At 44.4% G+C, this 110,570-nt stretch overlaps 1 pseudogene; it reads left to right on the top strand.

Moving 5' to 3' along the window:
- Positions 1 to 2,994: 2,994 nt before the first annotated feature.
- Positions 2,995 to 89,384, top strand: LOC134934187 (vomeronasal type-2 receptor 1-like; annotated as a pseudogene).
- Positions 89,385 to 110,570: the final 21,186 nt, after the last annotated feature.

The raw sequence follows: 110,570 nt of genomic DNA, 5'->3' as shown, positions 1-110,570 counted from the left end.
CGGGTAGGTGGTATACAATTATGGATGGACGAGCGACTGCCGACACAGAGGTAGCTACAGCCGTGGACTACCGTACTGTGTCTGCTGCTAATATAGACTGGATGATAAGGAGATGAAATTAATATATATATATATATAATATCACTAGTACTGCAGCCGGACAGGTATATATATTTATTATGTAATGACTGATGACGGACCTGCTGGACACTGTCAGCTCAGCAGCACCGCAGACTGCTACAGTAAGCTACTATAGTAGTATGTATAAAGAAGAAAGAAAAAAAAAACCACGGGTAGGTGGTATACAATTATGGATGGACGAGCGACTGCCCGACACAGAGGTAGCTACAGCCGTGGACTACCGTACTGTGTCTGCTGCTAATATAGACTGGATGAGAATGAGATGAAATCAATATATATATATATATATATATAATATCACTAGTACTGCAGCCGGACAGGTATATATATTTATTATGTAATGACTGATGACGGACCTGCTGGACACTGTCAGCTCAGCAGCACCGCAGACTGCTACAGTAAGCTACTATAGTAGTATGTATAAAGAAGAAAGAAAAAGAAAAAAACCACGGGTAGGTGGTATACAATTATGGATGGACGAGCGACTGCCGACACAGAGGTAGCTACAGCCGTGGACTACCGTACTGTGTCTGCTGCTAATATAGACTGGATGATAATGAGATGAAATCAATATATATATATATAATATCACTAGTACTGCAGCCGGACAGGTATATATATTTATTATGTAATGACTGATGACAGACCTGCTGGACACAGTCAGCTCAGCAGCACCGCAGACTGCTACAGTAAGCTACTATAGTAGTATGTATAAAGAAGAAAAAAAAAAAAAACACGGGTAGGTGGTATACAATATTATATATATATATATTATATACAATTATATATATATATATATATATTTATATATATATATATATTAAACTGGTGGTGACTGGTGGTCAGGTCACTGGTCACACTATCAGCAACTTGCAAGTAGTACTCCTAAGCAGACAATCACAATATATATTATACTGGTGGTCAGTGTGGTCACAATGGCAGTGTGGCACTCTGGCAGCAAAAGTGTGCACTGTACGTTATATGTACTCCTGAGTCCTGCTCTCAGACTCTAACTGCTCCCCACTGTCAGTGTCTCCCCCACAAGTCAGATAATATACAGTCACACTATCTATCACTTCAGCAAGTAACTAGTACTCCTCCTAATGCTCCCCAAAATTACTACTGTGTCTCTCTCTACTGTCTCACTCTCTTCTCTATAAACGGAGAGGACGCCAGCCACGTCCTCTCCCTATGAATCTCAATGCACGTGTGAAAATGGCGGCGACGCGCGGCTCCTTATATAGAATCCGAGTCTCGCGATAGAATCCGAGCCTCGCGAGAATCCGACAGCGGGATGATGACGTTCGGGCGCGCTCGGGTTAACCGAGCAAGGCGGGAAGATCCGAGTCGCTCGGCCCCGTGTAAAAAAACATGAAGTTCGGGCGGGTTCGGATTCCGAGGAACCGAACCCGCTCATCCCTACATTGCATATCTCACTATCGGTACAGTTCCTTTTAATACGAATGTATTGACCGAAAGGAATGGATTCTAACCAGTTTAAATGATGTTGACTCGTGATGTCAATAAAGCTGTTTGAATCAGTGGTTTTACGGAAAGTTTTTGTCTTTAATTGTCCCATATCTACATAAATATTCAGATCTAAAAATGAAATTTCTACAGTACTAATATTAAAAGTCAGTCTGATAGACATGACATTAGAATTTAATAAAGTGCAAAAGTTTTCCAATCCACATTGATCGCCTCTCCATATAAAGAGTACGTCATCTATAAAGCGCTGCCAGAGCACCAGCTAATAAAATAACCAAAAATACAAAGGAACTAAGAGAAAAGAAAAACAAAAAGTATTTAAGAGATATTTTATCTATAAAGGAAACAGAAACTACGAATAGTGAAGCTATTAATACTAACATCTCAATTAACACCACTCTAAAAAGGAAAGTTCCAATTTGGAGGAATAAGAATAGAAAAGATAGGAATGCCCCTCCTTATCGTGATTCTTTTGATAATCATGTAAGACCCTATCAGAATGGTAGGGCTAAAAATGTTGCTCCTAGGGATTTTGTATATCCATATAGGAAACAACAAGGAAAATATCCCTATAATTCGGATAGGGGAAGAAATAGAAGTCCAGGTTTTAATCATGACATGAGAGTGTCTAATAGATATGACGCCTTGGAGTTTGATGACCCTGGATCAGCGGGTGATCTGAACCAATCTTTTTTAGACTGGGAACACGTAACCCAGAAGAGAAGGAGAAGGGTGTAATTAGAAAGTCAAAACATGTTAGAGGTAAAAGAGCAGGGAAAAAGTAAAAAAGAAAGAAAAAAGTTAAGAAAATAGGGATAGCAGAGGCAATTGTAACTGACAAATCCTTATTATAAACAAAAGTGTTCAATTTAACTAAAAAAGAATTGACCACCCATGAAATGCAAAAGTTTGCACCCACCTGTCAGCCCAAATCATTTGACTTGTTTCTTGATGTGCAGAAATTTACACGGAAATTGACAGTCAAACGCTTCTTTCTTAATAAAGAAAAAGAAGAAACCCTGACTCAACCAGAAGTGGAACAGTCTAACACAGGTTTCAGAGCTCCTTCAACGTTCTACCCTACTCATTGCAAGGGTAGTTGCGTTGATGCATTTAATAAAGTTGTTTCAAAAGAAATTGAGGAAACAATTAAAATTAAGAAGAGAACCAAATTGAATTTAAGTAAAACGGAATTTGCTGCTCTGAAATCCTTGAAGGAGGACAAGTCATTAATTATTAAACCGGCTGATAAGGGTGGGGGGGGTGGTCCTTATGGACAAGGAAGTATATATGGCAGAAATCACCAAACAGCTAGGTGATACTAAGACATATAAAAAATTAAAGGTTGACCCTACATTGAGGATTATGAAGGAACTTAAGGAACTAACCACAAAGGCACTCAAACAGAAGGTTATAACACAGGCTGAGTTTGACTTCCTTAATATAAAAGATCCTTCTGTACCCTCAATGTATGTCCTTCCAAAAGTCCATAAGGACCCCCTCCACCCCCCGGGACGTCCAATTGTTTCAGGATGTAACAGTGTCACAAGCAATTTATCTGCTCTAGTTGACCATTATCTCCAACCTTTAGTGCAGAATACGAAGGCCTATTTAAAGGACACTGGTGATGTGATACGCAAACTCTCTGATTATGATTGGTGTGAAGGTGATCATTTATGTAGTGCGGACGTAAGCACACTTTATACAATCATTGAGAAAGAAAAGGGTCTAGCAGCAGTGTCATACTTTTTAAATTTAAGCACTTTAGAGGAAGATGTAAAAAACTTTATCTTGGAAAGTATCTCATTGATTTTAGTCAATAATTATTTCATATTTGACGGGACGTTTTATATGCAATTGACTGGCACTGCCATGGGCACCAGGTTCGCCCCCAGTTACGCAAATTTATTTATGGCCCATTGGGAAGAACTAACGGTATTCGATGGTGCCAACTTGGGGGCGAGCCTGGTGCTCTGGTAGCGCTTTATAGATGACGTACTCTTTATATGGAGAGGCGATCAATGTGGATTGGAAAACTTTTGCACTTTATTTCTCTAACGTCCTAGTGGATGCTGGGGACTCCGAAAGGACCATGGGGAATAGCGGCTCCGCAGGAGACTGGGCACAAAAGTAAAAAGCTTTAGGACTACCTGGTGTGCACTGGCTCCTCCCCCTATGACCCTCCTCCAAGCCTCAGTTAGATTTTTGTGCCCGAACGAGAAGGGTGCAATCTAGGTGGCTCTCCTGAGCTGCTTAGAGTAAAAGTTTAAAGTAGGTTTTTTATTTTCAGTGAGACCTGCTGGCAACAGGCTCACTGCACCGAGGGACTAAGGGGAGAAGAAGCGAACTCACCTGCGTGCAGAGTGGATTGGGCTTCTTAGGCTACTGGACATTAGCTCCAGAGGGACGATCACAGGCCTAGCCATGGATGGGTCCCAGAGCCGCGCCGCCGGCCCCCTTACAGAGCCAGAAGACTGAAGAGGTCCGGAAAATCGGCGGCAGAAGACGTCCTGTCTTCAATAAGGTAGCGCACAGCACCGCAGCTGTGCGCCATTGCTCTCAGCACACTTCACACTCCGGTCACTGAGGGTGCAGGGCGCTGGGGGGGGGGGGGCCCTGAGATGCAATAAAAACACCTTTTTTGGCAAAAAAATACATCACATATAGCTCCTGGGCTATATGGATGCATTTAACCCCTGCCAATTTTTCCATAAAAAAGCGGGAGAAAGGCCGCCGAGAAGGGGGCGGAGCCTATCTCCTCAGCACACTGGCGCCATTTTTTCCTCACAGCTCCATTGGAGGAAGGCTCCCTGACTCTCCCCTGCAGTCCTGAACTACAGAAACAGGGTAAAACAAGAGAGGGGGGGCACTAATTTGGCAGATAAATATATACAGCAGCTATATCAGGGAAAAACACTTATATAAGGTTATCCCTATATATATATAGCGCTCTGGTGTGTGCTGGCAAACTCTCCCTCTGTCTCCCCAAAGGGCTAGTGGGGTCCTGTCCTCTGTCAGAGCATTCCCTGTGTGTGTGCTGTGTGTCGGTACGTTGTGTCGACATGTATGAGGAGGAAAATGGTGTGGAGGCGGAGCAATTGCCTGTGTTAGTGATGTCACCCCCTAGGGAGTCGACACCTGACTGGATGGTCTTATGGAAAGAATTACGTGATAGTGTCAGCACTTTACAAAAGACTGTTGACGACATGAGACAGCCGACAAATCAGTTAATACCTGTACAGGCGTCTCAAACACCGTCAGGGGCTCTAAAACGCCCGTTACCTCAGGTCGATACAGACACTGACACGGACACTGACTCCAGTGTCGACGGTGAGGAAACAAACGTATTTTCCAGTAGGGCCACACGTTACATGATCACGGCAATGAAGGAGGTTTTGAACATTTCTGATACTACAAGTACCACAAAAAAGGGTATTATGTGGGGTGTGAAAAAACTACCCGTAGTTTTTCCTGAATCAGATGAATTAAATGAGGTGTGTGATGAAGCGTGGTTTTCCCCCGATAAAAAACTGCTAATTTCGAAAAAATTATTGGCATTATACCCTTTCCCGCCAGAGGTTAGGGCACGTTGGGAAACACCCCCTAGGGTAGATAAGGCGCTCACACGCTTATCAAAACAAGTGGCGTTACCGTCTCCTGATACGGCCGCCCTCAAGGAACCAGCTGATAGGAAGCTGGAAAATATCCTAAAAAGTATATACACACATACTGGTATTATACTGCGACCAGCAATCGCCTCAGCGTGGATGTGCAGTGCTGGGGTGGCTTGGTCGGATTCCCTGACTGAAAATATTTATACCCTGGACAGGGACAATATATTATTGACTATAGAGCATTTAAAGGATGCATTTCTATATATGCGAGATGCACATAGGGATATTTGCACTCTGGCATCAAGAGTAAGTGCGATGTCCATTTCTGCCAGAAGAGGGTTATGGACGCGACAGTGGTCAGGTGATGCGGATTCCAAACGGCATATGGAAGTATTGCCGTATAAAGGGGAGGAGTTATTTGGGGTCGGTCTATCGGACCTGGTGGCCACGGCAACGGCTGGGAAATCCACCTTTTTACCCCAGGCCACCTCTCAGCAGAAAAAGATACCGTCTTTTCAGGCTCAGTCCTTTCATCCCCATAAGGGCAAGCGGGCAAAAGGCCACTCATATCTGCCCCGGGGCAGAGGAAGGGGAAAAAGACTGCAGCAGACAGCCTCTTCCCACGAACAGAAGCCCTCCCCCGCTTCTGCCAAGTCCTCAGCATGACGCTGGGGCCTTACAAGCGGACTCAGGCACGGTGGGGGCCCGTCTCAAGAATTTCAGCGCGCAGTGGGCTCACTCGCAAGTGGACCCCTGGATCCTGCAGGTAGTATCTCAGGGGTACAAATTGGAATTCGAGACGTCTCCCCCTCGCCGGTTCCTGAAGTCTGCTTTACCAACGTCTCCCCCCGACAGGGAGGCGGTATTGGAAGCCATTCACAAGCTGTATTCCCAGCAGGTGATAATCAAGGTACCCCTCCTACAACAGGGAAAGGGGTATTATTCCACGCTGTTTGTGGTACCGAAGCCGGACGGCTCGGTGAGACCCATTTTAAATCTGAAATCCTTGAACACTTACATAAAAAGGTTCAAGTTCAAGATGGAGTCACTCAGAGCAGTGATAGCGAACCTGGAAGAAGGGGACTATATGGTGTCTCTGGACATCAAGGATGCTTACCTCCATGTCCCAATTTGCCCTTCTCACCAAGGGTACCTCAGGTTTGTGGTACAGAACTGTCACTATCAGTTTCAGACGCTGCCGTTTGGATTGTCCACGGCACCCAGGGCTTTTACCAAGGTAATGGCCGAAATGATGATTCTTCTTCGAAGAAAAGGCGTCTTAATTATCCCTTACTTGGACGATCTCCTGATAAGGGCAAGGTCCAGAGAACAGTTAGAGGTCGGAGTAGCACTATCTCAAGTAGTACTACGACAGCACGGATGGATTCTAAATATTCCAAAATCGCAGCTGATTCCGACGACACGTCTGCTGTTCCTAGGGATGATTCTGGACACAGTACAGAAAAAGGTGTTTCTCCCGGAGGAGAAAGCCAGGGAGTTATCCGACCTAGTCAGGAACCTCCTAAGACCAGGCCAAGTGTCAGTGCATCAATGCACAAGGGTCCTTGGAAAGATGGTGGCTTCTTACGAAGCGATTCCATTCGGCAGATTCCACGCAAGAACTTTTCAGTGGGATCTGCTGGACAAATGGTCCGGATCGCATCTTCAAATGCATCAGCGAATAACCCTGTCTCCAAGGACAAGGGTGTCTCTCCTGTGGTGGTTACAGAGTGCTCATCTCCTAGAGGGCCGCAGATTCGGCATTCATGATTGGGTCCTGGTGACCACGGATGCCAGCCTGAGAGGCTGGGGAGCAGTCACACAGGGAAAAAATTTCCAGGGCTTGTGGTCAAGCATGGAAACGTCACTTCACATAAATATCCTGGAACTAAGGGCCATTTACAATGCCCTAAGTCAGGCAAGGCCTCTGCTTCAGGGTCAGCCGGTGTTGATCCAGTCGGACAACATCACGGCAGTCGCCCACGTAAACAGACAGGGCGGCACAAGAAGCAGGAGGGCAATGACGGAAGTTGCAAGGATTCTTCGCTGGGTGGAAAATCATGTGATAGCACTGTCAGCAGTGTTCATTCCGGGAGTGGACAACTGGGAAGCAGACTTCCTCAGCAGACACGATCTTCACCCGGGGGAGTGGGGACTTCACCCAGAAGTCTTCCACATGATTGTGAACCGTTGGGAAAAACCAAAGGTGGACATGATGGCGTCCCGCCTCAACAAAAAACTGGACAGATATTGCGCCAGGTCAAGGGACCCTCAGGCAATAGCTGTGGACGCTCTGGTAACACCGTGGGTGTACCAGTCAGTATATGTGTTCCCTCCTCTGCCTCTCATACCCAAGGTACTGAGAATCATAAGAAGGAGAGGTGTAAAGACTATACTCGTGGCTCCAGATTGGCCAAGAAGGACTTGGTACCCGGAAATTCAAGAGATGCTCACGGAAGACCCGTGGCCTCTACCTCTAAGAAAGGACCTGCTCCAGCAGGGACCATGTCTGTTCCATGACTTACCGTGGCTGCGTTTGACGGCATGGCGGTTGAACGCCGGATCCTGAAGGAAAAAGGCATTCCGGATGAAGTTATCCCTACCCTGATCAAAGCCAGGAAGGATGTAACTGTGCAACATTATCACCGTATTTGGCGTAAATATGTTGCGTGGTGTGAGGCCAGGAAGGCCCCTACAGAGGAATTTCAACTGGGTCTATTCCTGCATTTCCTGCAAACAGGACTGTCTATGGGCCTCAAATTAGGGTCCATTAAGGTTCAAATTTCGGCCCTGTCAATATTCTTCCAAAAAGAACTAGCTTCAGTTCCTGAAGTTCAGACGTTTGTCAAGGGGGTACTGCATATACAGCCTCCTTTTGTGCCTCCAGTGGCACCTTGGGATCTCAATGTAGTTTTGGGATTCCTAAAATCGCATTGGTTTGAACCACTCACCACTGTGGACTTAAAATATCTCACATGGAAAGTGGTAATGCTGTTAGCCCTGGCTTCAGCCAGGCGTGTATCAGAATTGGCGGCTTTATCCTATAAAAGCCCTTACCTGATTTTTCATACGGACAGGGCAGAATTGAGGACTTGTCCTCAATTTCTCCCTAAGGTGGTTTCAGCATTTCACTTAAACCAGCCTATTGTGGTGCCTGCGGCTACTAGGGACTTGGAGGATTCCAAGTTGCTGGACGTAGTCAGAGCCCTGAAAATATATGTTTCCAGGACGGCTGGAGTCAGAAAATCTGACTCGCTGTTTATCCTGTATGCACCCAACAAGCTGGGTGCCCCTGCTTCTAAGCAGACGATTGCTCGTTGGATTTGTAGTACAATTCAGCTTGCACATTCTGTGGCAGGCCTGCCACAGCCAAAATCTGTAAAAGCCCATTCCACACGGAAAGTGGGCTCATCTTGGGCGGCTGCCCGAGGGGTCTCGGCTTTACAACTTTGCCGAGCAGCTACTTGGTCAGGGGCAAATACGTTTGCAAAATTCTACAAATTTGATACCCTGGCTGAGGAGGACCTGGAGTTCTCTCATTCGGTGCTGCAGAGTCATCCGCACTCTCCCGCCCGTTTGGGAGCTTTGGTATAATCCCCATGGTCCTTTCGGAGTCCCCAGCATCCACTAGGACGTTAGAGAAAATAAGAATTTACTTACCGAAAATTCTATTTCTCATAGTCCGTAGTGGATGCTTGGCGCCCATCCCAAGTGCGGATTGTCTGCAATACTTGTACATAGTTATTGTTACAAAAATCGGGTTATTATTGTTGTGAGCCATCTTTTCAGAGGCTCCTCTGTTATCATGCTGTTAACTGGGTTCAAATCACAAGTTGTACGGTGTGATTGGTGTGGCTGGTATGAGTCTTACCCGGGATTCAAAATCCTTCCTTATTGTGTACGCTCGTCCGGGCACAGTATCCTAACTGAGGCTTGGAGGAGGGTCATAGGGGGAGGAGCCAGTGCACACCAGGTAGTCCTAAAGCTTTTTACTTTTGTGCCCAGTCTCCAGCGGAGCCGCTATTCCCCATGGTCCTTTCGGAGTCCCCAGCATCCACTACGGACTATGAGAAATAGAATTATCGGTAAGTAAATTCTTATTTAAATTCTAATGTCATGTCTATCAGACTGACTTTTAATATTAGTACTGTAGAAATTTCATTTTTAGATCTGAATATTTATGTAGATATGGGACAATTAAAGACAAAAACTTTCCGTAAAACCACTGATTCAAACAGCTTTATTGACATCACGAGTCAACATCATTTAAACTGGTTAGAATCCATTCCTTTCGGTCAATACATTCGTATTAAAAGGAACTGTACCGATAGTGAGATATGCAATGTAGGGATGAGCGGGTTCGGTTCCTCGGAATCCGAACCCACCCGAACTTCATGTTTTTTTACACGGGGCCGAGCGACTCGGATCTTCCCGCCTTGCTCGGTTAACCCGAGCGCGCCCGAACGTCATCATCCCGCTGTCGGATTCTCGCGAGGCTCGGATTCTATCGCGAGACTCGGATTCTATATAAGGAGCCGCGCGTCGCCGCCATTTTCACACGTGAACTGTACCGATAGTGAGATATGCAATGAACAACAAAATGCTTTATCTGAAAGGTTCATTGCAAAGGGTTATTCTAGGGATTCTTTAAAAAAAAACAAGAGAAAAAGTGGATACCATTAATCGGGTGGATCTTCTCAAAAAGAAAGAAGCTTGTGATGTTCTAAAAGATCAAAATTTTCAATGGGCTTTTGTTAGCCAATTTAACTCAAGACATAAGGAGATTGAACGAATTTTTAAAAGTAATTGGAAGTTACTAAAACAGGACCCTCTATTAGGCAGTGTACTCCCTGATAGACCCCTTTTTATTTATAAAAGGGCACCATCTTTAAAGAGTCATTTGGTGAGGAGCCATGTTGAGAATAATCCCCGTCAAAGTATACGCACAAAGGGCTTTCACCGGTGTGGTGATTGCCTGATGTGCAAGACAGTTAAATGTAGGGACAAAAAAACTACGAATTTAATTATAAAAGGAAAATCTGTAGAAATCAAGGAATTCATTACTTGCCATTCCAAGAATATTATTTATATCTTGGAATGTGCTTGCGGCTTTTATTATGTGGGCAAGACCACCAGATGCTTAAAAGTAAGAGCCGCAGAGCATATTTATAATATTCGTAAAGGGTTAATCACGCACACGGTCTCCTCACATTTTAAGGTGTGCCATGAATCAAATGAATGTAAAATAAAAAGCTTTTATGGTCTACAACAGATACAACCTAATTGGCGTTCAAAAGACATAGATAAAAGACTGTCTCAATCGGAAATGAGATGGATACACCATTTGGACACACTTGCCCCTAATGGACTTAATGGTGATTTTGAGTTGAAGTGTTTTTTAACTTAATTGATCAATTGCATTCTTTGATTCTTGGTTCATTTTTCCTATTTGAATCTCCTTTTTATATATACAGGTTGAGTATCCCATATCCAAATATTCCGAAATACGGAATATTCCGAAATACGGAATTTTTTGAGTGAGCGTGAGATAGTGAAAGCTTTGTTTTCTGATGGCTCAATGTACACAAACTTTGTTTAATACACAAAGTTATTAAAAAATATTGTATTAAATGACCTTCAGGCTGTGTGTATAAGGTGTATATGAAACATAAATGAATTGTGTGAATGTAGACACACTTTGTTTAATGCACAAAGTTATTAAAAATATTGGCTAAAATTACCTTCAGGCTATGTGTATAAGGTGTATATGAAACATAAATGCATTCTGTGCTTAGATTTAGGTCCCATCACCATGATATCTCATTATGGTATGCAATTATTCTAAAATACGGAAAAATCCGATATCCAAAATACCTCTGGTCCCAAGCATTTTGGATAAGGGAGACTCAACCTGTATATATACAGAGACTTGGCTGTCAGCACTGCACCACTGGAGGGTCTACCACGTGTTCTAAATTGGTTAGACATTATACCCATTTGAATTGCCTTCACTCCTGAGTCTCTGAGTGTCAGGTTCAAGCTGCTGACCGACGAGGTTCCTTATGCTTGCGAACCAGTTAGATTCTATACACATATGAATCTTCCCCATATTCGAATATCTGAATGTCAGACTCAAGCTGATGATATATGAGGTATGGTCCTCGCTGTATCAATCAAATCCCATTGAAATATTGAAACGTTGTTCATACATCTTTGAATGACCTTTTATGTGCTGACAATATGTTCTGAAATGAAGAGATTTTACCCCTGATGAAGTCTTGGAACAAGACGAAACACGTTGGGTTATCTATCTATTATCTGATGTTACCTCCGAATCTACAATAAGGAGAAGGAGGAAATCGTAGTGATATATCTACGCTTTTTCCTCATCACTACAAACTGATTGTTCAAATTGTGCGACAAATGTAAATGTATCAACTCTGTATACTTATGAACATTTGTGTCGGGTTTATATGTTGTTTTAATAAATTTTTATGTTAGTATTTGTTATCTGACGTAATTTATCCGGAGAGTACTGTGAGGGTCCGTTTTTAGGTAGGGCGTTGATATAACTCCCTTGGCGCCATCTCCTCTATTTCATTTCATATATATATATATATATATATATATATATATATATTTTATATTTTTTATATGTATATTGCTGCTATTGTCCACATATTTATATTTTATATGTATATTGCTGCTTTTGTCCATATATTCATATTTTTTTCTATTTGAGGTGCTGACTCTGTCCATTTAATTATGTTTATACATTAAATTAATGGTTGGACATTTGTGGAGGATTCTTCAAATATCTTGGAACTGATTGTGGCCTCCCTGGATGATTGGAATTTATAGCAGCCCAATATTGAAGGTCCCTCTATAAGGTGGAACGCACTACCACTGCAAACCTCCGGGATCGGACTTTGTGAAGAACTGGAACGCAAGCCGCTGTCAGTTTACGGGACTTCCGGATGCGGTGGAACGCACGTCCATCTTGTTTCCGGTCATGTGCATCCGGTATGCGCATGCGCGGGCGGTCCTGTACGCCGATTAGCGGCAATTGAGATCAGCTGTTTTTTGTACTAGCTAGGGTATTTAGGGAGACGGAAGGGAGAGCAGTATACGCTTCTGAAGAAGGACTATGAAAGTTTGAAACGCGTTAAGCGTGTACTCTCCCGCTTTACTTGTGACCCCGTTTGAGTTTTACCATCTGCACTGGACGCTGAGTGACTGTGTTGGATCCTGGTTTCCGGAGCCGTTTTCCTTAAGCTGCATTTGTTTGATATCAGCGTTGGACATTGTTAGGACTGTTATCATCCAGTCCTTTGTTGCTGTACTGCCAAAGAGGATTCATTTTATATGCTACTGACCTCATCTGTTTGGTGTAAGTGCGATATTAAAATAAATTCAGGCCTTTTAAACAAAGATAATTGCACTATTGCACTTTCTTTTTGTCTTATAATTTTATGAGAATTAGATCCATCTGCCTTTAATCAACGTTGGATCTTTATTCATCTCCTGAATTACCAGTGTACGTGACCAATCGATTTTATGTATCCACTGGGTGTGTGTTTGTAAACTTGGCTTTTATGGGAGCGCTTTTAGTTTGTATCTCTCCTTTTTCCTCTCAATCTATTTGTTAAGTGTAAAGGGATATACACTCTGAGATATATAATTTTTAGCTGCACCCGTGAATTAATCTGCGCATGTTTTTAAACTATTTCCTTATCTTAAATGGTTGAATAATTCTGTCAATGGTGCTACCAGCACTTCTTTAAGTTACAGATGTGTCCACTTACATCTTTGTTATTTTGCTCAATTTGGCACAACATGCAAAACAGGGCTAAACTGTTTTTCACGAGAAGCGAGTGAATGGATTTTAAACATTTTTTTGCCATAGTAAAAAATGTATAAAGTAACATATTAAAGAAGCAAATTAAGAAAAATAAAAAGGCATGGCTAAATCTATAGTCTATGGCATACAAAACCACGCCATACATGGCGGGATATAGCAAAGATGTATGTGGACCCATCTGTATTTTAGTATTCTTGGATGTATCCCATCTGGCCCCATTGATTTATCCACTTTCAGCTTTGAGAGTTACATAGAAACATACTGTAGAAACATAGAATTTGATGGCAGATAAGAACCATTTGGCCCATATAGTCTGCCCTTTTTTTTTATCCTTTAGGTAATCTCAACCCTTTTTGAACCTTAATTCTTTGTAAGGATATTCATATGCCTATCCCAAGCATGTTTAAATTGCTCATCCGTCTTAGCCTCTACCACCTCTGATGGGAGGCTATTCCACTTATCCACTACCCTTTCTGTGAAGTAATTTTTCCTTAAATTTCCCCTGAACCTGCCTTCCTCCAGTTTCAGTGTATGTCCTTGAGTTCTAATACTTCTCTTCCTTTGAAGAATGTTTCCCTCCTGAACTTTGTTAAGACCCTTGGTATATTTGAAAGTTTCCATCATGTCCCCTCTTTCCCCTCTCTCCTCCAAACTATACATGTTAAGATCTTTTAGCCTTTCCGGGTAAGTTTTGTGATGTAGGCCATGCACCATTTTAGTTGCCTTTCTTTGTACACACTCTAATGTATTTATATCCTTCTGGAGATATGGTCTCCAGAACTAGACACCTTATTCCAGATGGGGCCGTACCAATGACCTATAAAGTGGCATTATTACTTCTTTTTTCCTGCTACTGATTCCTCTCCCTATGCAACCAAGCATCTGACTTGCCTTTCTCATTGCTTTGTTGCATTGCTTTCCTGCCTTTAAGTCACTTGAAATACCTCTCCCGGTGTGTCTACCCTGTTGCATATCTTTGTATCATCTGCAAAAAGGCATACTTTCCCTTCAATACCATTTGCAATGTCACCAACAAAGATATTAAAGAGAACTGGTCCAAGTACAGATCCCTGGGGTACTCCGCTGGTAACATTTCCCTCCATAGATTACACTCCATTTTCTACAACTGTCTGTTACCTATCCTGCAACCAGGTTCTTATCCATTTAGTTGTTTTATAATCCACCCCTATGCTTTCAAGTTTATTTAGCAGTCTGTGATGTGTGACAGTGTCAAATGCCTTACTAAAGTCTAGATATGCTACATCTACAGCTCCCCCTTGATCTATTATTTTTTTCATAGAGTCAAAAAAATCAATAAGATATATTTGGCATGATCTCCAACCAGTAAATCCATGCTGTTTTGGATCCTGTGAGTTGTTTGATTTAAGATATTCCACAACTCTTTCTTTTAATAGTTTTTCCATTACTTTCCCTACTATTGATGTAAGGCTTACTGGTCTGTAGTTACTTGCTTCTTCCTCGCTTCCACTTTTGTGCAGTGGAACTATATTTGACATTTTCCAGTCCTCTGGAATGGCACCTGCATTTAGTGACTGGTTAAATAATTCTGTTAAAGGTGTCACCAGCACATATTTTAGCTCTTTGAGTATCCTTGGGTGTATCCCATCTGCCCCCATTGATTTATCCACGTTTTGAAAGTTCTGTTAGTACCTTCTCCTCTGTAAATGTACTTTCAGCTACCTTATTTTTATGAATGTCCTTGAAACTTAACTGTGGTCCCTTCCCTTCTCCTTCTGTAGTAAATACTGAACAAAAATAATTATTTAGGTGATCAGCTATTGCCTTGTCTTCCTCCACCAAATTCTCACTCTCTGTCTTAAGTCTTATTATTCCTCCATTTGATTTTCTCCTTTCACTTATATACTTAAAAAAGTTTTGCCCCCTTTATCTCCTCAGCTTCTGCCTTTGCCTGTCTGATCACTTTCTTAGCATCCTTCTATCTGTCAATATACACCTCTTTGTCGTTATTATTTTGAGTCTGTTTGTATTTCCTAAAAGCCATCTTTTTTGCTTTCACACTAGTTGATACTTATTTTGTGAACCACATTGGCTTCCTTTTCCTTGTGCTTTTCTTAAACCTTTTGATACAAAGGTCTGTTGCCCTTAGTATTGCACTTTTTAGTTTTTCCCACCTCTCCTGCACTCCTTCCAAGTTCCTCCAGTCCGCCAATGAATCACTTAAACATCTCCCCATTTTTGCAAAGTCAGCATTTCTAAAATCCAACACCTTTGTTTTTGTGTGACAGGAGTTGGATCCTGTCTTTTTACTAAATCATAATGCTTGATGATCACTGGATCCCAGGTGCTCACCCACATATGTCTGATATCCTGTCACCGTTTGTAAGAATTAAATCTAATATTGAGTCTTTGCGAGTGGGCTCCCTCACCAATTGCTTGAGAGAAGCTGCCTGTAAGGAATTTAGAAATTTGACACTTGTAGCTGAACTTGCAAAAGATCCCTTCCAATTTACATCAGGTAAATTAAAGTTTCCCATGATTATGACTTCTCCCTCTAAAGCCATTTTAGTGATGTCCAACAATAGGTTCCTGTCCAAATCCTGCCCCTGGTCTGGTGGTCTTTAGATCACCCCAATGTGAATAATGTCCTCCCCGGTTTCTATGGTGACCCAAAGGGCCTCAGTTTTGTCTTCAATACTTTGTTTTAAAGTAGCATTTATGCTTTTTTTCACATACATTGCTACCCCTCCTCCTATTCTTCCCATTCTATCCTTCCTAAATAAATTTTATCCTGGTATGGCTATGTCCCAGTCATCATTCTCATTGCACCATGACTCTGTAATTGCCACAATATCCAGGTTATCCCTTGTCATTATCGCAATTAGCTCTGGAATTTTGTCTCCTAAGCTCCTAGCATTTGCACACAAAGCTTTAAGAATTGTGTCTGTGCATCTGTTATTAGTAGCCATGTCCAGACAGTACAAAATAAATGACAAGTTGAAAGTTGAAATTACCTGTTTGGTGATGTTGCTCAGTGTTTGGTATTTGTATTTTTTTTTTACTAATCATGAATCACAATCTGTACTTTACACCATGACTACACCTCACTAAATGTAAAGATATAGTAAACCTGACCACATATGGCCAAGCGATCAAAGGAGGTAAACACCAGACAGCATGCAATAATAAACTATGTTTCACTGAGCAACTTCCCAACACATGCAATGCCAATTACAAGCAAAACATTACATCAAAAAACATACATGAGTAGCAAGCAAATCATGATATAACAACTGTTCTTAGACTGCATGAGGATGTGAGAGAGAAACTTACGTACATACGAGATGAGTTTGCATGAGGTTGAAAGGCATGTTGTATGACTGTTCCTTAGCTGTAAAGTTGTTTGTCTGTTTCCGTCCTGTTCAAGTCTTGAATAAGTCCTTTTTATAATATTTCATAACCCTTCCAATACAACCCTGATCAGCCCGGCTGATCAGCCTAGCACCTCTCTTTAAGAATGGATTCTATCCATGTGTGTCCAATAGTACCAATCAAGACCTAACACGCCACCCCAAGTTACAGAGGATACAATAAAACTTCACTACATAAATACTGATAGCAGATTACCAACAATTCAGAAAGTTGAAATGTAGGGGGATATTCAAATGTTTGAAACGTCAGTTGGGAGTCTGTTTTTTCCTATCTAATAGACAGGTAAAAACAGACACCAACCGACTTTTCAAACATTTGAATCTCCCCCAAAGTGACATTCTAGTATACAATGATAACTGCTGCTGTTAATATTATTGGTGAAATTACCATATATAATATATTGCACTGCAGCATGAATTTTCTAAAATGACCAAAACTGCAAGGGACCAGTGAAATTACCCAAGTTCTGTTAGGACCTTCTCCTCTGTAAATGTACTTGTTTCATTTTCCTGAATATCCCTGCAACTTAACTGTGGCTCCTTCCCCTCTCTTTCAGTAGTAAATACTGAACAAAAATAATTATTAAGATGATCTGCTATTACATTGTCTCCCTCAACAAGACTCCCAGTCTCTGTCTTTAGTTTTATTATTTCGCCTTTTGTTTTTCTCCTTTCGCTTATGTACCTAAAAAAAGTTTTGCCTCCTTTACCCACTGACTGGGTCATTTTCTCCTCAGCTTGTGCCTTTGCACATCTGATTACCTTCTTAGTCTCCTTCTGTCTGATGGGCCCAGAGCCGGCCTTAGGCATAGGCAAACTAGGCAAATGCCTAGGGCATTTGGTATGCTTAGGGGCACCAGCAGCTTCTGCTGATTAAAATGATATGCGGCATGCCTATATTCTGTGTGTGACTGCGGCTGTATCTGCATACGAAATGCTACGTTGCAGTGTATTCCTGGAAATCACTGTAATGTAGTATTTCGTATGCAGATACAGCCGCAGTCGCACACAGAATATAGGCATGCTGCATATCATTTTAATCAGCAGAAGCTGCTTGCGCATCATAGACACATAGTAATGCAAATAATACGATGCATTTTCATAAACAAAAGGCGCCGACGTTAGCAGAGCTGCCAGCTGACTCATGCCAGGCATCTCCTGCAGAACTAGCGGCGGTGCTAGGGGGCACCAGCCAAAATCTTGCCTAGGGCATCATATTGGTTAGGGCCAGCTCTGAATGGGCCCTACACACTTTGCGATCCGCCGCCGAGCTGCCCGACGGCGGATACGGCCGATGGGCGACCCGGCGGCAGGGCGGCAGTGATGGGAGTGAAGCTTCTTCACTCCCCCCGTCATCCGGCTCCATAGAAGTGCAGGCAAATATGGACGAGATCGTCCATATTGGCGTGCATGCACAAGCAACGGGGCACCAGCGATGAACGAGCGCGGGGCCGCGCATCGTTCATCGCTGGAGCCTCCACACTGAAAGATATGAATAGTATCTCATTCAATAATGAACGAGATCATTCATATCTCTCAGTATTATTGCCCAGTGTGTAGGGCCCATAACAATATATATCTCTTTGTCTTCATTATTTTGTGTCTGCTTATATTTCCTTAAAGCCATCTTTTTTGCTTTCACAATGGCCCTCATTCCGAGTTGATCGCTAGCTGCCGTTGTTCGCTGCGTAACGATCATTTTAAAAAAAACGGCAAAACTACACATGCGTATGGGCTGCAATGCGAACGCACGGTGTACGGGTACAAAGAGCATCGTTGTTTTGCGTTGCTTCTAGCGACGATTCCATTCGCACAGCCGATGGCAAGGAGATTGACAGGAAGAAGGCGTCTACGGGTGTCAACTGACCGTTTTCAGGGAGTGGTTGGAAAAAAGCAGGAGTGTCCAAGCGTTTGCAGGGCGGGTATCTGAGGTCAATTCCGGTAATCAGCGCACAGAATAAGTAACTACAGGGCTGGTCTTGTTTTGCACAAAATGTCTTTATACAGCTTGGCTGCACAGGCATTCGCACTCTTGCAAAGCGAAAATACACTCCCCCTTGGGCGGCGACTATGCGTTTGCATGGCTGCTAAAAGTAGCTAGCCAGCGATCAACTCGGAAAGAGGGCCAGTATTTGCTACTTCTTTCGCAAACCACACTGGCTTCCTTTTCCTTGTGTTTTTCCTAACACTTTTAATACAAAGGTCTGTTGCCTTTGATATTGGACTTTTTAATGTTTCCCACCTCTGCTGCACTGCTTCCAAGTTCTTCCAATCGCTTACACATTTTCCTATCCCTACAAAATCAGCCTTCCTAAAATCCAATTCCTTTGTTTTTGTATGGGATAAGTCAGTCTCTGTCTTTATGCTGAACAATAATGCTTGATGATCACTGGATCCCAGGTTTTCACTAGATATGTGCGGCGGGCACTTTTCGTGTTTTGTGTTTTGGTTTTGGTTCTAATTCCATTTTCGTGCTTTGGTTTTGGCTTGGTTTTGCCAAAACCACCCTTTCGGGTTTTGGTTTGGATCTGGATGATTTTTGAAAAAAACAACCCATAAAAACAGCTAAAATCACAGAATTTAGGGGTAATTTTGCCCCTACGGTATTATTAACCTCAATTACAATCATTTCCACTAATTTCCAGTCTATTCTGAACACCTCACACCTCACTTTATTGTTTTATGGCTAAAAGGTTGCACCGAGGTTGCTGGATGACTAAGCTAAGCGACACAAGTGGACAACACAAGCACCTGGCCCATCTAGGAGTGGCACTGCAGTGTCAGACAGGAGGGCAGATATAAAAAAGGCCCCAAACAGCACATCATGCAAAGAAGAAAAAGAATTGCAATGAGGTAGTTGTATGACTAAGCCAAGCGACACAAACAATTGGCCCATCTAGGCGTGGCACTGCAGTGGCAGACAGGGGGGGCAAATATAAAAAAAGGCCCCTAACAGCACATGATGCAAAGAAGAAAAAAAGGTGCACTGAGGTTGCTGTAGGCCTAAGCTGAGCGACACAACCACCTGGCCCATCTAGTAGTGTCACGCAGTGGCTGAATGTCGAGAGTGGGCCGCAACTGTTCGGTCCACTGACAGCATCTCCAGCACGCTCCAGTCACTTAAAAAAAAATCTGCAATTGGTGGACTTATACGGCAGTACCCCAGGACTAATACAGCAGTACCCCTGGACTCATACGGCAGTGTCAGACAGAATGGCACTTTTCAAAAACTAGGCCCCAAACAGCACCTCATGCAAAGATGTCGAAGAGGTGCAATGAGGTAGCTGTATGACTAAGCCAAGCGACACAAACAATTCCAACTGGAATTATACGTCCAAATCACTGGAATTATACATCCAAATCACTGGAATTAATTTGCAAGATCACTGTAATTAATAATTATAAAACACTGACATTAATTGTCAAAATCACTGTAATTATACGTCCAAATCACTGGAATTAATTGACAAGATCACTATAATTAATAATTATAAATCACTGACATTAATTGGCAAATATTGTACCAAAAGGAAGAAAGGGGTAGCACTATGGTGCACTAAGTCGATAAACTAGATAATGGTCATTAAAATGTAACTTTTAATAGTTATAAATAAATGCAATTAACTCCCCACCTAACTGTAATAAAAAGCAATATATTAAAAGATAGAAATAGACAAGAAATGAAATATTAAAATCTGGCGCTGGGATATCGGTAATGACTCCTGCTATTGTTAGTCGATCCAAATATCGATCTGTATACTGTGACTAGAAGTGGTTTTGTGATATCGGCCACTAATTCTGTTGTCATGTGATCCACTAAGAATGACAGAAATCACTCCTCCAGTATTCTATCAATGTGTAATTTTATAGTTGTGGAGTGATCTGTCACTGGCTCTTAATCATAGATATAGAGCTTAATCTTATCCATATAGGTGTGGTTAATAATTAAGATGGGGAAAATTCTCACTGAATAGTTAGATTGGACAGTGTATAATCTTGTCTTAATAGTATTTTGACTGTCCACTCTATTCAGTAGTCTATTTCCCACATACAGTCATACGAAGTTAAAGGAATGTGTCCATATTGTATTCAGTCTCACACTGTTATAAAGTAGCAAAGTAAGACACTGTAACAATATTGTAGCAATATGACTGGTTGCTCATTCCTCTATGTCAGAGGTTCTCAAACTCGGTCCTCGGGGGCCCACACAGTGCATGTTTTGCAGGTCTCCTCACAGAATCGCAAGTGAAATAATTAGCTCCACCTGTGGACCTTTTAAAATGTGTCAGTGAGTAATTAATACACCTGTGCACCTGCTGGGTTACCTGCAAAACATGCACTGTGTGGGCTCCCGAGGACCGAGTTTGAGAACCTCTGCTCTATGTGCTACTGATGTACAGAGTCTAATCTTAGATACATGTCATAAGTATAATAATAATTCCCTATCTTGTAGGCATGCAGAGTTATATTCACTCCCAATTACTGCCTTGACAGATATATTCCTTTTTGGCGCTGCTGGATAATTCTAAATTGAAACAATTATCTTTCAGAGTGTGTGGTAAAACATCTCACTGAGTCACAGCCATTTACACAGCCACAATGGATAAGTGCAGCTGTTGTGTAATAAAACAGGGCTTGGATTGAACTCTAATATCACGCCCTGATGTAACAGCAATGTGAACGCAGACACAAATCCTGTGTGTCTAAACTGTTGGTTCATGCGCTGTGCATTGGATGCATACATATAATTGTGTCCTTATCCGTGTGGCTTGAAACAGTGTGCTGGATTCGCTATTAGCAGCACTCTATGAACTGAGATGTTTATGAATAGTAGTCCCCACAGCGCTACCTATACCTTAAGCCATCTCACAGTATAAAAAACTGAAGATTGAATGCACACCTCATAATAAGGGCAGTGTTATATTTTGTTAACACTTGCCCACTATGTTTATACTGCTAATTTAATATAAGTTACACATGACATAAATAATTTCACAGTATTAACAGGAGCATATACAGGGCTACCAGCACTTCACTCCAATGCGCATTTCGCCCGTAGCTTAATCATGGATAAATTTAGAATTATCCAGCAGCGCCAAAAAGGAATATATCTATCAAGGCAGTAATTGGGAGTGAATATAACTCTGCATGCCTACAAGATAGGGAATTATTATTATACTTATGACATGTATCTAAGATTCGACTCTACATCAGTAGTACATAGAGGAATGAGTAACCAGTCATATTGCTATAATATCGTCACAGTGTCTTACTTTGCTACTTTACAACAGTGTGAGACTGAATACAATATGGACACATTCCTTTAACCTCGTATGACTGTATATGGGAAATAGACTACTGAATAGAGTGGACTGTCAAAATACTATTAAGACAAGATTATACACTGTCCAATCTAACTATTCAGTGAGAATTTTCCCCATCTTAATTATTAACCACACCTACATGGATAAGATTAAGCTCTATATCTATGATTAAGAGCCAGTGACAGATCACTCCACAACTATAAAATGACACATTGATAGAATACTGGAGGAGTGATTTCTGTCATTCTTAGTGGATCACATGACAACAGAATTAGTGGCCGATATCACAAGACCACTTCTAGTCACAGTATACAGATCGATATTTGGATCGACTAACAATAGCAGGAGTCATTACCTTATCTTATCTATTTCTATCTTTTAATATTTTGCTTTTTTTTACAGTTAGGTGGGGAGTTCATTGCATTTATTTATAACTATTTAAAGTTACGTTTTAATGACCATTCTCTAGTTTATTGACTTAGTGCACCATAGGGCTACCCCTTTCTTCTTTTTGGTACAATATATGTATTTCAGGTAGCTGGTGGAACACCCCCTCCCCTATACTTACTCAGATTTTGAGGTTACCACATCAGACGGGGGTTCCAGTCCAATTGTACCTGTGCGGAAACACTTGTCCTGTTTACATTAATTAGCAAAATCACTGTAATTATGTGTCCAAATCACTGGAATTAAATGGCAAAATCTCGCTATTGCCTGCCTAGTGAAGTGGAATGTAGATGGGATTTGGTACCGGGGACACAATACCTTCATCAATTGTCTAAATACCACTGCACTAATGGCAGATACCGGGCGCACATCTAACTCCAACATAAGTGTCAAGGCCTCAGTTATGAGGGCTTCCATCGTCATGTGAAGCTACGAACCACTAGTCATGAACATAGGCCAGGGTATCAGCTGTACCTTGCCACACAGTGTCGTAAATGGCATATTGGCAAGTTTACATATCTCCTCAGACCATTTCAGTTTCTTTTTTTGGGTCTTTTTAGTGAACATTGGCTTTTTGGATTTTACATACTGTCAAAGTCAGAAAAATATCACGCTGCACGTTGCCATATATTAACCTCATGCGCTTGCCCGCTGCACATGCACTTTCACTGGCGTGCGTGCACATACTCGCAAATGCGTGACGGCGCCTCTACGGGCGTGCGCTCGAGCGCATGGTATGTGCACTTACGGTAGAGTTTGTGTGCGTCTAGCGAGCGACTCAATCGCTCCTTAATAAATCCATATAGCAGGTTTTATAGGTAATTTTCCCCTTAGTAATAACTGTAAGTTTGGTTAAAGTGACTTGCTCATGGACATGGGAATCCCTCTTTTCGTGATACAAAGGGTCTGTCTAAGGTTGAACAGTGGTGTCTGGTACCTAACCGAAGAGTATTTTAAAAGCAACAATCCGGTGTTGGTTAGGTATAGATTAAACGCTCCTGTGTATAGTTATGGCCATTAGTAATTTCTGGACATATCCTATATTTGCAGATCATTACCCATGCGGCGGGAATCCGGAGATTCCCTCCCACCTGAGCTGTTTGAAATAGTCACAGCCCACCTGTTCAAATCCACCTATGACCTTTTGTTATAGTGCAGAGAGACATTCCTGTGTCCAATGAACAATAAGGTTGTAGGGCCCTTTGAAGTACACTGTATGTTGTGTATATAAGGGTCACTGTCCCCAGACCGGCCAGTACTCTCTCTTCAACAGTTATCGCTGATAATTGGAGGACTGGATTCTGGTTGCGCCTGCGAGTGTTCCCCGTATGGTATGTTTCTCTGTGGCCACTTTGTTACCCGTGTAATGTTAGCCATTCCTACTTAGTCTAAGTATTTGTATTTGCGATTGTTTACTATTGCGTATATTTCTGTCTAGATATCCTGTTAGAATTATATGTTAGTTTGTAGTGTATGACTTGTTAACTGTTTCTCTTTTCGATATAACTAAAAGCTTGTTAGTAAAGGTGTTGGAACCTTAGCAAGGTTTCGTGTGTTCATTACATTTGTAGAGGGTAATAGGAGCGTCCTGATCGCTCAAACAGCTTTGGTATTATTAAGGTTAAGCAGCGTTATATCGCTACAGTGTTTCAGTACAAGGTTTACAGCATAAGAGTATCCTTTCTGTGTGTTACATTCAAGGTTTACTGACTGTCATCTTGTGAGCGTCTGCGCCGCTCGTGATCTCCTCGTGGTCTCGAGCGTCCGCTACACTGGTAGCGTATCATTACGGTAGTCGGCAGCCTATAGCGTGCTTGACTCTACGCATTAAGCCGTGAGCGAACGTGCTGCTCGTGTGTCTCGTCAATGGCTAAGCGTCTGCTACGCTAAGTGCGTACCCTTACGGTACCTCATACGCCAATTGCGTACTTAGTCTCTTACCCATATATAGTAAATATTATAAGGTAATCAAATCGACATTATCAATGCCCTCTACTATCACATTGGGCATCGACCTTGTCAGACGACGTTGATGGAATTTCATTGTCTATGTCATAGCTAGTGGCAGCAGCTTCAGCACTAGGAGGAAGTGGTTCTTCTTGATCTTTCCCTATTTTATCCTAAAAATTTTTTTGTTTTCCATTATTTTTTGGGAGTTTTATGAGACAATATGCGGCACTGGAATGACTGATGACACAGGACACTACCACTGGTCTGATGCATCACAACAGGTTTTTGTTATAATTGTTATACTGCAGCAGTGGACATATAGCAGCAGCGTATGTCGTCTCTGGAATTACTGATGACACAGGACACTACCACTGGTCTGCACAACACAGCACCACTTTATACAGCTACACTGGATATATGGCAGCAAAGAACGCCAACACTGTGACTGGCTGGACTGATACAGCACAATACACTGACTACAGTGGACTGGTCTTCACAACACAGCACCACTTTACAGCTACACTGGATATATGGCAGCAGAGAACACCAACACTGTGACTGGCTGGACTGATGCAGCACAATACACTGAGTGACTACACTGGACTGGACTGAGCAGCACAACACTTGCCACCCCAACACACAGACACTGAACACTGAGGACACGTCCTCTCTATACACTCTCCGAGACTGGAGTGAAAATGGCGGGGATGCGCGGCTCCTTATATTGAATCCAAATCCCATGACAATCCGACAGCGGGATGATGACGTTTTGCCGCGTTCGGGTTTTTAAGTCAAGTGGGAAAACCTGAGCTTGGCTCGGAACCGGGTTCAGAGCATGAAGTTCGGTACGGTTCGGTTCTCTGAGAACCGAACTCGCTCATCTCTAGTTTTCACCCACTTTTACATCTGCTATTCTGTCTCCATTTGTAAGTATTAAGTCTAATATTGCATATTTCCGAGTGGGCTCCCTCACCAATTCATGGAGGGGTGCCCTAAAGGGAATTTAAAATGTCCCTACTTCTAGTGGAACTAGTGATCATGTCCAGACATGAAATTGGTTAGATACACAAATGATGTGTAAATTATTGGGTAGTATATACTGGCTGGTTAATGAAAGCTTAAACACCTATACAGTAATTTACAGTATTGTAAATTGTGTCCACATACTCCACACCATGACAATTGTCAAAATATAATTATACTCCTTGAATAAGAGTAATCTAAAGACTTTATCTGGACTTTTTCTATATGATAATATGGATAGTCATTACTTCATGTTAGGGATATAGGGGAGAATTCAATTAGCTCCTATCATTTCGGAGCTATTGAATGCGCACCCAAAAGTATTCAATTGTGGGCTCTTTTTGTCCATTTTGGAGGCATTTTCACTAATGCCTTATCACCTTTTTTTAAGTGAAAAGGTATTGGCGAAAAATGCCTCAAAATCATTGAAAATGGCCCGCGTATCAACGGAAAACACACGGATTCACCGATCCATGTGTTTTCTGCCCCTGCCACATTTTTTGCCAGGCAAAAAAATGACCCTACTATTGCATAGGACCAAATCCCTATTCGCCCTAAATATAGTGAAAATCTCAGGTGAAAAAAACAGAGCTAATTGCATACACCTCATTATACTGTATCCCAGTAGTGCATTGCCCCAGTAGGTGCCATTTCCTGCCACCAAAAGCCACGGCCAGGTCAGTCAAAGCAGCCATGATGAATGACCAGGTATGCAGATACACGGTGCCCTGCTTAAGAGTCCAATGCCATAGGCCACACCCTCCCATGATAAATGGCATAGCTACAAATCACTGGGGCCCAGCGGAGATTCCCCGAACCCTCGGCAATCCAGTCCGAGCCGTCGTGTGGGTGTGATTGCAAGTGAGTGTGAAATAAAGGGATAACATATTCAGGGTGAATATTGTCCCGCCCCTCATATTTCCTTTATAGTGGGACTACAAGTGCCAGCAGGCCCTTACAGCCCAGTCATGCTGGCACTTGGAATTCACCAAGAGCCGGCATTCACGGCAGGCTTGCTAGGTCCTGTAGTCCCACTGTAACAGACAACATTTCTTCTGTTACTACACCATTAAAACCGCACCCACCACCTCCGTGGGTGTAGGGAATAGTCCTGGGCATGAGGTATACTTGGGAGAGGAAGGGGGCGCTTTATTGGGGAGATTACTACTTTCTGAGTAATGGGCTCACTAATGGGGGGGGGATTGTGATTCGTTCTGCCCCTGCCATGGCACCATCCTATCACTGACGGTGGCCCGGTACTGGTTACTGGAAATACAGGGAACCCCCACAACCCCCACCTGTTTTTCCGGGTCCTGAGCCAGCTAACAGATCTGAGGCTGACTATATATATATATATTTGACTGCTGACTAGGAGAAGCGACTCTTCCTGCTGAGCATTATATGCATAAACGACATTGTGGCTTGTAGTGAATTCAGCACTATAGTGTTATTGTTTGCCTTACAGAGTTGGCACATTCATTTTAGCTGTGAATTCAGCGCACTTTTCATTACATCCATTACCGCAAGCGTTTTTATTGATTTTTTTAGGGATAAATTTGATTATATATCGGTCATCCATTCTTTTATGTTCTTCCGACCTTGTTGATAATGATCCCCTGATGAAGTCCAGTTATAGAGATATTGTTATAGAGATATTGCACTTTTTTCACATCTATCTGTATATATATGCACTTTGAATATATGTTAACACTGCACTAATTAACAGGAAGTGACGTCAACAGCACTTCCCCCAGTTATGAGGTATAAATATGTTCTGTCTCTTGCCTTGCACCACCCCTTGATGAAGTCCATGAGGGACGAAACGCGTTGGGTGCTATTCTGATTTTACCTCAACCTCTTAAGATAAGCTACCTCTCCTCCCTTTTTCTATGTTTTACCCTGTGCATTTTACACCCAATTTTCTGTGTTTTTATGTACTCTTTTATGAATTTTGGCATATGTGTCTCTGACGTTTTTAGCTTAGCCTTTTGCTTCTCCCTTTTTTTCATCTGATATTTATTGACTAGGCTGCATTTTAATATTATTATTTTACATGTTACCCCTTTATAGTGCTCTGTCTTTTTAAAATTAAATTATACATTTTTTTAGTACCTGTTTTTTTCCCCCATTATTGATTAGACACCTTTGGTCGCTTGCAAATACCTCATCCCCCCGCACCACTTTCTAACTTGTAGGCATATATACCAGTGCCTACATATACTTTTGAGGTTTTTAAGCTGACGCCCTAATACTTTTAAGGGAGTGTCCACCAGGTTATGTACTGTTAATTACTACGGAACGTATCTTTCCCGTACTGTTGTATATATACCTTAAATACTACATCTGTGGCGCTGTTAGCTTCTTTTGTACATATATATATATATATATATATATAAAAAAATTTAGTCTTTATTACAGAGAGGTGTGTGAAATGCTTATTTATTTACTAAAAAATACCCAGTGACTAGTACATTGTAATCTCAAAGTTCATACCTACTGGCATTAGTTGTGCCTCCTGTATTTTAGCTATTGCTATTTTTTAATGTTGTTACAACACTGAAAAATATGGTTGACAATAGAACCGACTGTTTAATAGGTCATCATGCCTATTCTAGTTTTACAGAGCATGTTTTTTCCTTCAATACATATTGTAGCTATGCCCTTGGACACTGGTGTATGTGAACTCCCACTTTAACCACTTGCCTGGCATGGCTGCATCAGATTACTTCCTCCCACTCCTACCTCCAAGATTTTTCACGTGCTGCACCACTTCTCTGGAATTCCCTACCTCTCCCCCTCAGACTCTCCACCTCTCTACAAAACTTCAAATGGGCTCTCAAGACCCACTTCTTCACCAAACCTAGCCAAATCTCATCCTAAACCTCTGTTCCATACTCTCTATGTACCCCATCTGTCTCACCCCTGTCTGTCTACCCCTCCCCTTTAGAATGTAAGCTCTCACGAGCAGGGCCCTCTTCCCTCTTGTGCTTATCATTTCTTACTCTAATAATCTTCAACTGCACCAAATCCAGCAGTCTTCTGCCACCTGATACTTATTCCAGTGTCATCTGCTGATATAGCTATGTTTATTTACCCTGTACTTGTCCTATATTTTCGTCAACTGTAAATTGCTGTTTTCCTGCTTGATTATTTGTTTATGTACTCTGTAATTGGGCGCTGCGGAACCCTTGTGGCGCCATATAAATAAAGGATAATAATAATAATGATGTGACCAGTCAGAAAGCCCACTGTGTGGCTGTAGGAAGAGAATGTATTATGTATACAAATAGTACAAACATAATGATACAACATGTAACAGTCATATCAAAAGTAAGACTCTAAGATACTGTAGACTGTACACAGTGATGCAGAGATCTAGGTACATGAGAGGGGGTCTGCACCCTATTCATGCAGAGGGAGGAGGAGGAGGGGGGGGGGGAAATAGGGAAATACCCAAAGTGTTGGACAAAACCATACCCTAGTCAAGGGTTTTCATTCTGTAAGACCGGCCTCTGTCGCCAGAAGATGAAAAGGAAACCCAGCTGAGCTTCATCTTGTAGATGTGCAAGTGTTGATAGAGCTACAGCTTAAAAAAATGACATATAAAGAGTCTGCCTCATATGGGGAAAAACTATAGAGGAACCATATATTCATTTTATAGTAATAGACTGTAAATTGAACATCTCTTGTGGGGTTGAACTGGAGAAGGCTTAGAATGGAGGGCCATTGGGATTGAATGGCATCAAGAGATCTCTAGTAGACACTGTTGGACCTTCAAGGCTTTTTGGAGAGAGCTGAGCAGCGGGGAGAAGAGGGGAGTGGTTGGGCACTGAAAGCAATGAATGGGTCCCTTTGTGGGATCTCATTATCTCCCATCACCAAAGCAAGAAGACTGGTGGACCTTCCTAGTACAGAGGTCAGTTTTAACTCAAGGAAGCTCAATGTTGAGGGTTTGTACACTGATTTGGGTAAAAATCAGGGGTCACTGCCTAAGGTGCACAGGCACCTGTTGACCAGTAAATTTGGGGACAGGTGTAACACTTCTGGCACTTGGTCCTATAGAAGTTCTTATTGTAACAGGTTGAACAGCTTCACATTACAGATGGGTGGCTCTTTAATATTATTGTCTGTTTAAAGAAGGAGGAGGCAGGTGATCCATCCTGGGCGGAAAGTTGGATGAAAGAGATGGGTCCAGGAGATCTTCAAGAAGGTGAAAGGGATCTTCAGTGCAGCAGTGGTTATAGACATCCTCTAAATTGCTTTAATCTAGGTAAGATATGAAGTCATGGGGGAAATTTATCAATGCTTGGGGAGAGATAAAGTAACATCCAATCAGCTCTTTTCATTTTTCAAACACAGCCTGTAATATGACATTTAGTGGCTGACTGGTTAATACTTTATTTCTCTCCACTTTATCTCTCTAGACCAGTGGTTCTCAAACTCGTTCCTCAGGACCCCACACAGTTCATGTTTTCCATGTCACCCAGCAGGTGAACTGTGTATCACCAACTGTCACATTTTAAAAATGTACAGGTGACCTACAAAACATGAACCGTGTGGGGTCCTGAGGACCGAGTTTGAGAACCTGTGCTCTAGACTATGATAAAACTGCCACATAGATAGGGATCTTCAAGTACAGTAGGCAAGAGGGTGATCATCGATTTCATGGAAATGTTCTGTGACGTATTAGTTTACATGTGATTTTTTTTTATGTACAGTAGTTGTGGTCAAACTATACTTCTAAAAATGTTTGGGTGAATTATTACATTATAATTCATTTCATCACAATGACAATGTAAGTGTTGCATTTTCTATTAAAGCTGCTGACTAATCTGTCTAATTTTATTTCTAATTTATTAATACTGAAAGCTGTAAAAACTGATATTGTTATGAAAGTTTATTTAATTTTCTGCTATTAAAACATTCTTCTCTATCATGTGATAGTCTTTTATGTATGTCTGTAATTATGATCAGAAAAAGCTCAGCCTGTCACTTACAGAGCCTTGTATAACAGGACAAGTTTCAGCACTACACACCGCAGGGACATCACATCTGCACAATTATGTGTGTAATTGTCATTCCCTAAACTATAATGACCACAGATCCCATCTGCAAATAGACCACAGAGAATGCATCAAATGCAAATCATAGCGAGAAGGGAACGGTACTATGTATAGAGTAATTTATATATTCATTCAGATCATTACATGTAATTACAGTTATCTCTATAAAGCTGGGTGATACCTCAGCAGTAAGCAAGCCAAAGAGAGAATAGAGGCAATGTAAGTATGAGACACCTCTTATATCACTGCACCTCCATCACACACCCTCATCTATACACATCACTGTCACTGCACCTCCATCACACACCCTCATCTATACACATCACTGTCACTGCACCTCCATCACACACCCTCATCTATACACATCACTGTCACTGCACCTCCATCACACACCCTCATCTATACACATCACTGTCACTGCACATCCATCACACACCCTCATCTATACACATCACTGTCACTGCACCTCCATCACACACCCTCATCTGTACACATCCCTGTCACTGCACCTCTATCATACACCCTCATCTATACACATCACTGTCACTGCACCTCCATCACACACCCTCATCTGTACACATCACTGTCACTGCACATCCATCACACACCCTCATCTATACACATCACTGTCACTGCACCTCCATCACACACCCTCATCTATACACATCACTGTCTCTGCACCTCCATCACACACCCTCATCTATACACATCACTGTCACTGCACCTCCATCACACACCCTCATCTATACACATCACTGTCACTGCACCTCCATCACACACCCTCATCTATACACATCACTGTCACTGCACCTCCATTACACACCCTCATCTGTACACATCACTGTCACTGCACCTCTATCATACACCCTCATCTATACACATCACTGTCACTGCACCTCCATCACACACCCTCATCTATACACATCACTGTCACTGCACCTCCATCACACACCCTCATCTGTACACATCACTGTCACTGCACCTCCATCACACACCCTCATCTATACACATCACTGTCACTGCACCTCCATCACACACCCTCATCTATACACATCACTGTCACTGCATCTCCATCACACACCCTCATCTGTACACATCCCTGTCACTGCACCTCTATCATACACCCTCATCTATACACATCACTGTCACTGCACCTCCATCACACACCCTCATCTGTACACATCCCTGTCACTGCACCTCTATCATACACCCTCATCTATACACATCACTGTCACTGCACCTCCATCACACACCCTCATCTGTACACATCACTGTCACTGCACATCCATCACACACCCTCATCTATACACATCACTGTCACTGCACCTCCATCACACACCCTCATCTATACACATCACTGTCTCTGCACCTCCATCACACACCCTCATCTATACACATCACTGTCACTGCACCTCCATCACACACCCTCATCTATACACATCACTGTCACTGCACCTCCATCACACACCCTCATCTATACACATCACTGTCACTGCACCTCCATCACACACCCTCATCTATACACATCACTGTCACTGCATCTCCATCACACACCCTCATCTATACACATCACTGTCACTGCACCTCTATCACACACCCTCATCTATACACATCACTGTCACTGCACCTCCATCACACACCTTCATCTATACACATCACTGTCACTGCACCTCCATCACACACCCTCATCTATACACATCACTGTCACTGCACCTCCATCACACACCCTCATCTATACACATCACTGTCACTGCACCTCCATCATACACCCTCATCTATACACATCACTGTCACTGCACCTCCATCACACACCCTCATCTATACACATCACTGTCACTGCACCTCCATCACACACCCTCATCTATACACATCACTGTCACTGCACCTCCATCACACACCCTCATCTATATACATCACTGTCACTGCACCTCCATCACACACGCTCATCTATACACATCACTGTCACTGCATCTCCATCATACACCCACATCTACACACATCACTGTCACTGCACCTCCATCACACACCCTCATCTATATACATCACTGTCACTGCACCTCCATCACACACCCTCATCTATACACATCACTGTCACTGCACCTCTATCACACACCCTCATCTACACACATCACTGTCACTGCACCTCCATCACACACCCTCATCTATATACATCACTGTCACTGCACCTCCATCACACACCCTCATCTATACACATCACTGTCACTGCACCTCCATCATACACCCTCATCTGTACACATCACTGTCACTGCACCTCCATCATACACCCTCATCTATACACATCACTGTCACTGCACCTCCATCATACACCCTCATCTATACACATCACTGTCACTGCACCTCCATCATACACCCTCATCTATACACATCACTGTCACTGCACCTCCATCATACACCCTCATCTGTACACATCACTGTCACTGCACCTCCATCATACACCCTTATCTATACACATCACTGTCACTGCACCTCCATCACACACCCTCATCTATACACATCACTGTCACTGCACCTCCATCACACACCTCATCTATACACATCACTGTCACTGCACCTACATCACACACCTCATCTATACACATCACTGTCACTGTACCTCCATCACACCCCCTCATCTGTACACATCACTGTCACTGCACCTCCATCACACACCTCATCTATACACATCACTGTCACTGTACCTCCATCACACCCCCTCATCTATACACATCACTGTCACTGCACCTCCATCATACACCCTCATCTATACACATCACTGTCACTGCACCTCCATCATACACCCTCATCTGTACACATCACTGTCACTGCACCTCCATCACACACCCTCATCTGTACACATCACTGTCACTGCACTTCCATCATACACCCTCATCTATACACATCACTGTCACTGCACCTCTATCACACACCCTCATCTGTACACATCACTGTCACTGCACCTCCATCACACACCCTCATCTATACACATCACTGTCACTGCACCTCCATCATACACCCTCATCTATACACATCACTGTCACTGCACCTCCATCACACACCCTCATCTATACACATCACTGTCACTGCACCTCCATCATACACCCTCATCTGTACACATCACTGTCACTGCACCTCCATCACACACCCTCATCTATACACATCACTGTCACTGCACCTCCATCACACACCCTCATCTGTACACATCACTATCACTGCACCTCCATCACACACCCTCATCTATACACATCACTGTCACTGCACCTCCATCATACACCCTCATCTATACACATCACTGTCACTGCACCTCCATCACACACCCTCATCTATACACATCACTGTCACTGCACCTCCATCATACACCCTCATCTATACACATCACTATCACTGCACCTCCATCACACACCCTCATCTATAAACATCACTGTCACTGCACCTCCATCACACACCCTCATCTATACACATCACTGTCACTGCACCTCCATCACACACCCTCATCTATACACATCACTGTCACTGCACCTCCATCACACACCCTCATCTGTACACATCACTGTCACTGCACCTCCATCACACACCCTCATCTATACACATCACTGTCACTGCACCTCCATCACACACCCTCATCTGTACACATCACTGTCACTGCACCTCCAACACACACCCTCATCTACACACATCACTGTCACTGCACCTCCATCACACACCCTCATCTATACACATCACTGTCACTGCACCTCCATCACACACCCTCATCTATACACATCACTGTCACTGCACCTCCATCATACACCCTCATCTGTACACATCACTGTCACTGCACCTCCATCACACACCCTCATCTATACACATCACTGTCACTGCACCTCCATCACACACCCTCATCTATACACATCACTGTCACTGCACCTCCATCATACACCCTCATCTATACACATCACTGTCACTGCACCTCCATCACACACCCTCATCTACACACATCACTGTCACTGCACCTCCATCACACACCCTCATCTATACACATCACTGTCACTGCACCTCCATCACACACCCTCATCTATACACATCACTATCACTGCACCTCCATCACACACCCTCATCTATACACATCACTGTCACTGCACCTCCATCATACACCCTCATCTATACACATCACTGTCACTGCACCTCCATCATACACCCTCATCTATACACATCACTGTCACTGCACCTCCATCATACACCCTCATCTATACACATCACTGTCACTGCACCTCCAACACACACCCTCATCTACACACATCACTGTCACTGCACCTCCATCACACACCCTCATCTGTACAGATCACTGTCACTGCACCTCCAATATACACCCTCATCTATACACATCACTGTCACTGCACCTCCATCACACACCCTCATCTATACACATCACTGTCACTGCACCTCCATCACACACCCTCATCTATACACATCACTGTCACTGCATCTCCATCACACACACCCTCATCTATACACATCACTTTCACTTCACCTCCATCACACACCCTCATCTATACACATCACTATCACTGCACCTCCATCACACACCCTCATCTATACACACCACTGTCACTGCACCTCCATCATACACCCTCATCTATACACATCACTGTCACTGCACCTCCATCACACACCCTCATCTATACACATCACTGTCACTGCACCTCCATCACACACCCTCATCTATACACATCACTGTCACTGCACCTCCATCACACACCCTCATCTATACACATCACTGTCACTACACCTCCATCACACACCCTCATCTATACACATCACTGTCACTGCACCTCCATCACACACCCTCATCTATACACATCACTGTCACTGCACCTCCATCACACACCCTCATCTATACACATCACTGTCACTGCACCTCCATCACACACCCTCATCTATACACATCACTGTCACTGCACCTCCATCACACAGCCTCATCTCTACACATCACTGTCACTGCACCTCCATCATACACCCTCATCTTTACACATCACTGTCACTGCACCTCCATCATACACCCACATCTGTACACATCACTGTCACTACACCTCCATCACACACCCTCATCTGTACACATCACTGTACCTCCATCACACACCCACATCTACACACATAACTGTTACTTTACCTCCATCTCCCCCCTCTCTCTCCCTGACACACTCTCTCTTGCTACCCCTCTTTCTCTTGCTGACACCCTCTGTCTTTCTCCTGCTTGCTCCCCCTCCCTTTTCCTCTCTTCCTGACAACCTGTCTCTCCCTCTCTTGCTCCTCTCTTTCTGTCCCCCTCTCTCTCTCCCTAACTCCCACACTCTTTCTCTCTTACCTCTCATCTCCCTCTATATCTCCATCACCCCCACTCTATTGCTCCTCTCTCTCTGTCTCTCTTCCCTTGACACCCTTTTACTCACTCCCCTTTCTCTATCCCTGACACCTTCTTTCTCTCTCTCGCCTCTCTTTCTCTCATTCCCTCTCTTTCCCTGACACCCTCTCCCTTTCGCACCAACACCCTCTCTCTATCGCTTTCTGGCTCCTTTCTCTCTCTCTCTGACACTATTTCTCTATCTCAATCTTCTCTCTTTCTTCCTAATACTATTTCTCTCTCTTTTTTTCTCATTCTCTTCCCTCTCTCTCTCCCTTTCTCCCCCATCTCTCTCTCTCTCTCTCTCTCTCTCTCCCTTGCACCCTCTTTACCTCTCTTACTACCCTCACTCTCGCTTCTGCACCCTAAGTGGCAAAGTAGTAACAGCGTTGGGGTGCTGAGTCAATTTTACTGGTGAGGGCATATTTGTTGCCCTGGGGTCCCCACTAGCCTTAATCCAGCATGCTACAATAGCACCTCACCCTCCGTTTCTGATACCCTGATGCTTATTTCAGTGTTATGACTGCTAATGCAGCAATATTTATGTATCTGGTACTTGTTCTACATTGTCTTTAACTGTAAGTCACTGTTTTGAAAGTTTAGCGCATTTGTTTATGTTCTTTGGCAGGCGCTGCGGAACCCTTATGGCACCATATGAAAAAAGTTTAATAATAAAAATCATACACCTTCAACCTTGTAAAACAACACACAAGAGTATAAAAATATAACTTAAAGTATAATTAATGACACAAAAGGGGAAAATAAAATAACTTGTGTGTTTTCTTGTATTTATAACCCTATTGCGGCTCCCTTTGTTCTCTAAATCACCAGCAGATTCAAAGTCATTTTGAATAGCCTGTCCATAGTATTGATCACTGGGTTCATGTCATTCTTATGAGTCCTTGTGGGTCATTCAGACCCAATCGCTTCTGGGCCTTTTTGGGTCTGAAGTGTGCATGTGCCAGCGCTGCAGTGCGCCGGCGCATGGCTGACAGCCGACGGCTGTCGTAGCCTAGTGATTGCCTCTGCCTGATTGACAGGAAGAGGCAGGAGGGGGTGGCACAGTGGCATATGGTCACCGTTTTGTGGGCCCGGGCCGGCCAACGCAGGTGGCTGCGTGACGTCACACGCAACCGCTGCGACCAGGGCTGCGATGAGTAGCTCCTGCTGGGAGCTACTCCTGAAGTACAAATGCATGCCTTTGTACTTCTGCAGGGTGGGGGAGTGGGGGTTGGGCCTGACATGCGGGGTGGACTAGTCTTGTGCTGGGTGTCCCCCCGCACGTCTGTGTGCCTGATCGTAGCCCTGCAAAATTTGTCAGGGCTACGGTCAGGTCTGAATTAAGCTCCTTGTCCAGTATCTGAGATGTGTACATAAACATACAAGTAGCCGAGTGTCCCATGTGATGCATTTTCTAAACATGGTAAAGTAGAACATGAAATGTGTATATTCTGTTTCCAGATGATCTACAGGATAACTCACACATCATGGACCGTAAATATATCCTCTGTTTATGTGTCATCCTCTTCTGCATCTTAATGGTCTCTTCCACGGATCAGCGTTGTAGTCTTCCACCTATGTCAGTGCTGAAAGGGATGACACAACCCGGCGATATCATGATCGGAGTCTTATTAGGTATACATATCGACAGAATTTACCAAAAGCTGACATTCAATGTGAGACCACCCAAGACCGCCTGCACACTGTAAGTAAATCTTATGATAATATTGATGTACTTTTAGGATTTGAATTAGAGGTATGAGTGAATTCCGTCAAAATGGGAAACGCTGTAAGCTGGAAAACCGTGTTTTTCTGCCGAGCGGCAAATTTAAAATGTGTGGACAGATTTGTACTGTAATTGGTTGGGCAATATTAGCGTAATATATGCAAAAATAGGCTTTTGCGGGGCGGGAGGAGGGCGGCAGTGCTCAATTTCCTAGGTGGAGACTGAGCATTGCGGGGGTGGTGTCATAGAAAAGGGGGCGGAGGCAGTCGAATGGGGGCGTGGCGTGAACATGATCGGAGCGGCTACGTGACATCACACATGCGATCTAAATGATTGCCAATTCTGCTACTTAGCAGAACCTGCAATCCTTACTGAATCAGGTCCTAAGTCTTAAAAAGTGATAAAGTGGAGCGAGCTAAAGTACCAGCCAATCAGCCCCTAACTGCCATGTCACAGGCTGTGTTTGAAAAATGACAGTTAGGAGCTGGTTGGCTGTTACTTTATCACTTTTCAAGGCTTAGTACATCTTTGTGCGACCCTGTGTATGCAATCTGTATCTGATCCATCCCAGAATTAATGGGGGTCATTCCGACCTGATCCCACGCTGCACTTCTTCGCAGCGGTGCAAGCGGGATGGAACTGCGCACGCACGGCGTTGCCCGCGACGGCTGTTGCTGGGCAACGATGCCGAGAACGAGGAAGGCAGTTGCAGCGGCGACCGCGAGAAGATTGACAGGAGGAAGGCGTGTCGGGGCGTCAACTGACCGTTTTCCGGGAGTGGTCCAGCGAGCGCAGGCGTGTCCAGGCGTTTTGAGGGCGGGTGTCTGACATCAAATCCGGGACCTGCATCGCTGGATCCGTTGCAAATGGTAAGTAGGTCTAGGGCTGGTCTTGTGTTATGTGAAACTTTTTTAGCATAGCAGGGCTGCACAAGCGATCGCAGCCCTGCTATTCTAAAATACACTCCCACATAGGCGGCGTCAGGTTGATCGCACGAGCAGCAAAAAGTTGCTACGTGCAATCAACTCGGAATGACCCCCAATATCACTACCCTCAATAAAACATCCTGGTATCATAAATGTTTATACTCTTTCCTTTCTAATCTCTTAAATCTCGTTGATTGTTCCACACTGATTAGCGTCTTATTAAGCTGCTACTTACTGTACACACTGCTCTCTATACTGGGTACAGGGTACTGCAATGTCTCTTTACTCTGAATTTTGTACCTCTTGTAAGTTAATAGGTAAATTAAAGGAATACATTTAAATAAAAAGAGGTTGCAATTAAGACTTATCAAATGCATGTTAGGAAAACTTGTTGCAGTTTGTTTTTTTTTCAGTTAAAAGTTGCAATATCTAGTAATGTGATATTTTTATATCAAATTGTTCTTATTCTTCTTAATGTAGAACACAAACACTGGCCAGCTCCATTTTTTAACTGCATTTTAGAGTTGAGCTAATGATTGACATGTGGTCAGATCGGGGGAATCTGGTATTGAAGAAAAGGTTTCACAGGTGGTCGCTAAATGGTTAGAGCACAGATCAGACTATAGGGCTTAACTTAGACCTGATCACAGCAGCACAATTGTTCTCTAATGGGCAAAACCATGGGGGTCATTCCGAGTTGTTCGCTCGGTAAAAATCTTCGCATCGCAGCGATTTTCCGCTTAGTGCGCATGCGCAATGTTCGCACTGCGACTGCGCCAAGTAAATTTGCTATGCAGTTAGGAATTTTACTCACGGCTTTTTCATCGTTCTGGCGATCGTAATGTGATTGACAGGAAGTGGGTGTTACTGGGCGGAAACAGGCCGTTTTATGGGCGTGTGGGAAAAAACGCTACCGTTTCCGGAAAAAACGCAGGAGTGGCAGGAGAAACGGGGGAGTGTCTGGGCGAACGCTGGGTGTGTTTGTGACGTCAAACCAGGAACGACAAGCACTGAACTGATCGCAGATGCCGAGTAAGTCTGGAGCTACTCAGAAACTGTAAGAGGTGTGTAATCGCAATTTTGAGAATCGTTCGTTCGCAATTTTAAGAAGCTAAGATTCACTCCCAGTAGGCGGCGGCTTAGCGTGAGCAAATCTGCAAAAATCAGCTTGCGAGCGAACAACTCGGAATGACCCCCCCATGTGCACTGCAGGGGGGGCAGATATAACATGTGCAGAGAGAGTTAGATTTGGGTGGGTTATTTTGTTTCTGTGCAGGGTAAATACTGGCTGCTTTATTTCTACATTGCAATTTAGATTTCAGTTTGAACACACCCCACCCAAATCTAACTCTCTCTGCACATGTTACATCTGCTCCACCTGCAGGGCACATGGCTGTGCCCATTAGAGAGCAATTTTGCTGCTGCAATCAGGTCTGAATTAGGCCCATAGCTCTGAGAAGTCCTTGTTTCCTCTTCACTGTTGGCTGAATATTTGGAGTAGAGACGTGCGCCGACCCTCTGTGTTTTTGTTTAGTTTTTTTTTTTTTTCGGTTTTGGTAAAACCACCCTCAAGTGTTTTGGTTTGGATTCGGATTTGGTTTGGGATTTCTTGAAAAATTATTTTAAAAAAAGCTAAATTCATGTAATTTGGACCACACAGTATTATTAACCTCAATAGCATTAATTTCCAGTATTTCCATTCAGTTTTGACCACCTCACAGCTCACTATATTGTTCACCAATATTGGCCAAAGCCCAACTGGCTAAATGAAGCAACAGTGCAGCGGCACAAACACAAGGCAGTCACTTTAACAGGATATAGCACATCTATGAAACATTGCGGCATAGCAGTGACAGACAAGATGGCATTTTAATAAACTCTACATCCCCATTGAAAGAATGTTTACGTTAATCAACAAGAGGCCCCAGGGCAGTACAGGGAAATGGAGGTGGAGTACATAGTGGCAGGCAGGTAAGCATTGATTGATTGATTGATTGATTGATTGATTAATTAATAGAATAAAAGTAATAAACTATATTTTTTATTAAAGTTGATTATGATCACGAGGGAGGGACCTATACAGAATCCAAAACATGTACGATCTGACTCCGGGTAAATGAAAACACCTGAGATCCATCACTGGGAACATCACATTTTGTCTCGTTTTGGGATCCGAGTGTGGCGGGACTTTCCGAGTCGGTAACACTCAGATCCCCTAAGTTCGGGGGTGTCCAGATTTAGAAAAATCCAAACTGCATATCTCTGTTTTGGAGTACTGTATACTTTATTACATTAATCCCCACACTGTAAGACAGTACTGTATCACCGGACTTATCCTACCGAGCTCCCATGATGGAAATTAATTCTGGAAAGCTTTTTCACCAGCTCCTACTATGTAGCCTAGTTCTTGGCATGCATACAGCAGGCCTCCTTGTTTTACACGACACTTGAATCACCTTCCAGCTCAACAGTTACTACTGAGTCATCTCTAGTGCTGGAGAAAACCTAACTCTAGATATGGAGTAAAGCAAGTCAAGTCAATAAATTATTATTTTTTACACCTTGACGGTATAAACTCTTTCTTCAGATTTCGAGGCACACTTTGAACAATCTAACTGATCCATGTAAATCATTCCAAAACATGGAAGTGACTCATAACAAATTTACAGTCCTTTGATGTCTTCTCACCTTTGTGGTCAACTGAAGTCAGAAATAATAGGAATCTGGGCAAGTATTTTACGTAGACAATAAAAAACTAAAATAAGTGGGTGGCCCACAATTTGAAGTCATTTGAACTTCAACGTGATCGTTTTATTATTTTCACTCTGTATGTTTTCTGCCAGTCCCCATATCTACAAATCTACAGTACTTCGTGTTACCAAAGCTCAGGAAGTGAAATACGCTAGTTGGACAAGTATATGCTATGTAACGTTTATCTATCCTTTAGGTTCAGTTTGGAATTCTACCAACAGATTCAGACCCTGATACACAGCATTGAAGAGATCAACAAGGATCCCAATGTTCTCCCAAATGTAACATTAGGGTTCCAGATGTATGATACGTGTAGTGCATCAAATTATGAATTACAAGGAGCTTTTCATTTCCTCACTGAGTTCACCACGATCACCTCCAGCAGCCAGTGCAAATCGAGACCAACTTTTGCTGCCGTTATTGGGTCCACAGCTTCAGCAAACTCAATCATCTTGGCTAATGTTTTGGGTACTTTCAGGTACCCACAGGTAAGTCTTGAAGAACATGGACTGAATGCCCATCAAATGCTTTGTACTGTTATAAATAAATCTCAAATCAGCATAAACTAAGAAGGATTACTAGAATAGTGACAGTGCAGCACAATGATACTCAGCATAGTTATCAAGCTTCTGGCCTCCATGTCTAGGACTCTTGAAGGATTTATCAATAATATTATGGACAGACAGTACAGTATCCTGTATTAGCATAGGACACCATGGTTATTCATAGCTTTACCATTTGATTAATATTTTTAATTGCCCATTTCTCTGAAATCTGAAACTTTAATTTTGGGTTGTATACATCATCCAGCAAACTTACATTATACATTGATGATCACAAAGGACAGTTACAGACAAGTTACCAATTTTGAAAAAAAAAAGAGACGTTACCATCATAAATAATTATAATCCACACACTAACTCAGTACACAGAGACTACAGAAGGAGAGAGGGCACTGCTCACAAGAGCTTACATTCTTGTGGTCCTGTCGTCAGACTATGAGGTGGGTTCAACGATCCTTTGTTACATACATATTGTACTTTTCACTCCTGCATACATCAGCTGGAGGTCTATCTGGAACTACGAGTCACACAGCATTGTAGTCAACATACCATGCAGTCTGCATTTTGGAACATAACCATCTAAACCTTTGTGAGTGGTTTGTACATTGCCATAAACTGAATTATTCTTTCCTGGCTACCCAGTGTGGCTGTACAGTAGGGTGTAGATATTCTGCAAAAAAAAAAATCTTCAGTCAACCTTACAGTTCCAGATTCGAGGTGCTGAAGATATGAGATAGCATGATGGAGCGGTTTCTTTTTTTTTGAGGAGGTTTAAAGTGTAGAAAGAAAGCAATATAGAAGGTTTTATATAATTTGCTAAACTAGGAGCTACAGGAGAAGACAGTCATAGGTGGTGATGGAAAAGGCTGGTCTATGGGATGACTTCTTTATTATTGGTAAGATCATGACAAAATATTTCATGACTGGTACGTATGTAAGGTGTGTTAGTTCATCCAATTATATAAAATTAGATTTTGAACCAAGTGATAAAGGCATGGGCTGTAAGAGAAGAAGGTGATGGTGTTGTAAGTGGGCAGTTAAGATACATGTGTCAAAGGTGAGTTGCCAGCTTGGAGACTCTGTGGGTATTAGAAAAAACTGGTATGCTTGCTCGGCAATGGAAGTCTAATGTTGTAAATATCATATCTATCTATCTGTCTATCTATCTATCTATCTATCTATCTATCTATCTATCTATCTATCCATCTATTTTTTTTTGCTTATTTATTTATTTGTTTTATTTTTTTTACTTTCAGATCAGCCCATATTCAAGTGTTTCTCTACTGAGCAACCAGAAAATGTTTCCATCTTTCTTCAGGACGTATCCAAGTGATAAACTCCAGTCTATGGCACTGGCTCAACTTGTTTTGAGTTTTGGTTGGACCTGGGTTGGTCTTGTGGCTACAGACAGTGATTATGGTCTTCTGGGAATCCAGCCAATAAAGCAAGAGATAATCAAGGCTGGAGCATGTGTAGCTTTTACTGAATATATTCGTCTAGGTCAACCAAATCGCAATGCTCCACATATAGTCAAGGTTATTATGGAGTCAACGGCTAAGGTGGTCATTGTATTCTCTGTTGATATTGATTTTGTCCCGCTATTGAATGAAATGTTGAAACAGAACCTCACAGGGATGATGTTTATTGGAAATGCCGGTTGGTCCAAGTCAATTTTATTGTCAGTAAAAAATAATTTTCTGATCTTATCTGCAACTCTTGGTTTAACTGCTAATGATCATGTGGTACCAGGATTAAGTCAGTTCCTCAGCAAGATACATCCTTCTCAGTCTGTTGGGGAGTCCTGGGTGAACTTGTTTTGGCAAGGAGTCTTCAATTGCAAATTTCTTTATGGTAAGAACCTTACTGGTTCTTTGGAGAACCCAGAAAAAATATGCACAGGAGAAGAGAGGTTAGATGATGTCAAGAACAGCTCAACCTACATAAACAGCTTAAAATTTTCTTATACTACATATTCAACTGTAAATGTTTTAGCCAATGCTTTGGATGATGTGAGAAGCTGCAAGGCGGGTGACGGGCCCTTTTCTTATTGGTCTTGTGCAGACATTATGAATTTCAAACCATGGCAGGTAATATACTGAATAAAATAAGTGTATAAATGTTTGAAATAAGTTAGATGTTGTGCTGTAGGGCACTGCAGATGTGTGTAAAGCCTATTGTTGAGCACTAGGCACAGGATGTAATATGTAAAAAGGTTTTAAATGTATTTAATTAAAGTAGAATACACTTACCATTTTTCCTGGTGGTATAAGGAGATACAGAGCTCTCTGTGGGCTGCTGGGTTCCCTGTCCACCTCCTGTGGCCAGGAGACTCTGCATGGGGATCTTGCCCTCCCACCCCTGGAGCTCAAGTTTGGGTAAAGAATGCTATAAATTGCCCTAACAGAAACTTGGAAATCAGTAAGTCAGTTTTGGAGGGAACTATCTCCCCACTCTAGACCTACTGGCACCTGGGCATCAATTATCACCCCAGGTCGGCTCAAGCACAGAATGACCACTCCATACTGTCCATTAAGGACAATGTTAAAGGTACATGCACTTAACTTGGGTAAAAATGCCTGTGGTATGCTGAGTTACTCCCATTCAACATCTGCAAGGGGAAGAGACTTTTTAAAGACTTTTTGGTCAATAAACATCTTACTGTACCTTTAAGATGACTGCCTCTGTATCCAGTGATCAACAATAGTGAGGTATACACTATTCCTTTCTCCGGCTGATATGATTGAGCCCAGTGTCTCCAAGCTCCACCCTCTGTCAACTTCCATGCATGGACTGTTCCATGGTGAGCGGCTAGTGGGAATCAGCCAACACCAATCAGGAGGAGTGGCAGCATCGTGTCCAAACATACACAGCTGTAATCAGTATCAGGTGCCAATCGTAAAAGCCTGGTGGTGGCAGCAAGTTACCCACCCTCTGTGCAGTGGGTGGAGTCAGTAACAGGTGGATACTGACGCTAAGAGTGAATCCAGTTGGAATCCAGTGGGATCACACAAAATCTGTGATCGCCTGGCACAGCGAGGTGCATCCCATCACAGAATGTGTTCATGCAAATGTGTTCTAAGCAGACAAAGGACATGTAGTGTATATGCAACTCTCAGGGGTTATATAAGCAGCAATAATTGATTCTTGGAGCAAAAAATGCAGTGATTTTGATGGCGGTCAACGGCCGCATCTGATGGGCTGATTGCATCATGCCCATCCCACTGATACTTTAACTATTATTATTTATTAGATATTTACAATAGGGTTGCAGCAGGAAAGAACGTTCTCATTTGCTTTTTTATATAGAAGGTTTATTTGATTGAAATTAATAAGTATTTTAATGTTGACATTCCATCAGTATGTAAGTGTTCTTTACATGATAAATTATTATTATTTATTAATAACACTGTCCAGATACAGATAACGTATATTATGTATAATAATGCTTCTTTAACGTACTTTACTGTATACAATTTATGTACAATAACTTTTATTATTATTATTATTATTATTATTATTATTTATAGGGTGCCACATTTGGTCCGCAGTGCCGTACAGAGGGCAACAATAAGATAGTACATGGTAACTCAGCAGTATACAGTAAACTGTACAGTACAATACAGTGTAACACTACAACTCTCAGCACTTCTGCTGATGCAAAGTGGCACAAGGCTGGGGCACAACTAACAGGTCTAGAGCCACTGAGAGTGGTGTGAGACAAAGACAGGGAAGGGGTGAGAGTCTCAGGGCAGAGAGCCCAAGGAAGAGGTGGACGAGTGTAGCTGGTGTGCAAGAGAAGTAGGGGATATGACATGAGGGAGGAGGGCCCTGCTCATACATTGATGCTTACAAACGAAAGAGAAGTGGAGACAATGGATGACACAGGGAAGCTGGGGGCAGGAGTTGGAGAAATAGAGGATGAATGAGGTTGGGACAAACTACGCAGCGATGTGGTCAATCAAGGATTGGTATGCTTTTATGAACAAGTGGTTTTCAGCGCATGTTTGAAGTTGTGGAGGCTGGGGGATAGACAGAATGATGGAAATCATTCCAGTGGAGGGAGGAGAGGGGCAGCACGAGAGAAATCTTGGATACGAAAGTAAGAGGTAGAAACCAGAGAGGAGGAAAAGCAACAGCGGTGGCCAATTGGAGAGGGCGGGGAGGGGAGCATGTATGGAGATGAGGTTGCAGACGTAGAGAACAGTTGAGTCACACCGAGCGCATATACTACAGGTTATTGCTGGCGTCAGTGTTGCCCATACACTGCTGTTATATCCTGTCACTAAATTGGTGTGTATGCTACCCATGCATAGATGGATGTGTCTCTTCATCAGGTACATTTTACGGGTTGGTGCTGCGAGACCAGCAGTCGGGATCCCGGAGGTCAGCATAACAACTAGAGATGTGCACCGGAAATTTTTCGGGTTTTGTGTTTTGGTTTTGGGTTCGGTTCCGTGGCCGTGTTTTGGGTTCGAACGCGTTTTGGCAAAACCTCACCAAGTTTTTTTTGTCGGATTCGGGTGTGTTTTGGATTCGGGTGTTTTTTTTAAAAAACCCTAAAAAACAGCTTAAATCATAGAATTTGGGGGTCATTTTGATCCCAAAGTATTATTAACCTCAATAACCATAATTTCCACTCATTTTCAGTCTATTCTGAACACCTCACACCTCACAATATTATTTTTAGTCCTAAAATTTGCACCGAGGTCGCTGGATGACTAAGCTCAGCGACCCAAGTGGCCGACACAAACACCTGGCCCATCTAGGAGTGGCAATGCAGTGTCACGCAGGATGGCCCTTCCAAAAAACACTCCCCAAACAGCACATGACGCAAAGAAAAAAAGAGGCGCAATGAGGTAGCTGTGTGAGTAAGCTAAGCGACCCTAGTGGCCGACACAAACACCTGGCCCATCTAGGAGTGGCACTGCAGTGTCACGCAGGATGGCCCTTCCAAAAAACACTCCCCAAACAGCACATGACGCAAAGAAAAAAAGAGGCGCAATGAGGTATGATAATGCTGATTTAGATTACCTTATAACTTTACAATAATGGGTAAGAGACATAGTACGCAATTGGCGTATGGGGTACCGTAAGGGTACGTATGTAGCATAGCATACGCTAGGCCGTGATCGAGACGCACATGCGGCACGCTCGCTCACAGCTTAATGCGTGGAGTCGAGCACGCTATAGGTGAGTGACAACCGTAATGCTACGCTATCAGCGTAGCGGACGCTCGAGACCACGAGGAGATCACGAGCGGCGCAGACGCTCACAAGATGGCACACAGAAAGTATATTCTTATACTGTAAACCTTGTACTGAAACACTGTAGCGATATAACGCTGCTTAACCTTGTTAACAATAAAGCTGTTGAGCGATCGAGATGCTCCTATTACTCTCTGCAATGTAATGAACACACAATACCGTGCTAAGGATCCAACACCTTTACTAACAAGCTTCTAGTTAAATTGAAAAGGGGTAAAACAGTTTACAAGTCATACACTACATACTAACATATAATTCTAACAGAATATCTAAACAGAAATATACAATAACGTTACAGTTTTAAACTAAACAGAGAGAGAGAGAGAATGTGGCCAATACAAACAAAGAGCGATATAATCACAGAGAATTACTTACACACACACTGGGAACAATCGCAGCGCAGCCTGGTACCAGCCCCGAGTTTGTCAATATGAAAACCGTTTGTGGAGAGAGTGGGAGAGCTGTTCAGGCTGGCTGACCTTATATACACTGAGTACAGTATACTACAAAGGGACCTACAATCTCATTGTTCATTGGACACAGGAATGTCTCCTCGCATCATATCAAAAGGTCATAGGTTAGTTTGAACAGGTGGGCTGTGACTATTACAAACAGCTCAGGTGGGTGGGAATCTCCGGATTCCCGCCGCATGCATAATGAACTGCAAATATAGAATATGTCCAGAAACTACTAATGGTCATAACTACATGCAGGAGCGATTAATCTTTACCAAACCAACACCGGATTATTGCTATTAAAATACTCTTCAGTTAGGTACCAGACACAGCTGTTCAACCTTAATCAGACCCTTTGTACGTAAAGAGGGATTCCCAAGTCCGTGAACAAGTCACATTAACCAAACTTACAGTTATCATTAAGGGGAACATTATCTATAAAACGAGCTATTTGGTTCTATTATTAAACGATTGAGTCGCCCGCTAGATGCACACAAAGTCTACCGTAAATGCACATACCACGCGCTCGAGCGCATGGCCGAGGCACCATCACGCGGCTGCGTGTATCCGCACGCACAGGAGAGAATGTGCACGTGCAGCAGGCACGCGCATGAGGTGCATATATGGCAACGTGCAGCGTGATATTTTTCTGACTTTGACAGTCCACCCTTTGGCAGTCACCAATAACTGCCACTTCCTGAAAACAGTTTAAACAGAGAAAAATATATGTCATGTAAAAATACATTTCTATGATTGGGTAAGGGAGAAGAGAAGGAGGTGGGAAAAATGTATGACCTAGTGAGATAGTAGAAGCATGTATGTATGAGTCCATGTTTGAGGGGTCATGTATCATCGTGCCGTACGTGTTTTAAATCAAGCTTCGAGGTATTGCGAAGTATACATTTGAATTCCTTCTTATCCCGTGGTATGGGTCTGTGGATGGGCTGTCAAACTTTACCGAGCTCTTTTCGGCTTTTGGTTGCAACAAAATGGGGGAGCACATTTTAGTTGATGATACATGAGGGGGGGGGATATGTGAGTGCTGATATCTGTGCCTATATTCCCTATCGACTATGTGTGTCATTACCTGAAGGTTGTAGAGATGAAGATAAGAAGCAATTATGGTAAATGCAGTCTTAAACTATGTGAGTTTAATGTACATTTGCCGATTGAGGTCTTGTCTGATGTCTTGTCTCGATGTACATGTTGACTGTAGTCTCTTTGGGCTTTTGCCAAAATGCGAGCAAAAAAGCTTTCTCAATGTCCATAGACTTACAAAAGTGTTGGGCTATCGTAAAATTTTAAAATCGCTAGGGATATTGGGGGTCTATGGCATTGTCCATCAATGGTCTGTGTAAAAGGTTGTCAAATTCTTCTTCCAAGTGGATGTCTTTGTACCTTGGAGGAAAACAAAGGAGAAACGGGTGAAAGAAACGGACCGTGGAATCACATTTTCATCACAACATTGTCTCTATTGTTGGATCGTAAATCAAATCAGTCGTTGTTATTACAGTATCTTCACTTCTTAAACTCATCACTCGGGTGCTACGTTTACACTTTGTTAAAACCCGAACGCATCTAAATATCAGACCGACCAATATGATGACACCCAGAATACACAAAAGAAATTTACCTACATCCATAATAACACCTTGTGCCCATTCTCCTAAACCAGAGAACCAATTTCGTGGGTTCAACCATGACACCCAACTGGTCAGCTCATTACCCACAGCGGCAAGGGTGAGATTGTGTTTCCTTCGGAACTCCCATTTTAATTGCAAAATGTCATCCATCTTTTGGTCTATGACCTCGGCTGGGTCCTCAGTGCTGTTTGTAATATACGTGCAGCACTTTATTCCATATTGAGTTGCCAGGGTTACACAATACCCGCCTGTCACAGCTGTGAGGTAATTGAGAATCATCCTATGCTGAACCAGTTCTGTTTTGTAGGCTTGTAACTCTCTCCCAGTGTACCTGAATGTGTCATCATACATTTCAGTGATATTGTCTAATAAATTTGCAAGCGCAGATATATATTTATAATTTATCACTCCTCTGGCGGTACGAGTGATATCTAACGCGATTAGGAATTGAATCCCGGTGGATTCATGGATCAGGTCAGAAGCCGGATGTTCTGTTCTTTCTTTCAGGTGCCGTTTAACGATGTGCTCGTAATGAGTGTGAGTATAAGGAGCTTGGGCACTGCGGTGAATATCTTTCATTTTAGTGTGGGATACAGTCATTACCTCAGGCAGTACTTTTCCAATATAACATAACCCGTCTGAGTTTGGGGCAAGCCACTTATACGCCTTCCTCCCGCATATGAAATATGCATCATCGGGGAGAACATATGGGACGGAGTGTGACATAACCAAATTACAAATTTTCCATGTGAACTCTCCTAGCCCTAATTCTTCCATCTGTTTAGTACACGTATCAGTTTGTACGATCTGTGCACAGTATCCTGGTGATACTTCTCCAACTCGCATGATCCTACTTACTAAGGTGTACCTATACCGAAAGAATTTCCTATGGTCGGCTATCTGGCGTATAAGTTCTGTGTCTATGGGCAATCTGTCGGCTCTATGTGAGAATGTCATGGTTTGATTACTCCATGACACTTCCCAATTTCCCGGCTTTCGGGGATTGGAAATGTTAAAGCACACTAAAGACCTATCCACATGATATTGGTGGAGCTTCAAACTAGGAGGACTAGAGATATTAAACCTCTTGTCCACCGGCCTCCCACCATTTAGCTCAAGTACCTCTCCTACCATTAAAGGGAATGGTACTAATCCTGATTTACTATGGCCTTGAGGTACTTGAGAGCATACCCAACAGTCTGTGTGATTTAACACTTTACCCACTAAGGAGTGATAGTCACTCAATGGATGCCGGTCCATGTTGACATTAAAACTGGACTGACATTTCTTTATGCACCCATTCTCAACTATATTGTCACAATGCCTACAGATGCAGTTCTCTTCAGCTAACAATCCTTCACAATTCCTTCTATTGTCAATGCTACCAGATCGTTTTCTGATACTCGCCTTTACTCGGAGATTATGTTGTTCTTGGAAATCTACGCCTGCATCCTGGTCATCAGAACCCATTCCTGATCCTTTCTCGACCTCCATGGTACTCTCACCGAAACAGACTGCTCTGGTCAACATAATGGTCAACAGGAAAATCCGGATCACAGTCTCTTGGGGTAAGTCCATCTTTGAGGAGTAAAAGGAGGAAAATAAGAAGGGGGAAAGGAAATAGGAGGGAGGTGGGAACTGGAGAAAATAACAAATGGGAAAAAGAAATCTGGCTCGACAAGCTTCCAGTCTTGTTATTCTCAGCGCTCAGGTGTCGTCTCAATCCTCCCTGAACAGACACTCTAGTGATACAACCTCTACCGTCTGTTCTTTATCACGGGACCTCTCTGGGTCAGTGACCTTTTTACAATGAGACGAATGGACCCAAGTCTCTCTCTCGGCAACCTTCAAAGCAGTTGTGCTGGTCAATAAGACTTGATATGGTCCTTCCCATCTGTCAATAAGGCAACCTGAGCGTAGAAAATTCCGTATCATTACATAATCCCCAGGTTAAATGTCATGACAATTACTGTCTGGCAAATCAGGAATCACCAACTTTAGATTATCATTCTGATTCCTCAATTGCTTACTCATCTTAACCAAGTACTTTACGGTTACTTCATTTTTACATTTCAAATCATCCTGGGGGTTAATCATAACATGGGGTTGTCGACCAAACAGAATTTCAAAAGGAGACAGATTAAGAGGGGACCTGGGAGTGGTTCTGATGCTGTATAATACGATTGGCAAAGCTTCAGGCCATAACAGTCCTGTTTCAGTCATTACCTTGCTCAATTTAATTTTAATAGTGCTGTTTACTCTTTCCACCTTCGCGCTCGCCTGGGGGCTGTACGGAGTGTGCAGCTTACTATTAATTCCCATCAACTTACACATTGTTTGAAAGACTTCATCTGTAAAGTGGGTACCCCTATCACTTTCAATTATTCTAGGGATACCGTACCTACACACAAATTCCTGCACAATTTTCTTTGCAGTGAATACAGCGGTATTCGTGGCCGCAGGAAATGCTTCAACCCAATTTGAAAACACATCTATACAGACCAAAACATATTTTAAATTTCTACAAGGTGGCAATTGTATGAAATCAATTTGTATCACCTGGAAAGGGCGATCTGTTGGAGGGATATGAGATGGCTCTGTCGGTATTGCTTTTCCGATATTCTTCCTCAAGCAGGTGAGACATGTCATCGCTCTCTTACCCGCACGGGAAGAAAATCCTGGGGCGCACCAATAAGCTCTTACTAGCTTACACATCCCTTCTTTGCCTAAATGAGTCAGCCCATGTGCTGCTTCCGCTAGACTTGGAAGGTATGCTCTGGGTGCCACTGGTTTACCATGTCCATCTGTCCAGAGTCCTGAGGACTCCTGGCCATATCCTTTTGACTTCCAAACTGCCTTTTCCTGTGGGGAACACAAATTTTGCATTTCACACAATTTCTGTGTGTTTACAGTATTAAATACCATCAGTCGTGTACTATCTGTTTGTATGGGGTTACTAGCTGCTGATTTAGCAGCTTCGTCTGCTCGGCTGTTACCAAGTGATACCGGGTCTTGGCTATATGTGTGTGCTTTACACTTGATAACAGCCACTCTGTCGGGTTCCTGTATTGCTGTTAGAAGTCTTTTGATGTGAGCTGCATGCGCTACCGGTGTACCAGCTGCCGTCATGAAATTTCTGAGGCGCCATAGGGCTCCGAAATCATGGACTACCCCGAAGGCGTACCTAGAATCTGTGTAGATATTGGCTGACTTGCCCTTAGCCAATTCACATGCTCTGGTTAGGGCAACCAGTTCAGCAACCTGGGCTGAGTGAGGTGGGCCTAGCGGTTCTGCTTCTATGGTGCCTTGGTCATCTACGACTGCGTATCCAGTACACAAGTCTCCCGAGTCCGTCTGTCTGTGACAACTACCGTCAGTGTAGAAAGTAAAATCTACATCTTCCAGTGGGTTGTCACTGATGTCAGGCCTTGCCGTGATATTTTGGGTCAAATATTCCATACAATCATGTGTGTCATTCTCTGTATTAAATCCTCCTTCACCATTACTCTCATCCTCCACCCTTTGTGCCTGTCCAGGCACACCTGGGAGATACGTTGCAGGATTTAATGCGCTGCATCTCCTTATGGTAATGTTTACGGGGGCCATCAGTGCCAATTCCCATCTTGTAAACCGCGCTGATGAGACGTGTCTGGTTTGGGCAGAATTTAGTAAGGCTGACACTGCATGTGGTGTATGGATTGTGAGGTTGTGTCCTAGCACTACGTCTTCGCTTTTTGTAACTAGCAATGCTATCGCTGCAACGCTTCGCAAGCATGTGGGGAGGGATCGCGCTACCGTATCTAGCTGAGCGCTGTAGTAAGCTACCGGCCTGCTGGCATCACCATGCTTCTGGGTTAGTACACCTGCTGCGCAATCAGCACTCTCTGTTCCGTACAGCTCAAAGGGTTTCCCATAGTCAGGCATACCTAATGCCGGTGCCTGTGTTAGGCACTGTTTTAGTCTTTCAAATGCCATCTCGGATTCGTCCGTGTGCGAGATCCGATCAGGTTTACTTGATGAGACCATCTCCTGCAAAGGTAGGGCTAGTATGGAAAAACCTGGGATCCAGTTACGGCAATACCCACACATTCCTAAAAACGTTCTAATCTGTTGCTGGGTTTGTGGCAGGGTCATGTCGCGAATTGCTTGAATTCTATCAGCGGTAAGGTGTCTCAGTCCTTGTGTTAGACAGTGTCCCAAATACTTCACACGAGTCTGGCATAATTGTAACTTGTCTTTGGAAACCTTGTGTCCTGTGTCTGAAAGATGAGACAGGAGCTGTTTCGTATCTCTCAGGGACGCTTCCAATGAATCTGAACACAGTAGTAAATCGTCCACGTACTGTATCAATACTGATCCACTCACTGGTTGGAAAGACTGTAAACAATCATGCAGGGCTTGTGAGAAAATACTTGGACTGTCTATGAAACCTTGGGGTAAGCGAGTCCATGTATATTGAACTCCTCTGTATGTGAATGCAAATAAGTATTGGCTGTCAGGGTGCAAGGGTACCGAGATGAAAGCGGAGCAGAGGTCAATCACAGTGAAAAATTTGGCAGTGGGAGGGATTTGCATTAGGATGACAGCTGGATTTGGTACTACGGGGAATTGACTCTCAACTATTTTGTTGATCCCTCTTAGATCCTGCACTAATCGGTAGCCCCTCCCCCCACTCTTTTTAACAGGGAAGATGGGACTATTTGCAGTGCTGGACGTCCTTACCAGAATGCCCTGTTGTAGCAAGCGCTCTATTACAGGGTAAACTCCTAACTCCACCTCTGGCTTCAGAGGATATTGTGGGATTTTTGGAGCTATCCTACCATCTTTTACTTGCACAACTACTGGGGCTACATTTGCCATCAATCCAGTGTCTTGTCCATCTTTGGTCCAAAGTGACTCCGGTATCTGGGAAATCATTTCTTCTACCTTGGACGGACACCTATTTACAATAACAGTGTGTGACATTAATCTTGTTGGGGAGTCTAGCATATCTTGCGATTCCTGAGCGTGATTTTCGGGTATATCCAAGAACACACCTTCAGGAGTACAGTATATGACGCATCCCATTTTGCACAGTAAATCTCTCCCTAAGAGATTAGTTGGAGCCGATGCAGCCAGCAGGAAAGAATGCTTGGTATGCAAAGGCCCTATCGTAATCTCTGCGGGTTTGCTTAAAGGGTAGTGCTGTACTACTCCTGTTACTCCCATGGCTGGAATTGTTTTACCAGTGGTTCTCATGCCCACGGTCGAATTTATCACTGACTTGGCCGCCCCCGTATCTACAAGGAAATTTAGAGATTTACCAGCTACATCAATTGTAACCTCGGGTTCACTTCCAAGGTTCGCAATTAGTTTCACTGGCTGTAGATTACAGGTGTGGCCTCGCCCCTATGGTGCGTGGTGGCCTCCCTGTATTGCGCTGGCAGCTATTACCTGTGAAGGGGGTAAATGGGATCTATCAGTGACTTGCCAGTCTCTTTTTGGGGGATACCTTTTTGATTCCCCTGCGTGTGGCTCATAACTCCGTCTCTGCGGTCCTTGCTCCAAATATCGTGTGTCATGTCGTTGTCTAGGGGGCTGGTATGATGTTTGTGCATTCTTTGATTTACAGTCTCATGCAAAATGTCCCTCTTTATGACAGTAATAACAAGTTACCACATTTGACTTACCCACAGGGGTCGGAGATTTATACAGAGATGGCCTTGTGGTCATGGCCTGTATACTTACGGCCATTAACTTATCACTTTGTGACTCCCTGTGTCTGGTGATATTCCGTTCATGATCAACAGCAGCCTCTCTCAAAGTAGCCACCGACAGACCTCGCCAACATGGTTCGGTGGTCTGTACCCTTGTCTTTAATACTTCTTTTAAACCTTCCATTAACACAGATACTGCTACTGCTCTATGATTTACATTTGTTGAAATATCTTCTATGCCTGTATACTTAGCCATTTCCTGTAGTGCCCGATGAAAATAATCAGCAGCTGTTTCTCCCTCTTTTTGTTGATGGTAAAAATGTTATTCCATTTGGCAACAGCTGGAAAATACTCTTTTAACTGTAAACGTATTCTCTTTACATTATCTTGATTGTACACATCCGTAAGGGGTACATCTTCATCTAATTTACAGTCAGCTAAAAATCTTGCTGAGACGACATTGGAGGGTAAACATGCCCTCAGCAATATCTGCCAGTCTTTGTTATTGGGCTCCACAGTATTTCCTAGATCTCTAATGTATTTCTGACTAGCAGCTAGATCTTTCCTAGGATCAGGGAATTCAGACACCATTGTTCTTAATTCCATTCGGGAAAAGGGGCAGTGCATGGCGATGTTTCTGACAGGAGTGATTCCTGAAGTGTCAGTTTTCCCATTTGGCACTGCTATTACCCTAACGGGATTAAGTCCAATAACATCTTTCTGAGTAGATTCTACAGTATGTGGTGAAATGGTTTCAGCATAGTGTATGGTGCCGTACTTACCAGATGATACGACCTCACCTGTCCCTCCGCTAGGGGGCTTTGACGCTAATCTTACGGGTTGGGCTGTGCCCACGGTTGTTTCTGCTATGGTGGCTGCTAGAGAGAGTGCCGATATTGTTGTTGGCTCATCCTCTTGATCACACTCCTGGGGAAAGTTTAAAACAGGGTATAGCTTGCACGGGTTAGTATTTGCATCGATAATCTTAGTCACATTATTCTTAACATTTATACAGTTACTAAGTGCATGTTTATCATTCACCAGTGTGCCATTCTCTGTGACCACCTGCTCTCCTGTTATGTATGGTGGCGGTGGCGCCGTGGCTATCAGTTTCTTGATAGGGTTAGATCCAGCCGCCTGAGCCAATCCTCTCTGTATTTCACCCTCCTGCTGCCATAACTGTAAATAGTCATAATGTTTGATTCGTCTCTTTGCAGATTTAATGAGACATATCCTTCTCCTTAGATTTTGTAACATATCTGGGCTAAAACTGCCTACCCGTGGGAACTTTTCCCCATCGTGCACAGTCATTCTTTCCCATTCATCACACAAAACCTCTGTGTGTGATCCGTATTTCTCACACATTACATACCTTGCCGACCCGATTGGTCGGTTTATTAAGTCAACCCGAACCGAGGTTGATCGCCCCCTACCTGAACAACTGGCCCCCATCCTTGCAGGTGTTGCTTTCACTACCTCTGACCTTCAAATCAGGGTCTTCAGCAAACCCTTACAAAACCAAGATGTCCGGGGTAGGCCGGCGGCGAAGTTTACCGAGTACTCCACTCACTCGCCCACGTCGACCAATACGCCCACACACTGCCTTAGCGCTGGCGTACTCAACCTAGGGCCCCTGCGACCTGAACCTCTATTTACTGGAACATGTGGGTGTGATCCGAAGAGCAATTAACCCTTTCCAGTAACTATTGGTTGTTGGATAGTTCCCAAGTGACTAGCGAACTTCCCTTAAAATAAAAAAAATATTACACAAATCACGTTAGAATGTACAAATAGCGTTTATGACCCCTCTAGCGTACGCAAAAGATACTGGGTCAAGTTACTAACTAATGCACACAATTACGTGCGGTACAATCGTTCTGCACATAAGCAACTAATCTTATGTGCGGAGCGACCAGTGGAATCGAAAATTGTGGCTGCGAATTCCTTCAGCCTGAGCTTAATGGCCTATATGGGTTCCGCACCAACCCTTACTGGTGTTGTGCTACTCTTCATCTATAGCGGACTTCTTAGTCTGCTGTACCTGGACCTCCTGGTCTGTCTGGACCTCCTGGTCTGTGCTACAGTAGACCTCCTGGTCTGCTATACTCTAATGCTCTTTTTTAATGTTTAACAAGGGATGCCTCCCAAGCCACCATGCAGTCACTTACACGTATGTACCTTCACGAGAACTCGATTTCCTTTGGTTCAACCCCAAAAATTAGAAACTTATATATATATATGTATACACACTCTTTCACCTCATATACACTTTACTTTTGTTTCTGCGCAGAAATCCCTTTCATTCAGTAACACAGTCTAGTCCAGATGGGTTGCAAATTAGAGAAGGATATATTAGCTTAAAATTTTGGACACTGAAATTGACTTGCGCTATTTATCGCGTTGCCTCCTTTTCGCCTGTTTAAAATAATACTATTGTGTGATTTGTATTATGTGGGCGTACCCAGACGCTCCGTTGCATAATATACGCTCCGTGCGTCGACCCTTGCGTCGCGTACACTCGTTCTGCCCCTTTGTTAGAGACACGTGTACGCAGGCCAGACACGTCCACAGTAACACAGCTAACACAATTATCAATGTAAATGATATTAAGCTATAATCATTTACCGAACACCACACAGATTCCACTGTATCAACCTTTAACTAGGCCAGGCTGTGTGCGTGTTTTTATAATTACTCCTTTAAGTATTAATTTTAACTTTTAACTACCAATAGCAACAAATCTTTCTCAGCACGTTATCAATTGTGAAATGGCAAACAGGAAGGTGATATGTGAAAATACACAAATGAAAAAGAGATACAGTTGTGTGTGTGCGTGCGTGCGTACGCAAAACAAAAATAAACAGTTTTAAAAAACAATAGCGCATTGTTCTTACCTCCGATTCCGGATCCCACCAGCACTCCTTCAATCTAGCGAAGCAGACGCTTATCTAGTCAGCACTACTGTATCCCGATACGAAGGGATACTGCCTTCCCGCCCTTGCTGATGGATAACGTTTGTTTTCACTAGTGCGGATATGTGGAGGACGGACGAGCCGCCAATTGATAATGCTGATTTAGATTACCTTATAACTTTACAATAATGGGTAAGAGACACAGTACGCAATTGGCGTATGGGGTACCGTAAGGGTACGTATGTAGCGTAGCATACGCTAGGCCGTGATCGAGACGCACATGCGGCACGCTCGCTCACAGCTTAATGCGTGGAGTCGAGCACGCTATAGGCGAGTGACAACCGTAATGCTGCGCTATCAGCGTAGCGGACGCTCGAGACCACGAGGAGATCACGAGCGGCGCAGACGCTCACAAGATGGCACACAGAAAGTATATTCTTATACTGTAAACCTTGTACTGAAACACTGTAGCGATATAACGCTGCTTAACCTTGTTAACAATAAAGCTGTTTGAGCGATCGAGATGCTCCTATTACTCTCTGCAATGTAATGAACACACAATACCGTGCTAAGGATCCAACACCTTTACTAACAAGCTTCTAGTTAAATTGAAAAGGGGTAAAACAGTTTACAAGTCATACACTACATACTAACATATAATTCTAACAGAATATCTAAACAGAAATATACAATAACGTTACAGTTTTAAACTAAACAGAGAGAGAGAGAGAATGTGGCCAATACAAACAAAGAGCAATATAATCACAGATAATTACTTACACACACACTGGGAACAATCGCAGCACAGCCTGGTACCAGCCCCGAGTTTGTCAATATGAAAACTGTTTGTGGAGAGAGTGGGAGAGCTGTTCAGGCTGGCTGACCTTATATACACTGAGTACAGTATACTACAAAGGGACCTACAATCTCATTGTTCATTGGACACAGGAATGTCTCCTCGCATCATATCAAAAGGTCATAGGTTAGTTTGAACAGGTGGGCTGTGACTATTACAAACAGCTCAGGTGGGTGGGAATCTCCGGATTCCCGCCGCATGGATAATGAACTGCAAATATAAAATATGTCCAGAAACTACTAATGGTCATAACTACACGCAGGAGCGATTAATCTTTACCTAACCAACACCGGATTATTGCTATTAAAATACTCTTCAGTTAGGTACCAGACACAGCTGTTCAACCTTAATCAGACCCTTTGTACCACGTAAAGAGGGATTCCCAAGTCCGTGAACAAGTCACATTAACCAAACTTACAGTTATCATTAAGGGGAACATTATCTATAAAACAAGCTATTTGGTTCTATTATTAAACGATTGAGTCGCTCGCTAGACGCACACAAAGTCTACCGTAAATGCACATACCACGCGCTCGAGCGCATGGCCGAGGCGCCATCACGCGGCTGCGTGTATCCGCACGCACGGGAGAGAATGTGCACGTGCAGCAGGCACGCGCATGAGGTGCATATATGGCAACGTGCAGCGTGATATTTTTCTGACTTTGACAGGTAGCTGTGTGACTAAGCTCAGCGACCCAAGTGGCCGACACAAACACCTGGCCCATCTAGGAGTGGCACTGCAGTGTCACGCAGGATGGCCCTTCCAAAAAACACTCCCCAAACAGCACATGACGCAAAGAAAAATGAAAGAAAAAAGAGGTGCAAGATGGAATTGTCCTTGGGCCCACCCACCCACCCTTATGTTGTATAAACAGGACATGCACACTTTAACCAACCCATCATTTCAGTGACAGGGTCTGCCACACGACTGTGACTGAAATGACGGGTTGGTTTGGACCCCCACCAAAAAAGAAGCAATTAATCTCTCCTTGCACAAACTGGCTCTACAGAGGCAAGATGTCCACCTCATCATCATCCTCCTATTCATCACCGTGTACATCCCCCTCCTCACAGATTATCAATTCGTCCCCACTGGAATCCACCATCACAGCTCCCTGTGTACTTTGTGGAGGCAATTGCTGCTGGTGAATGTCTCCATGGAGGAATTGATTATAATTCATTTTAATGAACATCATCTTCTCCACATTTTCTGGAAGTAACCTCGTATGCCGATTGCTGACAAGGTGAGCGGCGGCACTAAACACTCTTTCGGAGTACACACTTGTGGGAGGGCAACTTAGGTAGAATAAAGCCAGTTTGTGCAAGGGCCTCCAAATTGCCTCTTTTTCCTGCCAGTATACGTACGGACTGTCTGACGTGCCTACTTGGATGCGGTCACTCATATAATCCTCCACCATTCTTTCAATGGGGAGAGAATCATATGCAGTGACAGTAGACGACATGTCCGTAATCGTTGGCAGGTCCTTCAGTCCGGACCAGATGTCAGCATCAGCAGTCGCTCCAGACTGCCCTGCATCACCGCCAGCAGGTGGGCTCGGAATTCTGAGCCTTTTCCTCGCACCCCCAGTTGCAGGAGAATGTGAAGGAGGAGATGTTGACAGGTCGCGTTCCGCTTGACTTGACAATTTTCTCACCAGCAGTTCTTTGAACCCCTGCAGACTTGCGTCTGCCGGAAAGAGAGATCCAAGGTAGGTTTTAAATCTAGGATCGAGCACGGTGGCCAAAATGTAGTGCTCTGATTTCAACAGATTGACCACCCGTGAATCCTTGTTAAGCGAATTAAGGGCTCCATCCACAAGTCCCACATGCCTAGCGGAATCGCTCTGTGTTAGCTCCTCCTTCAATGTCTCCAGCTTCTTCTGCAAAAGCCTGATGAGGGGAATGACCTGACTCAGGCTGGCAGTGTCTGAACTGACTTCACGTGTGGCAAGTTCAAAAGGTTGCAGAACCTTGCACAACGTTGAAATCATTCTCCACTGCGCTTGAGACAGGTGCATTCCACCTCCTATATCGTGCTCAGTTGTATAGGCTTGAATGGCCTTTTGCTGCTCCTCCAACCTCTGAAGCATATAGAGGGTTGAATTCCACCTCGTTACCACTTCTTGCTTCAGATGATGGCAGGGCAGGTTCAGGCGTTTTTGGTGTTGCTCCAGTCTTCTGTACGTGGTGCCTGTACGCCGAAAGTGTCACGCAATTCTTCTGGCCACCGACAGCATCTCTTGCACGCCCCTCTCGTTTTTTAAATAATTCTGCACCACCAAATTCAAGGTATGTGCAAAACATGGGACGTGCTGGAATTTGCCCATATTTAATGCACACACAATATTGCTGACGTTGTCCGATGCCACAAATCCACAGGAGAGTCCAATTGGGGTAAGCCATTCTGCGATGATCTTCCTCAGTTGCCGTAAGAGGTTTTTAGCTGTGTGCGTATTCTGGAAAGCGGTGATACAAAGCGTAGCCTGCCTAGGAAAGAGTTGGCGTTTGCGAGATGCTGCTACTGGTGCCGCCACTGCTGTTCTTGCGGCGGGAGTCAATACATCTACCCAGTGGGCTGTCACAGTCATATAGTCCTGAGTCTGCCCTGCTCCACTTGTCCACATGTCCGTGGTTAAGTGGACATTGGGTACAACTGCATTTTTTAGGACACTGGTGAGTCTTTTTCTGAGGTCTGTGTACATTTTCGGTATCGCCTGCCTAGAGAAATGGAACCTAGATGGTATTTGGTACCGGGGACACAGTACCTCAATCAAGTCTATAGTTGGCTCTGCAGTAATGATGGATACCGGAACCACGTTTCTCACCGCCCAGGATGCCAAGGCCTCAGTTATCCGCTTTGCAGCAGGATGACTGCTGTGATATTTCATCTTCCTCGCAAAGGACTGTTGGACAGTCAATTGCTTGGTGGAAGTAGTAAAAGTCGTCTTACGACTTCCCCTCTGGGATGACCATCGACTCCCAGCAGCAACAACAGCAGCGCCAGCAGCAGTAGGCGTTACACGCAAGGATGCATCGGAGGAATCCCAGGCAGGAGAGGACTCGTCAGAATTGCCAGTGACATGGCCTGCAGGACTATTGGCATTCCTGGGGAAGGAGGAAATTGACACTGAGGGAGTTGGTGGGGTGGTTGGCGTGAGCTTGGTTACAAGAGGAAGGGATTTACTGGTCAGTGGACTGCTTCCGCTGTCGCCCAAAGTTTTTGAACTTGTCACTGACTTATGATGAATGCGCTGCAGGTGACGTATAAGGGAGGATGTTCCGAGGTGGTTAATGTCCTTACCCCTACTTATTACAGCTTGACAAAGGCAACACACGGCTTGACAAATGTTGTCCGCATTTCTGTTGAAATACTTCCACACCGAAGAGCTGATTTTTTTGGTATTTTCACCAGGCATGTCAATGGCCATATTCCTCCCACGGACAACAGGTGTCTCCCCGGGTGCCTGACTTAAACAAACCACCTCACCATCAGAATCCTCCTTGTCAATTTCCTCTCCAGCGCCAGCAACACCCATATCCTCCGCATCCTGATGTACTTCAACACTGACATCTTCAATCTGACTATCAGGAACTGGACTGCGGGTGCTCCTTCCAGCACTTGCAGGGGGCGTGCAAATGGTGGAAGGCGCATGCTCTTCACGTCCAGTGTTGTGAAGGTCAGGCATCGCAACCGACACAATTGGACTCTCCTTGTGGATTTGTGATTTCGAAGAACGCACAGTTCTTTGCTGTGCTTTTGCCAGCTTAAGTCTTTTCATTTTTCTAGCGAGAGGCTGAGTGCTTCCATCCTCATGTGAAGCTGAACCACTAGCTATGAACATAGGCCAGGGCCTCAGCCGTTCCTTGCCACTCCGTGTGGTAAATGGCATATTGGCAAGTTTACGCTTCTCCTCCGCCGATTTTATTTTAGATTTTTGAGTCCTTTTTTTACTGATATTTTGTGTTTTGGATTTTACATGCTCTGTACTATGACATTGGGCATCGGCCTTGGCAGACGACGTTGATGGAATTTCATCGTCTCGGCCATGACTAGTGGCAGCAGCTTCAGCACGAGGTGGAAGTGGATCTTGATCTTTCCCTATTTTTGGAACCTCAACATTTTTGTTCTCCATATTTTAATAGGCACAACTAAAAGGTACCTCAGGTAAACAATGGAGATGGATGGATACTAGTATACTTATGGATGACGAGTGACTGACGACACAGAGGTAGCTACAGCCGTGGACTACCGTACTGCGTCTGCTAGTATAGAGATGATAATGATATAAAAAATATATATATATCACTACTGCAGGTATATATAATATAATGACGGACCTGCTGGACACTGTCAGCAGACTCCTAAACTACTAGTATGAAGAAGATAGAAAAAAAAACCCCACCACAGGTAGGTATACAATTATGGACGAGCACTGACGACACAGAGGTAGCTACAGCCGTGGACTACCGTACTGCGTCTGCTAGTATAGAGATGATAATGATATAAAAAATATATATATATCACTACTGCAGGTATATATAATATAATGACGGACCTGCTGGACACTGTCAACAGACTCCTAAACTACTAGTATGAAGAAGATAGGAAAAAAAACCCCACCACAGGTAGGTATACAATTATGGACGAGCACTGACGACACAGAGGTAGCTACAGCCGTGGACTACCGTACTGCGTCTGCTAGTATAGAGATGATAATGATATAAAAAATATATATATATCACTACTGCAGGTATATATAATATAATGACGGACCTGCTGGACACTGTCAGCAGACTCCTAAACTACTAGTATGAAGAAGATAGAAAAAAAACCCCACCACAGGTAGGTATACAATTATGGACGAGCACTGACGACACAGAGGTAGCTACAGCCGTGGACTACCGTACTGCGTCTGCTAGTATAGAGATGATAATGATATAAAAAAAAAATATATATATATATATCACTACTGCAGGTATATATAATATAATGACGGACCTGCTGGACACTGTCAGCAGACTCCTAAACTACTAGTATGAAGAAGATAGAAAAAAAACCCCACCACAGGTAGGTATACAATTATGGACGAGCACTGACGACACAGAGGTAGCTACAGCCGTGGACTACCGTACTGCGTCTGCTAGTATAGAGATGATAATGATATAAAAAATATATATATATCACTACTGCAGGTATATATAATATAATGACGGACCTGCTGGACACTGTCAGCAGACTCCTAAACTACTAGTATGAAGAAGATAGAAAAAAAAACCCCACCACAGGTAGGTATACAATTATGGACGAGCACTGACGACACAGAGGTAGCTACAGCCGTGGACTACCGTACTGCGTCTGCTAGTATAGAGATGATAATGATATAAAAAATATATATATATATCACTACTGCAGGTATATATAATATAATGACGGACCTGCTGGACACTGTCAGCAGACTCCTAAACTACTAGTATGAAGAAGATAGAAAAAAAAACCCCACCACAGGTAGGTATACAATTATGGACGAGCACTGACGACACAGAGGTAGCTACAGCCGTGGACTACCGTACTGCGTCTGCTAGTATAGAGATGATAATGATATAAAAAATATATATATATCACTAATGCAGGTATATATAATATAATGACGGACCTGCTGGACACTGTCAGCAGACTCCTAAACTACTAGTATGAAGAAGATAGAAAAAAAAACCCCACCAGAGGTAGGTATACAATTATGGACGAGCACTGACGACACAGAGGTAGCTACAGCCGTGGACTACCGTACTGCATCTGCTAGTATAGAGATGATAATGATATAAAAAATATATATATATCACTACTGCAGGTATATATAATATAATGACGGACCTGCTGGACACTGTCAGCAGACTCCTAAACTACTAGTATGAAGAAGATAGAAAAAAAAACCCCACCACAGGTAGGTATACAATTATGGACGAGCACTGACGACACAGAGGTAGCTACAGCCGTGGACTACCGTACTGCGTCTGCTAGTATAGAGATGATAATGATATAAAAAATATATATATATCACTACTGCGGGTATATATAATATAATGACGGACCTGCTGGACACTGTCAGCAGACTCCTAAACTACTAGTATGAAGAAGATAGAAAAAAAAACCCCACCACAGGTAGGTATACAATTATGGACGAGCACTGACGACACAGAGGTAGCTACAGCCGTGGACTACCGTACTGCGTCTGCTAGTATAGAGATGATAATGATATAAAAAATATATATATATCACTACTGCAGGTATATATTATATAATGACGGACCTGCTGGACACTGTCAGCATACTCCTAAACTACTATTATGAAGAAGATAGAAAAAAAACCCCACCACAGGTAGGTATACAATTATGGACGAGCACTGACGACACAGAGGTAGCTACAGCCGTGGACTACCGTACTGCGTCTGCTAGTATAGAGATGATAATTATATAAAAAATATATATATATATCACTACTGCAGGTATATATAATATAATGACGGACCTGCTGGACACTGTCAGCAGACTCCTAAACTACTAGTATGAAGAAGATAGAAAAAAAACCCCCACCACAGGTAGGTATACAATTATGGACGAGCACTGACGACACAGAGGTAGCTACAGCCGTGGACTACCGTACTGCGTCTGCTAGTATAGAGATGATAATGATATAAAAAATATATATATATCACTACTGCAGGTATATATAATATAATGACGGACCTGCTGGACACTGTCAGCAGACTCCTAAACTACTAGTATGAAGAAGATAGAAAAAAAAACCCCACCACAGGTAGGTATACAATTATGGACGAGCACTGACGACACAGAGGTAGCTACAGCCGTGGACTACCGTACTGCGTCTGCTAGTATAGAGATGATAATGATATAAAAAATATATATATATCACTACTGCAGGTATATATATAATATAATGACGGACCTGCTGGACACTGTCAGCAGACTCCTAAACTACTAGTATGAAGAAGATAGAAAAAAAACCCCCACCAGAGGTAGGTATACAATTATGGACGAGCACTGACGACACAGAGGTAGCTACAGCCGTGGACTACCGTACTGCGTCTGCTAGTATAGAGATGATAATGATATAAAAAATATATATATATCACTACTGCAGGTATATATAATATAATGACGGACCTGCTGGACACTGTCAGCAGAATGCGTTTATGGAATAAAAAAAAAAAAACACCACAGGAGTGTTTAACTTTTTCAGGCAGACAATATACTGGTGGTCACTGGTCAGTCACACTGGCAGCAAAAGTGTGCACTGTACTCCTGCTATAACTGCACCCCAGTCTCCCCCACAATTCAGCTGTGTGAGCAGTGAGCACTCAGCACAGTCAGATATACATAGATATATCATGCAGCACACTGAGGCTGAGCACAGATATGGTATGGAGCGTTTTTTTCAGGCAGAGAACGGATTAAAAAAAACTAGCAAAACTCTGCACTGACTGTACTCCTCCTAACAGCTCTCCCCAATCCTCCCCACAATAAGCTAAGCAGCAATCAGATCAACTAACTACTAACAGTAACTATAAACGGAGAGGACGCCAGCCACGTCCTCTCCCTATCAATCTCAATGCACGTGTGAAAATGGCGGCGACGCGCGGCTCCTTATATAGAATCCGAGTCTCGCGATAGAATACGAGCCTCGCGAGAATCCGACAGCGGGATGATGACGTTCGGGCGCGCTCGGGTTAGCCGAGCAAGGCGGGAGGATCCGAGTCTGCCTCGGACCCGTGTAAAAAGGCTGAAGTTCGGGGGGGTTCGGATTCCGAGGAACCGAACCCGCTCATCTCTAATAACAACCCCGGGATCCCGACCGCAAAATGCTGGTCGGGGGGGGGGCGATTGCAAAAGAGCTCCTTGCAAGATCTCTGTGCTCGCCACGCAGTGGGCTCGGCGGATCGCTGCGCTCGCAACAGGTTCTATTTCTATTTCTACTCTATGGGTGTCATGGACACCCACGTGTGGGAATAGTCCCTGTTAGTCGGCATGCAGTCTGTCAGGCATTTGATCGCTTGGGATTCCAGTGTCGGCATGGTGACCTGAGCAGCGGTCACATGACCGCATCCTTATTTTACACCTGCATATGTCCTTATGTACTATTTATGTTCGGCAGGTGCATACAGTATTTGTATAAAATGTGGCATTTTCAGTTTAGTAACAACCGAACTTACCCCACTATACAGAATTGTCTTTGAAATATTATCCCAGGATCTTATTCACTAGGAACAAAGAAAATTTGAAACAGATTTTAGATTTTTTCCCCCACAACCTTAAAATACCAAAAATGATTGTGAGCTCCGTGTCGATTTCTAATTCTGATGTACTCAGTTTTTTTTTGTTAGTTGTGGAACAAGAGCCATAATTACTGTAAAATTAGGTACATTTATTGTGACAGTCTTCTACATACAACATCTGATCTTCTGCTTCTCCCCTTCTGCACAGCTAACGCACTATATCAGGAAAGTCAAGCTTACACTAAGCAATGGAATACCCATTTACTTTGATAAGAATGGGGACCCACCTGCTGTCTATAATATCTTGAACTGGCAACCGAGTCCAGAAGGGACTATAAAGATAATTAATGTTGGAAATTATAATACAGCAGCTCTTCCTGGTGAAGCTCTGACCATCAACTCAAGTCTGCTGCGGTGGCCTATGGGGGATCAGCAGGTGAGGCTCAAGAGGAAACTCCGGCTCCTCTGTACAGGTTATAATTTTTTTTAAAGAGCAATTATATACATATATATATAATAGCATAATATATTATCTCTAGGTCCCTCGCTCGGTCTGCGGCAAGACTTGTCCTTCAGGATACAGAAAGACTGCTTGATCTGGATACCCCGTCTGCTGCTATGATTGTGTGCAGTGTCTACAAGGAGAAATATCTAACCAGACAGGTAAGTCAAAAACTTCCAGAGGTTGGGGTGACATTGGAACCAATAAAACCTTATAGACAATATGATGGAGGATTATTCACTAGAAATGTGTTTTTTAAGAGTCACATACTGTACTCAGAGTCCAAGAGATACAGTATATTTCAAATGATGATCCTTACAGAATTAGGCCCAAAATCTAGTTGGTTAATTTGGACCAAGGGCATAATTTTTGTTAGAATGCAGGGGGCCACCCGTCGCAGGGCAAGGCCGGCCAGCATGCTGACTACCGCCTCCCCCTTCAACAAGCAGAAATTGCGATCGCATCACAATTTCTGCTTTTTAGCAGAAATTAAGGATACCTCCTGCCCACAGGAGGTCCGCCACCATGTTTCTGATCATGGCGGCTGAGTGTGATGTCACATAACTGCCACAATCATGCCCCCGCCATATCCCCATTCGCGCCACACTGCCCCCATTTGCCGGACTATGCCCCCGCAACGCTCCGTCTCCGACCTGGAAATGGAGTGTTGCCGCCCCCCCCCCCACCCTGCGACCGCCTCTGCCTGATTGACAGGCAGAGGCGATCGCATTTTCTGTGCCCCCCCCGCAGATAATGCGGGTAAATGCGTATGATGGGCGCTGCGCATGCATCTTTTCTGTTTTAGAAGCCAATGTCTTCCTCTCATATATGGCTTTCCACACTCCCATTAAAAGGTTCTGGACATTGCCACACAAACATACTTCCAATCTCTCATCTCTGGCTTCTAATCCTAAACATCTTTTTTTAATACAAATAATAAATCCCCAACCCACAAGCTACTATCAATGCACAAGTTCCTTCTTCCTTTTTTCAAGTAAAAAATTGATAAGATCAAACAAAAAATGGTATCCTCATACTCAATCCTTTACCCTGTCTAATGTGCTCATCCAAACTTTAACTAAAACTTGTAATCTCTCTTTCTCTCTCTCTCTCCTGGAGGTATATTTACTCAAATTTGATTTTTGGAAGCACTTTATGAAGCTTCAAAATCAATTGAAATCGATTCCTTTTGAGTTTGTAATTTTTAAAAATGTTTCCTTATTTACAAAAAATTGATTTTGCATTCAATTTTAAAAACAAATTCGATGTGGATTCCTGTTTGGAAGGGATTTTGAGTTGAATTTATGAAATTCCTTCCTAAATCAAACCTCAAATCCCCATTGAAATCCCTAGCAAAATCAAATGTAAAATCGAATAGAACTTCTGCATTGCTTCCTATTAGAGATGTGGGCACTTTTCATGTTTTGTGTTTCGGTTTTGGATCTGGATCCCTGCTCGTGTTTTGGATCTGGATTGGTTTTGCCAAAACCACCCTTTCGGGTTTTGCTTTTGGTTTTGGATCTGGATGATTTTTGGGGGGAAAACAACATAAAAACAGATAAAATCACAGAATTTGGGGGTAATTTTGATCCTACGGTATTACTAACCTCAATAACATTCATCTCCACTCATTTCCAGTCTATTCTGAACACTTCACACATCACAATATTGTTTTTAGGCCAAAAGGTTGCACCAAGGTCGCTGAATAACTAAGCTAAGCGACACAAGTGGGCGATATAAACACCTGGCCCATCTAGTAGTGGCACTGTAGTGGCAGACAGGATGGCATTTTTAAAAAATAGGCCCTAAAGATCACATAATGCAAAGAAAACAAAGAGGTGCACCGAGGTTGCTGGGTGACTAAGCAAAGTGAATCAAGTGTGTGGGACAAACACCTGGATCATCTAGGAGTGGCACCGCCGTGGCAGACAGGATGGCAGTTTAAAAAAATAGGCCCCAAAGAGCACATCATGCAAAGAAAAAAAAGAGGTGCAAGATGGAATTGTCCTTGGGACCTCCCACCCACCCTTAAGTTGTATAAACAGTACATGCACACTTTAACAAACCAGTCATTTCAGTGACAGGGTCTGCCAAATAACTGTGGCTGAAATGATTGGTTTGTTTGGGCACCCACAAGAAAAGAAGCAATTAATACCCCCACCAAAAAAGAAGCAATTCATCTCTCCTTGTACAAACTGGCTCTACAGAGGCAATATGTCGTCCTCATCCTCTGAATCCTCACCCCTTTCAGTGTGTACATCCTCATCCTCACAGAGTATAAATTCGTCCCCACTGGAATCCACCATCACAGGACCCTGTGTACTTTCTGGAGGCAATTGCTGGTAAAGGTCTTCCTTGAGGAATTTATAATTCATTTTGATGAACATCATCTTCTCTACATTTTGTGGAAGTAACCTCCAATGCCGATCGCTGACAAGGTGACCGGCTGCACTAAACACTCTTTCGGAGTACACATTGGAGGGGGTCAACTTAGGTAAAATAAAGCCAGTTTGTGCAATTGCCTCTTTATCCTACCAGTATACATACGGACTATCTGACATGCCTACTTGGATGCTGTCACTGATATAATTATCCACCATTCTTTCAATGGTGACAGCATTTCATATGCAGTGACAGTAGACATGTCAGTAATCGTTGGCAGGTCCTTCAGACCAGACCAGATGTCTGCACTTGCTACTGACTTTCCTGCATCACCATCAGTGGGTGGGCTAGGAAATTTATCCTTTTCCTCACAGCCCCAGTTGCGTGAGAAAATGAAGCAGGAGCTGTTAACGGGTCACGCTCCGCTTGAGTTGACAATTTTCTCACCAGCAGGTCTTTGCACCTCTGCAGACTTTTGTCTGCTGGAAAGAGAGATACAATGTAGGCTTTAAATCTGGGATCGCGCACAGTGGCTAAAATGTAGTGCTCTGATTTCAACAGATTGACCACCCTTGAATCCTGGCAAAGCGAATGAAGGGCTCCATCCACAAGTCCCACATACTTAGCAGAATCGCTCCGTCTTAGCTCCTCCTTCAATTTCTCCAGCTGCTTCTGCAAAAGCCTGATGAGGGGATTGACCTGACTCAAGCTGGCAGTGTTTGAACTGACTTCACATGTGGCAAGTTCGAAGGGTTGGAGAACCTTGCACAACACAGAAATCATTCTCCACTGTGCTTGAGTCAGGTGCATTCCCCCTCATTTGCCTATATCGTAGGCAGATGTATAGGCTTGAATGGCCTTTTGCTGCTCCTCCATCCTCTGAAGCATATAGAGTGTTGAATTCCACCTCGTTACTACCTCTTGCTTCAGGTGATGGCGGGGCAGGTTCAGAAGTGTTTGCTGGCACTCCAGTCTTCAGCACGCAGTGGCTGAATGTCGAAAGTGGCCCGCAATTTTTCGGGACACCGACAGCATCTCCTGCATGCCCCTCTCATTTAAAAAAAAAATTCTTCATTACCAAATTAATTGTATGTGCAAAACATGGGACGTGCTGGAATTTGCCCACATGTAATGCACGCACAATATTAGTGGCGTTGTCTGATATCAAATTTCCCAGGAGAGCCTAAGTGGGGTAAACCATTGTGCGATGATGTCTGCTGACAACCTCTTACGGAAACCGGTGATAGACAGCGTAGCCTGCCTAGAAATGAGTTTGCATTTGTGGGATGCTGCTGCTGGTGCCGCTGCATTTGTTGCTGCGTGAGGCAATACATCTACCCAGTGGGCTGTCACAGTCACGTAGTCCTTAGTTTGCCCTGCTCCACTTGTCCACATATCTGTGGTTAAATGGACACTTGGTACAACCGCATTTTTCAGGACACTGAGGAGACTTTTCTTAATATCCCTGTACAGTCTGGGAATCGCTTTCCTAGTGAAGTGGAATCTAGATGGGATTTGGTACCGGGGACACAATGCGTCCATCAACTGTCTAAATCCCACTGCACTAATGATGGATACCGGACGCACGTCTAACACCAGCATAGTTGTTATGGCCTCAGTTATCCGCTTTGCAGTAGGGTGACTGCTGTCATATTTAATCTTCCTCGCAAAGGACTGTTGGACAGTCAATTGCTTAGTTGAAGTAGTACAAGTGGTCTTCCGACTTCCCTCTGGGATGACTATCGACTCCCAGCAGCAACAACAGCAGCGGCAGTAACAGCAGGCGTACCACTCAAGGATCCTACGGAGGAATCCTGGTTAGGAGAGGATTCGTCAGTCATGCCAGTGACATGGCATGCAGGACTACTGATGTACCTGACTGAGGAGGAAATTGATGTTGAGGGAGTTGGTGGTGTGGCTTGCAGGAGCTTGGGTACAAAAGGAAAAAGGGATTTAGGTGTCAGTGGACTGCTTATGCTCTTACCCAAAGTTTCTGAATTTGACAATGACTTCTGATGAATGCGCTGCAGGTGACGTATAAGGGACGATGTTCCCAGGTGGTTACCATCCTTACCCCTACTTATTACGGATTGACAAAGGCAACACAAGGCTTGACACCTGTTGTCCGGACTTGTGGAGAAATAATTCCACACTGAAGAGGTTGCTTTTTTGGTATTTTGCCCAGGCATGACAATGGGCTTTCTCATCCCATAGACATAAACTGTCTACACTGGTGCCTTATTCAAATAAATCACGTCACCTTCACAATCCTCATTGTCAACTTCCTCCTCAGTGCCAGATACACCTCCTCCTTATCCTGGTGTACGGCTACAGTGACATCCTCAATTTCAATATCAGCAACTGGCCTGGTGGTGCTCTTCCCAGCACTTGCAGGGGGTGTGTAAATGGTGGTGGGAGCCTTCACTTTTCATACAGTCTTGGGAAGGTCAGGCCTAGACATTGCACACCACGGACACACTTGGACTCTCCTTGGGGGTTTGTGATATCTCTGAATGCACAGTTGTATTTTCCTGTACATTAACAAGCTTATTTTTTTTATTTTTTTGAGAGGGAGGAAGGCTTCCATCCTCATGAGAAGCTGAGCCATCAGTCATGTACATAGGCCAAGGCCTTATCCTTTCCTTGCCACTTCGTGTCATGAATGACATATTGCCAATTTTACGTTTCTCGTCAGATAATTTCTTTTTTTCCCCTGATTATTATTTTTTGCTTCTTGGATTTTACATGCCCTCTATGACATTGGGCATTGGCCTTAGCAGATGACGTTGATGGAATTGCATTGTCAGTGTCATGACTAGTGGCAGCAGCAGCTTCAGCACTAGTACTAGGAACTGGTTCCTGATCTTTCACTATTTTTTCCGCCAAATTGTTGTTCTCCATTTCACAGGACAGCACCCCTTTATTATTACTACAGAACACAGAACAGTGGCTCTTTATTTTCACAGCACCCCTGTATACTTTCAGCATACAGGGCCAGTGTAATGTTATTTGAATAGCAGCACCCCTATATTTTACAGCATACAACAGTGTGCTTTTAATTTTTAACAACTGAACCTCTGAATTTTTACAACATACAAGGTCAGCAGCACCCCAATATTTTACAGCATACAGTAGCAGTGTGCTTTTAATTTGTAACAACTGCACCTCAGAATTTTTACAACATACAGGGCCAGCAGCACCCCAATATTTTTACAACACACAGGGACAGTGTAATGTTATTTAAACAGCAACACCCCTATATTTTACAGCATATAGCAGTGTGCTTTTAACTTTTAACAACTGCACCTCTGAATTTTTACAGCATACAGGGCCAGCCGTACCCCAATATTTTACAGCATACAGGAGCAGTGTGCTTTACATTTTTAACAACTGCACCTCTAAATTTTTACAACATTCATGGCCTGTGTAATGTTATTTGAACAGCAACACCCCTATATTTTACAGCTTATGGCAGTGTTCTTTTAATTTTTAACAACTGCACCTCTGAACTTTTACAATATACAGTGCCAGCAGCACCCCAATATTTTACAGCATACAGGAGCAGTGTGCTTTTCATTTTTGACAACTGCACCTCTGAATTTTTACAACATACAGGGCCAGTGTAATGTTATTTGAACAGCATCAACCCTATATTTTTCAGCAGGGGTGGGGAACCTGCAGCCCTCCAGCTGTTGTTGAACTACACATCCCAGCATGCCCTGCAACAGTTTTTGCATAGTCAAATAGCAAAACTGTAGCAGGGCATGCTGGTAGATGTAGTTTAATAACAACTGGAAGGCCAAAGGTTCACCACCCATGTTTTACAGCATACAGCAGTGTGCTTTTAACTTTTAACAACTACACCTCTGAATTTTTACAAAATACAGGGCCAGCAGCACCCCAATATTTTACAGCATACAGGAGCAGTGTGCTTTCAATTTTTAACAACCGCACCTCTGAATTTTTACAACATACAGGGCCAACAACACCCCTATATTTTAAAGCATACAGGAGCAGTGTGCTTTTAATTTTTAACAACTGCATCCCTGAATATTTATAGCATACAGGGCCAGTGTAATGTTATTTGAACAGCAACACCCCTATATTTGACAGCATACAGCAGCGTGCGTTTACTTTTTAACTGCACCTCTGAATTGTTGCAACATACAGGGCCAGCAGCACCCCAATATTTTACAGCATACAGGAGAAGTGTGCTTTTAAGTTTTAACAACTGCATCCCTGAATTTTTATAGCATACATAGCCAGTGTAATGTTATTTGAACAGCAATACCCCTATATTTTACTGCATACAGCAGTGTGCTTTTAATTTTTAACAACTGCACCCCTGAATTTTTACAAAATACAGTGCCAGCAGCACCCCTATATTTTACAGCATACAATAGGACAGTGCCCCTGCACCCTGTACAACACAGTGACATCCAGGACAGCAACACCCATGTACAGCTGCAGCACATGAAACACCAGTGACAGCCAGTGACAGCCAGGGCAGTACCCCTAACAGGACAGGTACACCACAGTGACTGCAGCAGCACCTCTACAGAGCACACACTAACCCCACCTGACACCACCACCCACAGAGAGACAGAGGACTGTCTCCATCACTCTCCAAGTCCAGAGTGAAAATGGTGGCTACGCGCGGCTGTTTATATGGAATCCAAATCTCACAAGAATCCAACAGCGGGATGATGACATTTTGCCTTGTTCTGGTTTCCATGCCTGGTGGGAAGTCCCGAGTCGGGCTTGGACCCAGGCTCAGCATGTGATGTTTGTGGGGGTTCGGTTCTTAGGTAACCGAACCCGCTCATCTCTACTTCCTATTGGTCTAAATGTATCACATGAACACTGATTAAAGGGGAAGCTCTCTCTTTACACTGTTTTAAACATGAAAACATAACTGATAATTAAAATTTGGTCTTTTTTTATTTAAAAAAAAAAATACAGATGATATAGTTGGGAATAAGCTTACTCCTAATCTGCCTTCCTGCTTGCCTTCAACTTTATGTGTTCACATAGTTTTTGGTCAAAAAACCTCTGCTTGCTCCCTGTTTATTGCATAATTTGGTGGGAGTGGTTTATTTTTTTGCGCGATTGTGCTATAGACTGCAGCAGAGCACAATGTCGAACATTTTTGCTAAATTATATAATAATATGCCTTTCGGGAAAACCCCCCAAAACAAAGATGCATTCTGTCATGGATTGGCCCACTATACAGGTATGTGCCTCTTTATACTTATGCTCAGAAGTAGTTTGTGGATTTGACAGTGGAGTCAGAAGCCAAGCGCAGCAGCCATAGCCTAACTACCTTTTTTGGTGGAAGGGGAACAAATTAGAACATTATAGTAACATTTACTATTAGTTGCTTTATTAGCACATACTGGTATCTTACACACAACCATCCCTCTGACATTTGTCCCACAAGTTTTTTCAATTGCTGAGGATGTAGTCATCATGGGTTGAATCAGGATAGCCAGTTACTTCACTCATGATTTCAAATTTCTATGTATTTTTCACCCAAATTGCCCAATACTGTGCTCTGGTGCTATCTATTGCACAGTAATGGAATAACTTTGATATGAAATATGTGCACTATTCAAATCATTAAGCTGCTGATCTGTGTTCTGATTGATCCTCCACGTTATCTCAGTAAGGTGGTGATTTGCATTGTGTAGGTAGGTGCACAACGTACCATAATCTTAGGCATCAATTATTGCTACTTCCACACTGCCCTACATGCTTTTGGGTACTTAAAAAGTCATCACTATCAATTTCCTACCATTAAAATGGGTTTAGAAGCCAAAATCGAATGTCTAATATCATTCTAAACATTTTTGGATTTGAGGTTTGATTTGACGCTCGATTTAGAGTTCGATTTGAAATCGAACTTTAGTAAATGAGGGGATTTCATGTTGGTCTATTGGAAAACATCAATGTTTTTCAGACATTCGATTTCTATTGGGATGTCAGTTGAATCTGCCTTTAGAATCGATTTGACATTTGATTTGGTCTGTTGTAAATCTATTCAACCCAAATCGAATGGAAATTGAATTGAACAGAATGCCAATTCGCTTGAATCCTCAAAATCAAACTTTAGTAAATTTTGCCCCTGGTACCTTTCCATTACTAGAATGAAGTGATTACACCTAGTCTGAAAAAAACTAAATTCTGATCTAATCTCTCTCTCAAATTTCCATCAAACCTTTCAACTCCCTTGTCCCTCCAAGATGCTTGAGAGATTTGACTACAGCCACTTCACTCAGTTTCTTGCTTCACACGCAATATTTGGATCCACTTCAGTTTGGCTTCCATTCCAAAAACTCCACAGAGACATCACTGACTAAAGTGATCAATGATTTGATTACTACTAATCCTAAAGGCCATTACTTACTTCTAATTCTCCTGGAACTGTCTGCAGCATTTGACACAATTTACAACTCTCTTCTTAAACAACAGGACATTTCCCAATCTTGGTGCTTAATCTACTAATCTTAATGTTCTGTTTTGCTTGTGTCTGTGGATACACCTCCTCCCTACTTCCATTATCAGTTGAAATACCAAAAGAATCAGTTCTAGGGGGGTATCACATCTCACCCTCTGGTCCCGCACTGCGCATGCGCGGGTCGGGGAGAAGCAATTGGCCAAATTTACCTATCCTCTCAAGTTCTCTCTCGTCCTGAGTTGGCCCGTGTTACCCATGTTATCTTGGGTGTCATCTCAGCACATTAGACACTATTTCAAAAATAGAGTAAATAATATTCTCACCGGCCAATAGTAGTTACCAACCTGATGTCCATATTTCTGTAGACAACACAACAGTAGACCCAAACACTCAAGATCACAGTTTCGGTGTCACTCTTGAATCAAAACTGTCCATTGTTCCCAACATACAGAGGTCTATTTGCTAAGCATTGGAGATAAATAAAGTGGAGAGAGATAAACCGGATCCTGTCATTTTTCAAACACTGTCTGTAACATGGCAGTTAGGAGCTGATTAGCTGGTACTTTATCTCTCTCCACTTTATCTCTCTATCCAAGGCTTAGTAAATAGATTCCTAAATCCGTAACCTAACTGTGCTATTCACTGTACTGTACTTCTAATGGGCCCTAAACACTTTGCGATCCACCGCCAAGCTGCCCCGACGGCAGATACGGCCGACGGGCGACCCGGTGGCAGGGGGCAATGATGGGGGAGTGAAATTTCTTCACCCCCCCGGTCACCCGTCTCCATAGCAGTGCAGGCAAATATGGACGAGATCATCCATATTGTCCTGCATGCACAAGCGACGGGGCACCAGCGATAAACGAGCGCGGGGCCGCGCATCGTTCATCTCTGGTGCCTCCACACTGAAAGATATGAACTGTATCTTGTTCATTTATGAACAAAATAGTTCATATCTTTCAGTATTATCACCCAGTCTGTAGGGCCCATAAGAAATATATCCAAAAATTGCACGGAAACACAACACTGCAAATTTTTTTGAAAAGGTTCTAATTTTCCCCTCACAATGATTACTGCAATAGTCTTCTTACTCCTCTAAACAGACTGTCACCCCTACAGTCTACAGTATTAAGGGCCTAATTCAGACCTGATCTCTCTTGTGCAAAATCTCTAGGCGACTGATTATTGAATGATTGCGCATGGATACAGATCATAGTGCGCACGTGTGAGGCCAAACTGCAAAAGACATCAGCGTCTCTTTTGATCACTAGGCGAATGCAAGGTGATTGACAGGAAGTGGATGTTTGGGGGTGGTAACCGTCCGTTTTCTGGGAGTGTCAGGAAAAACGCAGGCGTTCCCAAGCGTTTTCAGGGAGGGTGTGTGACGTCAGCTCTTGCCCCGATCAGCCTGATTCTTTTGCACTGTAGGAGTAGGTCCCAGGCTACGTACAGACTGCACAGACTGGAAAAATCATTAGATGGTGAGTGAGTTGCAAACGGAATTGAAGCTGGCCGGCGCTTGCAAAGCTGTTCGCATGGCGTAAGCAGACTTGCACAGGGTAGATTTTCGCTCTGTCTGGGCGGCGACTATCCGATCCGATCCGGTCAGAATTAGGCCCTAAATGTTTTCTTACAAACATTCTTGTGCTGCTCTGTCAGTTCCTACATTGGTTGCCTGTATTTCATATATTTCAGTAAAAAATATTTCTGCTTACATATAAGTTTATCAACAAAACTACCCCAACATACTGTACATCTCTTTGCTTATCTAAAAGTATCTCCCAACTAGAGCCCTCCACTCTGCACAAGATCTATTTCTCTCATCCACATGTATTAATTTCTCCCATTCACAGTTACAGGACTTTTTTTTTAGGCTGCACCCATTCTATAGAATGCCCTCCCACACACAACAAGACTTTTCTCAAGCTTCCAATGTCACAGTGTTCCGGAACCTGACGCTCACTGACTGTTCTCTCTCCCTGGGCTGGCCTCCCTTCTGACCAGTGTTTCTTCTCTTCTGGCGTTAATGGGTGTTAATAGGCCTTGTAGTGTATTATCAACTTCTACTGCAGTGCGTACCAGTCCCCCTACTTGGGAACCCAAACTTGGGGCCAGACCTGCAAGCAGGGCACAGTGAAGCTCAAACCTCCTTTGTGGATCCCTGGTGCCTCTGTTCTAGGGTGGGTCATTCAGACCTGTTCGCACGCTAGCTTTTTTCGCTGCGCTGCAATCAGGTCAGAACTGCGCTTGCATATGCACCGCAATGTGCAATCGCGTCGCACGGGTACAAAGCGGATCGTTGCTGTGCGATGGGTTTTACGAAGAATCCATTCGCACAGCCGATCGCAAGGAGATTGACAGGAAGAAGGCGTTTGTGGGAGGCAACTGACCGTTTTCTGGGAGTGGTTGGAAAAATGCAGGCATGTCCAAGCGTTTACAGGGAGGGTGTCTGCCGTCAATTCCGGCCCCGAACAGGCTGAAGTGATCGCAGCGGCTGAGTAAGTTCTGGGCAACTCAGGAACTGCACAAAACTTTTTTGTACCGCTCGGCTGCACATGTGTTCGTACACTTGCAAAGCAAAAATACATTCTGCTATAGGCGGCGACTATCTGCTCGCAGCAGAGCAAAAACACCCTAGCGAGTGATCAGGTCTGAATTAGGCCCAACGTCTCAGCCAATCCAAAAGTACAGGTCAGCATCCATCAACCATCTGTGAGCTGTGACAATAAACCTTTAAGAGCTCACTAAAAACTCACATTTTCATACAAGATAATTGAATTCCAAAGACACTCAAAATACCCTTCATCAGCTATCCAATTACCTCCTTATTACACAGAACCGATGTGTTCTCTTTTCACACTCATACACCAGATGCCCCCAGGCCACCATTGCTACATAACTGAACCAAAAACATTAGCAACCTGCCAAGAACCTTAGCAATGCAGCTGAACCAATTTGCAATGTATTCAACTTATCCTCATACATCAAATTCCTATTTCCCAATAGATTATAAGCTTGAGAGCAGGGACCTCCTGCCTTTCTGTCTGACTATTATTGCCCAGTCTCGTCTTATCACTGCTTTGTTCCCAATTGTAACATGTTGGGAATGTGTATACAGTGGTGAAGTAATGTACACACCAGTGTAATTTGTAGTCGGTCCAGTCACAATTGGTTTATTAAATAAGTGATGGTACAACCGTACTCACTGTTATATTGTTGATGGCATGAAGTGGAGCAGGGTTCTGACTGCTCATGAGCCAGTGACTGTATACTGAATGCGGATATTGGTACAGGGTACTGGAACAGCGGCATCATGGGGTAAATGGTTGCAGGTCTCTTGGAGTGAAGAGGGAGACCTCCGTCTCCCACTATGCCATTCATATTCACTAACAAGATGGCACCGCAAATGCATAGTAGTAATAGTGGCAGCCATCTTGGTAAGGGAATGAAGCATCATCTGTTAAGTGCCGCGGTCCGCGGCGCCACTCGGTCTGCTTCCGAGCGACGCTCACGGCCGCCACACCTCCCTCCCTGCCCACCCGGCGCCTAGCAATGCCAGGACGCCGGGTCCCTGGCAACGCTAGGACGCCGGGCGTCCACAGCCGCTGGGTCCATGGCAAAGGGGACGCCTTTGGCGGACCGCGTTCCCCGTTGCCAGATAAGATTGATTAGTTGTTCGTGCAGCAGGGCAGCTGCACGGCAACTAGTAATTAGGGTCTGGGGGCTGGTCTGGCTGGCTCTCCGGTCATTGGACAGCAGGGCCTTTTTATGGGAGCCAGCACACTGCAGCCTCGCCGGTGATAGCTTCCTGTATGCTGTTCCTGCCTTGCAACGTCTGTTCCTGGTCAGCTGTATCTGGTCGATCCTGCTCCCTGTGCTCCTGAGTCAGGGCCTTTTTATGGGAGCCAGCACACTGCAGCCTCGCAGGTGATAGCTTCCTGTATGCTGTTCCTGCCTTGCAACGTCTGTTCCTGGTCAGCTGTATCTGGTCGATCCTGCTCCCTGTGCTCCTGAGTCCTGGAGTTCTGAAGCCGGTCCTGGGAATCCTTCCTGTCCAAGCGAACCTGTTGCAGTCATCTGGGGGTTCTCGTTTGTTGGGGTTCTCTCCCGGTTTCGTGAGTAGCGGCCTCTGCCGCGTGTTGCGGCCTTGGCCGCTTAGTTCTTGTGTTAATTTTGTACTGGTGGTTTTGCGTAGGTTTCCGCTTTTCACTGTCCTCCCTGGTACACGACGGTGCCGTGTGGGGGTGTGGACAGTGGTATCCTTTGTTGTTCTTTTCCTTTGGCGGTGTGCCGCACATATATTTAGTTTTAGGGTTGTTAGTAGCCCCTAGCTTTCTGTTTGCTTTAGTTAGAGGTCCCCTTGTTATTATCCTGTCTCGGTTCACGCCTTGTCTCACTCTAAGACCTGGGGTCATCGGAGTTGGGCAGACCTAATCCGCCCTTCAAACGCGGCTGCCGTGGGCCCAAGAAACCATAGTCACTCAGGCGTGAACTGACCACACGGGTGAAACAATGGAGGTAGGGTGCTAGGGGCTATTTCCGTACCACCCCTTATTTCAGCGTCACGTCCTGGTGCTCTGGACTCACTACGCAACATCTCTCTAGTTCTGAGCATCAGGAACGTAACATTATCACCGGCCACAAAACAACAACAAAAAAAATATAAAGAGTTATTTGTTTTTGGTGGGCCTTGAAATTCGGCCTCATGAATCCGGCAGTATTAGGACCGAATCCCAGGCAGCTTTTGGCCAACCAGATTCAGGAACTAACTCAGATGGTTCAGGATCTTACTCTTCGGGTGAGATCGCAGGAAGATCTTTTGCGAGCCTCCCCGAGTATGATTCCAGAACCAAAGATGCACCTTCCTGACCGTTTTTCAGGTAACCGAAAGGTTTTTTTTAATTTCAAGGAAGCTTGTAAGCTTTATTTTCGTTTAAGGCCCCGATCCTCTGGTACTGAGTCTCAACGGGTCGGGATTGTGATGTCATTACTACAAGGCGATCCGCAAACCTGGGCTTTTGAGCTAAAAGCCGATGATGTTGCCTTGCTTTCCGTAGATGCCTTTTTTAAGTCCTTAGGCCTTTTGTACAATGACCCTGATAGAGAAGCGTCGGCTGAGAGCCACCTGCGTGCACTTAAGCAAGGGAAAAATCCAGCAGAGGCGTATTGTACCGAATTTCGCCGTTGGTCGAACGACTGTGGCTGGAATGACCCGGCCCTGCGCAGTCAGTTTCGCCTCGGTTTATCTGAACTTATTAAAGACAGTCTCCTTCAGTACCCCGCTCCTGAGACTCTCGATAAACTCATGGAGCTCGCTATTAAAATAGATCGTCGTCTCCGAGAGCGGAGGGCTGAAAGAGGAACAACTTTTAGGCCTAGTCCTTGTGTTTATACCTGTCCAGAGGACGTCGAGGAGCCCATGCAAATGGGTCTCTCCCGGCTGTCCCCAGAGGAAAGAACCAGAAGATTAAGTTCTGGTCTCTATTTGTACTGTGGTGGTAAGGGACATTTTGCTCGCAACTGCCCAAACAAGTCGGGAAACGCTCTGACCAAGTGAATTGTGAGGGGGTTCACTTAGGTCTGCAGCTTATCTCCTCAAACGACTCTCTTCTAGTTCCTGTTAAGATTTCCTTTGGCAGCCTCAGTTCATTGGTGCCGGCCTTTGTCGACAGTGGAGCTGCAGGAAATTTTATGGATTTAACTTGGGCTAAGGCCTTAGGCATTCCTCAGATACCATTGAATAAACGAATCACCATGCACGGGTTAGATGGGGGTCCGCTTTCCAATGGGATAATTACTCACTGCACACCTCCAGTATTACTTACAGTAGGAGCTTTACATTCTGAAGAGATAGAATTCTACCTTACACATTGTCCGGCAGTTCCTGTAGTTTTGGGTCACCCTTGGCTTGCCTTTCATAATCCCACCATTGATTGGCGGTCCGGGGAGATTTCCCATTGGGGTCCTTTTTGTGTTAAGGAATGTATTTCCCATCCAGTCCGGGTTGCGGCAGTAGTCCCAGAACTTATTCCTGTGGAATATCAGGATTTTGCCGATGTGTTCTCCAAAGGCAATGCGGACATTCTGCCTCCCCATCGGTCCTACGACTGTGCAATAGAGTTAGTTCCAGGTGCCACCTTGCCTAAGGGGAGATTATATGCCCTGTCCGGGCCAGAAACCACGGCCATGAATAATTATATTCAGGAAAGCCTTAAGAAAGGTTTTATTAGGCCTTCTAAATCTCCATTGAGTGCAGGATTTTTCTTTGTTGAGAAAAAAGATGGGTCGCTTAGACCATGTATTGATTTTAGGGCCCTGAATAAGATCTCTGTGAAAAACACCTATCATTTGCCCTTAATTTCAGTGCTTTTTGATCAGTTACGCTCCGCCGTGATCTTTTCGAAAATTGATCTTAGGGGAGCTTACAACCTCATCCGAATAAAATCTGGGGATGAGTGGAAGACGGCTTTCAGCACTCAGTCAGGTCACTATGAATACCTGGTGATGCCGTTCGGCCTGTCAAATGCTCCGGCGGTTTTTCAAGACCTCATTAACGATGTTCTCCGTGACTTCCTTGGGAAGTTCGTGGTAGTTTATCTAGACGACATTTTGATATACTCTGAGTCTATGGAACAACATGTTACCCAGGTGCGTCTGGTTCTTCAAAAGTTACGAGAGAATCATTTATATGCTAAGCTTGAGAAGTGTGATTTTCACATCACAGAGGTGTCTTTCTTGGGGTATATTATTTCTCCCCAGGGATTTTTCATGGAACCGAAAAAGCTCCAGGCCATCCGTAATTGGGCGCAACCCACAAATTTAAAAGCAATTCAGCGCTTTTTAGGGTTTGCTAATTATTATAGGCGGCTCATTCATACTTTTTCTGACCTAGTCGCTCCCATAGTAGCTTTGACTAAGAAAGGAGCGAATCCCTCCAATTGGTCGCATGAAGCTGAGTTAGCCTTCCGGGCCTTGAAACAGGCCTTTGTCTCGGCTCCTGTCCTTAGACATCCTAATCCGGAGCTTCCCTTTATTGTGGAGGTTGATGCCTCAGAGGTTGGAGTGGGAGCAATCCTTTCTCAGGAAGATCCGGAGTCTCAGGAGTTACATCCTTGTGCTTTCATGTCCAGGAAATTCTCCTCCGCTGAATCCAACTATGACGTTGGTAATCGGGAATTACTGGCAGTAAAATGGGCTTTCGAGGAAAGGAGGCATTGGTTGGAGGGAGCTAGGCATACTATTACTGTTTTTACTGACAATAAGAACCTGCAATATATTGAATCAGCCAAACGACTTAATGCTCGGCAGGCACGTTGGGCATTGTTTTTTACTCGTTTCAGGTTTATAATTACCTTCAGGCCTGGTTCCAAGAATACGAAAGCTGATGCCCTGTCACGTTGCTTTCTTCCAGTTCACAATAGCAATCCTGTCACTACCCCCATTGTTCCATCTTCAGTCATCCGGGCAGGCCTCACACAGGATTCATTTACTCAGTTAAACCAGCTTCAACACCAAGCTCCTAGACTTACTCCTGCTGGTCGTCTTTTTGTCCCCGAATTTTTGAGAGGCACTGTTTTAACTGAGTTTCATGACAACAAAGTCTCAGGGCATCCGGGTATCACTAAGACCTTGGAGTTAGTCTCTCGCTCTGTGTGGTGGCCGAGTCTTTCTAAAGACGTTAAGGAATTCGTCCATTCCTGTCAGGTTTGTGCACAGCATAAGGTTCCTCGTTCATTGCCTATCGGGCAACTCATGCCTTTAGCCGTTCCTCTCAGGCCATGGTCTCATATTTCCATGGATTTCGTGGTGGACCTTCCCCTTTCAGCCGGATTGCGAGTCATTTGGGTAGTAGTGGACCGTTTTAGTAAAATGGCTCATTTCATTGCTCTTCCCCGATTACCCTCTGCTCAAGGGTTGGCAGTTTTGTTCCTCCGTCATGTGTTCAGGCTCCATGGTTTGCCCACTGATGTTGTCTCTGATCGGGGTCCGCAATTCATCGCACGATTCTGGAAATGTTTTTGTGCCTCATTGAAGATGAAACTGTCTTTAACATCTGGTTACCATCCACAGTCTAACGGGCAAACCGAACGAGTCAACCAGTCACTAAAACAATACTTACGCTTGTATTCGGCCAAACTCCAGAATGATTGGTCCGAGTTTCTTCCTTTGGCCGAATTTGCTTATAATAACTCTTGTCATTCCTCCACCAAGGAGTCCCCATTCTTTTCAGTCTTTGGTTTTCATCCTAGAGCCAATTCTTTTTTCCATCATTCTCCAGTTTCCCCGTTGTCCTTAACCTCCCATCTCAGAGCAATTTGGAGAAAAGTGCACCTTGCCCTCAGAAAAGCGGCCTTCCAAGAAAATAAATTTTCTGATAGACTCCGACGTCCTTGCACTTTTAAGGTGGGAGATAAGGTATGGTTGTCAACTCGTAACATCAAGCTCCGACAACCCTCGGCTAGACTGGGACCTAAATTTATTGGACCATTTCTTATTATTAAGAAGGTCAACCCAGTTGCTTTTCGGTTACGCTTGCCAAGATCTCTCAGAATTGGAAATACTTTCCACTGTTCCCTGTTGAAACAATGTGTTTCTTCCAGGAGATTTCCTCGGAGGACCTTCCAGGGTAGATCTCCAGTGGATGTGCAGGGACAACAGGAGTTCTTGGTAGAGAAGGTTTTAGATTCTAAAGTGTCCCGAGGCCGGCTTAATTTTTTGGTTCACTGGAAAGGCTATGGTCCGGAGGAAAGGTCTTGGGTCCTGGATAAGGATCTGCATGCCCCTAGACTCAAGAAGTTGTTCTTTCAGGAATTTCCTCAGAAGCCTGGCTTTAGGGGTTCGTTGACCCCTCCTCAAGGGGGGGTACTGTTAGGCGCCGCGGTCCGGGACGTCCTCCCAGCCCGGCGCCTAGCAACTAGGGACGCCGAGCGCACTTAGCCGCCGGGTCCCTAGCAACGCTGGGACGCCGTGCGCGCTGAGCCGCCGGCTCCCTAGCAACGCTAGGACGCCGTCCGCGCCGAGCCGCGGGGACCCTAGCAACGGGGACGCCACGGGCGGACCGCGTTCCCCGTTGCAGGGTGGGTTAATCACTATGCACACATGTTTCTGGTCGTGCAGCAGGGCAGCTGCACGACATTGGTGGTAATCAGGCTCTGGACTCTGATTCCTGCATGCTGCTCATGTTTAGTTTAGATCTGTTCCTGGTCTGCTGTGTCCGGTCGTTCCAGTCTTCAGAGTTCCTGAGTCTTGGTGTTTGTCATCTCATCCCAAGGAATTCTCCTGGTCCTCATTTACCTGTGACACTCTATTGAGGATCTCACTTGGTTTCGTGAGTGACGGCTCTGCCGTGTGCTGCGGCCTAGGCCGCTTAATATTGTTTGCTGGTTTTGGAGCATTTGCGGAGAGGTATCCGCTTCCACAGTCCTCTCCGGTACTCGGCGGTGCCGTGTAGGAGAGTGGACAAGTGGAGTATTTTGGTTGTCCTTTTCCCTGGCGGAAATCCGCACATACTCCGCACATACTTTAGTTTTAGGTTTGTTAGTAGCCCCTGGCCTTGTTGTTTAGTTAGAGGGCCCCTTGTTATCTCCCTGTCTCGGTTCAGGCTCCATGGTTTACCCATGGATATTGTCTCTGATCGGGGACCGCAATTCATTGCCCGTTTCTGGAAACGTTTTTGTGCCTCATTACATATGAAACTCTCTTTAACATCTGGGTACCATCCACAGTCTAACGGACAAACTGAATGTGTTAATCAATCGTTAAAACAGTATTTACGGCTATATTCGGCCAAACTTCAGAATGATTGGTCTGAATTTCTTCCTTTGGCCGAGTTTGCCTATAATAACTCTTGGCATTCTTCCACCAAGGAGTCTCCATTCTTTTCGGTCTTGGGCTTTCATCCTAGAGCCAATTCTTTTTACCCTCATTTTCCAGTCTCTTCGTTGACCTTAACTTCCCATCTCAGAATGATCTGGAAAAAGGTGCACCTTGCCATTAAGAAGGCTGCCTTCCGAGAAATAAAATTCTGATAGGTTCCGACGCCCTTGCACTTTTAAGGTGGGAGATAAGGTGTGGTTGTCAACCCGCAACATCAAGCTCCGACAACCCTCGGCTAGATTGGGACCCAAATTTATTGGACCGTTCCTAGGCCCTCATTCCGAGTTGATCGGTCGCAAGGCGAATTTAGCAGAGTTACACACGCTAAGCCGCCGCCTACTGGGAGTGAATCTTAGCTTCTTAAAATTGCGACCGATGTATTCGCAATATTGCGATTACTAACTACTTAGCAGTTTCTGAGTAGCTCCAGACTTACTCTGCCTGTGCGATCAGTTCAGTGCTTGTCGTTCCTGGTTGACGTCACAAACACACCCAGCGTTCGCCCAGGCACTCCCACCGTTTCTCCGGCCACTCCTGCGTTTTTTCCGGAAACGGTAGCGTTTTCAGCCACACGCCCCTGAAACGCCGTGTTTCCGCACAGTAACACCCATTTCCTGTCAATCACATTACGATCGCCGGAGCGAAGAAAAAGCCGTGAGTAAAAATACTTTCTTCATAGTAAAGTTACTTGGCGCAGCCGCAGTGCGAACTTTGCGCATGCGTACTAAGCGGATTTTCACTGCGATGCGATGAAAAAGAACGAGCGAACAACTCGGAATGAGGGCCCTTATCGTTAAGAAGGTCAATCCAGTTGCTTTTCGGCTACGCTTGCCCAAATCACTCAAAATTGGCAATACTTTTCACTGTTCCCTTCTTAAGCAATATATTTCTTCCAGGAGATTCCCTCGGAAGACTTCCCAGGGTAGACCTCCGGTGGATGTTCAGGGGCAACAAGAGTTCCTGGTGGAGAAGATTTTAGATTCCAAAGTTTCTCGGGGCCGGCTTTATATTTTGGTTCACTGGAAAGGCTATGGCCCGGAAGAAAGGTCTTGGGTCCTGGATAACAATTTACATGCCCCTAAACTTAAGAGATTATTCTTTCAGGAATTTCCTCAGAAACCCGGCTTTAGGGGTTCTTTAACCCCTCCTCAAGGGGGAGGTGCTGTTAGGTGCCGCGGTCCGCGGCGCCGCTCGGTCTGCTTCCGAGTGACGCTCCCTCCCTGCCCGCCCGGCGCGTACTGTAGCCGCCGGGTCCCTGGCAACGCTAGGACGCCGGGCATCCACAGCCGCTGGGTCCATGGCAACGGGGACGCCATTGGCGGACCGCGTTTCCCGTTGCCAGATAAGATTGATTAGTTGTTCGTGCAGCAGGGCAGCTGCACGGCAACTGGTAATTAGGGTCTGGGGGCTGGTCTTGCTGGCCCTCCTGTCATTGGCCAGCAGGGCCTTTTTATGGGAGCCGGCACACTGCAGCCTCGCCGGTGATAGCTTCCTGTTTGCTGTTCCTGCCTTGCAACGTCTGTTCCTGGTCAGCTGTATCTGGTCGATCCTGCTCCTGAGTCCTGGAGTTCTGAAGCCGGTCCTGGGAATCCTTCCAGTCCAAGTGAACCTGTTGCAGTCATCTGGGGGTTCTCGTTTATTGGGGTTCTCTCCCAGTTTCGTGAGTAGCGGCTTCTGCCGCGTGTTGCGGCCTAGGCCGCTTAGTCCTTGTGTTAATTTTGTACTGGTGGTTTTGTGGAGGTTTCCGCTTTTCACTGTCCTCCCAGGTACACGACGGTGCCGTGTGGGGGTGTGGACAGTGGTATCCTTTGTTGTTCTTTTCCTTTGGCGGCGTGCCGCACATATATTTAGTTTTAGGGTTGTTAGTAGCCCCTAGCTTACTGTTTGCTTTAGTTAGAGTTCCCCTTGTTATTATCCTGTCTTGGTTCACGCCTTGTCTCACTCTAAGATCTGGGGGCATCGGAGTTGGGCAGATCTAATCCGCCCTTCAAACGCGGCTGCCGTGGGCCCAAGAAACCATAGTCACTCAGGCGTGAACTGACCACACGGGTGAAACAATGGAGGTAGGGTGCTAGGGGCTATTTCCGTACCACCCCTTATTTCAGCGTCACGTCCTGGTGCTCTGGACTCACTACGCAACATCTCTCTAGTTCTGAGCATCAGGAACGTAACATCATCCCCTAAGAAGCCATGTTGGAGACTGTGCAGTAGTGCACTCCTATACTAACACTCCCTCTCGCTACAAGCTATTCAAACATAAAATGTAAAAAGAAAGTTAATAACTAACTAACTAACTAACTAAATAAATAAATAAAATAATTATTCAAAATTGCATAAAGTTTTAATAACAATGTTTTCTTAGTTTTAGTAGATGTAGGAAATCAACATTATAAATGTATTCAGAATGTTTATTTTCAACATCACACAACACATTAATGACATGAAGACGTGTAACATAAACATATTTTTCTATCTTGCAGATGCAATTAATTGCTTGAGGTGTCCATGGGATCAGTGGCCAAATAATGAGAAATCCAGATGTCTCCCAAAATCCATGGAGTTTCTTTCCTATGAAGATGCATTAGGAGCAATTTTAGCTGCAGTCAGCATAATATCCTCACTTATTCCTGCTATTATTTTGAGACTTTTCATCCTGCATAGACAAACACCTATAGTGAAAGCCAATAATTACTCTCTAAGTTGTCTTCTACTGATGTCTCTGTGTCTCTGCTTCCTGTGCTCTTTAGTATTTATAGGTTACCCCCACCACCAGAAGTGTCTCCTGCGTCAAGTACTGTTTGGTCTGGCCTTCACTTTGTGCATCTCAAGCATTTTGGCTAAGACTATCCTGGTGGTGTTTGCCTTTATGGCCACTAGACCAGGCAGCAATGTGAGGAGATGGATGAGCCCCCAAGTGTCCTACATGATTATTATTACCTGTTTCCTGTTACAACTCATCTTGTGCATCACTTGGATGTCCACAGCTTCTCCATTCCCACAATATAACACTGAAACTAACCCTGGACTCATCATTGTTGAGTGTGATGAGGGTTCTCCCATTGCCTTCTGGACCATGTTGGGTTACCTCTTTCTTCTGGCCACCATTAGTTTCATTGTTGCCTTCCTGGCTCGGAGACTTCCTGACAGCTTCAATGAGGCCCAGTTTATTACCTTCAGCATGCTGGCCTTCCTCAGTGTCTGGGTGTCCTTTATCCCGGCCTCCCTCAGTGCTCAGGGTAAATACACGGTGGCCATGGAGATATTTGCCATCTTGGCTTCCAGTTGGGCTCTGGTGATCTGTATGTTCCTGCCTAAATGTTTCATCATAGTGTTCAGACCATACATGAATTCCAGGGAACATCTCATGAGGAAGGAAAGACAATAGTTCTATTGTAGAAAACAATTAAAACTTTGGTGAATTATTTTATAAACATTATTTTAATAAAGTCATGTATATTGTAACTGTAAAAGTGTATTTGAAAGGCCTTGTAAGGATTTATGCCTCTTTATGGGGTCTATTTACTAAGCCTTGGATGAAGATAAAGTGGACGGAGATCAAGTTCCAGCCAATCAGCTCCTAACTGTCATGTTACAGGCTGGGTTTAAAAAATGATCGTTAGGAGCTGGTTGGTTGGGACTTTAACTCCGTCCACTTTATCTCCATCCAAGGCTTTAGTAAATGGACCCCCCTATGTCTTGAAAAGTTAAACAAGAGAGGGAGCAATACAATCTGTAGCGAGTACAATAAATCAATTTTCACCCACATACTGTCTCTTTGGAGGTTGAGACAGCCTCAGAAATGACTGCCAGCAGACGGGTTGCTCTACGCATTGGGAGATTTTAAGCAAAGACCTTTTAATTGTAAAATAAAAAGTTTTACTTTTTTTTTTATAATAAAAAGTTGTTTTGGACTATGCAACAGTGGTATGGTGTTCCCCGGACAAATTGTACTTCACAATCTGATGGATAAATATCATTTGGCATTGTATAAAGTCTAGTAGAGGAGCAATAGAGGTCTCAGGCTGCTATTCATGGTTTGCCATGAGCCCCTTAGTTTGAAATAAAATCTTGTCACAACATACAATATCATTCTAGACCAGCGTTTCCTAAACTCCTCCATTACAGTCCGGGTTTTAAGGACATCCATGATTGTGCACAGGTGACTTAGGGCCTAATTTAGACCTGATCACAACAGCAACATTTTTCTCTAATGGGCAAAACCATGTGCACTGCAGGTGGGGCAGAAGTAACATGTTTAGAGAGAGTTAGATTTGGGTGGGGTGTGCTCAAACTGAAATCTAAATTGCAGTGTAAAAATAAAATAGGCAGCATTTACGCTGCACAGAAACAATATTACCCACCCAAATCTAACTCTTTCTGCACATGTTACAGGTTGAGTATCCCATATCCAAATATTCCGAAATACGGAATATTCCGAAATACGGACTTTTTTGAGTGAGACTGAGATAGTGAAAACGTTGTTTTCTAATGGCTCAATGTACACAAACTTTGTTTAATACACAAAGTTATTAAAAATATTGTATTAAATGACCTTCAGGCTGTGTGTATAAGGTGTATATGAAACATAAATGCATTCTGTGCTTAGATTTAGGTACCATCACCATGATATCTCATTATGGTATGCAATTATTCCAAAATACGGAAAAATCCCATATCCAAAATACCTCTGGTCCCAAGCATTTTGGATAAGGGAGACTCAACCTGTATATATGCCTACCCTGCAGTGCACATGGTTTTGCCCATTAGAGAAAAATGTTATTTTGCAATCATCCTTGAATTAGGCCCTATGTAGACAAAAGTGATTGAACACTAACAGCAAATACATTGAAATTTTGTTGACATCAGCACTTTTTTGGTCCACCATGTGGACATTCTTCTTGGCAAACTGTCCACAAGTTCCTGGACAACAGCAGCCGGTATGTTTTGCCATTCCACCTTAAGTACAGTGACCAACTGCGACATGGAAGAAGATCGAGCCAGTCTAGAATGCACCCGTTGCTTCAATTCGTCCCAGAGGTTCTCAGTGGGGTTAAGATCTGGACTCTGAGCTGGCCAGTCCACCGTAACCAAATCTTTCGTAAACCAGTCCAGCATCGCCCTGGAAACATGACATCGAGAAGCCTACGATGATGCCCTTTTCAAACTCGGTTAGATCCTTCCGGCAAGCCATTTCATTAGCAAAATGATTCAATCAGTGCTCCTCAACCCATTTCACCTACCCAGCCTAGTGTAAGTAGTGTTTTTTTCAGGTTTACCCAACATTGTTAGGAACCCCGAAAAGTGCTGCTATAAACCAAGGTTATGATTGCTAGTGTTGGTACCACTTTTGGCAGGTGGGCTCATACCATTTCTTTGAAATGTATTTAAATCTTGCTGGAGTCTCATGTGATGACTACTCTACAGTTGCTACTGAATGTCTGCTTCAGTTAATAGTTTCTCAGTCATAGGATGTAGGTGCAAAAATCTTCATTATTCAGTTTCATTCTGATCTGGACATGGTTGGACTGGCCCACAGGGGTGCAGGGGAAACCACCGGTGGGCCCTACTGCCTGGGGGCCCATCCCCTTCTCTAGGGATCAGGTTCCAGACTGTACTGTTACTAATCTAGTACATTATCATGCATGCACTACTGTATTTACTGTTTATATTTATCTAAGGGACCAACCCAATGGTTAGGCAAACCAATGTGGCGGCTGGGCACACCACCTCTCGAGACTGGCCACACCCCTAAACATGGGCCTCTAACACTGTATCCCCCTGGTGGGCCCTACATGCCCCAGTCCCACCCTGGATCTGGACAAGCTTTACACTGTTTTGTACTGTGACATTCTCCACTTGATCAGTATTCTTTATTGTGATTACATGCTTTTATTTCCACTCAAAATATGTCAAATGAAATGTCAGAACTGTTTGTTGTAAGAGTTTTTTGTGTATCATCAATCTTTGGGATCTCTACCAGATAGCATGGACAACTGCAATGTAGACCTATATAACTACAGTATAATCTAAACAAGCAATTAGATCATTTGTCAAACTAAAGAAAAAGAATAATTTTCAGCACCTGACTGTGTATTTCCATTCATTGACGTGTTTTGGTTGATCATGCTACAACCCCAGTTCTTCTGTCCTTTGTGGTCTCCTCTGTGTCATGTCAGATCCCTCTGTAGTCTTTATTGAGTAAAGAAAGACATTAGAGACAGACTCAACTGCACAGTCACCCTTCACTCAACTGTGCAGTCACCCTTCGTTTCTTATGCCATTAATTAAAATGAGAATTCATAAAAATTTCCTCAGCAGAATAGAGAGACAACCATTTAGGGACATGGAACCTTGTATTTTACCAGATCCAAGCATCATCATCATCATCATCATCATCATCATCATCATCATCATCATCATAAGCATCATCAATCATTGTTTTCCTAAATGTCAAACATACAGTAAGCTTCTTGTCCAACTTAATCAATTGTTTCCCTATAAGCTTATAAAAACATTGAACTGGTCTCCACAAAAATATTACGAGAGATGATAGGGCACACACCATCCATAAGTGCAGTGAAAAACAGAAATAGTACTGTACAGTACATCAAATACTCATTATATTCCTTGTGGAAAAGTCCTCTGATAGTAAGTACTGGTCCTTCATGCCTCTCATCCTTCACACGTTTGGTTTCCATGGCACTTTTGTATGCTGTGTTGTGTAACTCTAGTTGAACCCCTCTGCTTTGTTCTAAACTAATAGTTTTAGTTTCAACTTCATTAATAATTAAATTGGTCTGTAGCTGGGAGGTAAACTTTCACCTCTATTATTTGCCCTCATTCTGAGGCCACTTCATCCAGGATACATATTATTTCAAGGTATAAAGTTGGGTCCTTAAAACAACAAGCTGTATTTATAGAGTATGCAGATGGCATCATCCACATGTTCACCAAACCCGTTGACTCTCTCCCCTCATTGCTTAATGAACTGTATTCTTATAGAATATATCCCCAAGATAAAAAATGAATTCTGAAAAAATAGAAGCGATTTGCGGTGTTTGTGTTGCCTCCTTTGTGTTCAAAAGTAATTTCATGGTTCATTTGATCTGGGAAAAGCTCTAGAGTCCATCTTGTGATCTTGTACAGGTTGGGTGGCAATATTCGAAACCCTAAACACTGTTGAAGCCAGAGAATGCTACTGTGCATATTCCATATTGGCTCCTTTTGCGAGGTTTCAATCTTTAGCCAAGCTGACCACCACCTGTATTTCCACACATGCTTGTTGCATCTTGCAGTGTGTTAGAGAACCAGTGGGACATGGATGTGTTCCACTTAGCACCAAAGAGACCCTGCCATTACTGTTGAGCCATCTTGCTACAACCACTGATACTGCTTGGATTCTGCATTGTAGCCTCATACTGGTTGGGGACCTGTATGTTCCGCTCAAGCTCCGCTATATGCTGAGAATCTGTATATGCATAATTGTGAGTATGACTGTACAAACCACATTATTGCTGAATAAACCACCCCACTGGTTAAGTACTGACTTGGCTGTTCATCAGTGGCTGACTCCACTGATGTTTTCCATTGCTCTGCCATACCACTGCCATTTGTACATACGTATTTCAACAAAAATATGTCCACTTCCTGGAATTGCTGACTCTTCTCTTTGGTTATGGACCCATTTTATTTTGCCTTTTGGACAAAGCATAATATTAGGAACTTATGGGATGTTCCACCATTGAGATGCTTCTCTCAGTTCTTGGACCTTTGGGACTATTTTGACATCCTACCTAGGAACATGGGTTAATATATATTTTTTGTATGGCTTTCTACTTGGTCACAATCGGCCTGAAAAAAAAACCCCTATATGAACTAGCATAGGAGGTGGACATGTGGGAGAACTTAGACCAAGAGGACTAAACTCAGATTATGGAGAAAACCATACAGCAATCCATAGGTGTCTCACTGCACTATAGACTCTCAGATTCTTTTTTCTTTATACTCCTAGGCCAAATGTTTCCTATTGAGATGATCCACAAAAATGATTAAAGTAAGAAGAGTGTGCTTACACAAAGAAACAACACTGTATATATATTTTTTTGTCTTTGCACATTATCATTGAGGCATTAGCAGACCCTCTTCACAGTTGCAGTGGATTATCATAGTGGGTGGCAAAAGTCCTTCTGTGCCAACAAAGTTGTGTTTACTTGCCACACTTACATGCAGTTATGTGGTCATAACCCCAATTCATTAATGTAGCTATTTCTTGGTACCTACAAGCACTGTTTTTTCCTGTCACATTGACCAGAAAAGAAGGAAAGTTACCCATGAAGTGGGGAGAAGTGAAAGATGAGAGGGAAGACGATACTGTACAACTGGGAGTAAAATGAGGAGATAAAGGGGGGTATTCAATTATTTTAAAAGTCAGTTGGGTGCCTGTTTTTTCCTATCTAATAGACAGGAAAAAACAGATACCCGACCGACCTTGCAAACATTTGAATTCCCCCCAATGAGCGAAAGGGATCACAACAGGAGACACAGTGGCCTAGATAAGGAGAATATGTTGTACATACAGGATAGAAACAGAATGACCAATACAAAGAAGGTAAAAGAGAAACAGTTTGGCAGCAGAGCTCAAAGGAATAATGAATATAAAGAGAAAAGAATTGGATTGCCGTTGGGTTCACGTTTTCCCTATATTATTTTAAAATGTAATTTTTATTCATATGTTTGTTAAAAGATATCAAAAGTGCTTGAGAGACTTGACTAAAGCCACTTCACTCAGTTTCTTGCCTCACACACAATATTTGGATCCACTTCAGTTTGGCTTCCATTCCAAAAACTCCACAGAGACATCACTGACTAAAGTGATCAATGATTTGATCACTACTAATCCTAAAGGCCATTACTTACTTCTAATTCTCCTGGCACTGTCGGCAGCATTTGACACAATTGACAATTATCTTCTTAAACAAATACTAAAATCCCAATCTTGGTGCTTAATCTACTGATCTTAATGTTCTGTTTTGCTTGTGTCTGTGGATACACCTCCTCCCTACTTCCATTATCAGTTGAAATACCAAAATAATCAGTTCTAGGGGGGTATCGCATCTCACCGTCTGGTCCCATACTGCGCATGTGTGGGCCGGAGAGAAGCAATTGGCCAAATTTACCTATCCTCTCAAGTTCTCTCTCGTCCTGAGTTGGCCCGTGTTACCCATGTTATCTTGGGTGTCATCTCAGCACATTAGACACTATTTAAAAAATAGAGTAAATAATATTCTCACCGGCCAATAGTAGTTACCAACCTGATGTCCATATTTCTGTAGACAACACAACAGTAGACCCAATCACTCAAGATCACAGTTTCGGTGTCACTCTTGAATCAAAACTGTCCATTGTTCCCAACATACAGAGGTCTATTTGCTAAGCATTGGAGAGAAATAAAGTGGAGAGAGATAAACCGGATCCTGTCATTTTTCAAACACTGTCTGTAACATGGCAGTTGGGAGCTGATTGGCTGGTACTTGATCTCTCTCCACTTTATTTCTCTATCCAAGGCTTAGTAAATAGACTCCTAAATCCATAAGCAAATTGTGCTATTCACTGTACTGTACTTCTAATGGGCCCTATACACTTTGCGATCCACCGCCGAGCTACCCGACGGTGGATACGGCCGACGGGCGACTCGGCGGCGGGGGGGGCAGTGACGGGGGGAGTGAAGTTTCTTCACTCTCCCTGTCACCCGGCTCCATAGCAGTGCAGGCAAATATGGACGAGATCATCCATATTGTCCTGCATGCACAAGCGATGGGGCACCAGCGATAAACGAGCGCGGGGCCGCGCATCGTTCATCTCTGGTGCCTTCACACTGAAAGACATGAACGGTATCTCGTTCATTAATGTACAAGATAGTTCATATCTTTCAGTATTATCGCCCAGTGTGTAGGGCCCATAAGAAATATATCCAAAAATTGCACGGAAACACAACACTGCAATTTTTTTTGAAAAGGTTCTAATTTTCCCCCCACATTGATTACTGCAATAGACTCCTTACTCCTCTATACAGACTGTCACCCCTACAGTCTACAGTATTAAGGGCCTAATTCAGACCTGATCTCTCTTGTGCAAAATCTCTAGGCGACTGATTATTGAATGATTGCGCATGGATACAGATCATAGTGCGCACGCGTGAGGCCAAACTGCAAAAGACATCAGCGTCTCTTTTGATCACTAGGCGAATGCAAGGTGATTGACAGGAAGCGGATGTTTGGGGGTGGTAACCGTCCGTTTTCTGGGAGTGTCAGGAAAAACGCAGGCGTTCCCAAGTGTTTTCAGGGAGGGTGTGTGACGTCAGCTCTGGCCCCAATCAGCCTGATTCTATCGCACTGTAGGAGTAAGTCCCAGGCTACGCACAGACTGCACAGACTGGAAAAATCATTAGATGGTGAGTGAGTTGCAAACGGAATTGAAGCTGGCCGGTGTTTGCAAAGCTGTTTGCATGGCGTAGCAGACTTGCACAGGGCGGATTTTCACTCTGTCTGGGCGGCAACTATCTGATCGCAGACCTCTGCAAATTTGCAGAGGAGCGATCCGGTCAGAATTAGGCCCTAAATGTTTTCTTACAAACATTCTTGTGCTGCTCTGTCAGTTCCTACATTGGTTGCCTGTATTTCATATATTTCAGTAAAAAATATTTCTGCTTACATATACGTTTATCATCAGAACTACCCCAACATACTGTACATCTCTTTGCTTATCTAAAAGTATCTCCCAACTAGAGCCCTCCACTCTGCACAAGATCTATTTCTCTCATCCACATGTATTAATTTCTCCCATTCACAGTTACAGGACTTTTTTTTTAGGCTGCACCCATTCTATAGAATGCCCTCCCACACACAACAAGACTTTTCTCAAGCTTCCAATGTCACAGTGTTCCGGAACCTGACGCTCACTGACTGTTCTCTCTCCCTGGGCTGGCCTCCCTTCTGACCAGTGTTTCTTCTCTTCTGGCGTTAATGGGTGTTAATAGGCCTTGTAGTGTATTATCAACTTCTACTGCAGTGCGTACCAGTCCCCCTACTTGGGAACCCAAACTTGGGGCCAGACCTGCAAGCAGGGCACAGTGAAGCTCAAACCTCCTTTGTGGATTCCTGGTGCCTCTGTTCTAGGGTGGGTCATTCAGACCTGTTCGCACTCTAGCTTTTTTCGCTGCGCTGCAATCAGGTCAGAACTGCGCTTGCATATGCACCGCAATGTGCAATCGCGTCGCACGGGTACAAAGCGGATCGTTGCTGTGCGATGGGTTTTACGAAGAATCCATTCGCACAGCCGATCGCAAGGAGATTGACAGGAAGAAGGCGTTTGTGGGAGGCAACTGACCGTTTTCTGGGAGTGGTTGGAAAAATGCAGGCGTGTCCAAGCGTTTACAGGGAGGGTGTCTGCCGTCAATTCCGGCCCCGAACAGGCTGAAGTGATCGCAGCGGCTGAGTAAGTTCTGGGCAACTCAGGAACTGCACAAAACTTTTTTGTACCGCTCGGCTGCACATGTGTTCGCACACTTGCAAAGCAAAAATACATTCTGCTATAGGCGGCGACTATCTGCTCGCAGCAGAGCAAAAACACCCTAGCGAGTGATCAGGTCTGAATTAGGCCCAACGTCTCAGCCAATCCAAAAGTACAGGTCAGCATCCATCAACCATCTGTGAGCTGTGACAATAAACCTTTAAGAGCTCACTAAAAACTCACATTTTCATACAAGATAATTGAATTCCAAAGACACTCAAAATACCCTTCATCAGCTATCCAATTACCTCCTTATTACACAGAACCGATGTGTTCTCTTTTCACACTCATACACCAGATGCCCCCAGGCCACCATTGCTACATAACTGAACCAAAAACATTAGCAACCTGCCAAGAACCTTAGCAATGCAGCTGAACCAATTTGCAATGTATTCAACTTATCCTCATACATCAAATTCCTATTTCCCAATAGATTATAAGCTTGAGAGCAGGGCCCTCCTGCCTTTCTGTCTGACTATTATTGCCCAGTCTCGTCTTATCACTGCTTTGTTCCCAATTGTAACATGTTGGGAATGTGTATACAGTGGTGAAGTAATGTACACACCAGTGTAATTTGTAGTCGGTCCAGTCACAATTGGTTTATTAAATAAGTGATGGTACAACCGTACTCACTGTTATATTGTTGATGGCATGAAGTGGAGCAGGGTTCTGACTGCTCATGAGCCAGTGACTGTATACTGAATGCGGATATTGGTACAGGGTACTGGAACAGCGGCATCATGGGGTAAATGGTTGCAGGTCTCTTGGAGTGAAGAGGGAGACCTCCGTCTCCCACTATGCAATTCATATTCACTAACAAGATGGCACCGCAAATGCAGAGTAGTAATAGTGGCAGCCATCTTGGTAAGGGAATGAAGCATCATCTGTTAAGTGCCGCGGTCCGCGGCGCCACTCGGTCTGCTTCCGAGCGACGCTCACGGCCGCCACACCTCCCTCCCTGCCCACCCGGCGCCTAGCAATGCCAGGACGCCGGGTCCCTGGCAACGCTAGGACGCCGGGCGTCCACAGCCGCTGGGTCCATGGCAACGGGGACGCCTTTGGCGGACCGCGTTCCCCGTTGCCAGATAAGATTGATTAGTTGTTCGTGCAGCAGGGCAGCTGCACGGCAACTAGTAATTAGGGTCTGGGGGCTGGTCTGGCTGGCTCTCCGGTCATTGGACAGCAGGGCCTTTTTATGGGAGCCAGCACACTGCAGCCTCGCCGGTGATAGCTTCCTGTATGCTGTTCCTGCCTTGCAACGTCTGTTCCTGGTCAGCTGTATCTGGTCGATCCTGCTCCCTGTGCTCCTGAGTCAGGGCCTTTTTATGGGAGCCAGCACACTGCAGCCTCGCCGGTGATAGCTTCCTGTATGCTGTTCCTGCCTTGCAACGTCTGTTCCTGGTCAGCTGTATCTGGTCGATCCTGCTCCCTGTGCTCCTGAGTCAGGGCCTTTTTATGGGAGCCAGCACACTGCAGCCTCGCCGGTGATAGCTTCCTGTATGCTGTTCCTGCCTTGCAACGTCTGTTCCTGGTCAGCTGTATCTGGTCGATCCTGCTCCCTGTGCTCCTGAGTCCTGGAGTTCTGAAGCCGGTCCTGGGAATCCTTCCTGTCCAAGCGAACCTGTTGCAGTCATCTGGGGGTTCTCGTTTGTTGGGGTTCTCTCCCGGTTTCGTGAGTAGCGGCCTCTGCCGCGTGTTGCGGCCTTGGCCGCTTAGTTCTTGTGTTAATTTTGTACTGGTGGTTTTGCGTAGGTTTCCGCTTTTCACTGTCCTCCCTGGTACACGACGGTGCCGTGTGGGGGTGTGGACAGTGGTATCCTTTGTTGTTCTTTTCCTTTGGCGGTGTGCCGCACATATATTTAGTTTTAGGGTTGCTAGTAGCCCCTAGCTTTCTGTTTGCTTTAGTTAGAGGTCCCCTTGTTATTATCCTGTCTCGGTTCACGCCTTGTCTCACTCTAAGACCTGGGGTCATCGGAGTTGGGCAGACCTAATCCGCCCTTCAAACGCGGCTGCCGTGGGCCCAAGAAACCATAGTCACTCAGGCGTGAACTGACCACACGGGTGAAACAATGGAGGTAGGGTGCTAGGGGCTATTTCCGTACCACCCCTTATTTCAGCGTCACGTCCTGGTGCTCTGGACTCACTACGCAACATCTCTCTAGTTCTGAGCATCAGGAACGTAACATTATCACCGGCCACAAAACAACAACAAAAAAAATATAAAGAGTTATTTGTTTTTGGTGGGCCTTGAAATTCGGCCTCATGAATCCGGCAGTATTAGGACCGAATCCCAGGCAGCTTTTGGCCAACCAGATTCAGGAACTAACTCAGATGGTTCAGGATCTTACTCTTCGGGTGAGATCGCAGGAAGATCTTTTGCGAGCCTCCCCGAGTATGATTCCAGAACCAAAGATGCACCTTCCTGACCGTTTTTCAGGTAACCGAAAGGATTTTTTTAATTTCAAGGAAGCTTGTAAGCTTTATTTTCGTTTAAGGCCCCGATCCTCTGGTACTGAGTCTCAACGGGTCGGGATTGTGATGTCATTACTACAAGGCGATCCGCAAACCTGGGCTTTTGAGCTAAAAGCCGATGATGTTGCCTTGCTTTCCGTAGATGCCTTTTTTAAGTCCTTAGGCCTTTTGTACAATGACCCTGATAGAGAAGCGTCGGCTGAGAGCCACCTGCGTGCACTTAAGCAAGGGAAAAATCCAGCAGAGGCGTATTGTACCGAGTTTCGCCGTTGGTCGAACGACTGTGGCTGGAATGACCCGGCCCTGCGCAGTCAGTTTCGCCTCGGTTTGTCTGAAGTTATTAAAGACAGTCTCTTTCAGTACACCGCTCCAGAGACTTTAGACAAACTCATGGAGCTTGCTATTAAAATTGATCGTCATCTACAGGAGCGGAGGGCTTAAAGAGGAGCTAGTTTAAGGCCTAGTCCATGTGGGTATACTTTCCCTGAGGACGTCGAGGAGCCCATGCAAATGGGTCTCTCCCGGCTGTCCCCAGAGGAAAGAACCAGAAGGCTAAATTCTGGTCTCTGCTTGTATTGTGATGGCAAGGGACATATCGTGCGTAATTGCCCGAATAAGCAGGGAAACGCTCTGACCAAGTGAATTGTAAGGGGGTTCACTTGGGTCTGCAATTGATCTCCTCTAATGATTCCTTATTAGTTCCTGTAAAAATTTCCTTTAGTAGTCTCAGTTCGTTGGTGTCGGCCTTCGTCGACAGTGGAGCTGCGGGAAATTTCATGGATCTCGGTTGGGCTCAGGCTTTGGGCGTTCCACAGATACCTTTGGATAAACGTATCACCATGCACGGCTTGGATGGTGGTCCGCTTTCTAATGGGGTAATCACTCACCGCACACCTCCTGTACAACTGACAGTGGGGGCTCTACATTCGGAGAAAATCGAATTTTACCTTACCCATTGACCGGCTGTCCCCGTAGTTTTGGGTCACCCCTGGCTTGCCTTTCATAATCCCACCATTGATTGGCGGTCTGGGGAGATTTCCCGATGGGGTCCCTTTTGTGTTAAGGAATGTATTTCCCGTCCAGTCCGGGTTGCGGGTGTCACCCCAGAACTTATTCCTTTGGAATATCAGGACTTTGCCGATGTTTTCTCCAAGGGTAATGCGGATATTCTGCCCCCTCATCGGTCCTATGACTGCGCTATTGACTTAGTTCCCGGTGCCTCTTTGCCTAAAGGGAGACTATATGCCCTGTCTGGGCCGGAAACTACGGCAATGAACGACTATGTACAGGAGAGCCTGAAAAAGGGCTTCATTAGGCCCTCGAAATCTCCATTGAGTGCAGGGTTCTTTTTTGTTGAGAAAAAAGATGGGTCGCTCAGACCATGTATTGATTATCGGGCTCTGAATAAGATTTCTGTTAAAAACACCTACCCCTTGCCACTGATTTCAGTACTTTTTGATCAGCTCCGTACTGCCGTTATCTTTTCCAAAATCGATCTTAGAGGGGCTTACAATCTCATCCGAATAATATCTGGGGATGAGTGGAAGACGGCTTTCAGCACACAGTCGGGACATTATGAATACCTAGTGATGGCGTTTGGGCTGTCTAATGCTCCTGCTGTATTTCAAGATCTCATTAACGATGTCCTTCGCGACTTTCTAGGAAAGTTCGTAGTCGTTTATTTAGACGACATTTTGATTTACTCTGAGTCTTTTGAACAACATATTACCCATGTGTGACTGGTCCTTCAGAAGTTACGGGAAAATCATTTGTACGCCAAACTGGAGAAATGTGATTTCCACATCACAGAAGTGTCTTTCCTGGGGTATATTATTTCTCCAAAGGGGTTTTTCATGGAACCAAAAAAAACTCCAGGCCATCCTAAATTGGGTACAACCCACGAACTTAAAAGCAATTCAGCGCTTTTTAGGGTTTGCAAATTATTATAGGCGTTTTATTCATACCTTCTCAGATTTGGTTGCTCCTATTGTGGCATTGACTAAAAAAGGAGCGGACCCTGCCAATTGGTCGCCTAAAGCCAAGTCTGCCTTCCTGGCCTTAAAGCAGGCCTTTGTCTCTGCTCCAGTACTCAGACACCCTAACCCGGATCTCCCCTTTATTGTCGAGGTAGATGCCTCAGAGGTTGGAGTGGGGGCTATCCTTTCTCAGGAAGACCCGGAGTCTCAGGAATTACACCCATGTGCCTTCATGTCTAGAAAATTCTCCTCCGCAGAATCCAACTATGATGTTGGTAATCGAGAATTGTTGGCAGTTAAATGGGCTTTCAAGGAGTGGAGGCACTGACTGGAAGGAGCAAGGCATACCATTACTGTGTTTACTGACCACAAGAACCTGCAGTATATTGAGTCAGCTAAACGGCTTAATGTTCGACAGGCACGTTGGGCGCTGTTTTTTACTCGTTTCAGGTTTATAATCACCTTCAGGCCCGGTTCCAAGAATACGAAAGCCGATGCCCTGTCACGTTGTTTTCTTCCGGTTCACAATAACCACCCGGCTACTACCCCCATAGTCCCATCGTCTGTCATCCGGGCTGGCCTCACACAGGATTTATTTACACAGCTAGTTCAGCTTCAGCTGCAGGCTCCCAATGTCACTCCTGCAGATCGTCTGTTCGTCCCTGAATTTCTGAGAGGCACTGTTCTAGCTGAGTTTCATGATAATAAGGTTTCTGGTCATCCGGGTATCACTAAGACCTTGTGTTAGGCGCAGCGGTCCGGGACGTCCTCCCGGCCCGGCGCCTAGCAACTAGGGACGCCGAGCGCACTTAGCCGCCAGGTCCCTAGCAACGCTGGGACGCCGTGCGCGCTGAGCCGCCGACTCCCTAGCAACGCTAGGACGCCGGGCGCGCCGAGCCGCCGGGACCCTAGCAACGGGGACGCCACGGGCGGACCGCGTTCCCTGTTGCAGGGTGGGTTAATCACTATGCACACATGTTTCTGGTCGTGCAGCAGTGCAGCTGCAAGACATTGGTGGTAATCAGGCTTTGGACTCTTATTGGGGAATTCCCTGTTAAATGCCTTCTCAGTGTCTCACACAGACGCCGGTGATAGCTTCCTGCATGCTGCTCATGTTTGGTTTAGATCTGTTCCTGGTCTGCTGTGTCCGGTCGTTCCAGTCTTCAGAGTTCCTGAGTCTTGGTGTTTGTCATCTCATCCCAAGGAATTCTCCTGGTCCTCATTTACCTGTGACACTCTATTGAGGATCTCACTTGGTTTCGTGAGTGACGGCTCTGCCGTGTGCTGCGGCCTAGGCCGCTTAATATTGTTTGCTGGTTTTGGAGCATTTGCGGAGAGGTATCCGCTTCCACAGTCCTCTCCGGTACTCGGCGGTGCCGTGTAGGAGAGTGGACAAGTGGAGTATTTTGGTTGTCCTTTTCCCTGGCGGAAATCCGCACATACTTTAGTTTTAGGTTTGTTAGTAGCCCCTGGCCTTGTTGTTTAGTTAGAGGGCCCCTTGTTATCTCCCTGTCTCGGTTCACTCTTTGTCTCCCATTAAGACCTGAGGGGGCATCGAAGTTGGGCAGACGTAATCCGCCCTTCAAACGTGGCTGCCATGGGCTCAAGAAACCATAGTCTCGCAAGAGTGTACTGACAGCACGGGCGAGACAACGGAGATAGGGTGCCAGGGGCTAATCCCATTCCTTTCCCCTTTCCCAGCATTACGTTCCGGTATTCAGGTCTCTTCACATAAGATCACCCCAGACCTGAGTACTAGAATCATAACATTATCACCGGCCCAAAAACTTTAAAAAAAAAAAAAAGGGGTTTTGAATTTTTTCCCATTCTGTTTTGGTGAGAATAAAATCCGGCTTCATGAATCCGGCAGGGTTAGGACCAAATCCCGGTCAGCTTTTTGCTAATCAAATTCAAGAACTAACTCAGATGGTTCAGGACCTTTCTCTTCGGGTGAGATCGCAGGAAGATCTTTTGCGAGCCTCCCCGAGTATGGTCCCGGAACCAAAGATGCATTTTACCGACCGTTTTTCGGGTAACCGAAAAGATTGTTTTAATTTTAAAGAAGCTTGTAAGCTATATTTTTGTTTAAGGCCTCGTTCCTCTGGTACTGAATCTCAGCGGGTTGGGATTATTATGTCATTGCTCCAGGGGGATCCACAGACCTGGGCGTTTGGGTTAAAAACTGAAGATCCTGCTTTGTTATCGGTAGACGCCTTTTTTAAATCATTAGGTCTGTTGTATGATGACCCAGATAGAGAGGCGTCAGCTGAGAGTCACCTACGTGCTCTTAAACAAGGGAAAAATCCAGCAGAGGTGTATTGTACCGAATTTCGCCGTTGGTCGAACGACTGTGGCTGGAATGACCCGGCCCTGCGCAGTCAGTTTCGCCTCGGTTTATCTGAACTTATTAAAGACAGTCTCCTTCAGTACCCCGCTCCTGAGACTCTCGATAAACTCATGGAGCTCGCTATTAAAATAGATCGTCGTCTCCGAGAGCGGAGGGCTGAAAGAGGAACAACTTTTAGGCCTAGTCCTTGTGTTTATACCTGTCCAGAGGACGTCGAGGAGCCGATGCAAATGGGTCTCTCCCGGCTGTCCCCAGAGGAAAGAACCAGAAGATTAAGTTCTGGTCTCTATTTGTACTGTGGTGGTAAGGGACATTTTGCTCGCAACTGCCCAAACAAGTCGGGAAACGCTCTGACCAAGTGAATTGTGAGGGGGTTCACTTAGGTCTGCAGCTTATCTCCTCAAACGACTCTCTCCTAGTTCCTGTTAAGATTTCCTTTGGCAGCCTCAGTTCATTGGTGCCGGCCTTTGTCGACAGTGGAGCTGCAGGAAATTTTATGGATTTAACTTGGGCTAAGGCCTTAGGCATTCCTCAGATACCATTGAATAAACGAATCACCATGCACGGGTTAGATGGGGGTCCGCTTTCCAATGGGATAATTACTCACTGCACACCTCCAGTATTACTTACAGTAGGAGCTTTACATTCTGAAGAGATAGAATTCTACCTTACACATTGTCCGGCAGTTCCTGTAGTTTTGGGTCACCCTTGGCTTGCCTTTCATAATCCCACCATTGATTGGCGGTCCGGGGAGATTTCCCATTGGGGTCCTTTTTGTGTTAAGGAATGTATTTCCCATCCAGTCCGGGTTGCGGCAGTAGTCCCAGAACTTATTCCTGTGGAATATCAGGATTTTGCCGATGTGTTCTCCAAAGGCAATGCGGACATTCTGCCTCCCCATCGGTCCTACGACTGTGCAATAGAGTTAGTTCCAGGTGCCACCTTGCCTAAGGGGAGATTATATGCCCTGTCCGGGCCAGAAACCATGGCCATGAATAATTATATTCAGGAAAGCCTTAAAAAAGGTTTTATTAGGCCTTCTAAATCTCCATTGAGTGCAGGATTTTTCTTTGTTGAGAAAAAAGATGGGTCGCTTAGACCATGTATTGATTTTAGGGCCCTGAATAAGATCTCTGTGAAAAACACCTATCATTTGCCCTTAATTTCAGTGCTTTTTGATCAGTTACGCTCCGCCGTGATCTTTTCGAAAATTGATCTTAGGGGAGCTTACAACCTCATCCGAATAAAATCTGGGGATGAGTGGAAGACGGCTTTCAGCACTCAGTCAGGTCACTATGAATACCTGGTGATGCCGTTCGGCCTGTCAAATGCTCCGGCGGTTTTTCAAGACCTCATTAACGATGTTCTCCGTGACTTCCTTGGGAAGTTCGTGGTCGTTTATCTAGACGACATTTTGATATACTCTGAGTCTATGGAACAACATGTTACCCAGGTGCGTCTGGTTCTTCAAAAGTTACGAGAGAATCATTTATATGCTAAGCTTGAGAAGTGTGATTTTCACATCACAGAGGTGTCTTTCTTGGGGTATATTATTTCTCCCCAGGGATTTTTCATGGAACCGAAAAAGCTCCATGCCATCCGTAATTGGGCGCAACCCACAAATTTAAAAGCAATTCAGCGCTTTTTAGGGTTTGCTAATTATTATAGGCGGCTCATTCATACTTTTTCTGACCTAGTCGCTCCCATAGTAGCTTTGACTAAGAAAGGAGCGAATCCCTCCAATTGGTCGCATGAAGCTGAGTTAGCCTTGAAACAGGCCTTTGTCTCGGCTCCTGTCCTTAGACATCCTAATCCGGAGCTTCCCTTTATTGTGGAGGTTGATGCCTCAGAGGTTGGAGTGGGAGCAATCCTTTCTCAGGAAGATCCGGAGTCTCAGGAGTTACATCCTTGTGCTTTCATGTCCAGGAAATTCTCCTCCGCTGAATCCAACTATGACGTTGGTAATCGGGAATTACTGGCAGTAAAATGGGCTTTCGAGGAAAGGAGGCATTGGTTGGAGGGAGCTAGGCATACTATTACTGTTTTTACTGACAATAAGAACCTGCAATATATTGAATCAGCCAAACGACTTAATGCTCGGCAGGCACGTTGGGCATTGTTTTTTACTCGTTTCAGGTTTATAATTACCTTCAGGCCTGGTTCCAAGAATACGAAAGCTGATGCCCTGTCACGTTGCTTTCTTCCAGTTCACAATAGCAATCCTGTCACTACCCCCATTGTTCCATCTTCAGTCATCCGGGCAGGCCTCACACAGGATTCATTTACTCAGTTAAACCAGCTTCAACACCAAGCTCCTAGACTTACTCCTGCTGGTCGTCTTTTTGTCCCCGAATTTTTGAGAGGCACTGTTTTAACTGAGTTTCATGACAACAAAGTCTCAGGGCATCCGGGTATCACTAAGACCTTGGAGTTAGTCTCTCGCTCTGTGTGGTGGCCGAGTCTTTCTAAAGACGTTAAGGAATTCGTCCATTCCTGTCAGGTTTGTGCACAGCATAAGGTTCCTCGTTCATTGCCTATCGGGCAACTCATGCCTTTAGCCGTTCCTCTCAGGCCATGGTCTCATATTTCCATGGATTTCGTGGTGGACCTTCCCCTTTCAGCCGGATTGCGAGTCATTTGGGTAGTAGTGGACCGTTTTAGTAAAATGGCTCATTTCATTGCTCTTCCCCGATTACCCTCTGCTCAAGGGTTGGCAGTTTTGTTCCTCCGTCATGTGTTCAGGCTCCATGGTTTGCCCACTGATGTTGTCTCTGATCGGGGTCCGCAATTCATCGCACGATTCTGGAAATGTTTTTGTGCCTCATTGAAGATGAAACTGTCTTTAACATCTGGTTACCATCCACAGTCTAACGGGCAAACCGAACGAGTCAACCAGTCACTAAAACAATACTTACGCTTGTATTCGGCCAAACTCCAGAATGATTGGTCCGAGTTTCTTCCTTTGGCCGAATTTGCTTATAATAACTCTTGTCATTCCTCCACCAAGGAGTCCCCATTCTTTTCAGTCTTTGGTTTTCATCCTAGAGCCAATTCTTTTTTCCATCATTCTCCAGTTTCCCCGTTGTCCTTAACCTCCCATCTCAGAGCAATTTGGAGAAAAGTGCACCTTGCCCTCAGAAAAGCGGCCTTCCAAGAAAATAAATTTTCTGATAGACTCCGACGTCCTTGCACTTTTAAGGTGGGAGATAAGGTATGGTTGTCAACTCGTAACATCAAGCTCCGACAACCCTCGGCTAGACTGGGACCTAAATTTATTGGACCATTTCTTATTATTAAGAAGGTCAACCCAGTTGCTTTTCGGTTACGCTTGCCAAGATCTCTCAGAATTGGAAATACTTTCCACTGTTCCCTGTTGAAACAATGTGTTTCTTCCAGGAGATTTCCTCGGAGGACCTTCCAGGGTAGATCTCCAGTGGATGTGTAGGGACAACAGGAGTTCTTGGTAGAGAAGGTTTTAGATTCTAAAGTGTCCCGAGGCCGGCTTAATTTTTTGGTTCACTGGAAAGGCTATGGTCCGGAGGAAAGGTCTTGGGTCCTGGATAAGGATCTGCATGCCCCTAGACTCAAGAAGTTGTTCTTTCAGGAATTTCCTCAGAAGCCTGGCTTTAGGGGTTCGTTGACCCCTCCTCAAGGGGGGGTACTGTTAGGCGCCGCGGTCCGGGACGTCCTCCCAGCCCGGCGCCTAGCAACTAGGGACGTCGAGCGCACTTAGCCGCCGGGTCCCTAGCAACGCTGGGACGCCGTGCGCGCTTGGTCGTGCAGCAGGGCAGCTGCACGACATTGGTGGTAATCAGGCTCTGGACTCTGATTCCTGCATGCTGCTCATGTTTAGTTTAGATCTGTTCCTGGTCTGCTGTGTCCGGTCGTTCCAGTCTTCAGAGTTCCTGAGTCTTGGTGTTTGTCATCTCATCCCAAGGAATTCTCCTGGTCCTCATTTACCTGTGACACTCTATTGAGGATCTCACTTGGTTTCGTGAGTGACGGCTCTGCCGTGTGCTGCGGCCTAGGCCGCTTAATATTGTTTGCTGGTTTTGGAGCATTTGCGGAGAGGTATCCGCTTCCACAGTCCTCTCCGGTACTCGGCGGTGCCGTGTAGGAGAGTGGACAAGTGGAGTATTTTGGTTGTCCTTTTCCCTGGCGGAAATCCGCACATACTCCGCACATACTTTAGTTTTAGGTTTGTTAGTAGCCCCTGGCCTTGTTGTTTAGTTAGAGGGCCCCTTGTTATCTCCCTGTCTCGGTTCAGGCTCCATGGTTTACCCATGGATATTGTCTCTGATCGGGGACCGCAATTCATTGCCCGTTTCTGGAAACGTTTTTGTGCCTCATTACATATGAAACTCTCTTTAACATCTGGGTACCATCCACAGTCTAACGGACAAACTGAACGTGTTAATCAATCGTTAAAACAGTATTTACGGCTATATTCGGCCAAACTTCAGAATGATTGGTCTGAATTTCTTCCTTTGGCCGAGTTTGCCTATAATAACTCTTGGCATTCTTCCACCAAGGAGTCTCCATTCTTTTCGGTCTTGGGCTTTCATCCTAGAGCCAATTCTTTTTACCCTCATTTTCCAGTCTCTTCGTTGACCTTAACTTCCCATCTCAGAATGATCTGGAAAAAGGTGCACCTTGCCATTAAGAAGGCTGCCTTCCGAGAAATAAAATTCTGATAGGTTCCGACGCCCTTGCACTTTTAAGGTGGGAGATAAGGTGTGGTTGTCAACCCGCAACATCAAGCTCCGACAACCCTCGGCTAGATTGGGACCCAAATTTATTGGACCGTTCCTTATCGTTAAGAAGGTCAATCCAGTTGCTTTTCGGCTACGCTTGCCCAAATCACTCAAAATTGGCAATACTTTTCACTGTTCCCTTCTTAAGCAATATATTTCTTCCAGGAGATTCCCTCGGAAGACTTCCCAGGGTAGACCTCCGGTGGATGTTCAGGGGCAACAAGAGTTCCTGGTGGAGAAGATTTTAGATTCCAAAGTTTCTCGGGGCCGGCTTTATATTTTGGTTCACTGGAAAGGCTATGGCCCGGAAGAAAGGTCTTGGGTCCTGGATAACAATTTACATGCCCCTAAACTTAAGAGATTATTCTTTCAGGAATTTCCTCAGAAACCCGGCTTTAGGGGTTCTTTAACCCCTCCTCAAGGGGGAGGTGCTGTTAGGTGCCGCGGTCCGCGGCGCTGCTCGGTCTGCTTCCGAGCGACGCTCCCTCCCTGCCCGCCCGGCGCATACTGTAGCCGCCGGGTCCCTGGCAACGCTAGGACGCCGGGCATCCACAGCCGCTGGGTCCATGGCAACGGGGACGCCATTGGCGGACCGCGTTTCCCGTTGCCAGATAAGATTGATTAGTTGTTCGTGCAGCAGGGCAGCTGCACGGCAACTGGTAATTAGGGTCTGGGGGCTGGTCTGGCTGGCCCTCCTGTCATTGGCCAGCAGGGCCTTTTTATGGGAGCCGGCACACTGCAGCCTCGCCGGTGATAGCTTCCTGTTTGCTGTTCCTGCCTTGCAACGTCTGTTCCTGGTCAGCTGTATCTGGTCGATCCTGCTCCTGAGTCCTGGAGTTCTGAAGCCGGTCCTGGGAATCCTTCCAGTCCAAGTGAACCTGTTGCAGTCATCTGGGGGTTCTCGTTTATTGGGGTTCTCTCCCAGTTTCGTGAGTAGCGGCTTCTGCCGCGTGTTGCGGCCTAGGCCGCTTAGTCCTTGTGTTAATTTTGTACTGGTGGTTTTGTGGAGGTTTCCGCTTTTCACTGTCCTCCCAGGTACACGACGGTGCCGTGTGGGGGTGTGGACAGTGGTATCCTTTGTTGTTCTTTTCCTTTGGCGGCGTGCCGCACATATATTTAGTTTTAGGGTTGTTAGTAGCCCCTAGCTTACTGTTTGCTTTAGTTAGAGTTCCCCTTGTTATTATCCTGTCTTGGTTCACGCCTTGTCTCACTCTAAGATCTGGGGGCATCGGAGTTGGGCAGATCTAATCCGCCCTTCAAACGCGGCTGCCGTGGGCCCAAGAAACCATAGTCACTCAGGCGTGAACTGACCACACGGGTGAAACAATGGAGGTAGGGTGCTAGGGGCTATTTCCGTACCACCCCTTATTTCAGCGTCACGTCCTGGTGCTCTGGACTCACTACGCAACATCTCTCTAGTTCTGAGCATCAGGAACGTAACATCATCCCCTAAG

The sequence above is a fragment of the Pseudophryne corroboree genome, chromosome 6 (assembly GCF_028390025.1).
Source record: "Pseudophryne corroboree isolate aPseCor3 chromosome 6, aPseCor3.hap2, whole genome shotgun sequence".
Lineage (NCBI taxonomy): Eukaryota > Metazoa > Chordata > Amphibia > Anura > Myobatrachidae > Pseudophryne > Pseudophryne corroboree.
The sequence above is the reverse complement of the archived record's forward strand: the minus strand, read 5'-3'. Positions and strand labels throughout refer to the sequence as shown.